We start from the raw sequence: 144,179 nt of genomic DNA on the forward strand, positions 1-144,179 counted from the left end.
CAGGCACCAGCTGAGTCTGCTCTGGCTCCTGAGGTGATGGAGGACCCATTGCCTGCAGGTGCTCCACTCTCAGCCCCGTCAGAGGAAGCTGAGGTTGCCTCCGGGTCCGGTAACCCTCCAGCCTCTCCTGAGCTGCAGAGGCTCAGGGCAGAGAGGCGGAGGGAACTAAGTTCCCGCAGGAGGACTGCTCACCTCCAGGCCAATAGAGGCGAGTCACCAGAGGATCGGGGCCGCCCTATGCCTGGGGCAGATAAAAGCCAGTCAGACCCAGTCCCAAGTTGCAGAAGCAACATTGTTGGTTGCTAGTTCCTGCCTGAGCTCCTGACCTGCCCTGGCTCCCTGCTTGCTTGCCTGCCTGTCCCTGACTTCACCCGACTCTCTGCCCTGCACCCAGCTTCAGCTACTACGGGCTGCCTCCACGTTGCATCTTTGACCACGGACCGGACTTGGACCTCGCCTCTCGGATAACCCACGGGACCAGCACAGTTCTGGAAGATGTGCCATGCAGAGAGCATCTTATGTTGCATGAGGTCTGCTTCCGTTGGGGTTCTGCCATGCCCCCCCACCCCACCCGATGTGGCCAAGGGTTTTCCTTCCAGCAGGGCCTCATCTACAGCGGGTGCGCCCGTCCGTGTGCGCACAGGCTCCCTTCCCTGCATACTTGAAGAGGCTCCCGGCCAGCAGAGGAATGCAAGCGTGATCAGGAAGATGAATGGGGAAGGGAGGCGCTTGGTGATGCAGGGTGCGCACGGCAGGAGGAGGGGTGGGCTGTGGAAAGACCCATCGCCAGAGCTGCCTGGAGGGACTAGGCCCAAGCTTGACCCGTGTGGCTCCGCTGGGAAGCCCTTTGACTCCGGCGGAGCCACGGCTGTCAATCAGGCAGTTTTCAATCCATGTCAGATGATCCCTGGGGGGCCCCTGCGCTGCCTCATAACCATGCACCGGTTTCCAGACACTGCCAGCCGCTGACACATGCCTGACCTCCGTTAACTCTTTCACGGCTAGGATAGAGGGGGGAGGGGGGAGCAGAGAGGAGACCCAAAGAAGACTGGCTCCGAAGTTAACCCTTAAAGCACAGTGGCGAAGCCCGCAGCGTCTCTGTTTCCCCTCCATGGTGAAATACCCATTCCTCACGAGTGGGGGTGAGTGTGCATCGATTCACCGGGGCTTCCTGACAAAGGATCTGGCTGCACATACCAGACGCTGGGCTAGGCAGGCCTTTGCCCTGATCCAGATTCTGATGCTCTTATCTAGTGCATTGGTAAAATTGTCATGAAATTGTAGACTTGGGATGTACCTCCAAGGATCATCCAGTCCAACCCCATGATAATGTTGTTGTTTAGTCGTTTCTTCGTGACCCCCTGGACCAGAGCATGCCACGCACTCCTGTCTTCCACTGCCTCCCTCAGTTTGGTCAAACTCATGCTGGTAGCTTCGAGAACACTGTCCAACCATCTCGTCCTCTGTCGTCTCCTTCTGCTTGTGCCCTCCATCTTTCCCAGCATCAGGGTCTTTTCCAGGGAGTCTCGCAGTGAGGGAACTGCCAGAAGGCCCTCGGAGCTGGACCTCAGTGTCCGGGCAGAACAATGGGGGTGGAGACGCTCCTTCAGGTATACTGGGCTGAGTCCATTTAGGGCTTTAAAGATCAGCACCAACACTTTGAATTGTGCTTGGAAAAGTAAAGAGTGCTTCTGTGCTGAACTTTTTTTTTTTTGTTCAGTTACTGATGAGTAATGCACCTGAAGATAAGAGGTTGGGGTGACAGCGGTGGAGGAAGCCGCTTGGGCGCCTGATGCGGCGCACCCAAGAGTGGGGGCGAGCTACGCATAGGGGTGGGGCGCATTGTGGGGCCTCCAGAGTCTGCCTGCCTCCTTCCACTCAGTCGCCCCACAGCTGGGGGGGGGGGAGGCAGTGGGCGGACCATTTGGGCAGTGCAGAGCCTGCATGCGCCCAAGCCACCGTGTCATTCCCAGGAGAGACGTGTGGCTCAGGCGCCCTGCAGGCCCCCGGTGAGTGCCGCCCGACATTTTGTCACCCCCTCTCAGGGGTGACAGCCGGGGTGGGCAGCACCCTCTTTCCTCTGCCCCTGGGGGGTGGTTGTGGCAAGACATAGAGGGGGGATTCCAGGCAGATCTAAGCTCGCTCCTTCTATTTTTTTTGCAACTGAATTCCACCAGCCCTAAAACTCAGGCATGAATCTGGGATATGCCCCTGAACAAAGGTCTGTATAGTTAAAGCCATGGTTTTCCCAGTAGTGATGTATGGAAGCGAGAGCTGGACCATAAAGAAGGCTGATCGCCGAAGAATTGATGCTTTTGAATTCTGGTGCTGGAGGAGACTCTTGAGAGTCCCATGGACTGCAAGAAGATCAGACCTATCCATTCTGAAGGAAATCAGCCCTGAGTGCTCACTGGAAGGACAGATCCTGAAGCTGAGGCTCCAAGACTTTGGCCACCTCAGGAGAAGAGAAGACTCCCTGGAAAAGACCCTGATGTTGGGAAAGATGGAGGGCAGAAGGAGAAGGGGACGACAGAGGACGAGATGGTTGGACAGTGTTCTCAAAGCTACCAGCATGAGTTTGACCAAACTGCGGGAGGCAGTGGAAGACAGGAGTGCCTGGCGTGCTCTGGTCCAGGGGGTCACGAAGAGGCGGGCACGACTACTAAACAACAACAGAGGGAAGTGAGGGGCAGGTGGGGCTCATCAGCTTGGGAAAGAAAACGCTGATCCTAAACCTCTGCTGCCTTGTGGGATATATTCGGGAGAAGCAGACTCTACACAAACCCAGAGTGGAGTCCCTAAGACGGTTGGATGGCGCCTTGCACGCCTCCTGCCGGCAGCCCAGCTGGTGCCAAATGTCTTGCTCTTTCCTTTGGACCCCAGCAGTGAAGACAAGAGGATTTTTCTTTTCTCATCTGGGCAGCCCAGGGCCTCCCTGCACACTACCCAGGTTTGGAAACGCAGCAAAAACAACACAGGAGGCAGCAGTTACCAGTTTCTGCAGCCCCGGCAGGTGCTGTGATTCTCCCGCGATTTGCCTTCACCCCCGGAGGCACACTCCATTGTCTCTCAAGACAGATGGATGCCAGCCAACCACAAGAAGTCTAGAAATGCAAACTAATCAGTAAATCTGATGTAGATGCGCCTCCTTTTCAATCACTGTCTCCAAAGCAAAATAAAGCAACACTGCCACCTGCTGGCCATGTAGTTACTGCACAATGCGCTTCAGCGAGATGAAAAACCTTTTTTTAGCCTGGGCGCTACATGTTCTTGCCAGGGGTGGGTGGCGCCAGAGGCCAAAGTGGGCGGAGAAAGGAACATATATTTGACCTGTTCGTCATAGGCTGGTTTCTAAACACACACACACCTTTCTTTAGCCTCTACTCAGGTAAGCAAGAGGCATGAGTGGCGTTCGAGGAAAAGCACTTACGACGTGAAGCAGAGGCAGCGAGGGGTGTGGCTCAGGGGGTGTTCCAAGGGCCAGGTAGGCAGGCATGGAGGGCCACACTTGTCCCTTGAGTCCAAGGTGCCCCATCCCTGGGTTAACTCATGTTGTCAATGACTCTAGGACAGGCATCGGCAAACTCTGGCCCTCCAGATGTTTGGGACTGCAATTCCCATCATCCCTAGCCAACAGGATCAGTGGTCAGGGATGATGGGAATTGTAGTCCCAAACATCTGGAGGGCCGGAGATTGCCTATGCCTGCTCTAGGAGAAAAGAAAGCAGGCCCCACAAGGATCTCGTTTGCAGAGATGATTGGTGGCGAGCTATTTCTCCGGGCATCAGCAAGGTTCGATAAATTAATCCACCAATGGAGGCAAACTTGTTTTAAAATATGACGCTGCTGCAAGGTTTCATTGGTGATCAGTTGGTGGTGGCGGTCAGTTAAGGGGGCAACCTAACCCCTTCTTTGTAGCCCCTGTAATCTGCTTATTTTATTATCTCAGGCCTTGCCATTAAGCAGCTGCCTCCGGGTTGGCCTAACGTACTTTGCTGCCAGAGGCAAAAGTCAAGATGGCACCTGGCTCTCCATTGAGTGCCCAAAATTCAACTGGACTGCCAGCTGAATCTTAAGATGGAAGGATAGTGGCTTCAGGCACCAGACCAACTCTTACTTTACAAAGATGTCTGCAAACGTGACATGAAGGCTGGCAACATTAGCTCTGCCAGATGAACACCCCTTGCAGTCGGTTACAGGGCCTGGAGACAGACAGTCGGGTTGTGCTTCCATAACAGTGACCAGAGGAGGAATGCCCGCTGGGAGAGAGCGCAAAGAGTAGGAACACCATGGTGCATCTGCAGCAGCACAACCGGATGTCTTCCTCTGCCCCGGCTACAACGAAACATGTCTCTCCTGCATCGGTCTCTACAGCCACAGCAGGCGCTGTAACTCCAATGGTTTCACTTCACCCCCGAAGAGGCACTCCTCCAATGTCTCACGAGACAGACGAATGTCAACAGCAGCAGCAGCTGGTGGCATGAAAACATGCCCTAATACACCTGAGGCTGCAAACCAGATTGAGGGCCCAGGAGAGACCACAGAGCAATGGAAGGGAATACAGTGGTACCTCGGGTTAAGAACTTAATTCGTTCCGGAGGTCCGTTCTTAACCTGAAACTGCTCTTAACCTGAAGCACCACTTTAGCTAATGGGGCCTCCAGCTGCCGCCGGAGCACAATTTCTGTTCTCATCCTGAAGCAAAGTTCTTAACCCGAGGTACTATTTCTGGGTTAGCCGAGTCTGTAACCTGAAGCGTCTGTAACCTGAAGCGTCTGTAACCCGAGGTACCACTGTAGTTGAGGGCTGATGAACAGAGAGAGGTGCGTGCAGCTGCTGACCCCCGTCACCCGAGGCAGTCGTTTCACTTTGCCTAATGTCAGGAGCAGCTCTGTGGATGCCTCCGGTGCATGGGCTTAGCTGGGGGGTGGGGTGGGAGTAGTCCCCCCCCCCCCAGATCCACGAATATTGAAAAGGATTGAAAGTACAGTGGACACTCAGGTTGTGATTCGCACGCGCGGGTTGCAATTCGGTGCTTCTGCGCATGTGCAACCGCCAAAATCCGGAAGTAACCCCTTCCGGTACTTCCAGGTTTCGGCGGTCTGTAACCCAAAAAAACGCAACCTGAAGCATCTGTAACCAGAGGTATGACTGTACACAATTATCTGCCCCCCCCCCAGCAGCAGTCTGCCCCCTGCAATGTCCTATTCACAAGGTATTTTTACCCGTGATTTCCCAAGAAAACCTCAACAACTTTGGCTGCCTCCACACCCCAAACAAAAATCTTGGCTACGCCCATGCTCTGGTGGCTGATTTTTAGATGACATGGCCAACTCTGCCAAGAGAGCTCAGACCGTGTGCACAAAGATGACCCAGCCCTCCTTCCCAGAAATTGATCTCCTTGGCGGAGGAGGAAATGAGAAAGGGAAGACAGTTGGAAAAATGAAAATGATCAAGACAGGTGGGGAGAATGTGGGGATTGTCTGCCACCTGCTGGACTCTAAAACATCTGCAGCCAAGTATTTACATAGAGCAGGTCATAAAGGTAAAGGGACCCCTGACCATTAGGTCCAGTCGTGACCGACTCTGGGGTTGCGACGCTCATCTCGCTTTACTGGCTGAGGGAGCCGGCGTACAGCTTCCGGGTCATGTGGCCAGCATGACTAAGCCACTTCTGGCGAACCAAAGCAGCGCACGGAAACGCCGTTTACCTTCCCGCCGGAGCACTTTGATGTGCTTTTGAACTGCTAGGTTGGCAGGAGCAGGGACCGAGCAACGGGAGCTCACCCCCTCGGGGGGATTCGAACCGCCGACTTCTAATCGGCAAGCCCTAGGCTCTGTGGTTTCACCCACAGCGCCACCCGTGTCCTCCAACAGGTCAAGTCTCCCCTTAAAAAAGCTCAACATCTCCTGGCAATGACAATGGGTAGATCACAGCCGGTCTTTTTATACTGTGAGTAAATCGCTGTCCCTTGGGAGTTGGACGTGCCTGATACAGGGCAAACTTTGGGAAATGGGGGTTTACTCCTGCAATTCTTCCCTGAGGATCTGAGAAGGTAAAAAGCAGGCACAGGTTGCCAGGTGCCCAGGAGGTTGTGGAAGAGGCAAAAGCCCTAAAAGGAAGAGAAGGAAAATAGGTACAGGGTGTCAAGACCTGCCATTGATGCCCCGAAGTCCAAAGTGCCTTCCCATCTCTTCTCTCTGCCCTCCTGTCACCATCAAACTTTAGATCAGCCTTCCCCAGCCTGGTGCCAGACAGATGTTCTGACAATTCCCACCAGCACTGCCATATGTGAACTGTAGTCCACCTCTGGCGGGGGCAAGCTTAGGGAAGGGTATTTTCGTTTGTAAGCTCCCAGGGGCAATGAATATTGCTTTCATTTTTATTTTTTGCTTATGCTCTAAAAAGCATAATGTGAATTGATGGTGCTGCAGAAGCAAGATCTACACAATTTAGCCAGTTGCAAAAAAAACAACAACACCCTGATTATCTCTCTCCAACCCCTCTCTTTTTCTGGTCTTCACTCGCGGCATCTTAGTCCCTTCTTCCAGGCAGTGTGGTTCAGGGCACAGAATGCTTGGTTAGGCTAGGAAGATCAATGTTAATAATAATAATAATAATAATAAAATTTTATTTATATCCCGCCCTCCCCAGCCGAAGCCGGGCTCAGAGTGGCTAACAACAATAAAAATAACACAGCATTCTAAAATCAATTCATTTTAAAATCAATTCAAAATCAAATTAATGGCAACCATTGGGCTAGAGTGCTATGAGGATTACAGAAGGAGGGGGTCAGACTGTGCCTTGGCCAAAGGCCTGGTGGAACAGCTCCGTCTTGCAGGCCCTGTGGAAAGATGTCAAGTCCCGCAGGGCCATGGTCTCTTGTGACAGAGCGTTCCACCAGATCGGGGCCACAGCCGAAAAAGCCCTGGCTCTGGTTGAGGCCAGCCTAACCTCCCTGTGGCCTGGGATCTCCAAGGTGTTTTTGTTTGAAGACCGTAAGGTCCTCCGTGGGGCATACCAGGAGAGGCGGTCCCGTAGGTACGAGGGTCCTAGGCTGTATAAGGCTTTAAAGGTTAAAACCAGCACCTTAAACCTGATCCTGTATTCCACCGCGAGCCAGTGCAGTTGGTATAGCACCGGGTGAATGTGATCCCGCGGCGAGGACCCCGTAAGGAGTCTCGCCGTGGCTTTCTACACCCGCTGGAGTTTCTGGGTCACTCTCAAGGGAAGCCCCACATAGAGTGAGTTCACCCTCCATCCCCAATCATTTAGCTTTAATGTACTTCACTGGGCTCACATCAGCCTCTAGCTCTTTGAAATTAGGGATAGTGTCTTGCTTTTGTAGAACTGTAGAGTTAGAAGGGGTCGCAAGCGTCATCTTGTCCAACCTCCTGCAACGATGGAAGCTTTTACCCAACGTGAGACTCGAATCCATGACTCCGAGATTAAGGGTCTCATACAGATGCAATAGGGGAGTTTTGGTTTATCAAATGGATAATTTTTATCGTGCTCTTTTAGTATCTTTCTTTAAAATGCACTTTCATGGGCTGCTTGCTAAATGTGCAATCAATTAAGTGATTAGTCACCTGTCCTTAAACAAACCGATCAGCGAAAAAATATTTAATCAGCGATGAAGAACCATAATAACAGGCTTCAGCCGCTAAACGCAAGTTTTCTTGACAGTTGAATCGCCTGACATTTTCCTGTGTGACCGTTATTTGCTTTAACCATTTTTAACGCAGACTCTTTTAAGTTGTTGCAAACTGCCCTGGGACGACATAAGAAACTTAAATCACGATAAATACATAGGGTAGAGTGGGGAAGATGAGATATCGAAGAGGCAGCTGGCCCAAGACAGGGGAATTACTAGTTGCAATACCCTAGTCCATCCTGGATAGGTCAGTTGGTTAAAGGGTGGTGTGAATGATGCCAAGGTTGCAGGTTCAATTCCTGTATGCGACAGATGCTGTATGTTGAACACTAGGGGGCAGCACTTGCGTTACAGAATACTCACCAGGCAAGGAGTGAAGAAGCCATCAGAAGAACTTGTTCAGTGTTCACAGGAAGAGCTCAACCTCCTAAGAGACATCTTCTTGCTAAGCAGAAATTGCTGCACACAGAGAACGCTGCGTAGGAAACTTAAAATAGAACACCTGCAATTCAAGGGAAGCAGGCCACACCCTCAGCTGTTTGGCTCCTCTTCTCCTTGAACCCGTTTCCATCCCAGCGTAAGAGCTCTGTCACTTTAAGAACTGGTGGCTGAGCTTGCTTCTTTTCCTCCTCCCTCCCCATCCCTTTTTCCTTTCGTGTTGTGCCTTTTAGATTGAAGACAGGGTCCGCCTTTGTTTTTGTATTAATCTGTACGCATCTCTTTGGCTTTAGAGAGAAGTAAAAATGCTTCTAGTAAGTAACTTTAAAATTCTTTTTAAAAGGGAGCCAGCCCCAACTTAGCCTCGTAGGAACAATCTACAGCAAACCCCCAGGAGTCCAAAACAGCTTTCCCAGTTATGGTTGTCAAAACACAGGTCCTTTTCAAAAGAACCATACACTTCAGGATATTCTACATACATTTTAAAAATAAGCACTTCAGGGCTAGTAGGAGCAGAATCAGAGCTTTGGGAACAGGTTATTCAGCTAAGTTTTACTCAAGCAGACCTACTGGAATTAATGGGTCTTAGTCGTGCTCATTAATGTCTCTGGGCCTACTCTTGAGTAAAGCTTAGTTGTGTGTTGGGAGAAACAGCTGAGCCTCACAGCAACATGCCTGGGATGCTATCTGCCTTCCTAGTGGAGATAAGCTTAGTGCAAGAGGTGCTCTGTATGCGAAATATCCCTTCCTGGGCAAGATCTTGCTCTGGATGTTTAAGGCTAGAGGGCATTGCTTATATCACTCCTCTTTGACAGTGAACACTGTTGCATATCCAGCCTCCGCTCCTGACATAGTTCTCTGCTAGGGCATCACAGGCTGGTTTAGCCCTCAAATGTAGGCTTTGGTTCAGGCACATTTCGGTGCTTACGCATCCGGGATCATCAAACAGGCTGCAAATTATCTGTCACTTGTTCAACAGACTTTGTATAGCGCTAAATTGTAAGTAAGGGATGCGGGTGGCGCTGTGGGTTAAACCAGAGCCTAGGGCTTGCCGATCAGAAGGTCGGCGGTTTGAATCCCTATAGCGGGCCAAGCTCCCGTTGCTCAGTCCCTGCTCCTGCCAACCTAGCAGTTCAAAAGCACGTCAAGTGCAAGTAGATAAATAGGTACCACTCCAGCGGGAAGGTAAACGGTGTTTCCGTGCACCGCTCTAGTTTGCCAGACGCGGCTTGTTCATGCTGGCCACATGACCCGGAAGCTGTATGCCGGTTCCCTCGGCCAATAAAGCGAGATGAGCGCCGCAATCCCAGAGTCGTCCATGACTAGACCTAATGGTCAGGGGTCCCTTTACCTTTTAAATTGTAAGTAAAACCTCGAAGCAGTTTAACAAAGGCGCTTGGTCTGTAGCATTTACTCTTAGGTCTGACATTTGCTCTTAAAACCCAAAGTCGAGACTCTAGACCAGACTTTCTCAACCCTGAGTCCCCAGGTGTTGCTGGACTACAACTCCCATCATCCCTGCTAGCTAGGGATGATGGGAGCTGTAGTCCAACAACACCTGGGGGGCCAAGATTGAGAAAGGCTGGTCTAGACAGTGAGGACCATCATCTCTCCAGCTCAGCAGACAGCAGCCTCAAACAATCAGAAACTGTGTTTGGAACCTACAGCTTGGCTCAGTAATTTTCTGTGCGGGTATTTGGTGCTAACTTTTGTCAGTCCTGGTTGACTTCCCACAACATACAGGAACTTGTTAATAGATGGCGCTTATATTAGCCAAGAAAAGGGATATGGGTGGCGCTGTGGGTTAAACCACAGAGCCTAGGACTTGCCAATCAGGAGGTCGGTGGTTCGAATCCCCACGACGGGGTGAGCTCCCGTTGCTCGGTCCCTACTCCTGCCAACCTAGCAGTTCGAAAGCACACCAGTGCAAATAGATAAACAGGTGCTGCTCTGGCGGGAAGGTAAACGGTGTTTCCGTGTGCTGCTCTGGTTCACTAGAAGCGGCTTAGTCCTTTTACCTTTATATTAGCCAAGAGATCAGAGTGGGTGGGAGTTCAATTCCTTCCCCCATCTCCACAGTTCCAGAAAAGTAATCGTAGCTAAGCAATTTAAGCTCTGCATGAATCTCCTTTGGGGCAGAATTGCAAACAGCACCTTTCCTTTAGTTTACAACCATGAGGGCTAGAGACCCACGTCTTAATAGTTTAACGAACGGAAGCTGCAGTTCTCTGCAGGAAGAATCAAGAGTGCAAATTCCAGCACTCTTCTGGGAAAGATACGAGAGCAGATGCATACCACTGGCCCTCAAAACAGGACAGTGCCACATGTCAGACATGCATCTAGCAGACCCACTTTTAAACCAGGACCACCCAGTTCAGCAGAAGGGGTTGGTGGGACCAAACAAAGGAAGGTGGCTGAAACCTGTTCCTTCACCAGGAGTTGATATTTCCTCCTTTGGACGCCTTAAACCATTTGCGGTATTCAATGCTGCCAGCCCCTCTCTGCAAATGCGAAGGTTCCCCTACTGTGCCGAAAGACAGCTTGCAGCTAGCAAGATTTTCTCCGCAAGACACAAAGAGGCAGGAGCAAAACAAAGGATGCGTGCATGCGATGTTGTGTGCCTGCATGTGTATATGGGCGCCTGCCGAGAGACACGGTTTGGAGGGAGTATTTTCCTTTTTTTTTTTTTTTACAAGATTGGTTTATTAACTATGATACATATCACATAAGGCCTTTAAGTTTTTACACCATTCCCATTGAGACACATACAATACTCTGTAGCAAATACATGATTTTTTTTCTTTAAACTCAGCAGAAAAAGGGCCTTCTTTTTTTTACTTTTTCTTTTTTTGCCCAGAGCTTTCAACATTATCATGCACTAATTGGATTGGCCTGGGGAAAAAGAACCACAAATTGTTAAGAATGCCTTTTAAAAGAAGCATAAAAAGGAAATATTCTATCACCAATAACTAAAGGATGTTGTTAGGCTCCTAAAAATACAGAGAAATAAGCATTATACTTTTCTTTACATACAGATCTTTCAATATTTCTTGTTTGTTTCTGTGAAGAGTGTTTTGGGCACATACTTAGCTGGAACTACTACACATTTTATTACCATTAATATTTTTTTTCCTTCCTCTTCCGATTCCAAAAAATTGTTAATTCAACATATATAGAGGTAATTTTACATGTGAAAATACAAGTACCGGGGGGAAATTATATAAGCTGAGTGCAGAAACTAAACCCAACTTTTCAGGACAAGTTTAATTCCCATACGATTTGAGAAACAGATCGGGCTTTTTTTTTTAATGTACACAGGGTGAAAAAAAGTTTTTTATTTATTTAAACAATAACTTATGCCCTGCCTTAAACTACATTTAAAAATACAATATTTCTATCGTATTTTGATTTTACAGAACAAGGGGTGGGGAGAGTTAAACCTAACAGTTAAACTAGGACCTATGATAGAGGCAGTGAGGGGGGATGCAGTGCTCCTCTCCTCCCCTGGACCTCTACAAAAGACTATTCAGAGTTTTAGACAGAGACAGATGTTGTGGGTTGCTGGGGGTCACTGTTTTGTCTGCAGACCAAAGCATATCCCTCAGAAACCGAGGAGGAGAAACCAAGACCAGGTGTACAAAAATGCGAAGTCAGGCTTAGAACGTTGGCTGCTGAGTCACAAAAGTTACGGAGGAAAGATCCGGACAAGCGATTAAGAACAAAAAAGAATTCCCCGGTGGGGTTCCTTTAGCGAATGTAAAAATTAAAAATGCACATGTAAGTTAGCCGATAGCAGAGCCTTGGCAGCCTTGAAATGTTTGTCATTTCAACCACAGGAGCAGCTGGATTTAGTGTTTGTGTGTGTTTTGAAATGAAGGGCGAGTGGCGCAAAATGTTTGCCGCTTGTCTCCCGCTTAAAATAATCACAGAACAGCAAAGCCCAGCAATCCTCTCCAACGGGGGGTACGGCGGGCACCAAAACCTTTGGCACCAAAAGTGTGGCCTTCCAAAGCAGATCCCGGCGAGTTTCCACGAAAACCCTCCCATTAGGGCAGGTTAACGTTTCACAGCAACCTTCCCTGGCCAGCGCCCTCTGGGGGGTTTTGAGCAGCAGCTCCCATCAACCCCCTGCCAGCCTAGCCAATTGGCACAGAGGTTGCAATCCAGTGAGCGACAGGCTTGGGAAGAACGAAGAGGGCTTCAGGAGGCATGAGACCATATTTTGCAGCCTTGGGCAGAATGCTGTCATGAGAAAGCTGGATTTACCAAGACTGCAACTGAAAACGCCCCTACGGACTCCCAATCCTTTCGCAACTGCTCCTCTCTGCCTGTACGACAGCCCAAGCACGCATGTAGTCTCAACTGCAGAAAAAGCTGGGAATATTTGCGTACGCGTGGCGTGATGCTGGACACCAAAGTGGGGCACGAGTGCGTGCAAAGGAATGGCACAGCTTAGGCAAAATAGGGGTGTTGGGGGTAGAATCTCAAGTCTTTTAGCAAGTTAAAACCAGTCAAAAAAGCAAACCCCAAACCCGTCACTTGTAACCAAAGAGACTTACACACGTAGTTTGAGTAGGAACTAGATATCACTTATCTCAAAAGGAGAAATGGCAACAGGTGAAGCACTGCAGGGGCCGCCTGGACTTTTTAAAAATTGGCTCTTGGTTCTGCAGTCTACATGCCTTCCAGCGGGCTGCACCACCAACCTTGCTTCTCCAGCAGACTTTTAAGATGACCTTGTGGATTGTGGAATGGTAAATCCTATGGAAGCCACCACCGCCCGAAAAGAACAAAGGGCATTTTCTCCCTTCTACACGACGCATTCTGAGGACGGGGCAGGATCGGGGAAAAGCACAACTCCTCTTACTGCCCACCTTTCCCCTTTTGAGAGCAGCAACTGAGGGTGGAATCACGAGGCCAGATCAACAACAGTAGAGTGCCAACCAGCACACTGAAACCCTTTGTGCCAGCCCCGTCCAGTTCTGTGTGTGCTGCTGTCCTCACAAAACAGCATGTGGGTATCATCTTGCAGCAGCAAGCAATAATGAGGCTGTATCGGAAGTTTCAAGGTGCAGCAAACTGATGGGGTTTGAGGCGGGTTAAGCCACCCTTCATTGATCAAGATAGCAAGGAAGAGCAACCTGAATCTAAACAGTTGTTCATTAGAGGTCCTTCAGACAGAGGTGTTTGGCATTAGACCCTAAGAGAAGGCACAGGAAAACACACTGCCTATGCAGCAGGAATCACCAACCTGTCCCAGGCAGAAAGCCTACATTATTAGTTGCAACGAGTCAACGCTTGCCCAGCCCGAGACCACAGCAAAACACGGCGGAAGCAAGGTGGAAGGTTGGAGGGGATCTTCCCCAGCCCTTTAGGGTTATGCATGCATAAAGGATGGCAAAATAGTCTGCTTTCCTTTTAACAGTCTAAACAAACCAAAAAGTTTGTTATTTACACAAAAGCTTCATTAACGCATGAGAATATTTTTAAAAAAAAAACTTGTAAGGAATGCTCGCAAGGGATGCTTTCAAGCACACAATCCTGACATTGATACAAATTTTAAATGTGGTTCTAAAATAAGGAGTACATAATTCAGCTTATTTATAGGAGGGAGAGAGTTTGCTGAAAATTGGGCTCTGGATGCCGGATAGAGGGGGGATAAAGGTGGAGGGTTGTGGTTTTTAAATTTTTTGGGGGGGAGAACTGGGGTTTCTCTCCCCATCCTACTGAAATTAACACAAACATCCTTGAAATGCTAAAACTAGCAATAAACCACAGGTTCTGCTTTAAAGTGCGAAGAGACAGAAAGGGTGGCGTAGGGGATTGCTCCCTTGTGACCTCCCAGGGGTACCGTGGAAACTCCAGTTAAAACTGCCCTGTTACTAAGTAGATTCCTCCATCTCCCCCACCCCACAAATGCACACACGCACACACACAAACACACTCACTCTACAGGACAGTTTACCAGGCACTGCTGATGTACAGCCACCATTCTTCTCAATGGTGCCTGCACAGGAAATATTGATTGGTTATCCCTAGTGGTTTCACTTCTTGGCTCTTCCCTGCACAACGCACCCCCCCCAAACGATGCAAGGAAAGAAGCCGAGGTCACACAATAGCAAAGCCGGGGGGCACTGCATGCCCAACATGCACCCCGGCTAGGAAAAGACCACAGGTTTGAGGGCATTTGATATGAGCATACCGTGGCTCCAGGTGTGGGAAAAGGACAAGGGGCCGTGCACGGAGACAGGATGCACCAAACAGCAGAGCCAGGGCAGAGAGAGACACACACACACCGCATGGAGAGAGGCAGGGAGGGGACGGGGGCAGAAGCAGCTCGTTGACAGGTCTACAACGAAGGTCCAGGCTCCAGGCATGGCGATAGGGACTCGTGGCCATTTTCAGGGATGCTGGAAAGGCAGCTAATTCTAGTGGTTTAAGGTTGCACCTGAAGGTCTCAAGAACCTGCCGTCAGATTTATCCTACCATCCCATGGCATGGCCACTCCTCAAGCCACCTTTATAATGGCAGCAAACCACAGAAATTAGTGAACCGAACCCGGACCAGCCACTCCAGGAGACCGCAGTGTGGGGCTTTCTTCTGTTAGCCTGCCTCCTCTGACTCTGGGTTTGGAGAGGGGGGGTGAAATTCACTTGCATTTCCCTCCACTTCATTCCTGCATCAGCTTTTATCCTTTAAAATGTTTCCACCAGCAACCTTTGTTTTTTAAAAAAGCCACTGTTCTATAGCCGCACCACTGGCTCCCAACCCCATACGGCCCACATACACTCGCGCACAAAGATTAACAACAGTGTTTCTGTCAACATAGTGTTCTAGAGGAATTAAATCCCAAGTCAGACAGCAAATCATCGTTTGTGTTTGCAAAACACACACACACACGCACGCACACACATGCCCCTGCCTCACACTCTCCCTTCAATTAAGTGCAAACACCAATATTTTGCGTGAGGCGGAAAGTGTGGGTGTGTTTGTAGTGTGAGAGATATGTTAATGATTTGTCAAATAAAGATAGCAGAACCAGCCAGACTAAACCTGGACTGCCCTCACCCCCCCACCCTGCCAGGGAGCCTCTGCCACACACAAATTCTCTGCTCAAGTAAAAAGGAGGCATTGTCCCAGACTACTACTTTGCCAGATTAAAAACAACCCAACCAGCTGATGGTGGCGATGTTTTCATTTCTTCTAATGTTCCTCGCCATTTGTTTGTTTTCAAGGTTAGTTCCTTCCCCCTTTACGATTGGCCGACACTTAAAAGTCAGGAGAAATTTACATCCCACCTTTGCCAAAACATAAAAAGCCTCTCTTTGCAGATGTGTTGGTCCAGACCTTCTGAGCAGCTATGCTGGGACAGTGAGAGTTGGTCTAAGGTGAAATGGTGGTCTCTCCAAAATAGGTGAGGAGGTGCCCAGCGGTGCAGAACAGGCCCTTGGTTGCAGATCGTGGAATGTGTTTGGGGGTAGCGGCTCCACATCTCGCCAGGCTGTAGCGGGTCTTCGCTGTCTGTGTGTGGGAGAAATCCCCAAACACTCGTCCAAAGCCACCCCCACCCCCCCCAGCTGATCGCAGCAGTGTTCGTGTGAGTTCTACAGGTTTGCTCCGGTCGGAACTGATCAGATCCAGCATTCAAAGAGAGGTCCAGACCCCTCCTGCTCAAAGGAATGTCCGACGTCATCCCTGACGCAGCAGGCCCTTCCGTGCCAGGCACTGAGGCAGAACCAAGGCGTCACATGTGTCCAATACTCCAGCTCGCCCCTGAAGTTTGCCCAGCTGAAGTTTGCAACCAAGTGGCAGGGGAGGGGGGCGGGGGGAGGGCGACAGATGACGGGGTTGAGTTTCCAGTCTCTGTTCCGCGTGGAAGAACAGGAGGAGACCTCGATGTCCTCTTGTGCCCAGGGTTCACAGTGTGTGCTGCTCAGCCTGAAGCTGTGGGGCAAGAAGGGGCTGGAGGGGAGACTGCGGCGAGGGGGGAGGAGGAGTCTGTGGAGGGGATGGCTGGGCCATCACAGGTGTGGAGGACAGGAAAGGCGTGCTGGCAGGAATGGCGGAGGGAGAGCTGGGCATGGCCCCGGGAGGCTCAATGATGGGCCGATTGTAGAAAAAGAAAGGGCATTGATGGATGAAGAGTTCTATGATTGTCTGATAAATACGAGTAGCAGTGAGAGCATCCATGGTGCTGAAGTCGGGCCTCATCAGGGTGGGCCAGAAGCAGATGGAGAGGTTTTCGCTCGTCATCAGGTTGGTTTTGTTGTTGTGGCTTACTCTGGAAAGACACGGGAGACACCAATGCACAAGGTTAGCAAGGCCTGCTCAAAACCACAGGGGAGTTGTGGGCTCCTGGGCAAAGCAGAAGGTACACTCTACGCTTCCTGAAGCAGGGACAGAAGGGTCTAGGCGGCAGCTGCGCACATCAGGGACTAAGTTATGGGGCAGGCTAACTCTCGACCCAGCCTGCTGCTGTAGGACAACTGCCTGCCCGGCTGCATGTGTGTCTCCTGGTATCTCAGTTATGCTCTTATATTACCGCACATAGGTAGGAAGGTAAGGAAACATAGCAACAAGGAGTGTGGTGCTGGTAGTGACCAGGAACAGGAGGGACAGTTATTGGAGCAGTGCAGGGGCAGGGGGAGAGATGAGACAGGGTTGGGTTGAAGGTGACAGGTAGATTTGCTGCAGCTGGCAAACTAAACATTAATTACTTTTCACTCATGCCAGTCAGAAAGGTTTTTAAAACTGGCAATGAGATTATTTTGCCTCCTTTCTTTTAAGAGTAGAACAGGGCTGACTACAAAACCACTCCAGAACTGAAACACACTCAGATTAAAACAGGACTCCAAAGATACACTCAAAGCTATACAAGAAGAGCGGAAAACCTCAAAATCCTTTAGTCATCTTGTTTTCCCCGAACTAGCAAGCTGTCAAGAGCGCTGCCAAGAACGCACCTTCAAGTGTTATAGGGCCACGACGATCTGTATCAGTGGCTGTGAGAACCGAACCAAAGGGCTGGTGGTGATTTGGGCTCATTAACTGGGACTCTTAAGAGCGCAGCCTTGTGAATATGACCTCTCAAAAGCAGCAAATGCCCCCTGGCCATGGCTAATGAAACTGGGGAGACAGCAGGCCTAATACAACCTCTGCCTGAGCACGGCTGCCAATTTCTGGAGGAGCAGGATTTACCAAACTTAATGAGACCCCTGATAAATGGCGGCTTGCTTAATTGGGAAAAACGTCAGGGAACAGATTCACTTCAGGCAGGCTCCACTGCCCCATTGTGGCTGTGAAATGACCCAACGTTAGCTTTACACAGCTCCAGTGCTTGTTAAGAAACTAACAGCTAAAACTAAGGTGAGATCCGTACCCCCCCTTCCCCTTGCATCTCAGAGGGACAGAAAAAACATGCGTTGAACATACTTGCTCAAGTGAGAGATAACGTATTTGAAGACCTCATAGTTCTCCTTGGGAAATTTCTTCAGCACCTCTTTAAGTGCATGCAACTTCTGCTCTCTGTCATTGATCTCTGTTTAAGGGGGAAAGAGACCAGAATTCACCATTTTACAAGGTGCAAACAGGCATTCATGATCTCCAACTACCCAAGTGCAAACTCAAAAAGCCTGCAACTGATGTTTAAGGAGTAAATGCAGGAACACAAATCCCACAACCCCAACCACCACCACCACCAACGGCACTCAACAGTCCTTCGTCTCCATCAAACCCAAAGAGCACAGAGGGTTTCATAGTAAAGGATCACAGCTGATTTGCAGGTCATTGATATAATTTCTTTTTATTTTACCATGACAGGTACCAGACCACATTCAATTATGCCAAGTTGCATTTCTTCTGCAACAGTCTCCATTTGCAATTGTTATCTTCATATTAAGTTTGAACCACGTTATTCATATTTGGGGCTTATAACTGCTGGGGAGTTAAAATACAATGAAGCTGAGGTTCCCTTTCCTTGCCTCAGTTTATAACCAGCTCTATTAAACCACGAAGGCTAGAAACTTACATTTTTTAAGAAAGAAATGAAAGATGAGATCATCAGGGTATTAACCAAGGGCCACAGGGCTATTACTCATTCCTATTCTAAAGAGAGACTCTTTTTAACATTAAACAGTTTGACAGGTCAATCTTTTTTGATGTGTTTTCCTTCAAGATCCAAATACTGGTAAGAAAATCTCTGCTTCCTGTTTGGTTTCCAGGTTTCCAATGTGGAATCATAACTATGTCAATTTCCTACACAGGTAGCAAACTTTCCTACAAAGGCCTCGGTTCTCTTATGGTATGCAAGCATCACAGGGGTAAATCTAACAGCTGCGCAATTTACTTGAAAAGAGAAGATTATTACTTTTATACATGTCACAATGCCACAATAAGAAAGGGGCAAACACCATCTCTCAGAAATCCTCTGGGAATTACTTCTACAGCAAAGGGCCCCAAACCTCACACGACTTCGACAGACTAAAACAAGCTCAGTACAAAGTCTTTCCCAAACTCTGAACGCGTCTGAAATGGACAGAAGAAACATTTCAGACCCAAGGCAGTGTCTTAGATTTGCATCAAACTGAGTCCTGCAGAAACACAAAGTTGCTTTTCAAAGTATTTCTGTGACTGAAATGTGACTCTTTGGTCTTGGGGGGTTTTTCTGCCCCATCTTTAAAAAAAAAAAATCAGAAGAGCAGCTTTATGTAAAACCTGATTTCACAAGAGAAATCTCTGGAGTGGGAAGCCATGAGGAATTGCCCAGCCTTTGCTTGTGTTAAATTCAAATGAGGGAAACATCTCTAGAATGCACATACGTATTATTGGTTTACTAATCTGGTGCTTTGATCAATTGCTGAATTTTGCACACTTTTTGCTCATTTTGTATCACGTGGGTTTTAACTGTATTTGTTAAACTGCTTGTTTATTCCTGCATTTTTTAATTACTGTATTTGATGGTTCTACTGTGAAAACCACTCTGGGTTGGACACTTAATAGCTGAGCCAATTTGCTTCAAAGTGTGTTGTTAATTAACTGAGCGTGTTCTGAAACAGAACCAAATAGGGTAGAAATATCTGTTTTTGTCACGTACAATCATCCAGTCAGAAGGCATCCATGTCATGGAAACCTATTCAGATTTTTATAGCGAAATACAGCCATAGGCCACTATTTATACCAATGAACACATCCAGTAGAGACCTGTGACACACCTGCAACCTCAATCCATACAATGGCTCTGGTCAGACCTCACCTGGAGTACTGTGTCCAGTTCTGGGCACCACAGTTCAAGAAGGACACTGACAAACTGGAACGTGTCCAGAGGAGGGCAACCAAAATGGTCAAAGGCCTGGAAACGATGCCTTATGAGGAACGGCTAAGGGAGCTGGGCATGTTTAGCCTGGAGAAGAGGAGGTTAAGGGGTGATATGATAGCCATGTTCAGATATATAAAAGGATGTCACATAGAGGAGGGAGAAAGGTTGTTTTCTGCTGCTCCAGAAAAGCGGACACGGAGCAATGGATCCAAACTACAAGAAAGAAGATTCCACCTAAACATTAGGAGGAACTTCCTGACAGTAAGAGCTGTTCGACAGTGGAATTTGCTGCCAAGGAGTGTGGTGGAGTCTCCTTCTTTGGAGGTCTTTAAGCAGAGGCTTGACAACCATATGTCAGGAGTGCTCTGATGGTGTTCCCTGCTTGGCAGGGGGTTGGACTCGATGGCCCTTGTGGTCTCTTCCAACTCTATGATTCTATGAATGGTGTTATGGGGGAGATGTTTCGCATTTTTCACTAGGTGTAAAAGGCTCTGTTTTAAGTGAACAAGTATCTCAATTTCTCCTCCACAAGTGCTACCACATGGGACTCTGTGCAACCAATTAATAGTTAAAAGTAAAGGGAGCCCTGACGATTAGGTCCAGTCGTGACCCGACTCTGGGGTTGCGGCGCTCATCTCGCTTTATTGGCCGAGGGAGCCGGCGTACAGCTTCCGGGTCATGTGGCTAGCATGACTAAGCCACTTCTGGCGAACCAGAGCAGCGCACGGAAACGCCGTTTACCTTCCCTCCGGAGCGGTACCTATTTATCTACTTGTACTTCGTGCTTTCAAACTGCTAGGTTGGCAGGAGCTGAGACCGAGCAACGGGAGCTCACCCCGTCGAGGGGATTCGAACCGCCGACCTTCTGATCGGCAAGTCCTAGGCTCTGTGGTTTAACCCACAGCACCACTCACGTCCCTAATTAATAGTTACTGCCCTCTAAATTAATTGCATCCAAAGGCCTGAAGTCAAATGTCACCCAGCAGTCATTCAGACCCACTCCTCTCTTTTAACAGCTGCACTCTCTCCTTTGGGGCAGCCGCATGCAGTATCAGAAGCCATCTTGCTTTAACCTTCCCCCCAACCCAACTCACTTTCCAAAAATATTTTGACCATGGCATCTCCTCTGCTGTAGACTGTGTTAACAGGACTGTGCCAGGGCAGTTCAGAATTGCTGACCTTAACAATATTAGCAAAGGCTTATATATGTGCTAAAAGGTTTAAATAATGTACATCCTGCTATTCCCAAGCATGTTCAAAGCAGGCTACCAAATGCCCCAGCAAGCTCATTTTACCATGTTATCAAAATCTGTCAAATGGTCTTGAAAAGGCATTCGTCAGGCAGGCTATTTTTGGGGTGGGGTCAATTTTTGAAATATCCCATTCATCTCAAAGGGGCACACACAGGAGAATTTATTAAGTGGATTAGCTCCTCATTTCAGAATTGTTGCCTTTCTGCTCTGAAGCCCTTCATGCAGCGTCTAAGATACAGCAACCACACTTTAGGTTTTAAATCAGTGCAAACCAGGGATGTGAAACCTGTGTCCCTCCAGATGTTGTTGAACTACAACTCCCATTGTCCCTGACCACTGGCCATGCTGGCTGCAGGGTCTGATGGGAGTCGCGTCCCAACACATCCAGAGGGCCACCCCTTGTGTAAATGGATACGTGACAAAAACCAAGCGACAACCATTTCTTCTTAAGATTGGTAAAAAAAAGGAAAGAAATCAAGAAGGTGCTGCTTCAGGCATTCACACACACAATGGAATTCTTTCCCATGCTATTTTGTTTTCTCACTCTAGATGTCGCCATGGCAAGGCTCACATCCATTCACTAAATCCCCTTAGGGAGAAAGCATTATTTTAAAAGGAAATGTTTTAAATAGCCCTGTCAGAAATAGTGAACTACAGTTCTTCGGGAGAAAAAAAATATTTGGTCAAGTTTAAAGCCGATCCACTATTCCACCACCCCCAGCATAATTTGTGCATGCAGCTCAGAAAGAACCACAGCATTACACCTGATTTTGAAATAGGAACATGAAGGAGAAATTCAGTTTTTAAATAGCACGCTCACTGATGGCATCAGAGCGCAGCAGTCAAGAGCGGTCCTCCAAGGATTTTGTACTCATTGCACTGGGAGGTATAGGACTCAAAGGAAATTCTGCAACTCCATCAGCCTACTTTCTTAAAATGTAGACCCTGAGTCCTTCTCCCCCCCCCATCATCTGTGATTTCCCCCCTCCCTATTAAGGTGGCAGCCTACTAAGTATTGCCAATATTTTATCAACAAGAGCATCCCATAATACATCGCAGTCTAAAGAATGGAAGACTGGTGAGCAAAAAGGATGGATTAATAGGACAGCAAGAGTCTTCAGAACCATTTCCTAACATACTTGCCATAAGCACCCATGATGTTGGCAACATCATAGAAGTGAAATAAGATGGAGAAATATGGAATTAAAACCTGCGCACATGAGTCAGCAGTTATGAACATGGGTTCCCAAACAGAAGGAATGCCAAATCTGATGCTAAGTGAGAAATGTGGGGGAAGATTAAAAGGCTCTCTAATAAGGGAAAAACAATGCTTTTCATCACCAACTGTTGCATACTCACTGTGGGCCTCCACCAGTTCATTCTGCATGTTGTAAGGTACCAAAGGGTCAGGCAGTTCTGAGAAAAAGCTCTTCATGGCTCCAGCTACGGCATTCACAGTGAAGTCCTTCTCTGCAAGGTCCAGATTGTGATCTACAAGGTGCAAATTTAATGGTTACACCTTGCAAAGTGCTGCCAGGGAGGCGCACACATTTCTGAAATTTGTTACAAGTATCAGATCAATTAATTAATTAGTGAAAGAGGATGGTCCTAGGTATTTACCAAGGGAATTATGTCAACTACTGTAGTACAGCAGAGGTACATTTATCTGTGTTCGTAGGGTGCTGGTTAGGACTTGGGACTAGTGAGACACTAGCAACTGCATATTGAGTGCAAACAAACTCAGATACCATTGTGATAGTCAATGAGGGCACGCCACTTAACATTTTAGATTTGTAACCAGCACTTATATGACTAGGAGAATCAACACAGAGACTTGCATTTCTTCCACTGTTGTGCAGAGATCCAGAAATACAAATGTGCATAGTTCTAAGATGCTTTGCTCCATCCCACATAAGAGAAAATGGACGAGACTTACCTTGATCAAACTGCCGCTGTAAACTTTCCATCTCAGACTTGTTTCCACTCACCCGATAGATACCTTCAGTACCCAACCCTGGTGAAAGAGAAAGAAATTGCGCTGGATCAAAAGTGCAGATCTAAAGGCAACATTCAACAGAGAAGAAATGTGTTGAGGAATAGAAATGTTTTGCCTCAATAAAATAAAATTGTGCAAATGCTCCCCAGGCACATGAGGCCTCCCTCTTGCTGAAGAGTCCTGGATATGTCTAGTGCCACATGTACACCACCTTGGGTTCCATAATGGAAAAGGGGGGGGGGATATAAACATAAGGAACAAGTCAGATGAGGCACACAACACAGCTGACTTTTATTTTCTCTTAGTACAATAATTTGTTAAAAGGAAGGTACAGCTAGAATTCCAGAAGTAATAGAACTCTACACACAATGCAAGCTAGAAGAAAAAAGAGCTAGAATTGTGGTCTGCAAGTATCTCCCTTTCTACTCCTCCCTCCACACACCCCAAGCAGCTCTAACATCTTATAAAGTGATGTTATGACAACCACTTTCAAGAAAAACAAGACAAAAACAATGAACAGAACTCTGTGCAAGAAAATCTAAAATTCTCCCATCTATTAGGGCCTCCTGATCTCAAAGGAATTGGGAAAAGGCTCTGTGGCCCTCAGCCCAATTTTAAAAGCCTCTGCAAATGAAAAGTTCAGACCTCTGGCAAGAACCATCTGCTCCTTCTGGGTAGGAAGAGGGGTGAAGGGTGACCTCACCAATTTCCTGCCCCTTGTACCGTTGGCATGCAGTGTCTGACAATTACCCCCACAGGGAAAAAGAAGTTGCCCGCTTGTTCTAAGGTACAGTGAATTCAAGTGATTAAGAATCCAAGCTTGCCTTTGGGGAAACCTCTCTCTCTCTCTCTCTCTCTCTCTCTCTCTCTCTCAAGTCCATATGTGTCCATCTCACAGGGCTGTTGAGGATCACATCAATATAAAAATCATTAAGAATTTTAAACCCTTTAACTATATAAATGCCAAGTCTTGCTATTACAATGCAGGCTGCAGGTTGTCGCGTCATTTTTAAGACATAAGTTATACACCTGAACAGATATTCTTTTAAGTAAGTTGTTTGCTATTTTAAATGCTGCTCGCAGCATCTCTGAACTGCAAAATAAAGCAAACTAGAATTGCATCTACAAAGTAAATATAAAAAGGCCAAGGACACAAGAGAAGAAAGGTGGTCCGTCTCGCTAGAAGGATGGCCTTCTTCAGTGAAAACCGTAAGATGCGAGGGAGGAGCAGAATGTCTCAATTTAGTAATTGTTTTAATTGTCACATTCTGAGAAGCTCGTATTTGGTGAGATAAAAGCAAAAGGCCAGGCTGAGACCCAGTCCAGGGATAGATTGATGGTAGGTGAATCTGGAGTGAAGAGGATTTATTCAGAGCACAGGTCATCAATCGCATGGCTTAAAAGCTCTTAATTGCTACAGAGGCTGTCTGTATAGGGACCTCATTTCATAGAAAGCAATTCACCTCATCAGGGAGGGAAACTGGGTTAATGGGCCAGCCCAGAGGGCTGTATAATTCCAAGCCTGGAACAAAAGAGCCACTGTGCCCATGGATGGGGAGAGGGAAAGGAGCAGCTGCCACTGCTGCCATTTGTCTTCCCACTGCCTGGAATCCAAACAAACTTGTCAATGGACAATGCAGGATAGATTAAACACGCAAAGTACCTGTTCTGCCTGCTCAGAAGCAGCCCTGACAGGCAAGGTGAGGTGGGTGCCTCAGCAGTGCCATCTGAGTAGAACCATAGAATTCTGGAGTTGGAAGGGACCCCGAGGGTCATCCAGACCAACCCACTGAAATGCAGGAATTCTGCACCCACAGCTGTCCTCAGTGGGCTTGAACCACCAACACCCAGATGCACTGACCCACTGCACCACAGGAGGGTGCCATTAAGGACAGCCGAGTGGGAGATTCTGCAAAGGCTTGCGCAAGTGAACTTCTAGTGGGTTGTGCCATTCAGAAATTTCCTGCCTCAGGAATGACTATCTTTTGGGCCAGCTTCACTACACCAAAATGCAACAGTGTTTCTCAAATCATTTCCCCCCTTCCCACTTAAGCTCCTAGACTTGAGCGTGGCCACACTGCACAGCAAAGGCGCCATCAACAGGTTCGGTTGTGCGTCCCAAGATACATCACATATCGCTGCATTGCTTGCAGCTGCTTTGTGGTTCCTTGTCATTAGGACATCTCAGAGCGCACCATTAACGCCTCTCTGCGACAAAAGGGAGCTAGTTAAGCAACAGCCCACGCTGGTTGCTGGTTCCATTTTCCTACGTGGCGCCCGCCCCGCAGAAAATCAAAAGGCAAGTGTGTAAACTAGGAGGAGAAGAAAAGAGCCAGAAAGAGACATGAAGGGCTGCTTGAACACCCTAACACAGTCATTAAGCCTCTGCAAGCTCTGCGCTCTAGTTAGCAAGCTTGACCCCAAATGCTCCCTGATGCGCCACAGCCAACAAAGCTAGCCTCGTTTCTTTGGAGGGGACATGGGTGCTGCGGAATTACGCAGTACATGCCTGACTGATGCGCTACACAAAGCGATCAAAATGAGACACGAGAGCAATTTTTGTCCGTAAGAGTCAGGCTATGCGAAGGTGTACATAGCAAACTAAACACACCTTGGGGCAGAAATGTCTGCAAGATGGCTTTATGAAAAACACCCAATTAATGCTGGTTCCGTCTGCCCCCCCGCCCCCTTCCTGGAATGTTAAGAGAGATTCTCACGGAGACGCAGTCGCTCTATTTCTTCTCTCCACGATCAGTTACACACAGGCAGCAACAGCAAGACATCAATCACCCCTGAGTTGAGAGGAGAGGCATAAGCCAGAGACGGCTTACAAACCATACAGCAAACCGAGATCAACGCAAGACAATTGTAGAAGGCGCTCAACACACAGAAAGAAGCAGTGTTTAATAACAGGCTCAATATTTCCTGCAATCCACTTCCATGTTTACGTTACAAAATCCTGTTTTACACCCACCCTGGTCACACGCAAAAAGTATGCAGGATTCATACACTAACATGTGAGCTAATATAATAGGCTTGTGTATGTGCCAAAACAAAGAAAGGAAGAACGAGCAGTGACTTTGCAGAACACAAGAAACAAAGAATGCTTGGCTGCCAGGTGTATTTGAGAACATCAAACCACACCAAGCCCAACTCAAAAGTAGGTCTAGCACATGCAAGCAGCTGAAATGGCAACTGCAGCCCTTGTTCCACTCTCTAGGGACCAAAATGACACATTTTGCAGGCAATCTGTGACCCAGTTTCTCAATCTTTTCACTTTTACTTAGAAGAAGGGAAATCTGAATGGGACCCAGTGGGGCAACAGCACCTGGGGAAAGGGTGAAATTTTGATAAGGGAAATGGTGTGGGGTTGTTAATCTTCTCCTTCCCCTAACATCACTGCTTATTTCCACTTTGGAGCCCCATCATGCAGCTGCTTTTAAGAATGTGCCCTTTGGCTCTCACGCGTCTTTCTGCTAGTAGCGCTGCATTATTTTGAAAACAGTGCAAGTAAGCTAGGCTGCATGAAATGGAAGGTGCTCAGAATTGCTATTTACCAAACAAGAGAGGTAAGGATATTCAGTTAACTGCTAAATGCAGGAAAAAAATAGATGCTAATATTGCATTGGATCCAGATTTAGTCCCCTTGATGTCAATGGTCCTAACTCTAAGCATGACTAAGACCAGCCTTCATTTTTCATCAACTGCCTACCCCCGTCTGGGTGGAGTCAAATTATATATATTGCACAGATATAAAAGTACAAATTTGTCTGAATAGGATTAACATGTCTGCCTTATCCACTGATTCAGAGGTAAACTTTCTTCACTAATGGCTTCTGACCTCTGATCATTCATTGTCAGTAGCCTACTGAACCAACGTTCCTAGCGATTTGAGATTCAATATTCCAGTTGCAGCCACAAGCACTTACCTTCCCACCAGGATTTTCAGAAACTCAACTGAAAATAAACATCTCCCCCACAGGATAGCAAAACAGTTTTGCAATTTTTGTTCAGCTATGAATAAATCTAAATGTGGGGAAGATCAAATTTGTAATATGCAGAACAGGAAGAGGGTAAGAAGACTTGGAATGGTTGGAAAACTCTTATTCCTATGTTAAAGTGACACTAGGTTCATAGCTGGGAGGAAATACACCAGGCTGGATAAGGAGTAGATGACTAGATCTTCACGTTTGTATTTTCGGTATTTTAGAACTCAACCGGCAGCAGAAACCAAAGTCTCCAGGGCCACAAAAATCCCAGGAACACATTGCTACCTGTCACAGTGGCACTTCTAGATATAACAAATATAAATACCGAAGGCACTTCAGACTAACCAGAAGGTGTAAGGGCGGAGCGCTTGCCCAAAGTCCCTCAAGGGAGACAGAATTTCAGAGGCTGAGAAAAGTATCTGTGCTTTAGGGATTTCTCTACTAGCTTGGGAAAACCTAGACACACACTGTCACCATGGATCTCTTTTTTCAAGGAGATGAGTCTTCTTAAACTATTTAACCACAACAGCAACAGATTTCTCCAAATACGAACTCCATGCTGTGTCTGTGGACTCTACAGTCATTTCCTTGCAACTATAGAAACACCTGGCATAATAAATTATAGCTAATACTCTTGTAGATTCCCCAGTGTTTCCTATGCAAACCCACACAACCTTGGAGATCAGGGATCTCCAAGGTAAAGGTGAAATGGAATAGTCAACAGTCTTCTGTTGTGGAAGGGGCACATAAAGTTTGTTTCTTGGAACTGTGGGCACTTTCTTTCCAATATTCTTGATCGAATGGAGAATGATACCTCAAAATCCATAATAAATACCCAGTCTTGCTCAAGTTCTATTCCAACAAATCCAACTGCCAAGACATATAGCATGTGAGATCATGTTAGAGTAGGGGTGGGGGATGTCCGGCCAGGCCTTTCTATCCGGCCCTCAGGACTCTCCCCAGACCACACCTTCACCAGTTGCGTTCTATGCCCTCCCTGAGTGCTTCTTTCTGTCCGGAGCTTGTCCTTCAACTGAATGACTCTTTGTAGAATGAACAAAGTATAAAAAAAGAAAGAAGCCTTGCCTGTTTACAAACGTCACCAAATAAAATCATATTTTGAAGGGATTCACCACCCATGTGACTGCACTGTCATATATTTAAGAAATAACCCTCAGGCAGAGATGAAATCAGAAGGATCAGTGCATTCTTATACCCCATGTGTAATTTTATAGTTGTAAGCATCACACTTACTCCTGATTTTTTCTTTTTCTTTTGACTTTGTCATCAAAAGCTCCTAATGCTGAATTCATATTACTTTATTTGTCTTTCTATTTGGGCCTATGTTTGTTGTTTAATAAAATTTCATTAAAACAAACAAATAAATGAAGGCTGCTCTACATTAACCTTCCCTAACCTGGTACCCTCTGGATATTTTGGACTATGTCTCTTATCATCCCTGATTTTTGCCCATGCTAGTTGGGGTTGATGGGAACTGTAGTCTCAAACATCTGGAGGTCACTAAGCTGCTCTAGGTCTCCTATCCCTCCTCCAATTCAAGCAGATTATACCCCACTCCCACCATAAAGTGTGCTTTATAAAGCTGGAGGGACCATGCAAAGCACCCCCCCCTACAGCACAAGCTGCTGAAATTAGAATGGAAGCACTCAAGTGCCCCAGGGCAGGTGCATAAGCTCTTGGACCCATCTATGGGGATCTTCAAGACTTCATTACATTTTAAAAAATAAATTTCATAACAGCAAAGAGCAACCAAGATTATGGCGCTTTGGATATGCTGAATGCAGACTCTTGAAGATTAAGGTGGAAGATGGCAGGATCCCCATGGATGTACTCTATGAAGAGCTGGCTTCAAGCACTAGGCCTGTTGGCAGACCAACTCTATGTTACGAAGTCTGCAAACATAACATGAAGGCTGGCAAAACTAACTCTGCCAGATGGGTATCCCAAGCAGTCGATCACAGTGCCTGGAGACAGTCAGGTTGCGTATCCACAACAATGACCGCAGGGAGGAGCACAAAGAGAAGAAATGCCATGGTGTAACTGTATCAGCAAAACCAGACACCTTCATCTGTCCCGCCTGCAATAAAACACGTATCTCCTATATCAGTCTCTACAGCCGCAGCAGGCGCTGTAACTCTCCAACGATTTGACTTATCCGCCAAAGGTGCACTCTTTCATTGCCTCCTGAGTTCGGTGGATGGCAACAACAACAACCTGTTCAAATCGAAGATCCAAGGTTCTGTGGTATAACCAGCGGTTGCAACTTTATCTCAAATGACAACGACAGAATAAGCTCTCCCAACCTTCCGTGTTTCTGATGCTCTGAACTTCAAACCATTTATCTTCTGCCACAGCATAGCCAAGGGTTGTCTATGCTTCACACATTCTCAGATTAGATTCAATACTGAGAAAAGGTGTCAGACGAAGAGACAATTGCCCTACACCTTGCAGCCTTCACTGGGTAACTGGCAATAGAAATCTCTGTAACAAGGAAGTGTGTCTTGCTGGCCGTACGCCACTGGCTTTCACCACCACCAGACACGTTATCTATGTGGTCTGTTGTGACAGTCTTGATAGGCGCAGGCCCAAGGACCAGATGCTGCCGCTCTTCTAATTTATGGAGTCATTATGGACACAGCCAGCTGCACCATAACATTCGTAGGTTTGGGAGGAAAGGAAGGTGGAAATCTCACACCACGCCTGGAGCATCACTTGAAGTAATTATTTCGGAGATTCTTTTGTGCCTCTTTTGACAGCAAAATGGAATGGGAAGCACGTGGAAATTGTGGTTTAAGTTTGGAAATGGCATGTTAATATGCAGGAGAACAAAGAGGACTGGCACAATGGCCATTGACTGGTCATATATGGATCCCATAAAGTCAATCATGCCATTGTTTAGGTGGCAGCTCAACTATTTCATTGCAACATGGTGTCCAAGGGCACAAGTGAAGGAAGCTTGCCCCTCAGCCCTGAAGCAGCTGAGGGAAAGTCAATGAGCACGGAAAGCTTCTTCTATTGGCCACTTGCTGTAACTATAAGCTAAAGGTAAGGGGACCGCTGACCATTAGGTCCAGTCGTGACCGACTCTGGGGTTGCTGTGCTCATCTTGCTTTATTGGCCGAGGGAGCCGGTGTACAGCTTCCGGGTCATGTGGCCAGCATGACTAAGCCGCTTCTGGCGAACCAGAGCAGCGCACGAAAACGCCGTTTACCTTCCCGCCAGGGCGGTACCTATTTATCTACTTGCACTTTGACGTGCTTTCGAACTGCTAGGTTGGCAGGAGCAGGGACCAAGCAATGGGAGCTCACCCAGTTGCGGGGATTCGAACCGCCGACCTTCTGATCAGCAAGTCCTAGGCTCTGTGGTTTAACCCACAGCGCCACCCTGCTGTAACTATAGGCTTCTCCAAAAGGGGAAACAATTTTCTGCTTTATATTTTGTTTATTAGTTTTGTATACCACCCTTGATCAATAAGCTCCAGAGTAGTTTACATCAATAAAAATATAAAACAAATATAATAGAATACAAACCAGTTATAATAAGAATGATTCAATAACTCCAACAAAGAAAAACAGCAGCATTAAACTGTTCACCTGTATGCTGACTTTGGTGTTTCAGGATAAATGACAAAGATAAGGGTTGTTCAGTGAAGCATCCACCTCTTTAGAAACCTTACCTAGCATTGTTCAAAAGTTGAATTTTATTGTTCCATTGTAACGGTTAATTTTTTTTTTAATTAAAAAAAAAAGCATCAATGAGTAAATCACCTGTTGATGATTAAGGTATCTTTTTTGTTGTTCTAATAAAGTTAATTAGTTTCTAAGAATAACAAAGTAGGAAGGGCTCCCAGAATAAGCCTGTGTACCCATCAGCCAATATAAACAATAATCACTCATTCCCACACATCTTCTTAAGCAATCCTGACAAGTGTTTATTGGAGTCACAGCCAATAAATGACAGAGGGCACCTGCTGAGCATTTTATGTAACACACAGGCCATTGTTTGGCCCCCAGGGCCCTCAAAGCAACCTACAATAAAGGAATAGAAACCAAGTCAAAGCCAAGTCAAAACCCAATCACCTCCCAACTCCCCCCTCCATTATATTGAAATAGGGAGCTCTCCTGGTATATGCCATTTGTGATAGCATGGGGGGGGGGGAACACTCTTGGAAAACACTTTCCTTGGCTCTCAGCAACTCACCAAATCTCTTGTCTTCACTCTTCATCTCTTTCCCAATGGACCAACTGCCTGTCTGCAATACCCCACACTTGTTATCCTTCCTTACTCCAAACAGAGCTCCAAACGAAGTGATATATTTTGCACCAAAACCAACCAAAACAGTGATCCTGTTGTCTTATTTGTATAATTTTCAGTCACAGATTTGAGGATTCCCATAACGGTGGTTGTGGGGGTTCGGTTCAAAAACCCAAGATTTTGGTTTTTCATCAAGGCGTTTAAAAATATATATACTGTATGTAAAAGCATACATATCCCTTAATAAAAAGATCCATGTCACGGCATCTGTTTCTGCAAAAATGCATTCCAAGTAAATTACAACAGCATGCAGATATTTTGATGGGGCTTCATGAAGCTGCCAGCTCCTTTTCAACTTTCTGGTGACAAAGACTCCTCCTGATAGTTCTGCTGATGTGTAATGAATCAGCCATCAGAACTATGGTTTCTCTTGTCTCAACGTATCAAAGTACTTGGATAAAGCAAGACAAATGTCACTGGCTGGCAAAAAGCATAATTGCAAACACATAAAAAAGTAACTTCAGGAACGATAAGAGCCACTGGGGGACGTCGTCAACTTAGTAATTCCGTATCCCCAGCCAGCTAACAAGCAGGAAAGGCTTTCCAAGCCAAACCCCATTTTGAATTTACATTTTGATGATGCTCTGATGATTTCACAAATGCTTTCCCCCTGCAATACTCAGCATCTAGATGAGTAACTATTATGTACTGCACAAGCCCCTCACCATCACCATCCAGGATTCAAAGCAATTAACTAGGAGCCAATAAGACTAGCAATTATATTGTCTTATATGTATATTCCGCTTTTTGAGTCAAGATCGACTCCCAAAGGAGCTCATTATGTTTATATCCCACAATTCTTTGATGGGGCACAAGTCAATGTATATGGCTCTTCCCCGTAATCGCTCAAATTTCTTCTCACAGCCACTTCCACATTCGTTAGGCTGAGAGATATTCTGGCTCAAGGGCACCCAGTGAGTTTAGTGGGCAAGCAGGGATATGGAAGTAGGTTTCTGCAGTCCAGCATTCCACAAGCCCTGCCACACTAACTCTCAAGAGCTTTACAATGAAAATCCACACAAAGCTTCTATCTACCATTCATTCACATTCTCTCACACACACTTCATATATATAGGTTTTGACCTATAAAGCCTTAAACGGCTCAGGACCGTAATACCTCAAGGACTGCCTCTTTCCATATGAACCTACCCGAACCCTGAGATCATCTTCTGAGGCCCTCCTTCACGTGCCTCCTCCACGAGAGGTCCAGAGGGTGGCAACACGAGAACGGGGCCTTCTCTGCAGTGGCTCCCTGTCTGTGGAATGCTCTCCCCAGGGAAGTTCGCCTGGCGCCTTCATTATACACCTTTAGGTGCCTGGCAAAAACATTCCTTTTTAGCCAGGTCTTTGGTTGATCTGATTTACATCCTATGCCCTTTTAAAATGTGGGGTTTTTTTTGCGGAGGGTGGTTGTTATTGGGTTGTTGTTTTTATGTTGATTATATATTTTGTGATCAATGATTCTTCAACATCAACTTTGTTGGACTGGTCATGTTGTGCAGATGCCTGATTATCGTATTCCGAATTTAAAAATGGAAAGCGTAATGCTGATGGTCAACAAAAGTGGTTTAAAGACTGTCTCAAGGCAAATCTAAAAAAATGTAGTATAAACCCTGACAACTGGGAAACACAGGCCTGTGAGTGCTCCAGTTGGAGAACAGCCTTTACCCAAGGTGTCATGGACTTTGAAGACACTCAAACTCAGAACGCAAGGGAGAAACGTGCTAAGAGGAAGGTACAGTTTGGCAAATCCACACCGTGATCAACTCCCGCCCGGGAACCAATGTCCCCACTGTGGAAGGATGTGTGGATCCAGAATTGGCCTCCACAGTCACTTACGGACTCATTGTTAAAATCGTGTTTATCCTATGCCCTTTTAAAATGTGGGTTTTTTTGAGGGGGGGCTATTGGGTTGTTGTTTTTATTTTTATTAGGTATTTTGTGGTTTTATATTTTGATTTTATTCTGTGAACCACACTGAGACCCCCGGATATAGGGCAGTATATAAATTCAATGAAGAAGAGGAAGAGGAAGAGGAAGAGGAAGAGGAAAAGGATGTCTGTCTCTTGGGGCTGTGTATGGCAGTCTCTTCTAGCCCCTGGCAGTTCCAGGATCATCTTCCAGAGGAGATGCAGGTGGACTCAGTGGCTGGTGGAAAGCAAAGATGGTAACTCACAGAAATATCCCAACAGTTTATTGCTATCTTGTTTATAAACAGCTACTCCTACTGTTTAAATTCATGCTAGTGTTAGAGCAAATAGGTAGTGAAACTCTCTCTCTACTTCAACCACTGAGCTCTCCTGTAAGAGCTAATTGATCCTTTACCTGGAAATATTCCTGCTAATTTTCTTCTCAAGAAATGGGATACAAACAAACATGAACAGTCCTAAAGGACCCTTTCCCCTCTCTGTCTCAGGCTAACATTAAAACCCAAGGGAAGAGATGCAGAAGGAAAAACACACACAAGATTATGCATTATTTTCTGCTCAATGAACTGCAGGGCAGGTCAACTAACAAATTTATGTTTCAGATGAGACAGCCTAGCCAATAGGTGTAAATTTAAAATATGTTCTAATCAGATCAAGTATTACTTGTACACTAAAGAAAAAGCAGGTTGTAGATATTAGAAATGTCAAAGTTGAAAAATGTATAAATCACATTTGAGTGGACCAGCTGCAAGACTGATATTGCACCAAGTTCGAGACATACTTGCTATTCAGTCTTACTCAGATGTAGACAGTGCAGAAATCTACAAGCGACACATAAATTTGGAATTATTCAATTTCAACACTGTTTTAAATTAAAATCAACTACAAATGAGGCCACCAGTGACATGGAAGAACACCATTTTGGTGCCATTATTCACAACATATTCATCATACTCTTATTAAACATGGTTAAGTAGAACATTTAATTGCTGGATGGTGATCACCCCTCAGCCGTGGTCAGAATCAGGAATGATGAAGCCAAGTTAATTATTACTGTGGCTTGTACACCTCGGAAATTTGGAACATTATGCTCACATTTTACATTGCCAGCTTTTAATGAAATAACTATGGGGTACTGGTGTTTAACTTAACCATGTTTTCATCCAACACTGTTAGGTAACATCCACCATTGTTGAAGTAAATCCTTTGAAATGCAATGTCCAAAAATTAAATAAAGAGCAACCCTGAGGGATCACTCCAAGGATCTCTCTAGTTCAGCATCCTGCTTCACACAGAGGCCAAGCAAATGTCCGCTTAATCGCTAAAGGCAACCAACACAGTATTTGGCTACATAACGTATTTGGCTAAAATAAATTCTGGATTTTTACTGTTTCGTTTTTTGGTAAACTGCTTTCAGCTTTGTTCTTGTTTTTTTAACAACCAAGCAGTGTAAAAATTTTATGAATCAGTGGGAAGGAATAAGGAATGACCTAGAGGTGTGGGGTAGAATGAAACTGTCCTTTTGGGGTAGAATCTCTACGATAAAGATGAACGTGCTTCCAAAGATGTTATTTTTATTTCAGACTATCCCCATTTTCAAGGGGGTAGGGATTTTTAAGGATTGGCAAAGAGTGATTTCAAGGTATATTTGGCAGGGCAAGAAGCCAAGAATAAAATATAAATTATTAACAGATGTGAGAGAAAGAGGAGGCTTCGCCCTGCCAGATATGAAACTATATTGTGAAGCAGCATGCCTTTGCTGGTTAAAGGAATGGATTAAATTAGAAAATATGGAACTACTGGACCTTGAAGGTTTTGATAACAGATTTGGTTGGCACGCTTACCTATGGTGTGACAAAAAGAAAGTTCATAAAGGATTTGGGAACCACATTCTCAGGAATTCGTTAATAGAAGTATGGGACAGGTATAAAAATATTCTGGAACCAAGAGTTCCACATTGGCTATCTCCGTTAGAGGTTATGTGTGTAAAGAAAATTAATGAGAGGGAAATGGGTTACCTACAGAGAATTAGTAACCAAAGAAGGAGGAAAATGGAAACTAAAACCATATGAACAAGTTAAAGAATACGTGTATGATTGATTGCATTATTTTCAGGTAAATGAAATGTTTAAAAAAGATATAAAGGAAAGTGGCTATGTAGAAAAAGACTCTTAAGTTCCAAACATATATAATAAATAATGAATATAAAATTCTGTCAAAAATGTATAAGATATTGTTGGAATGGTGTACGAAAGATGAAGAGGTTAAATCGGTAATGATACAATGGGCCAAAGATTTTGGATATAATATTCAACTAGAAGATTGGGAAAAATTATGGAAGGAAAATTTACTGCATACACGGTTGTCAGGGAACTGCCATCGGAACTAGAGGAGGAGGCGAGGCTCCACAGCGATGCTGGAGAGGGGCCAAGCAGGGAGAGAGGCAGGTCTCCTGTTGGGGAAGAAAATCAGCGCAACACCAGGGATAGAGGGGGGGCCAATGGGGGAAGCAGAGAGCAGGCTCCGGGACTCTTCACTGGACACCAGCGGGGAGAGCACAGGTCCTCCGCTACCCACGCCCTCCCTGCGCAGAAGACTTCCGCGCAGGGAGAGTAGGAGGAGACTGGGCGTCAAACAACTTTTAAGTTGGAAAAGGTTTAAGAAACGCCCACTGACGGATTCTGCCAGCGACTGAACAGCCACGGAGTGGATGGCTGTCCAGCGAGAAATGGTTTAACCAGCCAACCTAGCCCAGAGCGGTGGCAACTTACGCACAAGCAACCCCTAAAGCCATTACAATGGTGTTGAAGGAAAATGTTATCAAAATGTTTTACAGATGGTACATTACACCGGTAAAACTTGCAAAAATGTATATTGGAAATGTAAAGAAAAAGAGGGAACGTTTTACCATATGTGGTGGGAATGTAAGAAAGTGAAGTGTTTCTGGGAAGCGATATATAATGAATTGAAAAAGATGTTAAAATATACTTTTGTTAAGAAACCAGAAGTTTTTCTTTTAGGGATCACAGGAAAAGAAATAAGAAGAAAAGACTGCAAATTATTCCAGTATGCAGTCACTGCAGCAAGAATTTTACTGGCCCAGAAATGGAAACAAGAGGAAATACCGACGATTCAAAAATGGAGAATGAAATTGACGGACTATGCGGAACTGGATAAATTGACTGGGAAAATAAGATATGTTCGAAACCAAAAGTTCATCGAAGATTGGGGAAAGTTTGTAGATTATCTGAAAAATGTATGTGATGTGCAAACAAAGCTAGTGGGGTTTCAAGAAGCACTGTAAAAGTTTAAGAGGTATTGTTAAAAAGAAATAGAAAAGGGAGGGAAGACAAATGGCAATACAATCTAGGGAATGCGTATTGAAGAGTAATTACGGATGATTACCAGAGAAACTGAAGGAAGTCCAAAAAGTGTAATGTGTTAAAATTTGGATAAAATTGTACAATTGTGTTGGAAAATTAATAAAAATTTATATGGAAAAAAAATTATGAATCAAACAAATGAACATGCTGACCTGGCATATTTCGGCTTCCTATATTTCCTAAATCATCAAGCTATCAGTTGTCAAATTGCTTCAGACAGTGATCCAAGTCCACGACACTCCCAAGTACCCATGAAGGTCCAAGGCATCTCTATGGAAATAGCATTCCTGTTGCCCCAAACATTCCAGATAATCAATGGATGCTCAAAGCATACATTTGAAGCTCACACCGTATGTCATTTCTATGTGAAATGGCAGCCAGCCCTTTTGACTGAGGCCTCTCCCCAGAGCTTGCATATGCAGAAGGCAGTTTGTGTAGGCAGTCTTTCCCATCACCTCTTCCCTGTGATGATGATGATAATAATAATAAAATTTTATTTATACCCCATCCTCCCCAGCCAAGACCGGGCTCAGGGCAGCTAACAACCAATAATAAAAACAAGTGGATTAAAATACAATTTAAAAGATTAAGGTACAACATTAAAACATTAGGGTGCAATCTCTTCATAGGAGGAGAAAGGAAAAAGAAAGAGGGGGAGGGAATCAAACTGATTCCAAGCCAAAGGGCCAGGTGGAACAGCTCTGTCTTACAGGCCCTGCGGAAAGAAATCAGATCTTGCAGGGCCCTGGTCTCATGAGGCAGAGCGTTCCACCAGGCCACAAGCCAGTGTTGAAAAGGCCCTGGCTCTGGTTGAGGCTAATCTAACTTCCTTAGGGCCCGGGACCACTAGGGTGTTGCTATATATGGACCTTAAGGTCCTCCGTGGGGCATACCAGGAGAGGCGGTCCCGTAGGTACGAGGGTCCTAGGCCGTGAAGGGCTTTAAAGGTTAAAACCAGCACCTTAAATCTGACCCTTTACTCCACTGGGAGCCAATGCAGCTGGAAAAGCACTGGGTGAATATGCTCCCATGGCAGGGACCCCGTGAGGAGCCTCGCTGCAGCATTCTGCATCCACTCTGGAGTTTCTGGGACAGCTTCAAGGGCAGCCCCGCGTAGAGTGAATTACAGTAGTCAAGCCTGTAATGCCTGCCTGATGCAGTTTTGTGCAGGGCTCTTCTGCCCAATTTCAGGCAATTTCCCCACTGCACTGCCGTTCCATGGAGCATAGCCCATGCTGTTCAGGAACACCTACCCCTTGGGGGGACATTGGGGGGGGGCAAAAATCTGGTTGTGCAAACTTCCTTCTGCCTATACAATGATTGGGTATAAACCATTATCTTGTTTTCTTCAACAGACTCATGTGTGATTAGCTTTGAGTTTATGTGTACTAATTTGTACACATTGAAAAATAGGAGATACACATATTGATGTACACACAGATATGGGGGGGTGGGCTGAGACTGAAAAAACAGGTTCAGACACTAGTTCTTAGTTACAACATTTAGCAGGTGATTGAGGAGAATCTAAATCTTCTTGATCTAAGCCAGGCTTCCTCAATCTCGGCTCTCCAGATGTTTTTGGCCTACAACTCCCATGATCCCTAGCTAGCAGGACCAGTGGTCAGGGATGATGGGAATTGTAGTCTCAAGACATCTGGAGGGCCGAGGTTGAGGAAGCCTGATCTAAGCCTTTGCTGGTCTCAGTGACGGCAGTTAGTGGCTGGAAGGAGGGGGCTTTCTCACATAAAATTACTCACATAATCAGCAAACAACCAGAATCATGGTTGTTTGGACCAGCTTGTCAGTTTCAATATGAGAAGGACCCACTTTCAAGTTCTACAATGTTATAAATTAAAACTTAACAAAAAAAAAGAAGAGCTAGGAGGTTTTATCCAAGAAAGGACTAGACCAAAATAATTTAGGAAAGGAAGAGTCCTGGCCCAGAACAAACAAAATAGGGTCATCTTCAAATCATAGTTCACAAAGGTGTCACCAGGAACTCCCCCCTCCCATGGTTTGCTTTGACCATGGTTTAGCATTACACCAGCTTTGGCATAAACATGGCTACAGATAACAAAGACTGCTCTAAGAACCATAGTTTGCAGGCCCAATTCAAACTATTGTTTTGAGGACAATCCTGGTTAGCTTCAATTGTGTTTCTGCCAAAGCCAACATAACAATAATCAAATGACAGAAGGGAGACTGTAATTTGCCTGTGAGGGGGAGAAGGGAGATGGTGCATGAGCTTACAGTATTGCAAGCCACATTTTTAGTAGTCCCAAGCCATTCATTTTCTTATCCCTAGGCTTGGCACTACAAATAAGACCTATTTTTAGCTGTTTTTAATAGTTTCCCACTCTACAGGTAGAGATTGCCTTGAAATACACCTTACTGTTTTCTTTGTTTAACCCAGCCAAAATTGACCATGTTGGGTAATGGCTATTACATTAAGTAGCACTAAATGGAGCCAACAACAAGCTTAATTCATTTCCAACATACACCAAAGAAACACTAACAGTCTGCAATATTACTTACCATTTCATCCATTTACAAGATGGGATGGATGAAGATTAATCCTGGCTTAAGAACTAAAACAGATTCTGGCTACATTAAACTAGAGTGAGACTAGAGATGCTAAATTGGCACGGGGAAATCATTTGTCAACAGTACTGGTGGAACATCTGGACTGTACATCAGGGAAGAGGCCATAGATCAATAGTGAAGTACACGCTCTGCTTGCAGAAGATCCCCACATCTCCAATTAAAATGTCTCATACAGGGGAAACCAAGGAGGGCCGCTGCCAGATAACATGCACAATAAGTGCCCAAGTTTCCTATTTTCTGCTTCTAAATTGACTTGAAGCAAGCAATCAACTCGACTAAAACAGAACTTCTACCTATTAGAAGGATCAGGTACATCTGTAGGGTTCCATCAAGACTGATTTTGAGGTCTCATGAAACTTATTACTTAACCTTTGAGCAGAGATAGGTGAGCGTCTTCCACCGTCTTTCACCAACAGTTTTCCAAGCCCCTAAGAATGGAGATGCCATTCACTGATTTGTGTACAAGAGTACATCTTGGAAAAACTACCTCCAGTAGGGGACAGCCTTTTAATATAATCTTAATGCTATCATTGGAGAAAGGCAACCAGAAAGACTGGGTGGAATCCAAACAACAACCCACTGCTTTTCAGCCTCCTGCTCCAAGGTCTTCAATTCTAGGTTGCTATTTGCCCCCGTCCCCCCGCTCTGAGCTATTATGGGTCTAACAATGTGGGTGGTCAGAGAAGAATCTGTGAGTTTCTAATACTAACCTCTCCTTTGAAGTGAGCATTACACCAAACCCCTTTTTGGGCCTGAATCTGAAGGACTTCACCAGTTATCTCTAGAAGCAAGAGATTCATCAACTACAGTGGTACCTCGGGTTACAGACGCTTCAGGTTACAGACTCCACTAACCCAGAAATAGTACCTCGGGTTAAGAACTTTGCTTCAGGATGAGAACAGAAATCATGCAGCGGCAGCAGGAGGCCCCATTAGCTAAAGTGGTGCTTCAGGTTAAGAACAGACCTCCAGAACGAATTAAGTTCTTAACCCGAGGTACCACTGTACTGACTTCCTTCCTTTCCTAAAGTTCCTGCAGAAATCTCTTAAAGAATCCAGGCTACACATGAGCTTGCAAAAGTTATCATGATGTTGTAATTCAGCCACTTCCTTGCCCATCCATTTGGCTAGTGTGAATGCTGGCCAAGGCAAGTGTTACACAGCAGACTGGGAACCTCTAGGAATATCCCAGTTTAAAAACAATCTTTCTTGGACAGCTGGAGTTAGTTATTTGAACACGGCCAAAGAAATAGCTCAATTACTCTAACCAGTTACTGCTTGAACAGACTCTTGGAATCAGAGCAATTCGCAATAAATTCTGGTCAAATAGGCCCCAGACAGAAATCTCAAAACACACACTCAAATACAGAACTAATTTTCCAGCTGAAAGCCTTACACAGGTATTTAGCCTAACAAGTGGGACATTCAACAAAATGTTTCAGTGTAGAACACTCCTGTTAAGGATTTAAGCCACTCAGCCATACCATTTTCCAGTAAAGTTGGTGGCATGCCCTTCTCAGCACCCCAGATCTTCCATCTCCCCCAACTGTTAGCATTTCATACCCATTTAGCACCCCCAATCCCTTGGGTGTTTTTATGCAAACCTCAGGTTCTGTCCTGTCGAGACCCCTCCCCATCACGTTGGTTATTGCTACAAGGATCCACTTGAGTTCAGTAAGAATATATAGGATTGCTATGACCATGAAACAATCTAATTCAAAATGGGCCTTGATAACCCTTGGACAGTGAGCCAATTATTTGTCTTCACTTGAAAGTCTTCATCTATAGCCTAAATTATGCTGTCCGGTTACTTATCTGCCTACTCGTGCACATTCTTTCAGCTGGTGGCTGTGGAAATGGAAACCATCTGCTCAGCTCCCTCCTTCCATTTCCTATCAACTGTCCAAAACCATGTTTGCAGAAGTCTGATAGTGCTATTTTTGTGACTGGGCTTTTCTGTTTGTCTTTTGAGACCTGCACTTTCGTTATGGAAGTCACAGGGCCAATACTTTGCTGGTCTACAGCCGGGTTGCCAAACTTTGTGTCAGTGGAAGCATTTGGAATTTCGAGAAAGTCCTGTGAATGCTAGGCACAAAATGGCTTGGGGTGGGGTGGGGGGACATGACCCAATGGTTGCTACAAATAAAAGCAGAAAAAGAGGCAGGACAAAAGAAGGCTGTGGGCATATCCCACCCCCTAAAACAAGCCGTCAATGTGGGAAAAGGCACCGACATCAGCCACTACCACAGCGATAAAGTTATTTACATCTCCCCTCTGTTCAGAATGGATGGAAGGGCAGGGATTCAATCCTGCTATCCAGTGCCATGTTTAATGGGGCATGTTCAATGTAGGAGAGGCTGAGCCAGTTCAAGTAAGAACTGAGCAAGGGGGGGGGACCTGTATCTGGTGCATTGTATATTTTGGAGGGGATATTTATTGAGACCTTTTGCAAGTGTCATGGCAGGTACTGGAAGCCACGGAGCACTGGCGGCTACTGCTCTAAAGGTATCCCAGGTCACGAAGAAGACCTCGCTAAGTGGAATGGAAAGTTGCTTATCCTCAAATGCATGCTACTGTGGTAATAAATTTTAATATTCCCAGGCATTTTAGTTTTCCAAATATAAATTTTTAAAATGGTTCTTTTTTTGGCGGTTTCTCTCCCTTACTATCATTCTTTAATAGGGTTTTATATATTTATATATATTATTTTATATACAGTATTGATAATCACCTTGAGTTTTTTATATTTTTTTAAAGGCAGGGTAGAAATAGTAAAGGTAAAGGGACCCCTGACCATTAGGTCCAGTCGTGGCCGACTCTGGGGTTGCGGCGCTCATCTCGCTTTACTGGCCGAGGGAGCCGGCGTACAGCTTCCGGGTCATGTGGCCAGCATGACTAAGCCGCTTCTGGCGAACCAGAGCAGCGCACGGAAACGCCGTTTACCTTCCCGCCGGAGCGGTACCTATTTATCTACTTGCACTTACCGTGCTTTCGAACTGCTAGGAGCTGAGACCAAGCAACGGGGGCTCACCCCGCCACGGGGATTCGAACCACCAACCTTCTGATCGGCAAGTCCTAGGCTCTGTGGTTTAACCCACAGCGCTAACACTAAAAATAAATGCCAAGTTTTAGACATATCATATAGTGCAACATGATTGTAATACACTGATTAAAGGGGTTTACAGTGTTAAGGAGTGGTGCAGATTTTCTTTTAGGGAAGAGAGTTCAGGGGCAGACTAGCCAAGCTTAGCAAAATACCCACTCCCCAGTGAAAAACAATTCTTGGCTCAGGATTTTTTTGACATGTGATTGTCAATACATTTACATTGATTTGTGACATATCTGAAGACATGCCTGTTCGTCCAAGGAGAGTCTACTATTATTATTAATAATAATAGTTACTGTGTTTGTTTGGTGGTTTTTTTTACTGATTTTACTGCATTTATTGTGCTTTATTATTATTGTGAACTGCTTTGGTATTTCTCTCTGTAAACGAAAAGCAGCAGAGAAATGTTCTAATAAATAAAAGGCAACCGCTCAAAAGAGAGAGAAGCTGTTATGCGCAGAATGCTTTCTGCAGCAGACACAAGAAGTCAAATATGCATTCAACATTAAGTCAAATGTGCTCAGTGAAGCTTCACGGAACAAATCAGCCACACAAATTTCATCAGCGGGGGAAAAAGAAGCCCACCAAATGCTACACTGTGAGGCGCCCGCCACTATAGTGTCAGCAGTTGGCGTGAGTAGCAGGAAAAGGGTTTGCCACTGTCCTTGAAGCTGAAGGCAGTGTCAAAACACTGTTGCCTGAAGGAGGTGTAGCAGCCAGGAGAGGGAGGACTGGGGTGCTGATCAGGTGGGAAAGACCTCTGTGACTGGTCACATGGTCAGAAGAATACCAGGGAGCTCCCACCACCACCATACAAAGGAGACCAAGTATGGGGACATGGGGTGGTGACATTAAGAACAGAAGGAGGACCTTTGTTGTTGAATCAACTCCTGCTAGAAATTGGACAGATTTGTTGCATTTTTTGACATCAACTGAGATTTGACTTTCCAAATATTTGTATGCTTTGTCAAACTGACTTTCATTCTTGTGTTTTGTGTAAATTCGTTTTCTGTTTTGCTGTTAGCGACTCTCCGTTTCCCTCGAGGACGAAATGTGGGATACGGGCAATAAATCTGACCCTCAAAGCGGAACCTGCCTACACATTTTCACCACCGCTACCTCATCACAAAACACTTAAAAGGGGTGCCTGGGGTTTGTAGAATGAAGTTGAGATTCCTATAATTCTTTTTAAAAACTCTTGAGAACAGCATAAAGACATTCTTAAGCTATTAGGTAATAAAGTACCTGTCCCAGCACCTTCCACAGAGCTTTCCACGTACACACAGCTGTTCAAGTATCAAACTCTGCAGCTGTGGATCTACAGGGTCCAACCAGAGCTTCACAAGCATTATATCACACTCATTCATGATGTACTGAGACAAGAACACAGTCCCAAAATCTTAGCTACTTATGTCAAGACCAGACCCCGACTTATTCAGACTCGCCTGATGCAAGCTAAGGAAAAGCAACAGCATATAGTTGGAACCCAAGAGCTTCTTTCTTTCTTTCTTTCTTTCTTTCTTTCTTTCTTTCTTTCTTTCTTCTGAGAAGCAGACAGCTTCTCACAGCCATAGCAAACTGCATTAGAAATTTTGCTTCAAAATCAGTAAGGTGCTTTGCCATGTGGCACAGACGACTGATGTTCAGAGACAGAAGTCGAAAGTCCTCTAGACACATGAAACTGATTGCACAGCTGTTTGGATATGGGCTCATGTGTCTTGCTGGGAAGCAGCCTAAGAGATACTGAAGTTCGTGGTTAGGGGTAATACAGTGGTACCTTTGGTTGTGCAAAGGAACTGTTCCGGAGCTCGTCGGATCCCAAGGAATTCGCAACCGGAGATGCCTGTTCTGCGCATGCGCACTGTGCGGTAAAACGCTTCTGCGCATATGCGGTGAAACCTGAAGGATACGCAACCAGGGGTGTGCGTATCCAGAGGTACCACTGTACTCTCAAATTACTATACTGTTTTTAGAATACAGTACATGTTGATAATGTTAGCACCGTAACTGAGTATTGCAGATAAACAGAGAAAGGGGTGCTGGTTTAGAAAAAGCAGGAATCGCCAAGCAGCATAAAATTATTCTTCAATGCAGTCTTCTGGCATTCAAAACTTAAGGCAGCACCAAGTCTGTGTGTATGAACCAAATGGCCCACACTAACTCAGTCCAAATCTTTTGATGCAACATTCTGAATGTGTGCTAATATATTAAAAGTAAATTTCTAAATTGTTTTCTGTATTTCAAGCAAAGTTATTACCTGCTTAGCATTTGTTACCAAGAGACGTTTTGCAAGGTTCTCTGTCTTAAGATGGGTGGGGTTCCCTTTACAGCAGAGGGCTGCATTCCCTTCCAGCGACCACATTCTCAGAGGGGGGGCACTAAGGCAAACTAGTGGAGAAGTGAGTGTAAGGTTTATCATGGTACAGCAGGCTACTATCTACAACCACACCTCTATTTTCCATCCAGAAAAGCAAGAGGCATTAATCGTTCACATTTGCATATAACATTATAGCTAGGTAAAAACGCTGAAGGAGAGTTTGAAGCAAGGCTGGTGATGGATGTGACCGGGGGCAAGTCCCCGGGGACAGAGGCCTGGAGGTCCACATATGACCCACACACACACACCCCGGCCTGAGGTAGAACTGAAAAGGCATCCAAATGAACCACAGGCTGCCACATCCACAGTTTAGATGCATTCTGAACAGGAGCACATGCACAACCATCAAGTTTATAAACGTCACTTCTGACTACCTAAACCCAAGTAACAAATGAAAGTTAGTATTAAGGGTATAAAGCAAGAGGGAACATTGGACTAAGTGAGGATAGGAGACATACTTCGCTTCTGCAGGAATCCAGGTTTAGATGAATGGGCAGGAAGGAAGAGAGCTTTCAGCATAACTTTCCCCCTCATACAGCAGGCATTCATAAATTCCTTGGAGGCGGGAGGAGAATTACAAAAACCTGTTCCAGGTCAGTTCATTTTGGAGTTGCGGGGGGGGGGTGCTTCCAGACCAGAATCTGCTCAAATATGCCATGCTATTTACAAAAAAAAAAAGATGAGGGTAATTCTGGTTCATATGGAAGCATCTTAAATACACAGGGTTTGTAGAATTGCATTTGCAGGGATGTGCAGCCTGCGGCCCTCTGGATGTTTCTGGACTACAACTCCCATCATCCCTGATTACTGGCTACGCTGGCTGGGCTGATGGGAGTTGTAGTGCAGAAACATCTGGAGGGGTGCAAGTTGTGCACCCCTGGCTTATCCAAACATAAATTCCAGTCTACAGAAAAAGTTGGTTACAAATGTAAAGAAAGGAGGAAAATCTTGTAGTGACTCAGGCTAAATTTGCGACCTGTCTTTCGGTTATTAAATTTCAAGGAAAACCTGTTAGTGAGAAAACAGGAAATTAGGACAGTGATCCAATTTCAAAACCGTTGCTTCCTTGGGACCTTAGATTTTATGCCCAGCAATACTTTACCACTGGGGACCAGTAGCCATTCTTGATTACTCTCTCCATTCAGAACTTTTTCTTAGCACTGCCACAAAGCAGCTAACCACGTCTGAGAATAAATCAAGCTTCCCCGAGAATAAATTGGGTTCAGAGGCTCCGCTGCCAATCTGCTTTCTAAAGGTCTATCGATCTGCAGGGAGAAATGTTTTTCAAAAGAGAAACTTCCACAGGTATAGAAAATTAAAAGTGATAAATTCATGCGCGCACTCAAAAACCTTCAGCTGTTTTACCAAACCATTTTGGCCAAGAAAAAGGCATCTCAACTACCAATATATAAAATTTTAAAAGCCCAACTTTTCAGCCACAACAGAAAATAACAGAGGATAAAATGAGAACTAGAAACGACACACACAATCTGATATAAAGCAGCCATTTATCTGCAACTTCAGGTTTTAACTTCCGCTGTGAAATGCCTGTTTCTGGTGGGAAGAGATGCTCTGTATCTTTTGCCAGTGACATCTTGGTGGACTGAAGCCTGCACATTAAAATAAATGATTCTATGTGCTGTAATGCTGCCCTAACAAGAATGCCTGCTGATACTTCATCCCCACAAAAACTTCTAGGTTATTAGTCATGATCAAGAAAATCAGCAACTTTGCTTGTAGCTTGGTGGGTTAACAAAGCAGAACTCCAACCACCGAGGAATGAACTGTTTCAACAAGAGACCACATGAAGCCACAAGCGAATGCCACTCATACCACAATGTGAAACCACAGCCAAGACCCCTCCTTATAAGGAGGAAGTGGGGGACCCAGGCTGGAAGGCTAAGGGAGCAGTTTAGTCCACACAGTAGCTAACAAGACTCTTCTCATTTTTGCTATGATGGAGAGAGCAGATCTTTCACTTAAAAAGTATACTTTTGCAGTTTTAGCCCCAAGGTTCACAGAGCATTCATCCTAGGGGGACACACATACGCAAGGCTTTCTTTTAAGACTCCAAGATCAACCTGGAAAATAATTAAATATTAAAACAGTCCACAGATGTTATCCAATTTCACCTACCATTGCTTCCAGGTATAAAAATAATCCATATTCTGTTTGAACTTCCACAGTCAGGCACATTATGTCAATTATTGATGCGGCAAAGAGGTGAGCTGATGAGGAGCGACGTTTGGAAGACTATCACTTAGATGAGGTAGGTTTTTTAACTAGTGAATTAGGTTTAAGCCATCACTGAAAACTAGGATTCCACTTTTTATTCACTGGACTCATGATACAGGTTCAATAAGCTTACGTATTATTGATATCATAATTTATGCTCCTCCAAGGAACTTAAGTCAACGGATTCATTTATCTCCACCCACCTACCAATCTCTTCACTATAACCCTTTGAAGTAGGTTAAGCAGAGAGTTCGTGACTAGCCCAAGGTTTCCCAGTGAGTTTCATGGCTGAAAAGGAAACTGAAGCTAGGCTCCCTGATGCAAACCCAACATTTTAACCGCTGTGCCATTTAGCTTAGTGGTTTTCAGTCTGTGTTCTGGATAACTCTAAGGCTTCATACTGTCTTATTAGGGTTTTCTCAGATGGAAAATCAGCAATGGTAGACAGGATTCCCTGAAAAGCAGCTTGTGCATCACTGCTGATCTTCTCTCTACAACATGTAGCTGTAGGAGAATATTAGGTGTGTTCTGGATCACATTCATGCACAATGATGGCAAAACCCCATTGGGACAGAATGCAAGCCCAGATAATGGCCTAGAATCCCCTGCAAAAGCAAACAAATTGATCTGAAGGATTCCCCTAGTACAATGGTTTCCAATCAGTGTGCCATGGCATCCTTGGATGCCTTGAATGATGGCCAGGGGTACCACAGGCAACACTGGCCTCTGTCCCTTCCCTCCCTCCTCCATTGCCCTCTCATATCTCTGTCTCCCGAAGGTTTGCACAGCTGTTTGTTGCAGCAGCCCTGGATATAAGCTCCCCAGGCAAATGCTGCCTCTGGGGCTGGTTGCCAGGAGTAAGCGGCCTCGAAGTAAGCAAGCAAGCGGGCGAGATAGGGAGGGAACCAGTCCGCTTGCCCTTGCTGTTGAGAATAGACAGACAAGTCCCAGGCCCCTGTGGGGCAGAGTGAGGAGGCACCTCTCCTTGGGGCATGACGGGGGTTTAGCTCAGAGACCAGGGGCAGGAGCAGCAGCTGTCCAGAGGACTCCCAATGAGAGGGGAGAGGAGAGGAGGCTGAGCGAACACTCCACAAGGGAGGGTGTTCAAAAAAGGGTGAGAAACTGCCAGCTCTGCAGGCAAGGGGTGACATAACTGGGCTTCTGAGCCCTACAGGGGTGCCACAGAAAGAATGTAGTTGGTCAAGGGAGCCGTGGACTCAAAAAGGTTGAAAACCTCTGCCCTAGTATAAAAAAACACTGTCCTAGCAACAAAAATGAAAGTGTCTGAAGGTGTACAATTAAAAGCATGCAACAGCTAATTATGTGACCAAGCAGCTAGGTTAGAATATAGGTGTGTCATCTTTCCTGCCACAAAACCCCAGGTATGTACACAACACTACCTTGGCAAGCCACATGAAAGCTTTCGTGGTGGAGGCCAATCTGGATGGCTTTAGAGTCAGCCAGAAGACAACGATTATCTTGATTGGACCATTGCATAAACTTACCCACCCACCTGCAAGTGGGTGCCCTGTTGCAGCATCAACCCAAAGCGTTTTAGAACTTCCTTTTCTTCACGGATCCTGTCTTGGCGTACAAGACTGGGTTGTTTGTGGCCAGAGGGTGGGGGCCTTGAAGCCAAAGTTCTATGATGCTTTCCTTAGGCAAGCCACTGTTCTTTTGTCTCTCTCTCTCTCACACACACACATCTGAAAGATTATCCTGGCCTACCTCTCAGGGTTAGAATGAGATAATAAAGTGAAGCACTATGAAATGCAATATTAAATGCTTAGTATTATTACTAGTACTTTTGAATTATGGTGCTGGAGGAGACTCTTGAGAGTCCCATGGACTGCAAGAAGATCAATCCTATCCATTTGGAAGGAAACCAGCCCTGAGTGCTCACTGGAAGGACAGATCCTGAAGCTGAGGCTCCAATACTTTGGCCATCTCATGAGAAGAGAAAACTCCCTGAAAAAGACCCTGATGTTGGGAAAGATGGAGGGCACAAGGAGAAGGGGACGACAGAGGACGAGATGGTTGGACAGTGTTCTCGAAGATACAAACATGAGTTTGACCAAACTGCAGGAGGCAGTGGAAGACAGGAGTGCCTGGCGTGCTCCGGTCCATGGGGTCACGAAGAGGCGGACACAACTAAACGACTAAACAACAACAAATTACTAGTACAGATCCATGGATCTGGACTATGAGCCTTGTTTGCTCCCTGCTCCTGGGCTTGTCAGGAAAATCCCAGGCACACAGAAGCCTGTGCTTCTTCAAATTTTATGTTGACAACAAGGAATCTGAAATATTTGTTCAGCCAAGCACAAGGGTGGTGCTAAGCAATCTGAAACTCACTTCCTCAAATAAGAAGAATTCAGGTCATTTTCTCCATACCCCACTCTAATCCAGTTGTCTTTCAGCCTTGGATGAGGTTCTGATAATGCAAACTTTCAAAGGTGGGTCTCTATTTCTACACAGCCAGGATTAAAGGAGAATATTGCAGCACTTGGAAGTCTGCATTGGGAGAGAGAGAACAGTGGTGCTATCCACAGGGTATTTCACCCCGCTGGGACTATACGGTAGCACTAAAAAAAAAAAAATCGTGTTCTCATAGCTATTTATACAGTACTGTCTGAATACATTACCACTAAATATGTTAAAAGCAGCTGAAGGGAACAGCTTTACATGCAATGCAGAATCATCTTTCTGATCTCACAAGACACCCTCCCTTCCCCAAAATGCAGGAAGCAGTGAAGAGGTGGACTGCTGTAGTGTCTGAGGGCTGGTGTCTGATGTTGGGCCGGTATGGTCTTGGGGTGGCCAGCATTCCTGGCCATTGCAAGACCAAATGAGAATGCCTGTTACCAGCCTTGTGAGATTGGGATTTAGGAGATGCTATAAAAGGCCTTGTCCCACAACATACAGCCTCTGTTTGGAGGCTGGGTAGGAACACTTTAATGCTGTCCAAGCTGCCTGTGAGTGGGCATGCTTTTCACCTTCCCTGGGTGAAAATCATGTTATGTACGGTGTAGTTCATACTTCTTCAAAGGACCAGTGTGACAGCTGGCACATGGGACAAAAAAGAAGGGCCTAGAAATCCCTGCCTTTGTAAATAAAGAACATAAGAGCTCCTCCAGGGAGGGAGAGGTGTCTGTACTTGGCGAATGGGCAAAGCAACAGAGCAGAGCCGGTCCATTGATCTGTGCAACTGGTGGACGGTACCTGCTTGCAGCTTAACTCCACTCTCTCCACTCCTGCATGAGTACTTTACTGGCTTTTAAAGTCTCAAGCACAGCACCCAAGCAGCATATAAGTGATGAGACAGCCAGGCTAGTTGCATATGTGCAGAGAGTATGAGTTCCCCAGCCCCTTCCTCTCCCCTAACTTCTACAAATATTCAAAGCTGAGCTTCTACATATTTAGTAATGATTGATAGGACTGAAGCTGCCTGGTACAGAGTCAGACAACTGGTCCATCCAGTTTAGTACTGTCTACACTGTGTGGCAGTGGCTCTCCAAGGCTTCATACGAGGGACTTTCTCATCCCTACTTGAAGCCGCTGGAGACTGAATGCAAGGCAGATGCTCTGCCACTGAACCATGGCCCTTTAAATCCATTATCAATCTCTTCATTTTCACCACAAAGCAGTCAGTTACACCAGCGGCACAGAAACCCACAAACATGGCAACTGCAAAGCATTTTTAGTCAATGATGAATTTAGTAGCAATATGGATAAATCTTTCTGGGTTTTTAAAGAAATGATATTTTAGCTTAGGACTTGTTTCCTAGTTTTCTTTGTGACTGCTGAAGACCAGTAAGAGCACATCCTCTTAACACCGCCTAAGAACCAAGATCAACAGCATGAAAGCTTGGTAGCCTGTCCAAATTCATAGGGAAACTCCCTTCAGATGCAGATTTGTTTGCTACAGCCTTTCCTCAGCTGATTTATGAAAACGAAATGCTAGGACCTCTCTGGTTGGGTGTTGAGGTTAGGATATGGTATAAGAAAGCTTACTTGTTTCACTCTAATGATGCACTGTTATCTATTCTGAGAATCCAAGACAAAGAATTATAAACCCCCTTATTTTGTTCTGTTATCTTTGGCTATTAAAGGATTCAGTCAGGCACAAGCAAAGTAGAAAAGCCTCTGGCCAATTAGGAACTCCTGACTTAGTTTTCAGTATGCAAACATATTCATTATCACAATTATGCAGAAGGGAACACAGTCTACAATTCCAAACAACCACACAATTACCCCAGTGACTCTGAAAGCCTGAGAAATGGAGGAAGCAAAAAACTAGAGATATACCCTATGTTAACAAGGGTGCTAATTCAGGACAGGAATCCCAAAGTATGTCTGGTATCTCTGATTGTGCAAACAAGCTCCAGGGCCCAAAACAAAACATTTGGAGAACTCATGTTCCATGATTCATGCCCTTTTTCCAGGATACTCCATTCTAGTCCCCACCTTTCCTCCTCACACCACCCCAATTTTATGTTTTTTTCTCCAAGTCAGCCCCAACATTTTTTGTATTTCTGCAAACCTTGGGGCTCCCCCAAAATTTCCTGAGTCCTTCCTCGAGTGCATGGTTGGCCTCGCAATGATCCATACACTCTGAGAACCAAATTCACTAGGAGTATATGAGATTTCCATTAATAGGTATATCAGGTCTTTGGTATAACTCATATTAGTATGAACAGTACCACAAATCAGCACTTTACTAATTTCGTCTGAATTGACTTCTGGGAAGTTGGCATTGTTAAAAAACACTAAAGATGTTTATACACAGGACAGGTTTGCCACTCAGATGAATCATCTGCAGCTCAACCCTAAGGCACGAGAACTTTCAATAAAGCTGCAGTGCTCATTTCAGGTAGAGAAATCACATGGCAGATTCTTTGTGTAGTGAAATCTTGAGTAAGAATAAATGTGTCTTGTAGTCAAGGTTTTCCAGTCATTGCTCTGAAGTTGCACCTAACAGGACAGGTGCATCTTGGACTCTGCCCAAGCGCTGCTCCTATCTGCAGTAACATGAGCTGTTTGCAAAGGCAAAAGGAAAGTCTACTCTCTCATTACGATAGTAAAGAGCAGAATGCACCCATTTCACTCTGCAGTGACTTATTTCCAAGTACCCTAAAACCAAATCAGAATGCTTTTGTACGTACACACTATTTCAAAGCAAAAACCAAGCACTCTCTCAAATTATTGAAAGGGGCTAAAAAATCAAATGATGGGAGTGAAAATAAATATTGGGAGTGAAATACTGCATTCACAGTATTAGTGCGGGAAGCAAAATGGAGCTACCAAAACTGCACCATCAACTTCCATGATATAGGAATTTTACAGACACAGCAAGAAACTGAAGGCCCTTAAAGCTTTCTCCACTTGCTGAACTGCAAAAGGCAGCTGCATTCTGCTTTAGCTAAAATGTTCTGATAGTATAACAGAGTAACAGCAGCCCTTCATTGTGGGAAAGGATTCATCTTGTCAGAGCCATGCAGAAGCATCAAATAGGAATACTTTATACCTGATAAATACCACTACAGGCAATTTCAAGTTACTTCTGACATTTGACATTTTATTATGTTTTTATATTCTGCTGGAAGCCACCCAGATTGTCTGCGGAAACCCAGCCGGATGGGCGGGGTATAAGAAATAAAATAAAATAATTATTACTACTACTGCTAAACTTTCTGGTACCTACTCAGGAGGGAGGAGGATGTTCTGATCTGGCAGCAATGAAGGCATGAGAATTTAAATATAGACGGTATAACAGGAAATAAAATAAAACAGCATGCAATTCATCTATAGACTGCTCAAGCATAAACGACATTAAGTTAAAAGCCTCCAAAGCACAGCAGGCATATCCTTCAAATACTGTTGAAACAATAAACTGTTTCACTTCTCTGCAGATGCTAATCTGTTTGTAGAACATTCCCTTTTAATTCTTTAAAACCAATACAGATAAGAGAAAATGATGTTTAGAAAGTGTTTAGTATAAACAATGTTTGGAGTTTATTTTTGTTCTTAAAAGCAATCATTTGCCGCCGCCACATTTTTCTATGAAATCCATTGCTGGCTCATTTTACCCAGAATTCAATGCACAACCGAAGTGACATTCTACCAAGGATCTTCAATAAAGTTTGACCAAAGGTACACAAACTACACTGCTAAATTAAGGTACATGCAAGAGCTTTCATAGCTACTAAACTATAAGTTTCCCACCTTTGCCCACCCACCCACAAAATGCAAATGGAGCCATACAGTGGTGTCCTGCAAGACGAATGCCTCGCAAGACGGAAAACCCGCTAGACGAAAGGGTTTTCCGTTTTGGAGGTGCTTCGCAAAACGAATTTCCTATGGGCTTGCTTCGCAAGACGAAAATGTCTTGTGAGTTCCTGCGGGGTTTTTTCCCTCCCCCCCCCTTTTTCCCAAGCCGCTAAGCCGCTTATCAGCTGATCCGCTAAGCCGCTAAACAGCTGATCCGCTAAGCCGCTAAACAGCTGATCCGCTAAGCCCGCTAAGCCGCTAATAGCGCAAATCCGCTAATGGGCTTGCTTCGCAAGACGAAAAAACCGCAAGACGAAGAGACTCGCAGAACGGATTCTTTTCGTCTTGCGAGGCACCACTGTATACTCTTTCTGAACCAACCAAGGGGCCTTCGTAGATGAGATGTAGCATTAAAATAAACTAACAACAACATCTCTTGCTACAAAGATCTTACCTGTTGCTTCAATGTATTCAATGCATCTCTCAATAAAAATGGGGATGGGCTTCTCTGGTGTCACTACAGTGGACAAAGGCACCCCGAAATAGTTGCTCTCCCATGTAGCCTTTGTGATAGATGGCCGAGGCTTTGGCTTTGGTTTCTGTAGAGAAGAATTTACCAGAGTTAATATTGTTGGAAACATACAACATTATAAATAATGGAGCAATGGATTTAATGAGGCTTTACCTAAGTAGCCAAAAGGTCAATAATATAAGAAACTGGGGCGATAAAAGACACAATTTAACTTGTTAGTCAAAAACAAGCTGTACTTCTGATTATACATATGTGCTCAATTTGCTATAAAGCTATGGTTGCTATTGCTACGTAAGTAGAATGTGAGTTCATACAACTATATGTAATGCTTTAAAAATAAAAAGTAAACATTTAAAAATAAAGCTTAGAAGGAAACATTTTTAAACTACTTGGAATGATACCACCTGCCACAGCAAATGCTACCCAGTAATAAAAATAATTTGAACACCAGATACCTTTTACACCTGGCTGGCAGGGAGTGAAATCGCAGCAAATACAAAATCCAACAAGGAAACTTTCTGCACCTCCTCTTTCAAAATACTGTGGTGCAAGCCACATTTTGTTCACTTACAAAAAAATGCTGTGAAGCCAACAGGTATTTTCTTCCCACAGTGGATAAAGAACAGCAAACAAATAAGGATTGATTCCATCTAAACCAGTCTTATTCTCAAGCAACAATGTGCCAAGAACAGCTAAGAGCAACAGGCAAGGAAGGCACAAAGCGTCAGGTCAAGTGACAGTGATTCACAAACTCTATCCGGGTGAGCCTTTGAGTAAAAGTGTGTGATGGGGGGGTGGAGAGTGTGGCTCCATGGAAGTTTACTTGGAGCACCAAGGAAAAGCTTCTACTTCAAAAGCAGGAAAAACAAGCAGCAAACAGAAAAACAGAATGGCCTGCTTAGGGAGAGATGGAAGGGCAAATGTATCTTCTCAATATATGGATGAACTTCCCCTAGGGAAGGAGTAGCCAGCGTGGTGCCTTCTAGACTCCCATCAGGTCCAGCTAGCATGGCCAATGATCAGGAACGATGGGAATTGTAATCCAGCAACATTTAATTGGCTATTCCCTGCTAGCTAGAACCTCTGGCACTAGAACAAGAGCCATCCCGCAGGTCTATGGTCCTTTCCAGGCGGCAAAATTATTTTGTTTCATTTTTCATGAGACTATTTAGCCATCCTTCATCAAATTCATTTTATCAAATAAAACTCAATTAACAGCAGAAAGACAAACGTTACTTCAAAAACTCTAGCAGTCAAAGTATTTAATTTTTAGATACTAATACTGCAGGGCTTGCAAAAGTGTTAAATGTCATAATAATAATAATAATAATAATAATAATAATAATAATAATAATAACAACAACAACAAATTATTATTATTATTATTATTATTATTATTATTATTATTATTATTAATACCCCGCCCATCTGGCTGGGTTTCCCCAGCCACTCTGGGCGGCTTCCAACAAGACACAAAAATACAATAACCTATTAAACATTAAAAGCTTCCCTAAACAGGGCTGCCTTCAGAACGTTTTAGAATCCTTGGTTAGTGGAGTACCTGAATTTCTCCCCGCCACAGTTTGCTCTTACACTCTCACTTGTGCATTCCCATTCTACCAAAAGTCTGGAAAAAGTCATAATTCCATTAAGGTATTAGATGTGGGTGGGAGGCAAGTTTCCCTATATTTTCAATTCCCATTTTTCTGCATTACACTTAAGGTACATGGTACCTAAAGTCTCAGCTGGATTCCTCATTTGTTTTCCTAGGTGGATTTCCATGGCTAATTTTCCTTTAAGACCTGTGTTCCAGAAACTGAAGCGGCTCTCTTTTCCTGTAGCTATGACCTATGGTGACACAACAGATATTACTATCACACCATTCTGCAGCAGAGATGGAAAGTAGGAAAGCAGAGTCATTCTACTGGCTTTGCTAGATCAGCAACTTTTGGCTCTTTCTGTGAACCGCGCCCCACTCAGCCAAGATGCCTTGCCAGCTGCAAAGCATCCCTGAATGGCAAGGAGTGTTGAGATGTGCCCTACACTTCAGTGTGTATGTGTGTGTTTTGAATCAAGCACCTCTGTGCCAACACAGGGTGTGGGAAGTTCCCAAAGATCAAAACCAGCACTTTGAACTGAGCCCAAAATCTAATCCGTAGTCAACACAGTTGGGTTAAACTCCCCATGCTGAAGCCTCAATCCAAATCCCCCACTTCTAGTAAAGGAAAAAACATACAACAATGCTGGATGATCCTGCTATGGCTGCCATGTGTAGTTTGGTCGTCAAGGAGGAGTTAGCAGCCAGAGTACTCCCTCATGAATTAGCTCTGGAATGTGCCTAATTATGCTATTGCTATTTGGGGTTCTGGGACATCACATGAAAGCCATGCAATGTCATTTGGGTAGCCCTGATATCAATATTTAAAAATATATTGCATTATCTATCAATGTCAGGTTATCAGATAATGTTTTTTTAAAAAGAGGTTTCTTTAAAATTCACTTTATCTTAAAAATAGTTGTTCATAATATTCTCTCCAGATGAGGAAGCTGGCAGGAAACCCGGGGAAGATGGACGCGCTGCACTAATTGAAAAGTCACAATATGTAGTGTATGACTCAACTGCAAGGAGGTTTCCAGCTTGATAAAAAGGGCTATACAAGGGCAGGTGTTCTATTATTTTGAACTCAAGAGAGGAGATTAACTCACTCCTAGCCAACAGCTTCCCTTGAAGACATCTGTTGAACCATGTGGCCCCAGGAAACTTCCCACCCACCCAACTCCCCTCCTCCATTGTCTATACCCCATTCCTAGCTAAAAAATGATCACTTCCTGTTTAGTCTGTTTCCATATAACTTCCTCCCTCCAGAGCTCTGGTGACAGAAGGATACGTAGAACAATACAACAACAGGGGGAGGGGTGGCAATTTATTTTCAGACACCAATGACAGAAAAGAGCTTTTCTGCCAAAGACATTAGAGAGCATATTAAGAAAATAAACCAGGTAACTGAAACTTAACAGTAAGAGCCTATGCCCTATCCTTTCCTAATGGGTACACCATTCATCACCATTCATGCTGGACAGATCACCAATTAATATGCTCCATGATGGCTGTCAAGATTATACCTCAACACAGGCTTCAAGGAAGGAAACCATGGCACAAAATGAACACTCAACCCTTCAAGATTAAGCGGGATTGCTTCCAAATGACTCTTAAGAACCATCTGCTTTCTGACTTCCCTGATACCACTGAGGAACACTGGACCAAGCTAAAAACATCCATTATTGCAGCCTGTGAACAAACCATTGGATACCAAACCAAGAAACACCAGGAACGGTTTTATAAGAATGATAGTGAGATTGAACACATTATTGACAAGAAAAGGAAGGCCTTTCAGATCTGGCAATGATATAGAAACTGTGCCACTAAGAAAGAAACATATGCCAATGCTAAGGCTCAAAGAAGAACAAAAGAACTAAAGAACACCTGGTAGATTAAAAAAACTCAAGAGATCCAGCACTTAGCAGACACACATGACGCAAAGAGTTTCTTTAAAGCCACAATAAATGGGCCAACTAGCTATCCCAAAAAACTGACGTACTTTCACACTCGCAAGACTGAACGTTTTGTCATCTGCTGTACTTGAGGGCTGATTCCAAAAGATCTCGTATGAGAAACGCCTATGCCCTTGTGGAGCCAGCAGCACCGAAACAGTGGCACATGTCCTCCAACGAGATCATCACCCCACTCATACTGACCATCCCAGGGCGCACAACCACTGTCACAGTGTCTTTTCTCCTGGCAGCCCAAACAGAGCAGATAACAGCCAAGGTTGCTAGGTTCTTAGCAGGGGCAATCAGAATAAGGGCCACTATCTGACTGTTGATTCAGGACCCTAAACTGTGCTTTTATACTAAATTTCCTTCAGCTTCTCCATTATATGACAGCAACAATCACAGATAACAATGGCTCTCAAAGCGAACCATTCACAATGGGATCAGGTGTTAAACAGGGTTGTGTTTTTACCCCAACTCTATTATTTTCATTGCCATGATCCTACACTTTGTTGAAGGGAAACTCCCCACCGGGGTAGAAATCATATACCACTGGGGAACTCATATGCCATACTCCCCACTGGGGTAGAAATCATATATTGGGCAGATGGAAAGCTCTTTGAGTAGGCTGAAAGTAAAGAGTAAGGTTACCATAACTTACGTTATAGAGCTACAATAAGCTGATGACAACGTAGTGTGTGCACTCAGAGAATGACCTCCAAGCCATCTTAAATATCTTTGAAGACCTACAGATAGCTTGGTCTATCACTCAACATCCCAAAAAACCATAGTGCTGCACCAACAAGCACTAAACAACCGCTCAGCAGTGCCACAAGTGTCAATCACGTCTTCTCCCTGGGCTCCTCCAAAAGGGCTGAGATTGATGCCAAAATCCAGCATCGCCTGAGCTTGGGGAGTGCAGCTTTCTCCTGACTGAAAAGCAGAAGATTGGGACATTCACAGGGAAACCAAAATGCTTGTTTAAAACGCTATTGTGCTATCAACCTTACTGTATGCTTGTGAAACATGGACCACTTATAAATGCCATCTGCAACTCCTCGAAAGATTTCATCAACGATGTCTCAAATTTTTTTTTTACATATCACTTGGGAAGACAGGAGAACTAATGTCAGTGTACTGGAAGAAGCAAAGACCACCAGTGTCGAAGCAATGATTCCTCAACATCAATTTCGTTGGACTGGTCATGTTGTTCGGATGTATGATTATAGTCTTCCAAAGCAACTACTCTATTCCGAACTTAAAAATGGAAAGTGTAATGCTGGTGGTCAACAAAAGATGTTTAAAGACTCACTCAAGGCAAATCTTTTTAAAATGTGGTATAAACACCGACAATTAGGAAACACTGGCCAACGAGCGTTCCAATTGGAGAACAGCCTTTACCAGAGGTGTCACAATACTTGAACTCAGGACGAAAGGGAGTTACATGCTAAGAGGAAGGCACGTTTGGCAAATTCTCACCACAATCAACTCCCATCTGAAACCTATGTCCCCACTGTGGAAAGATGTGTGAATCTAGAATTGGCCTCCACAGTCACTTACAGACTCACTATTAAGACTGTGTTCATGGAAGACAATCCTACTCGGTTACAAATGATTGCCAAAGAAGAAGAACAGCAGCTATTAAATCTGTCATTTAATATAAACTGCCTTTTATCTCTTTTTGCATTGGGTGAGAAATAAATCAGTAGCACCTCAAACATTAGGGAATATTTACTAATATTTTTTACTTCACAGGATAAGCCACACATTTAAGTACCTAAAAACGTAAGAGGAGCCATGCTGGATCCGACCACAGACACATCGTCAAGCATCTTCACAAATGGATATGAAGTACAAAGTATGTGATGCATGAATTTATAAGGCCCCAAGATTGGGATATTTATAAATCATACATGCTAGAGTAAAATATCAGTTGAAACATTAAGATCCATACAAACATCAGCCAAAAATGGCAATACAGCAGAAGGTAGTTGTTATTTAGTCTAGTAAAGGTTAAAAGGGCAGAACCCTCTTCAAGGGTAGCCTACAAACAGCACATTACAATAGTCCAATCTGGAGGTTACCATGGCATGGATCACTGTTGCAAACTTCTCTTTGTCCAGGAAATGCTGTAGCTTGAAATAGGCACTCCCAAGCAATGGTGGATCAAGGTGCACCTCCAAGCTATGCACCTGCTCTTTCCAGGGGAGTGCAACCCATTCCAGAACGTTCCTGCTTCCTGGTCTCAGGAACTTTGAAGACACAGCACCTCCATCCTGTTTGGATTCAGTTTCCATTTGTTGGCCCACCTCCAGTTTGCCACACACTTTTTTGCTCATTCTTTCACACTGGACATATAAAAAACTTTGTTGAGCCAGAAGTTAAGTCCCCCATGGCAGATTATGTATCAAGATTAAACGAACTCGGCACATGCTCTTTAGGAAGCTGCCCACATTAATGCAAAGATGTACTGCCTAAAGCTACAGAAGTTCCCCCACCAACACAAACAAATCCAGCAGGCAATGAAAACAGGACTATATATTTGATCATGGCCTGAAGAAACAACAAAAGGAAGAAACAGCAAAAGGAAACATACCTTTTAAAAGCACCGATGATTTGCAATCAACACCTCAGCAGAAGAAAAGAAAAAAGATCTAGCGCTGAGATGAGATAGGAGAGTATAATTGTGATGACTCAAATCAGTGAAAAGCTTTCACACTGTACATCATTTTAATGATGTACAGCACAGCAGGAGGAAAGCCTAATACAAATCTCAGAGCTATGAATTCCCCCCTGCTTCTTAAAGTAGTAAATGGGATGCAATATTAAGTGACAAAAGCATGGGGGTTCAATCAACTGGCAACATTTATCTCTGTTCGCCAACAGAAGCATTAGTAGAAAAGTGATGGAATACCTAGCGCTCTACAGCTATTACTTCAAGGCTGACTATAAAGTGAAACGGGCTTGGGATTCCAGCCTCATTTCCCTGCCCGAGCTGCCCAAGGGAGCAAGACACAACTATCTGACTTGGAATGAAAACCTAGACCAAATCACAGAACTAGTGTAAGGGCTCAATGTAGCTATGACCTTTTCTAGCCACACACGTGACCAAAACGGAGGCATGGGCAAAAATGGCATGCAGCCACCAGAATATATGCCAAGCTCCCCCTGCTCCTGGACATTTAAGACCTGCCCACAGCTTTCTGCTTTGAGGCCCCAGCCACACAGGTCAAAATGTTAATAAAAATGCACATTGGATCCATCACAATAAAGGAATGGCTGAAAGCTCAGTGGCAGAGCACATGCCTGGCAGAGAAAGTGTCCCACATTCAATCCCCAGCAACTTCAGTTAAAAGAACAAATGAGAACTGAGAGGAAGGCATGTAACATCTTTGCTCCCCCAGCAGCTCCTCCATCAGCCCCCAGGGCTGTGAAAGACAGCAGCAGTAGCAGCAGCAAGGACATCCTGGCCTGTGTGGGACTAACATGTAGCTTCTTCAACAGTCAGTTCCAGGCCAGGAGACTCAGTTGCCGAATGCAATTTGTTTGAACATCAGAGAATGGAGGTGGGGGCTTACATACAGTACATACACCTTTGCCCTGCTGCAGTGACTACTGTGTCAATATCTATTTTATTGTGTTTCAAATATCTAGTAAGCCGCCTCAAGAGCTTCAGTTAGTAGGGAGGGCAAAAATACTGGTTTTGGCAGCCAGAAGGATCAGAAAGGAGACCCTGGACAATATAGCAGTGAACTGTAATGCAGAGGTAGATCTAAGTTGTGCTTTTGCCTGTATTTAATTTTTATTCAGATTTGTCATGGCCAATGGCTAGCACAATAAAGTTATTTTGATTGTATTGGCATAAATAAATGGGACAGGCAGCAGGTGATGGGAAAGACCCCTGTTTGAGAACCCTGGAGAACTGTTGCCAGTCAAGAGTAGACAACACTGAGCCTAGATCAGGAATAGCTAATCTGTGCCCCCCCCCCAAAAAAAAAATGTTGAGTACAGCTCCCATGCTGACTGGGGCTGCTGGGAGGTGGAATCCACTAGCATTTGGAGGGCCCAGGTTAGTCACCCCTGACCTACAGAAACCAAGAATTTGACCTTGTATGAGGCAACTTCCTAAACTTTCATAATCGCAACCAGGGACCTAACAAATGCTTCAGTCATCAAAAGGGTTAAAAGCAAGAAGTCCCTGCTGGAAATACCATCGCATCAGTGCTTGCCAGATGTCTGAGCCAGCTACCCTCAGCCAGGCATGTGTCTGTCATTAGGGAGCCATTAAAATGTTACACAGCAGCAGCAAGCAGTCCAGCGAAGAGAAAGCAACACCATTCCAGAGTTTACCTTCATTTAGCCTAGTGAATTCTTAGCTATGAAAAAACATTAAGGAGTCCTCTGCGCTACACATTTACACACATGTATGTTGGCTCGTGGGGGGGGGGGTCACATATGCCAGATCATAGATTTCACCACCAGTACTACTGAAGCACTAAGCAGAACCATTTGAAGATCTGTGACCATCCCACACAATGGAACTATTCTTCATACTCACTGCATTGTCTTTAAATGGCAGGCAGGCCTCCCAGTTCCTCTTGCATGCTTATAGCTTCTATAAAGCAGCAGGTGCCTGAATCTCAACCCAGCATTAAAAGGATTGCCGCAAAAGGACTGCAGAGAATGCTGTTTATTATTTATCAATATGTTAGAGACTCATTTGGAACCTGCCTTGGGACTCCTGCTTCCTGGTTCATAGCCAAGAAAAAAAGGGTGTGGAAAACAGTGCATAAAGAATACACAACATTGTCATCTTACAATCAAGTATCCACCAACTGTTTAATGGGGTAGATCAGTGGTTCCCAATTGGTGGTAACCCACCCAGGGGGTCTGTGGCACCATTCACAAAACGAAAACTACCACAGATATAGCAAACCTTTCAAAAGTAGGGGGTCCACGGCTTTGGTTTTGAAAAAACAAGGGGTCCAAAGTACTTAGCTAATTGGGAGCCACTGAGGTTGACCATTTCACATACCCTTCTTTGTCTTAATTCTTCAAGGAGGAGCTTGGGAAAGAAGTATGGATTTGACTGAGACAGGAGGATGGGGGACAAAAAGAAGTGAGCATTGCCTGAAATTTGACACAACATTTATGTTTCCTAACAAACCACATTTGCTAGCTCACCTTAAACCATGGCTTGTTTTTCATTTGCTGATACTGGCCTGCTAGGGAGCAACAAGCAACTATCTGTGGTTCAGACCTAGTGGAAAGCCAAGGCTTCTTGATCCTGATGCTCACACCAGAGAGCGAACAGAGCAGGAATTGCTGAGGCATGTGAGCCAGCACAGTAGTGGTTCACAGTAAACTATGGTTAAGGCAGAAGGTCTGACTTATTATGTATTGACATGGGCAATGAGAACACTAGATCACTTTGTAACAATTTCAAGAAGTACTCTGAAGAGCAATTCACCGAGTGAAGCTCATAAACAATACATAGATGTGACTTGCATGTCAAAGGCAACTGGGAGCTGTAAACCCAGTTTAACTACCATTCTACACTGTGCAATCAGCATATTACGATGACGTAATTCTAATAAATGCAGAATGATTCCAAGAGACATTCTATTCAAAAGGACTATATTCTTAGTTTTACACATTCTAGTAGGAGGAACTATCTTCAGCAGGGTTAGAGTACAGAAAAGGAAATAAACGCCTGTTCTATGTTATAAATGTTCTTAGCTAAAATATTTTTTGAATGAAACTGAACGTCGAAGTTCTGGGTTTTCACTATCTTGACATAGATTAAGTGAGCTAAGCATCCAAATAACGCTTTCATGGTCAACTTAATGAGACTGCCAACATGACGATCAATTAGTGCCAATGGGAAGGTGTGTGCTACAAACCTGCTTCAATAATGATCTGGGCCATAGCCAATTAGTTAATTTTGGAACAGTGAAATTTGGTAACATTCTTGCTGTGATCAATAGCGGAGTCCGACTGACCTACTAGACTAAGCAGTTTTTAGTTCATTGTAAAAATGCAGTATTATTTTGTTGCCATTAACAGAGAAATCTAGATAAAATTAAATTACTGTCTCTGTACACAAATGGCTTAAGACCATATGCTGAGTCAGCTACTAAACTTGCAGCCTAAGAATGCAGATAGAAAGGGGAAGAGATTTATTACTAAAAAAACTTTTAAAAAAATCAATGTGATTGAAAAAAGAAGAAATCTGTGACTTCCAAGTGCAATATCACCCAACATCACTATAATAACATCAGGTGATTGACAGGTAAGCAGCCCTGCCCATCTGTAAAATTTTCCCCTTCAAGGGTAGGGAGCTAAGGATCTGGCCCATTAGCCAGAAAAGGTTCTGCACTCCTGACAGACATTTTGCCCCATTAGGACAATCTAAGCTTCCAGGAAAGAAAGCTGCTGTTCCAACACATTTGAAGAAGTACAAGCAATATAATCTGCCCTGGAGCAAGCTGTACTATCTGATGAGATGTTAAGGAAGTAATCTGCAGAATTTGGAGCCTAAGCTCTGCAGATTGCTCTTCGAATACAAAAAATGTACTCAGAAGATGTCTGCTAAATTTAAGTCACTTTCTAGACGGACAGTGAAAATACATGCGACACTGAGGCAGAAGATGGAGAGTCAAACTACATATGAGATGGGAGCTCTGTGAATAGATCTTTCAACATCTTTTTCTGTTATAAAAAGCAACTGTTGCTGTGTATGCTTTGGACCAGGGTCCCAGCAAAGCAAGATGGGGGAGAATTTTAAGTTAAGTACCAACCGAGGTAGAGAATTTGGAGGGAGGGAAATGCAGAACACCAGTGCTCAAAACTCCCATTGTTCTAAGTGCATTTTGTGACAGGGAATTTCATTAATGCGAGCAGTTTCTGAGCTCTGGGCGCAGCACTGTGCCTAAGATTTCAGATTAAAACTGCAGAGTGGAAGGAAAGGAGGGCTTTTTTCTCCCTCCCCACTTCCAGCTACTCTCTGAAGACTGGAGAAGAGACCCTCTTAAGAATATTGGGGCGGTGGGCAGGGGAAGGACTAGACCATGCGAAAAATGAACATATTATTTTAGCTGCAGTTCATTCATTTTCAGCACCGCTTGTTATAAAAAAGTGCATCTAGACATTCTGTTGCTGCGCCCAAAACCTAGGTTTAAGGTGCCATTTAGTTCCTAGCTTTCGTATCTCAGTTTCTAACACTGCTTGACATGCTAGCTTTTATTATTATTATTATTATTATTATTATTATTATTATTAAATTAAATTTGTATAACACCATTCATCCACACATCTCAGGGCGATTCACGACACACTGAGAAGGAATAACTACTCATTTTTATAAAAAAAAAATATTTTTTTTAAAGTACTTTATGTTTGTACCAACCTTATTTGGTTATCAAACTTAGCATTAAACTTCTTGTGATTACCACTTGCAGTTCGGCATAGTTGTTAAGTGTCGCTGAAGCTACAAACCACTCCGGGTGATGAGAAAGCATGTCTGTGCTGACTTCCAGGCTTTCCTAGCAGACTGGTGAGTAGGTGCTGCTGCTTAAACAAGGCTGCTTTTCAGAGCATGCAAACGCTGAACAGCCTCATGTTTTAAGACCCATAGAGAAAGTTGCCTGTTGATACCTTCCTTAGGAGCACAAACATTAACACTCCTAACTTGAATGAATATGCTATTTAAAAAGTGAGATGCCACCAAGAGCCCACTCCACTCCATTATTTATTCCCTAAAAGTACAGCTCTCCTCCTATTTGTCTTTTTTTCTATTAAGCAGGTATTTGAGATGCTCTCTCTGTACTGCCAACAAGGCTTCAAATTCACAAAAGCTTTCAATTTACTGTTCTTGCATCAGCTTTTAAGCTTTGGAAGTTATGTCTGGCAGTTAACTTGTGCTCCCTCTGCTGGCTATGCAGTAGGTTAGCACCTCCCAACCCTTTCCCCTCGGCTTTTGAATGCATTCCAGTCAGAGTTTTTGATTGTTTTCTGAGGGGTAAGCTAACACTTCTAGATATTGCTTCTACACCTTCATGAAAATGCTTAGAGGGCTGACCTCCGCTCTCCTTTACACATCCAAGTCTACTCTCTCTTTACTGGGAGTTCAAATAGGTGCTGTGGTATGCACACACAATCTACACCAGAACAGAAGAGTTAACGGCATTCACACGCTTTCTTATTAACATTTGCTTTCCTATTGGGAGATGCAGAAGCCATCGTGGGATTCAGGAAGGGGAAATTAGGCTTTTAACATTTTGTATTTCCAGCTCCCACTGTATTATGCCATTACAGAATTCTGAAGCAAAATATATATAAATATATAAAAAAACCTGCAAGAAAAAGAAAGCTCCAAGCTACTACTGAAGCTTCCTCAAAAGGGGTTTTACCAGTTCAGTCTGCCTTTGTGTTTTTTCTCTCTTCCAGGAACAGGGCTCTAATGCCAATGAAGAGAAGTATACCCTGCTGGCAAGAGGACAGCTGCTGCAAGTATGAAATCACCACTGTTTTGCAAAGCAGTCACGACATTGTTTAAAGAGACAAAAGTCTTTGCATAAAAGAAATGAACCTACTTCTGTTCAGTAGCTGTTTGTGTTGCAATGGAAAAAACCCAAATTAAGAAAATAACTCAGGGAAAGAAAAGTTTGAAACGGAGAGATAAATCTTACATGAAAAATAGCTTTCCACATATCCTATTTACAAGATTAAAAGCTGCTGTTTGACTGGCTTCTCTGCGCATTCTGGATGGGATATTTCAAGTCATTCCATTTTAGAACAACAATGAAGCTCCCAAATAGTAAGCTTAAACACAAGCTTCACACTGCATGCCAGACAAATGTTCTTCAAAATTCTCTACTCCATAAGAAGGAATCAGCTGCTACTTGTTCCCAATTTGCTTTTAGAAGCTGGACTTGAAAATGAAAAATGGAATGTAAAGGGGGAAACAATTTATAACCTTTCATTACAACACATTTTCCACCCTTATAAAGCAGACGCATCTAATCTATCATCTTGATCAGGAAAGGTCATCAGAAAATATTTCCAAAAAAAACAAAAGGAAAAGGAAAATGCACATTTGTTTTCAGTTTCCAAACAAGCCCTGGAAAGAATTTGATGGCATCCTTTACAATTTTCTCTCATATACAGCCTGCTGAATAGGCAAGAGAGCTGTTCGTATTACATACAATTTGAATCTTTGCACTCGTATTGTAACTCTAGATTATCTTAGTAAAAAACCTTGAAAATTAAAATTAAAAACACGTTGAAAGTATTAAGTTACCTTTGTTGTCCTCCTCAAGCTACGTAAGATGTTTCTTTTCCTAGGATCTTCATCAGTCGTCTCATATGGAATGACAGCGTTATCTCCCTTATATCCTTGGGAAGTGTGGTCTTCTTCTTTCTTCCTAATTGGCCCCAATTCATCATCACTCCCTACACTGAAACTGGTCCTGTAACTGGCAAATCTCCCAAGCCTCGTGCATCTTGTCCGATACAACACTGGTTTACTAATGATGGACACCTTCCGGCCTCGTTCTAAGGAGCTTGTGTCCATTTCACTGTCCGACCCATTGCCGCTGCCATTGGACTGGGTTTTGTTAATGTTACGAATGGTGATGATTTTGCCTTGGGTGCTGTCGTGAGGCACAGAGTAGATATTTTCCTCCTCGTTCCTTGGTTTGACTACTGCGTCCATGGGTTCCGCATAATCGGAAGGGTCAAAGCCATCTGTAGGTGGCCACGTGGTCGAAGACATGGACTTCCTCTGTGCATCCCGATGCCCTTGATCCAAATAGGAGAGGTCCCCCTTAATATCAAAGTGGACAGGGGGCTTTGGTTTCACTGGCGGAGGTACTTTGTTGTTCAACTTGCTTTCAAAAGTGCTCATAGCAGAAAAGACAGAAAGACCATCATTCCCCTCCAACTCCATGGAAAGTTTAGAAAGATCTTTGGACAAAGTGGGCATGGATGTGTCATCTCTGAAAGGGCTGTAGGTTGGAGGCTCAATATCTTCTTCTGAATCATGAAGGTTTGAATTACAGAGAGGCGAGCCAGCCCGGGGTGAATTGAACACTTCTTCTGTAGTGCTGCATGCTTCGGCAGCATTATCGTACATGTGGGTAGCTTCAATGATGTTTTTTCTCTCCACCACATCTTTGAAAAACAGATGAAAAATCTCTAGTTTATGTTGAGGTTGACTACAAGGTATGGTTGTAAACTTTCCATCTATATCCTGGGCAATTTCTTCTCCCTCGGTTAACTGTTCTCTGCTTAAATCATTGTCTAGAACATCTATTGAGCCATCAGTGAGTGCCACTATCTGAACAGGGATAATGTCCTGCACTTCACAAAGAAAGGCACGTAACATAGCCAAAGATGCTTTACGTTTAGCTGAATAAAACAAAATGTAGCCATGGACCAACCAGCTTTTCCTAATGCTAAAAGAGGAATGGTATGAAAGCAAGGAGAGTTCTATACGCCTCTTGTGTGGTCCTATGGGATATTCAAGTAAGACAGAATTGCTGCTTCCACACTGGGAAGGCCTACAGGTTTGGGACTGAAGAATAGGTAGAATAATATCATCTGCATTAAAAGGATCTCCGCACAACAAGCACATGACAATCCGAAGGTCGATATCGGCCAGATCTTTAATGCTTGCTGTTGAGCTCATAAGATTTAAGTTTCGCTTTGAGTCCAGCAAGCCTTTCAGAACTTGACTGATCTGCTTTTCATTAATATTACGCCCATATCCAATGCCAGTAGAAGCAGGGTCGAGGAAGACGCATTGTAGCTTACTGGCAATCTGCTGTCCTTGCTGTATTAAACTGTGTAGTGTTTCTCCACTGGTATCTCCTCTCTTGTTGACCAGAATCAGAGTCAGAGGAAGATGAACTAAGTGGTTGTCCCTTCGGCCAAGGGTTGACTCTCTGCTCTTTTCAATACTTTCAACAACGTAAGACAGAGATTCCTTAGAGTTATAAAGGCAGAGGCAACCATGCGGCTGAAATGTTGGTGTCTGGAAAGAATTAACAGGAAGTCTGACATTACCCTCTATAGGTCTCAAGGAGAGCTCATACATCTTCCCATCTATCACATACTTGTCATCATTTGTGCAAAGAGCTCGAATCTCATTTGCTAGCTCACGTGCAAGTCCATCTTTACCAAGAATGACTAGATTGATTCTATCTATATTGGAATCTGAAAGCAAGTTTTTCTGATTGCGATCAGATGGCCTGATAAACCTAGAACTTATCAAGTGCTCGATTTTAGCATCTATGCAAGCTGGACAGCTGGGACAGGTTTCCTTTGTTGGGTGGTAAACAAAATGAATGTGTTTCAAGATCAGGGCATCTCGCTCAGCTTGCAGCTTTTGTAGTGCTTTAAATCTCTGCTCTTCACCCAACACATCCTGGATGACACCCATTTTCTCCTTGCTTGGTTTGGCATCAAGCTCCAGTTCATAGAACAGTTCTGAGTACTCTAAAAGCAGTTCCTGAAATTCTTCCTTGGCCCTCTCTATAATTTGCTTTTGATGTCTACTGTAAATATCCATGTAGACAGACTCCTCAAGCCACATATAAAAATCCTCGTTCATGATGAAACTGCGAGCTTCTTCCCAAGGTTTTCCTGGTGTTATGAAAGGGGAAGTCTCCAAATTCTCTTTGAAAGACCTTCTCATTTCTGCCCTTTTCCTCTCGTTCCTCAACTTCTCTAAGTGGGCCTCATAGAGCTGCTGAGCAGGCAGGGTCTCCATCAGGTCAAATGGAATGCGCTCATTCTCCATGTTATCTATATGGCTGGTGGCATCCCAGGGGGTCTCTTCAAGAACAACAAACCACTTTAAGAAGTCTGGTTTTGTCTCCAGCAGCTTCTCCATTTTTATGCAGCTCAGGTGGTTTATTTCATCCAGGTCTGGAACAAGGGCATCAAAAGCAAGGGGCAAGGAGGCAAGGTACATCTTCCTCCTGCGCTCTATATGTTCTTGTTTGAGGCGATGAATGTGCTGCAGGAAGAGCTTCTTGGCTTTCTGCGTCCCTTCCAGATACACATAATCCTGATACTCAGGGGAGGACTGCATCTTCCGTGAGACATTCAACCAAGTCTCATTGTGGTTTTTGACTATGCGGCTCACCAGCCACTCGTACTTATCTTTAGCAGCAGCAATCTGCTGGCTCTGCTGCTTCAAAGCCTCAAAGTAAGGGATAATTTTAGTTTTGCCCCTGCTTTTGTCGATCAGCTGCACTAAAGTGCTGAAAGCCAAGTCAACGTTCACATTGGATCTGGCAGACGTCTCCACCACCTGGAGGTTCTTTTTGCTTAAGGCAAAAGTGTGCGCATCTCTAATGTACCGCTCCACTCCTTCGTCACACTTTGTCAGAACCACCACAGTGGGCTTTTTAGTTTTCGTGAGTTGATTGTACAGGTTTGAAACAAACTTGAGCTGATCGTCAAAGTTCCTGTTCATACCCCTGCTGACGTCGATGCAGAGGAGAAAGCCGTCCACCAGCAGCTTCCCATCTGGCATCTGCTTCTGTTCAAAGTCTTGCTCCAGCCCAAGCTGATCAGTGCAAAAGTACATGAGCTTTTCAGCTGATGCGAGTTTTGTCGCAGCCGCCCTTTTGATGTAGGGCTGCAGGGCTGTGCTGCGGTGGGGCTGAAAAGTCTGGTCATCGATAAACTCAGTCTGCTCCACAATATGCATTTTACATTCCACACAGTCCTCCAAAGAACGCACAACTTCCCCCCAGTACAGGAAGTGGTCATTGTTAACCACCCTTCCTCCAAAGTCACTGGTGCTGAGAACCGAAGTGTGGTCCAAATGGAAGTCATCTGCCCTGGGCCGTACAAACCGATTGCACAGGCAAGACTTCCCAATGCCACACTGCCCTTTCTCTTTCTCTGTCCCAGACAACCCCACCACACTGATGTTGTAGGTGGGAATGCGAACATCTTGCTTCCTTGCCATCATCATCATCCAAACATCCTGCCACACTCGGCTTCTTCCTAGAGTATTAGAGTCTGCCGCACTCCCATGCAATATCAAAAATGACTGGATGGCTGTTGGCGATCCAGGTGAATCATCTCCAGGACAGCGAAGGTGGCTATTTCCCTGCTGCATGCGCCATCAGCAGCTCAGTTGTCACTGATCCTCAGCACTGGATAGACAGCATTCCCCCCTAGAGAAAAGAAAACAAACACAGTCTTAGGATGATTAAAGGGACAGCACTAGCATGGTTTTAAGAAAGATCTTTAGCACAAACATGAGATAAAATGATAAAAAGACAAGTTACGCTTTAAATGTATTACGAAGACAAATATTAAAGTAGAAACCGACTTTGAGGCTAGGTTCTGAAAATTGCTCCTGGAATTCTCTCTCACACACACTACCAGGAAACAAGTAAAGAAACCCCTTCTACAACCGTCTTTACAGCCCTAATATCCTTTCTCATTTTAAAAGCAGCATGGGGGGGGGGGGCAGTCGATTCCACGGGCATTTTTTCCTCTTCCCCTTTCTTTCCTGAAAAGGAAATGGGGCCACTGTTATGGGGTGCAAATCTGAATGCTCGTACAGTAATGCTATTAAGTATTCTATATTACAAACAGCTTCCAAGGCACTGTCTCTATAGGCAGGAATGCTGCCCTTCTTGCTTTGCACCAGGAAGAAAGAGGAAGCACTTGGAAGACCCAACAATGCAATACCCCAAAAGCTGCTTGTGCAGTTCTCTTGATTTTAGGAAGGATGGAAGAGAAAAAGACTTGCATACAGCTTTTAGGAAGTAGCTCTACTGACCCTTCCAATAATTTTTTTTCTTGGTACGAAGCAAAAAGAAAACCCCACCCACAGCCTCTACAATGCAGCCCTGTTTTAACGCTGGGGAAGCATCATGGAGGGCTGCATTTGAGATAAGCCTTGTACTATGAGTCCATTGCTTGTCTCTCATTGCTTCCGCCAGTTCTGTAGGGGGAGGGGAATGCATTGGGGGCCACAAAGAAGTGATAGCAGAATGAGGGACAGAAGGGGGGACCATGGAGACACAAGATAGGAGCTGTGTGGACAATTATCCCATATAATATTGAAGTCACCTTCTCTTGGCAAAAGTCCTGTGTTTTTAAATGTTTTTTTTTTTTTGACAGGCAGAAATTGACAATTGAAGCTTTCTTTGGAATCAAAAGGGCAAATGTGGACCTGTTGAACATTCACCTGCTGGAAGGCTGTTGGAGGCACAGAATCCTTGGCAGGGAAAGAACATACCCTTAAGTATTCTGATTTCCATTTGCACAATGTCTGTCTACTCATATTGCTCAAGGTCAGTAAGCCCTTGCAAGAGGACTATCACTTTGTTGTTTGAATTTGTTCATGTTATTAGGAGAAGCTTAAAAATTTGAACTATGTACCAAAGCTCGACTGGTGCACAGTCAGAACACTTGTTCTAGGCAGTATCCAAAGCACCATAGCAATTGACAAAACAGAAATCGATGTAGCTGTGAACAAAGTGAGCATTCTAATGAACAATATATTCTGTCACTGTCACATTTCAGGGGCTCCACCGCCCCAGCAAATATACATATATAGGCTTTGTATACTGCCTTGAGACACGTGGAATTAAAAAAATAGTATTTTAAGTGTGTAAGTTGCCTTAATAGTTTTTCTTGCTCATCTTCAAAATAACTAAAGTAAATGGCCACTGCATCCATGAGGAACTTATTGGCCAAGACCACTAAAACACAAAAGGACTTTTAACTGAAGCCTCCCAAACCCAACATTCTTTGCAATAGACCACAATTGCTCATTACCTGTATTAGAATATTGGGGTTTGGTTACTTTTTAAAATGTTGGAAGTCCCCAGTCATGAACAGTAATGTGATTAGTTTTACAGTTTAATATTTTCCACTGTGACAATATGGGGGTTTTAGCAACACTTGAATTTTGGCAATTGCTACCTACTGCAAAATCCAGCTGGCAATATTCCCAAAATGCTCTAAATGTTTCCTTGAGGGAGAAAAATTCTTGCATTACTCAGCCCAGATTTATCAGTGCATCTAGGTATCTCTTGTTTGGGGTGATTTCAAATGCTCTAGACCAGGCATCTCCAAACTCGGCCCTCCAGCTGTTCTGTGACTACAATTCCCATCATCCCTGACCACTGGCCCTGTTAGCTAGGGATAATGGGAGTTGTAGTCCCAAAACCGCTGGGGGGCCAAGTTTAGGGGTGCCTGCTCTAGACATAGGACACATATGGGAACATGAGGCAAGACCACTTCCAGATTTCCTGAAACAACAAATTCGCAAGGAAAGCTGAGCAGATAAGCTAGTTTAGAAAAGGAGAGCAACTCTTACCCATCAGGCAAAAGGTTTTGCCAATAAAGGTTCAGATGGACAACTGTGTTTCTACTTTCTGCAGTTTATCTGGCAGTGGTTACTAACCAAGGACTAATCACAATGAATGAGAAATCATCCTAACTACCTATTAACTGCCACACCATGTGGTCTGTGGGTACTAGCCGCATGTCCGCAAACTATAAATTCTCTTTGCCACCTCGATACAAAACTCCATTGAAATAGTCCATCACCAACAACGAGAGTGAGAAAGTTCTGTCCTGGAGAACAGCAAGAAAAGCTGTTTACTTAAAACACAGCCTTAGAGAGACAGAAATAATGAAACTACTACTACAAGCATACACTCCTTACTCTCCCTCTACTCAAACATATTTAATGTTTTATTTACACAATGTTGTCAACACCAAATGCACCAAGCCAAAGACCTCTTTGGTGTTTTTTTTAATGTAAAGAATGGTACCAGATTAATAGCTGATGATTCCATTCATCAGGAGGATGAACTGAACTCCCTGAACTGACAGGCTCAGTCTAATAGGATAACAACCAGTTAAAAGTGTGAAAAGACCCAAGTAAATTCTGAAGTAATATTACTGTGGTATCATAACTACTTGCTTTTAAGTGGCTCTTTCCTTCCCAGAACTGTTTTAATATTTGCTTAGTGATTTAAAAATATTTAAAATACTGTTACATAATCCACCTTGGGAGGCTTAATCCCTACAAGGCACCCTAAAAATACTCTTATAAAAATGAAACAAAAATTAAATTAAATTACGAAACAATCAGCAGTCTCAATCATACTGCTTTAGTGACATGTTAAAACTGACACTATCATTTAAAATTTGGGGGGAGGCATTCAAATGGCATTGCTTGCTTTCATAGTTACAACATGCCTGTTTTTAGAGAATGTGGACTTTGAATCCACAACCAGTATAAATTATCCTTTGCTTTGATGGGTGAATAATGTAGTTTAACTAGTTCTTCAGTTGGAATGAATTACACAAGACAAAAGGCTGCTGTATGTTTGAAAATACTATTGTACGCTTGAGTTAGAAAAGGAAACCTAGAACATTTGATCTTAAGTGCATTCAACTTTTCTAAGAGGTAGTTAAAAAAAAAAGCTGAGTCACCAGATTAAGTATTTGGACTACTACAAAAAAAAGTGGGATAGAGGAAGTTGACACGTACTATAAACTGAGGGCTGCTCTGAATCTACAGCCAACTGGATATTTTATCTTCATTTTACAGTTATAAATCAAAGATTTTCTACTAAGTCCAAGTCTATTCAGTGCAGCTGGTGCAGTTGGAACGTTTTGGGCTGGGCTTTTCTCACATATAAAGTAATGGGCAACAAGATTCTCAACCCTGAAAGAACATAATTCTACTAGAATTTTCATAGTAAATTAGTGTTAGCAGTTAAAGGCATCTTTACAGCCAATGTTGCTCAGACCAAGAATAGTTTTTTGCATGCAACTTTCAGGGCTTGGCACCTCAAATTTGAACTTAAAAGATTCACAGTCAACATTCTTGATTATACACATTGCCTCACACAGGACAACATCTATCACAGTGTCAGCGTAAGGGGTTTGGGGCCTTAGAATCAGATCCTACTGGTGTACAATGTAGTACCCTGACTATAAGACTGATTATCTATTTCCCTTTCATGCTGCAGTCCAAGAAAGATAATGGCACAGGATTGATCAGCAGCTTTCTCCTCCATGTAAATATACACATATAAATATTCCTTAACCAACAAGCCTTTTACGTGGACATTTTTATTCCAGTCTGTATTGTACTTCAAATTCTATTTATAAATGTTTTATTGTTGATACTTATTGTCAAGTTGCTCTAGGATATTTTATGGGAAGAGATTCTTGAATGAAACGAACAGATAAATCCTGGCACTTCTGTGTAAAATGGCACCTCCTTGCTGCTGCTCAGTTCGGTGTGCCACACATTAAGAAGAACATTGACACATTAAGAAGAACATTGAACTGAAATGTGTCCAAAAGTTGATGATCAAAATGGTAAGGGATCTAGAAACTGGGCGTTTTTAGACTGGAGAAGAGAATGATGCACAATTATGGGTGCTGTAGTTGCATTCTGTATGCAGATCCTGCACCGATTAGGGGTTGGACTGGATGACCTCTAAGGTGCCTTCGAACTCTATGAAACCAAGCCCAGAATCTTGCAATCCTACTCTTATTCACAAATCCTGTTTCTGATGCTTCTCTTTCTCATAATTACTACCACCTGTTTGCTTGCTACGCAGAAAGCCAATGAGCAAGCAGACAATGGCGTTTAGGGCTAATCATTCTCACCACCACTGGTGCCTGGGTCTGAGTGAAAAGCAGGCAAGCAAGCTAAAGAGCAAGTTCAGTGGGCTGCCTGCAGAGATGCACAACTATGCCACTTATGGAAGCTGGTCCTCATAGCCAACACAGATGGATTGGAATGTAGTAGAAATAATGTGTCCTGCAACACACTACATGTAGGGGAAAATGCTCACATAAAAGCAGAAACCGATCTGTCACCAGGCAAACTATGGAGAAGACACATGGCAGCAAATCCAGCTAATATTGCATGGCAAAGTCCAAAGATAAACTAAGAACAGTCTTCTCCATACTAGGCATCAAATACTAGCAAGTTCCAACTCCTTGATGCGTTGAAAGCAAGAAAACCATAATGGAAAGCATTAAGAGCCAGAGTAGGAAAAGATTGAGACTGCTGGTGTTGGAAAGAGAGCAGGAGGATACCAAAACAAACCAGCAAAGTGGCATGCCCAAGTGCTTGAGGAGAAAGGCAGCAGGGGGCTGTCTCAGCACTAGAAAACCTGTGGGAGGCTTTTCATTCAACAGAACAGCAAAATGACACGTGCAACAAATTGATGATACAAATGAACAAGCAGTATCTCCGATTTGGAAACTGGCCAGGTAAACAATCCTTGTTAAGTACAACTTTTAAAACAAAAAACATTGTTACACACTGAACTTCACCACCACTGAAACTTTAGTCACCCACAGAGCCTAGGACTTGCCGATCAGAAGGTCGGCGGTTTGAATCCCCATGACAGGGTGAGCTCCCGTTGCTCGGTCCCTGCTCCTGCCAACCTAGCAGTTCGAAAGCACGTCAAAGGGCAAGTAGATAAATAGGTACCGCTCCAGCGGGAAGGTATACGGCGTTTCCGTGCGCTGCTCTGGTTCGCCAGAAGAGGCTTAGTCATGCTGGCCATATGACCCGGAAGCTGTACGCCGGCTCCCTTGGCCAATAAAGCGAGATGAGCGCCGCAACCCCAGAGTCGGCCACGACTGGACCTAATGGTCAGGGGTCCCTTTACCTTTAACTATGGGTGATGAGCATTTGCTAAAATATGTTGTACAGTGGTACCTCGGGTTACAGACGCTTCAGGTTACAGACTTCGCTAACCCAGAAATAGTACCTCGGGTTAAGAACTTTGCTTCAGGATGAGAACAGAAATTGTGCTTCGGCGGCACAGCAACAGCAGGAGGCCCCATTAGCTAAAGTGGTGCTTCAGGTTAAGAACAGTTTTAGGTTAAGAACGGACCTCCAGAACGAATTAAGTACTTAATGTGAGGCACCACTGTACTTAATGAAACCCTGTGGCCTGGAGTATCGCAATACTGCCTCTTCTTTTAACTGGACTTGAACTGCCATGTTTCGAAGAGTGAAACTATAAACATCTAAGACTGTGCCTGCAAATTTCCTACCAAGTAAAGTTTTAAAACTAGGAACAAAAGACATTACAAGTGATAAAGATAGGAGTCGCAACATATAACAGCCATACAACCAGCTCCATACTCACTCCTCCTGCTCCACAATCTCAATGCTTCTCTGTGTTGCCATTCTTGCTTTTCTCTCGATCAGCAAAACAGACACAATTTTCAATTTTCTATTAATTATCTAGTAAATAATTTCCCTACCAGACAAGCAAGCAGCTCCAGATAAAGGAGAATATGTCTTTTCTGGGATGGTACCCTGCAGTTTTTAGAAGCATCAATATAAAATTGGTTGCCAGATCAGTAAGGGCACATTTTAGACCATGGGTAGGCAAACTAAGGCCCGGGGGCCAGATCCAGCCCAATTGCCTTCTAAATCTGGCCCGCGGACGGTCCGGGAATCAGCATGTTTTTACATGTCCATTTATTTAAAATGCATCTCTGGGTTATTTGTGGGGCCTTCCTGGTGTTTTTACATGAGTAGAATGTGTCCTTTTATTTAAAATGCATCTCTGGATTATTTGTGGGGCATAGGAATTCCTTCTCCTCCCCCCCAAAAAAAATATAGTCCGCCTCCCCCCCCCCCCAAGGTCTGAGGGACAGTGGACCGGCTCCCTGCTGAAAAAGTTTGCTGACCCCTGTTTTAGACAAACAAATGTATTTTCATGATCTACATCTCTACTATTTAACCTTCAACACTTCCAAGAACTGGCCCACAGACCTCACAGAATGTTGCCCTCATCCACCCAAATCTTGATGATTTTGTCTGCCCATCACAGTTGTAGAAAATGCAATGTACTAAACAACAAAAAGGGGGAAGAAAAGCAAAAGGGGAAAAGCAGGACTCCTCAGCACTGAAAGCTAGTTAACAAAGAAGCCACACAATACTAGAGTGAACCCTGGTTAACCCTGCATTACGTACAAGAAATACAGCCCCACATTAGGATGTTTTATTGGTATAGTAATGCTTCTCTGCCGCAAGTAGCTCAACTAAATTATCTTCCCTGTTTGCTGGATACCGTTTCTTATGCAAAATTAAGCACAGCCCAACTCAGCACTCTCTTTAAAACATACCCTCAAATTAACCTAATTTAAGGGGTGTTTGTTGCTGCAAACACGTGCATTATTTATATTTAATGCTAACTTCCAGCTTAGTGTGGTTTTAGTGTTCAGAATTACACACTGTTGAAAATCACTTTTAATAAAGCAAACGCTGAATGACCCTGACGCACAGCAGCGCAAGGGGTGCCGCTTCAGTCCACTGCCCGTACTGTATGTGTAACAATGGGGAAAGGATTTCCTCACAGAGTCGTAAATTTTCTCACTGCACCACAGTGGCTCAAGTGTAGAAAATCTCTGAAATGGGTCATTTGTATCTTTGGAAAGGCTGGTTTAAGCTTTTAACCATCTGGATCTGAAACATTTAATCTCAGGCAACAGATGGGCTATTCTTAGATGAAGGGTGTACATGAGCTTACAGGCCATGCACACCAACCCCAGCATCACCCTCTGGGTCCCTTCGGAAATTTACTGATACAAGGAGAGGAACCAAGTATGTGCGCAAATCACACAGGCACTGCTACTAGCTGGGATGAATACACTCGAGTCCTGCTTAGCAGCATGCATTCTCCTCAGCACATAAAACCCACTATCGGTTGCATGGGTAAAGGCCCACTATGAGAGGTGGTTTTCCAAAACACCATTCCTTCAACACGACGCATCTAAGATTAGCACAATCCCCTGGAAGCAAAGCAGATAAGTAGGCATATTGTAAAACTTCAGTTATGACACATTAGTAGCATACTTCACCACCATCCCTAAGGGAGGACATTAACATGGACAATCCTCCTTCTACTTCTGTAAAAGAATGTGCATAATTCTCTTGCAGTTCTTTCAATAAAATGAGACTGAGATGGAAAGATTTTTGTGCATGCTACCGACAGTTGTCTCTTGTTGTTGTTGTTTAGTCGTGTCCGACTCTTCGTGACCCCATGGACCAGAGCACGCCAGGCACTTCTGTCTTCCACTGCCTCCCGCAGTTTGGTCAGACTCATGTTTGTAGCTTCGAAGACACTATCCAACCATCTTGTCCTCTGTCGTCCCCTTCTCCTTGTGCCCTTCATCTTTCCCAGCATCAGGGTCTTTTCCAGGGAGTCTTCTCTTCTCATGAGGTGGCCAAAGTATTGGAGCCTCAGCTTCACGATCTGTCCTTCCAGTGAGCACTCAGGGCTGATTTCCTTCAGAATGGATAGGTTTGATCTTCTTGCAGTCCATGGGACTCTCAAGCGTCTCCTCCGGCACCATAATTCAAAAGCATCAATTCTTCGGCGATCAGCCTTCTTTATGGTCCAGCTCTCACTTCCATACATCACTACTGGGAAAACCATAGCTTTTACTATACGGACCTTTGTTGGCAAGGTGATGTCTCTACTTTTTAAGATGCTGTCTATCAAGTACTGAAATCCTAGAGCTGCTCCAGAGGTTCCCTTAATTTTGGGGGTGACTTTTCAAGTTAAAGATGGGGAACTGCCGAAGTAAAGGGATGACCTTCAGAAATCCTGGTGTATGCAGTAAAACCTGTCACTCAACAATTTAGATCTCACCTAAGTCTGCTACTTATGTGAAAGAAATTAAAAGAAAGGCTTCATTTGCTTTTTGTTTTGTTTTTACTATTATTGTTAAAAGAACTCATTTTTCTTCCTAGCTGGACAGGCAAAGCTTCTCTCTTTTCTGTTTACTTCAATAGACTTGCATACCAAAACCTTCTGCTAACAGAGAATGTACTCAAAGAATCCAGTGTTCAAGCAGCAACTTTTATTAGCTATCACAAAATCTATGTTAGGCGAAAGATTAATATGCACACGCAGATTATAAATACATCATGTACAGCCTGCTGTACAAATGCACCCTCATTTTAGCTTGCCTAGTGCTTCTATCTATCTATCTATCTATCTATCTATCTATCTATCTATCTATCTATCTATAATTAAACATATATAAGATGCTGTATTCTTATCTCCACTTGAAACATTGCAGAAAGCACCACCTGTATAAGAGCAAGAAAAGCTTAATTTTGCTTCTTGGCCAGGAAAAACATTCTGGGCCCTACATGGCAGGAGGCATCTCTGTTGATATGCCTAACTAGGGGTATGAAAATCGAGAAAGACAGCAGTCAGTGGTGCCTAAAAAAACCCCTTAAGCCTGAACTGGTACAGGGGTACTGCACAGGTAAAGAAAAAGGGTTTCTTTGCCTCTTGAGATTTACAAAAAATGTTGCACAGCATCTAAGCAAATCTGTAACCAGAAAGTCACACATATATTTTTAATGAAGCATGGGGAGAGTTTCTCTCGACAAACAGTACTAAGTTATATGTCTTACCATCTCTCTTACTTTCAGCTTTTAAGAACAACGGGCTTCTCTATTTAGCTATAAAGAGGAAGTCTGTTGTTAAAATCATTTAGAAAGCAGACATGAAATTAAAGGGGGAAACGCAAAACACAACTCAGAATTTCCAAAAATATCCAGTATTTGATACATAGGAATCCTATCTCCCCACAAGTTTAATCTTAAAATGGGATTTGTCTAATAAGTCCATCTGCTGGACACCTTCACCACCTTGTTCTGAGACTGGAAAGCCATACACACCTCAGCATAAAAACTGAGGTTTAAAAGGGAAAATAGCTTGTTCAGCATCCCAGCAATTAGTTAGCAATAGCCCCATAGATTATTAAATCAGAATAAGTGAGTAAAATAACTAGATTTTAAATCAAGTGTCAGAGACTGGTAGGACACTAATGAGTGTGCACCAGGAGAAGGGGGCCTGGAGTTTGACTCGGGGGGGGGGGGGGCAGTGACTTGTGGGGAACTGTACTTGTCAGGAGGCAAGAGTCAGGGCAAGGTGAAGCTTCACAGTTGGAGGGTGGAGCACAGAACGGGTCAGAAAAAGAGGAAGGTCAGGCAAGCAAAGGGCCAGGTGTTCCCCCCTGCCTCCTCCTGCACCACTGTCTCCCAGCACCAGTAGGGAATTGAAGAGGGATGAGCAAAGGAAGCTGACATGCAGGCACAGTCTCTGGCTGCATGCGCACAGCCTGTAGGGGGGAGGTACATAACTGGTGGAAGTGGAGTGGCCCCCTGTTGCTACAACTGCTCCATAAAAATAATCATTTTATTATTTATAGCCCGCCCATCTAACTGGATTTCACCAGCCACTCTGGGTGGCTTACAACGTATCTTAAAACATAATAAAAACATCAAGTGTTAAAAGCCTCCTGATACAGGGCACAAAGTGCAGACCTGGGAATAGCTGCCTAGACATTAGACTGGTGTGCATGGGTATTCAGAGCCATACAAACTACTCTTCAGCTTTGACAATAAAGAGTTTACTATCTGCTATGTGCATTTTTTGCTTGGGGAGCACCCTTTCTAGACCTCTCTACTGGCCTTCAGATCTCTCTCCAAGCCACAAACTTCACCCCAGGCCACATCCTCGCTGGCCCTGCTTCATAGCCCAAGTAGTTTTGCCTGGCTAGAATGTGGCCTTGAACTCTGACCGTGCCTCTTGCTTGCTTGGATGGCAGGAACAAGCCTACTGTACAAATGTAAAATTAAGATTTGTTCCTCCATGCACTTATGCCTCTGGTCTCAGAAGGTTGCCCAGGAGAGAGTGAGGGCTTTGGGCTGAAGGTTGCACACCCCTGTCTTAAACCAATAGCAAAACTGGCTATTAGCATTTGTAATTTATAGGGCCAAAGATCCAAAAACTAGCTAGGCTACTAACTGCAAGAGCTAGTAAAGTCCTTGAAATTTTGCATTGAAACAAAAGGACTTCATATTCCTGTATCGCAGGCTGTGCTGGAAACTCCCTTCAGGTTCAAAGGTGATTTCCCATGCAGCATAGAGAGCAAACAATATCTGCTCACCACAAAAAGGGAGGGGGGGAGTATGGGTAAATAAACTTTGCCACATTTAAAGTAGTCCAGTTCTCGCAATAACCTCTCTCTAGGCCTGCTCAGAATCTTTCATAAAAGACAGCATCACTACTCCACCACTTTTTGTGCTACCACATAAAAAGAGCTGTGCTTCCCTTTCCCATCCAGCCAGAGAACTGTGCTCTCTTGGATTGGTTCTTAAAAGGGAATGAGGGGCAATTTCTCTCACCTTTCTGCTTTAGTTTCCTAGAGCAGCAGATGGGATGCAGTCTGACTGCTTTGTTCCTCAAGCAACAAAGCTCCCCGTCTTTGCCAGCTGTTAATTAAAAGTGATAAATGAGACAAAAAAGGGAAATATCTATGCTAGCAGCATTTCTACTTCCCCCCACCGTTAGTGGGGGTTTCCACACATGGAAGGGTCAACCTCTGTGAACTCCATGTACCCTCTTTTAAGAAGAACCAGACAGCCTTCACAGTTCTTAGCTCTGTTGAAAGAGGTGCAACTGAAACTGCCTAGATCAGGGGTCAGCAACCTTTTTCAGCCAGGGGCTGGTCCACCGTCCCTCAGACCTTGTGGGGGGCCGGCTATAGTTTGAAAAAAAATAAATGAACAAATCTATGCCCCACAAATAAGCCAGAGATGCATTTTAAATAAAAGCACGCATTCTACTCATGTAAAAACACCAGGCAGACCCCACAAATAACCCAGAGATGCATTTTAAATAAAAGGACACATTCTATTCATGGAAAAACACGCTGATTCCTGGACCGCCTGCAGGCCGGATTTAGAAGGCGATTGGGCCGCATCTGGCCCCCGGACCTTGGGTTGCCTACCCCTGGCTTATATCATCAACCCTTGATGGATTAAGAGGTGTCAAGAAGTCCAAGCTTTCCTATAACAAAGTTAAAATGCATCACACTGTCTGCTGTTTCAGTAGGTTCTCTTATTTTCCACACCCCAATGCACACACCCCTTTTTTAGTTTAGCAGCCAATTGTATGAAATTTAAGAGCTACTAACTGGTACGATGTCACTGCCCATGTTTAGATTACTATTGCTTATCCCTTTCTGCCCTGAGATAAAGTGTTGAATATTTTATGGGATGTTACAAGTATGAAACCTGGGAACAGTATGAAGTTCAGGGAAAGAGACAGAGTATAAAGTTTAATATTTTCTACCTGTTTTCTTATTCATTGTAACAGTGGGATGAATTGGTTTGCAATCTATAAAAAACTATTTTTACTAAGATGGTTTTCCCACATCTGTTTGTAACACCGAATAAGCACGTTAAGAATTTGTACCGTACAGGTTGGGTATATCAAGATGCCAATTAAGATGCAACTGCACACACCCCAAGCTCTAAGGCTCGTTCGTTATCACTCTGTACTCCTCAACTCTTTTCACTGTGCTTAACAACTTAAGAGTGCAAGACTGTATAACATCTATTCATTTTAACCAGGCTTATTTCAAATAATGCCCTATATAGAACTCTAAAGCTATGCTCTTTCTCTCTGTGATTTATAAGCAATGCACACAGATTTTTTTTCCTCATCTACAGATTTACCTTGCCCCATTGCAGTTCAATGGACTATAAGAACAAGGTCTTTCTTCTGCTTTCTGTATTAAGAAAAATTAAGCAAGCAGAGGTTATCAACTCAAACACATCCATCACTAGCAAAGGGAAATCCTAGTTTCCCCATCAATATTCAAGCTGCAAGAGAAAATGTAAAGACCTTATTCTGGCATCATTATTCAAATAGATTATTATTAACATCAAATAATTTTTAAGGGAGCAGACTTCAAACATATAAGAATTAGACAAATAATGTGAGACACTCTATAGCTTGTTTGAGCACTGCCAAAGCCCTATCACCGTGGTATCAGAACACTCTGAAGCATCTAACAGCTCACATAGTTGAAGACTTGGACAGTAGCCAAACCACCTCCCTAGCTGGGTCATTAAATCCAACTAAAGGGGGGAGGAATTCAGGCTCTATCTCAGGTCATCGCAGCCTGCCTTCCCTACTCCCAGGGATGTGTTCAGTGGACAAAGATATTCTCAAAAGAGAAAGGTAAAGCTATTGTTAAAAATAATGGTTTAAGGCTTCTGCAATTATAACTAGGCAGCTAAAAGCCAGAATTTAGCCTCCAAAGCTACAGCTAAAGAAAAAGGGGCCATCAACTGAGGAACATTACCGTCACAAACCCCAGTGAAATTAATAGGTGCTTCATGAGTATAGCTCTCACTTCTGTTCCATTTCAGAGGAATTCAAAATCAAACCATTTACAGGAGACAGTGAACCGAAGTTTAAAACTACTAACAGAGATAGTAGTAAAAGTCTGATGTTTTCCAGCAGTCAAGATTTCTGTGGTGCAAGTGGGCAAGCACCACTGAATGTCACTCCCTGTATTTAATTTAACATTTATCAGTTGATGTGAAAAAATATAGCAAAATTATTATTTTTAAAAAATGTTATTCAGTGATGCCAATTTCAAAGTTCATATAGGTTACTCTTATCAAGTTACTTGAAGTAGTCAAAATACTGGCTGGACATATTTTCCTATACTGGTGTGTTTAATTAATTAAGTAATTAGCATATCTCCGTTCAGCTGAAGATCAGAGCAGTTCACAACATAAAAATGCAAAATGAGAACACAAAATACATAATAAAACAAAAACAAACCAATAACCTCCTTTCACAAATACGTTTAAAATATAATAGATATTTATTTGTATCTGAAACCTGACTATTCCAGTAGCCTATTGGTTAACCTCTCTACATGCACATTGTAATGCACTCCCTACCATGCAACCACGCTGAATTTGAATAAGCTGACAATGTCATGGGCTAAGGAGTATATTAAATGCTTCTGAAATGTAAAAAGGAGGGGGGAATATAGAGCTGTGTTATCAGCACATGTAAAAGTATTAGAAGCTTTGTAGGGTTCAATGCTATAGATGAATATACCCTATAGTGGACCTGATATCTGTGATCCTCTCTGAATTTCATATAAACCTCCTTTTATGCAAATACTCAAGCAAAACCATAGTGGGTGATCGGTTTCACACCAGCTCACCCCAAATTCCCTTGCTGCCCACTGATGCTTATGAAGGACCAAACCACAAGATATGTACACCACTAAACCAGAGTGTAACATACAGTGACTGGGACCTAAATCCTATGGGGCTAGTAAGGCCCTATTTCGAACCTTACACCCGATATGAGATCAAATAAGACGACTTATGAGGGGGCAAGCTAGCCTGATTCTGATCCTCCAACATATGTTCACTCTAGCATCTGTATATGTAACCTCTGCCTGTGTGGGTCCTAATGGGCTTAAGCAGAGTAAAACTTAAGAGGCAATAGACCCTCTAAGTCCAAAGAAATATCAAGGTGCTGGACACTTCAGAGCTGCTTCTTTGCAAAAAGCTTTAATCCCAAAGGGATGGGACAACCACAGCAAATGGCAAATGTATAATTTGCAGCTTACACAACATAAGAGTCCAAAAATATTATTCAGAACAAACTTCCATTCCCTCCTTCTAGCTCTCCACTGTGAAACTCCTCACTACTGGGCTGAACCAACCTATTTGTAAGGATTACACATGCAGCTAGTGTGAACTAGCAACTGATCAGCTAAGAACAGCACGAGTAAATGCCATTCTAAACCAAAACCTCTTGGGATAATAAAGGCAAAATCTTCAAAAACTTATTAGTCCCTTTTAGGAGATGGAAGAGTATGAGTACAGTGGTACCTCGGGTTACATACGCTTCAGGTTACACACTCCACTAAGCCAGAAATAGTGCTTCAGGTTAAGAACTTTGCTTCAGGATAAGAACAGAAATCGGGTTCCGGCAGCGCAGCGGCAGCAGGAGGCCCCATTAGCTAAAGTGGTGCTTCAGGTTAAGAACAGTTTCAGGTTAAGTACGGACCTCCGGAACGAATTAAGTACTTAACCCGAGGTACCACTGTAATGAGCACTTTTCTTTTGCGAGAATTTAACCAATTTAAAGGGCTGCCCACTGAACAACTATGATTTTAAAAATAAATAACAAGAGGGGGAAATCCGAACTTAAATGAGATACTGCACTCAAATAAGTCAACAGAAAATACAAAGTGGCAGAATTGTTTGTTACAGTATACAAAAAAAAAAAAGACTCAGAAAGACAGATTGAAACGTAACAATATTAAGATCATCCGCGGATACTTTATTTTCCTCAAGATTTGTCAAGTCCCACATATCCTTTCCCCCTTATTTACCTAAAAGCACATTACAACTACCAGAGGTAGGAAATAGGAAGACTGCAACTTGGCAAGCTGCCTTATACAGAATCAGATCCATCTAGCATTGTCTACACTGACTGGCAGTGCCCTCTCCAAGGATGTGTGCTCTATCGATGAGAAACAGCCCTCTCCCAAAAAGGAAACATGCAAATAAGTAGCTGTACAAGTTCATTCCAAACCACTGGCCTTAATGAGACCAGGATACAAGAGCACCTACATGAGATTACCTGGCATTTCTCTCTATCTACCCACAGTGCAAGACAGCCAAATCATTGGGCGGCCATAAATTAGGTTGGCTCTGGTACAGCAAGAAAGATACCCATTACTGCACAGGAGACAAGCATGACGGCCAGTTCCTGTCTCCTGCTGACAACCTCTGAGCCCACACACACTACATTACTGAGTGTATTTCAAACAGTCGAACACAGACCCTGGGATAGAGGGGGGAAAGCAAGAATATACCAAAGCACTAACCAGTATCCCATGCTATCAAATGCATAATGTTCATAGCCCTGCTCGGGGAAGCTCTGCCCAGTCTGCACCCAAAACAGGTAGTACCCTTCACACAGCATGGATATGACCACGTCAAATACTGGAGAAAATTGGGAAAGAATCCACTTTCTTTCAGTATTGTACAAAGCGCAAAAAAACTGTTTCTAACAGAGGCATAATATCTAAGAATGAAGTTACAGTGGTACCTCAGGTTACATACGCTTCAGGTTACATACGCTTAAGGTTACAGACTCTGCTAACCCAGAAATAGTGCTTCAGGTTAAGAACTTTGCTTCAGGATGAGAACAGAAATCGTGCTCTGGCGGCAGCAGGAGGCCCCATTAGCTAAAGTGGTGCTTCAGATTAAGAACAGTTTCAGGTTAAGAACAGACCTCCAGAACGAATTAAGTACTTAACCTGAGGTACCACTGTATTGAACTGCTTACTGCTTACCCCAACTTTAGCAAAAAGTCTTTTATGGGAATCTGTGTCCCTAAACTTGGAAACGATGAAACAATTCCTAAAGCAGACACGCTGATTCTCAGTGAGTTGGAATGTGCCCGAGGTTCATGGCAGCCTTGTATCATAAGAACATGATAAAATCCAATTCAGGGAACAGGATTCCATCCATGTCCTATACTAGGGGAGGAGAATCCTTTTCAGCCCCAGGGCTACAATGCCTCATGGGCAAACTTCCAGGGGCTGCATGCCAGGGTGGGCTGAGCCAGAGGCAACAGAGGCTGGAGCAATGAACATGACTCTTACCTTTGTACAGTAGGCTACATGTGCAAGCCAGAAGTTTCTACACACCCCTATCTCTTCATCTAGACAAGCAAGAGACATTATCATAGTTCAAGGGCACATTCCAGTGAGGCGAAAGTACTCAAGGAGGGTGCACAGCAGAGCTAGCAAGGACTGCAGCCAAGGTAGAGAGAGCATGTAAAGAGTCTTGGAGAGCAATATTTGGACCCTGGGCCTTACGTTCACTGCTCTGTCCTAAACAAACGCCCAAAAAATCCCCTTTGCTTTCATTTAAGAATCTGGCAAGGAATGAAAGCTCAGTTCTCTAAGTGTGCCTGCTACATTCTGCATTGCATAGGGAAAAAATAAAACATCACAGCTATGATGGACAAAAGTAAGTTTTCTTTGTCAGATATTATATACAAAACTAGAATATTATAGGCAGGGAATGTAAATGTTACTTCACCTGTTAAAGTTTACCTTTTTTTAGAATGTCACATCATCAAAACCTCTATTCACTACCACGCCCATTTCAAATATGAATAAAAGAAAATGTGTAATGATTTGGTGGGAAGCAGAGGATTAATAGGGGGAGAAATCCAAGCTGTTCTACAATAACATTAGTAGTATTGTTTACATAGTGTCCCCAATATAATAAAGAAAGAAATTTGTATGCCACCCTATACCCGTAGATCTCAAGGTCGTTCACAACATAAAAACACAATATAAAAAACACAAAATACATAATAAAAATAAAAACAATCCACTAATCCCCCTTCACACAACACATTTTAAAAGAGCATTAGATTAAGGTTACCAGATGTCCCCGTTTCCCGGGGACAGTCCCCGGATTTACAAATCAGTCCCCATAGAAAATCCTATCATTCCTACTGAAGTTGAAAAGTGTCCCCGGATTCATTGAAAAAAATCTGGTAACCTTACATTAGATATCAACCAGCCAAAGGCCTTGTTAAAGGTGTATAACGAAGGCACCAGCCAAACCTCCCTGGAGACAGCATTCCACAAAGAGAGAGCCACTGCAGAAAAGGTCCATTCTTGTGTTGCCCTCCTCCTGTGCAAGATCTCAAACTACAGAAGGGATGAAACAATCGCCAGGAGCTTTCAGGTGCATTCCTTGCACACCGGCATCTGTCATCCTAAACCTTTTTGCTCACATAGACATAGGCATAAGACTGCTGCCATGTCAGGGTAATGTTTTCTGTGCCTGGCACAGGTGTTGCTACATACCGCTCTAATCTCATGGTGCTGGCACAGTGTAATCTTTAAGATCTTACCTGGACATGAGCTGGAGTAGAGGAGAGATCTATCCACAGCTAATAACTATGGGATCAACACAGAACCTTTATGTTCAGAAAGAGTATCACATGATGGGGACAAGCAACAAAACAACTCAGCTGTTGAGTTTCTAGAGGAATCTAGCTAGCTACTCTTGGAAACAAATTGCTGGACTAGATGAACCTTTTGATCTGATCCAGCAAAGAAGCTATTCTTACTAAACAGGTGGTCTTTGAAAAACACATGCAGACAGAACCATGGGGCATACTCATTTTTCCATGTTTTTGGTGATAACACAAATGCCTTCTATATTAAATTTATCAAATTGTTTATTTATGTTGTTTTGTTTGCATTGGCTGTTGGTCAGAGGATTCAAAAAAATAATCAATAGGTTTCAACCCATTAAAACTATTACAACAGCAGCATCACATTGCCAATAAATAACTGTTGATGAGAAGCATATGCTTGCATCATGCCTTATCAGTTTATAGTGACAATTATCACCAAGACATTTAGAGAACTCGTACCTGGCTGCTATAACCGTCATTATCTAGAAATATCTACACTTCGGCAGTATGTTCAGCATTGTGGGGGCGGTGGGAGGTATTTTAGCTGCTTCCAACTGAAAAATATACACTTTCCTTCAGTCTGAAACTATACTGTTGCCCAGGCTCAGGCCATGAAGAAATCATGCTATACAGCTAATATCTTAATGGCTCCCTTCTAACTGCTTCAATTCACATCCTTCAGCATTTTCACCACCACATTTCCAGATTGCTCGCTACACACCAATGAGGGCTAGAAACCACAGTAATGAAAATGCCCCTTAACCTGGTTGAAAATTATATGTGGATGTAATAAAAATTTATTAAATTATATATTCATAGGCTCTAATCCTGCTGAAGTTAGTCATGGCTAATGTGAGTCTAATAACCTTCAATAGAACTTTACTTCAGTGCGACTGTGGACAACAGTCAACTATTACCCTTTATCAAACCAATAAGTGCATTCAAGTGCTATGCTATGGCTTAGGATGACAAAACATGAACAAATCAGAGCAAGCTTCAGGTCCACGTGCTCCCTTACATGCCTCCACTCCCAAAGCTAGTAAGAGAACAGAAGCTTCTTTCTCACTATGTTTTGTCATGTTGTGCAGACCAACAAACTGTGGTTAATACCAACTATGGTTTCAAACCAACCAACTTCAAATCCTAATTGACTCGTTTAAATTAACCATAGCTAAGATTAACAGTTTGACCAAACTGCGGGAGGCAGTGGAAGACAGGAGTGCCTGGCGTGGTCTGGTCCATGGGGTCACGAAGAGTCGGACACGACTAAACGACTGAACAACAACAACAAATATTAACAGGATCACAACAAGAGCTGTGGTTAATTAAAAGCAGAACCAAAAAGCTTCTGAATTAATCTTTCTAAGTGAAGAGGACAAAAGGGGAATGCACAAGCAAAAATCTCATATGGACTTCTTCCTGTACTGTTGGCATCTGTCCGTCTCAAGAGACAATGGAGCGCACCTCTGGGGGTGAAGTCAAACTGCTGTGTTAGCATCACCGAAGCAACCTCCCCAGGCCTCAAGCCTAGGCAATGTGTATGGAGCTCCTGGGATGCCCAGATGACCCACCCCCCTTGGCCTCACTGACATAGTCCAAAAGAAAGCAGAGCAATACTTCTGGCACCAGCTTGGCTGTAGGAGTTGCTAGAAGGAGGCGTACAAGGCACCATCTGATCATGTTAGGGACTCCACTCTGGATTTGTGTAGGGTTTATTCCTTAGCCTATTCTCTTGAAGATGTCCTGCAAAGCAGTGGGTGTTTAGGATCAGAGTTTTCCTTCTGCTAGATGAGCTACCTGTCCAGGTTGATTTCTCCCATCTACCCTTCAGTTCCCTCTATGCATGTGCAGAAGCTAAAGAATTGATGGTCCCTGGTTTAAATATACAGCAACCATTTGGTATGCACATTTGCTCAGGAAACAAATGACTTGGAAAGCTAGAAGCTTGATTTAAATCAACTATTTAAATCACCTTGATTGACCCTCCTACCTATTTCTAGATGTCAATGACTGTACTCATAGAAGCATGAAATGCCCTACATGACATGTCTTACTCTATTCTACAATAACTGAAGTTAGTCCAAAATTGCTATCACTTCCATAATTATTTTCTCTCTCATATGTGTCCCTCTAAAATGAAACAAATGACACACCTCTCCAAAAAGAATAAAAAACTTTCTTAAGGTGTGAGGAAATTCTGGCCCTCACTTGTTGCTGGGTTCCAGCTAGCGTCAGCCCCAGTTTGTCTTATTTTTATGTTGCTTAAAACCAATGTTCTGTTTCATCTGATAAGATACAGAGTAGATGTTCAAAAGTCAAAATACATAAATTATAAAAAATTTAATCCTCACCTTGGCAAGTGGTCTTTCTAAGCAATCAATAAAGCTTTGCTTTCAGACCCTATCAAAAATTTCAAAATGACTCATCAGCACATCACACTAAACTGGGACAGGAACCTCTGGCCCATGGGCCCAATTTGGTCCGTGAGGTCATTTCCCCCAAACCTCGCATGGGTGGACTTTAAAAAGGGGGGAGGTGTCTGCTTGTTTTCTGTAAGCATGCAATGAAAACAAGTGGGCCCAGTTTTTTTACTCATGGAGCAGTCCTTGCCAGAGCCAAGGTCTGCTTTTGACACCAGCACTAACAAGACTACTCCATTGCACAGCAATGACGACATGGGTACTTGTTTCCCCACACAGTCCCTCCTCCCCATAGCTAAGACACAGAGCTGGGACTCACTTAAAAGTAGGCGCCCTTTGCAGCATTTTCTCCCACACTTTTAAAGATTGTACCAGCCCAGTGTGGGAGAAACTGCTGCAAAGAACTCTCAGATTCGTCGTCCCCCCCCATACTTGGTCAGGAATATAGGGAATGCAAGGGATTTTGACAGATGGGTGGGGCAACCTGCCTGCCAATCATGTGTTGTCACAATAACGGTTTGTGATTGCCAGGTGGATTGCCCTGCACATCTGTCAAAATTGGCTCAAAGAAGGTCTGAAAAGTTCAGCACCCCTGCACCAAACCACAGCATGCACAAGCCAGAATGAGCTGCAACATATCTCATGCACTCACTATTCCCTGGCTGTGTGGCTAGGAAGAACTTGTAAGCTTTTGTTTAACCATGATTTGCTGTGTCATCACAGCAACAAATTGTGGTTAACATTATCTATGGTTAATTTTAAAGCAAGAAGCGAACTAAGCCACAGTTACTGAAGCAGGATTATTTAAACTAGCCACACGCAAGATTAACCTCAGTTCCAGGTCTGGACAACATGGCAAATTGTGATTAATAACAAGCAGAAACAAGACCTTCCAAACTTCCTTTCAGGGTGAAAGGGAAGCTGAGTGCATGACCCTGAGATTTCTTGCAGCTCAGTCTGGCTTTTCTGGCTTGTGCTAAGCTATGGTTTTGTGTGATGTGTTAAAGAAGTGTTTACATATAAGGTTTAGTCAGCAAACCTCTTAAGAAGACTGCAACAGTTCAGATCTAACACCAAACCAGGTTCTGGTACTATGTGAACTAGGCCTGCGGCGTGCTCTGGTCCATGGGGTCACGAAGAGTCGGACACGACTAAACGACTAAACAACAACAAAACTAGGCCTGCACTCTGGTGCAATCTGATTTTCTTTCTCATTGACATTTTAGCACAAGTCATAGTTTGCCTGGCTTAGAGGTAACAGTAAACTATGGCTTCCACTAAATCGGAAGGGAGAAAAATCAGAATGCATGAGAGAAGAATGTGTGTGAGCACAGAGCTTGCTCACACAGTGCCAAACAAAAAACCCTACAAGGGTAGAGGCAGCACTATTCACCATGATTCAAAATATTTAGAAAAAGCAATGCTAAACCTTTTGGTCAGACTACTGACCAGCCAATTAGTGACCATGGCAAGGTGCCTTTTTTGAAATAAATAATCAACCACTTGATTGTAAAAAGCCTCAGAAAGATACAAGAAGTAAATCAAGAAAAATTTACAACCTTACTTTAAAACATACAAATGTTAAAATACAAAAACAGATTAAAATTACCTCAACTTCCTAAGCATCTGGGTAGGCTTGTCTAAATAAGAATGTCTTTAGCAGGCAACAAAAAGAGTACAGTGCTTTATCTCAATAGGCAGGGAGATCCAAACTGTAGGTGCTGCCACACTAAACCATTGAGTGCTTACAAATGCGGAATGGGTATTATGTGGCACCTGTATTAGTGCCAATTCCATTTATGTTATGTGTACTTAAAATACACGCCCCAATTCCTAATACTTCCTAAATGTGTCCCCACATACTGAGCAAGTTGTATATCTCTAATCTAATTCCACAGTATAAAAATATACACATGGCTTTAAGTGGCAGCAATTTTTAACCACTCGAAGGAACTATACTAATGCAAGCAGTTCAATTTGTTTTTTAACCACAAAGACAAGAGGAAAAGTTTGAGAGTTATCTGTCTGCACACAGTGACTATGCTATGTCAGAATTTGAAAGGGAGCTGCAATCAAGAGGGTTTTTTGATAAGCGTATAGGAAAGGAATTCAATCAGAACAAAAGGAAAGGTGGGAAGACTGGGAAAAGCAGGATATTTCAGGCAATCACATTAAAATGACTCAAGAGGATACTTAATACTGAAAATACCTTGTCATCCTTCAAAATAAGAACCTAATAGTGGAATTACAGAGATTTCAAAAATATATCTGCTGTTATAAACTGGCAAGTAGCTGCTTCTTTAGCTAAAAATACTAAATCAACAGGGCTAGAAACAGACTAATGTGCTACTTTGTTCCTGAGACACAGAAATTCAACTATTCATTCAGCTGTTATTTGAGGACAAGGTCAAAAATTACTATAAGAAACACTGAGCACTGAATGCATTTTTAAAACATTCTTAAGCTATATAGTCCTAAAACATGCTTACTGGTAACATAAGCAAAACTGCACTTGCTTCCAAGTAAACATTTAAAGGTTTAGGTGCCAGGATGGATCAATTCTCTCCTTTAAACATACATTCTTCTATCTGAACTAGATTCAAGGAGATGCAGTTGCATTGCTTGAGAATATCAGATCTTTTACAAGACAAATGTCAACTTACCAATACTCCTGGGCTTTCAAGCACAGAATCCTAAGCTATTCTTATACAAAGAATAGTTGAAATATTACTATTTATTCCCTTGGCTCAACACATCCTAGCACCCCAGTTTTACCTACTCAAGTGGTAAGAGTAAGAAAAAATGCTTAACCTTTGCAGAACACGTACCTTCTTTGAGACAAAAGAACCTCAGCAACAGGCATACACTCAGAACTATCACAGAAAATGTTACCTCCAAGGATTCTTGAAGCCATAAATATAAGAACAAAAGCAGATGCAAATATATCACTGGCTTTGAATTTCCTCCTTCATTGTCAGCTCTCAGCACGGAACAAGAGCATCTCCAACAGCTCCTAGCAAAGCAGTTACATCGCTCGGGAGCATAGGGAAAATCAGCTCTCAGTGAAGCTGTCTACTCATTCTATTATATAAAATGCTCTCACAGAGGAACACACACTAACATTTCTCTCTAAGAATGTGAATAGTGGTAAGAAGCCAGGAACAAGGCTTCAGTCCACACTGGGGGGGGGGGGGGACGACTAGCTATTTACTGCCACATCCTGAAAATCTGCTACTGGCAATATTTTCAGGCCTCACTAAAAGAACAAACTTGAATTCTTTAGACCAGAACTCTCTGCAACTGAACACTCAGATGCAGATGAATCTAAAAGCCCTTTCAGGATCAAATTAATTTCCTACTGAATATAATTAATCAGCCTTACAAAAAAACAAAAAACCCTCCTCAGCTAATGGTATGCATAATCTGAGTCCTTGCTAAGATTTCTCCAGCACCATGTACAATTAAAACCTCATGGCTATTCCACTGATCAAAAATATTTTGACTTGCATCACAAGGGACCATTTCTGCTTGTATCACCGACTGATTCACATGATTACTTATATGTGGATACTCATTTAAACAAGGACTGAGTAGTAATTTTGAACTGAATGATCATTTGGAGAACTGCCTTTGCAAAATAATTCTAATGGTCAGAATATATTGGTGTCAATACTGAGGGTGTAGACCCAGATTCTCTTTCTGTGCACAACACCAAACAGAAAGCTATAATTTGACAGGGCCGGAATCAGAACTACAGCTACAAAAATATACTTCAAACTTCTCAAAACATCCAAGAGAACTTTTATTCAATTAGCTTTAGACCAACAACACTGTAAGCCCCAGTTTCCTGTCCTGTTATTAGAATTAATGGTTTAAGATATCTGATATGGCAGGCAGTCTTTACTAACTTCTAATTATCTGAACATGATCCAGTTCTCAAAAACAGAGTATCCATAAGGACAAAATGTTGACCTAGCTTTGAGTCTAGGGCTGAGTCCCTGCAATTTAATCAGTCACTAAAAGTAAAGAGATAAAGTCTAGTAAACTGGGCACCCATCACTTGCCTTTCAGCTGTGCACATTCTAACTTATTTCAGAACTGCCTGCATAAGAATATTACTTGGTGATGCCTCCAAACAGGGACAAGACGTAAGATGGAAAATATTGTACTGAAATAATCTGAGATATTCATGGTTTGGAAGTCTTCTGCTGTCTGATTATTAGCGAAGGTCAAAACCAGGGTAAGGTAAAGGAGTTCCACCATGACCATTCCCTATCCTGAAACGGGAGAAAGATGGTGTACTAACATGTTATGTAGCTCATCACAAAGCCACAGAATAAATTTCTCCCAATAAAATAATTTTAGAAGAATTCTCAAGAAAAAAAATCATTGCTCTCAACTAGCCAACCTCATCCTTCCTTCAAGAAAGCACAAAGGTAAGGGGGTATCTGTGACTTTACCAAGAGGTTCAAGACTTCCAGACTATTAACGGTATTCTTACCAAGAATTTTGATGTTTTGTTTTATATTTTTGTAAACCCCTTAGAGGTTGTCTTGCAGTCAAGTGGTACCTACTTTTGCTTTAAAATTTTTTTTTTAAAAAAATAAGGCCTTGAGGTGTCTCAATGGCATGGAAGGAAAAGAGTCTGAAAAAATAAAGGAACGTTACGGAAGCGTTTCCCAGGAGTTTGCAATCTCTATAAGAAAATGTTCTCTCCTTTTTCTTTCCATCTTGAATGACTTTTAAGAAAAAAGTATTTTGATGGAGCTATATGCCCTCAACCAATGTTAGGCATAGTGAAAGGAAAAGGGTCCTTGTTTCTCAAGATACACCTTGTTCTACCTTCTTCTCCAGTATCACCAACCATCTTCAAGAGCTGAATTTAATTATCATCATCTTGATAAAGTCTTGCTAAAAAAAAAACACAGTTTGAACACACATTAACAAATTGGAAATTCCATTACCCTTCATAGGATTAAGTAATTAGGATGACTACACATGTCAGAAATATGCCATTCCTCAGAAACCTGGGAGATGTCCCAGGAGAGCAACATGGACAAGAAAGAGAAACACTAAGACATATCCCACAATCCTACCTATCAAAAATAAGTAGAGAAGCTGGAGGCTGCTTTGAATGTTGCACTTTTTGTACACAAAAAGCACAGAGAAAGGGAAAAGAGAAGGGTGTGTGTGGAAACCAAGAATAGATGCCTATTTTCCCCCTACAAGACAAAAGACGGAGTTTTGAAGTCCGGGGAGGAGATAATGCACACAATGAGAAGTCAAAAGTATGCCCCATTTTTACCTACAGAGTTTGGGGGCATGCACAGCAGGCACCACTTCTCAGCCTCAGTAGTGCATTAAGGGAAAAGTCACTTTCCCCTTATGCCATCTTCTCAACTTATCCAAATGCCTTTAAAACCAGGAGAATCTCCACATCCCAAAGAACTGAGCTGAGGAAAGCTGGTGACACTTATTTATTCAGAAGTTTTCTTATCTGCCTAGGACAGGTTACAACAATATTACGATAAGACAATATTAAAACAAAACAGGTCAATAACAAAAAGCAAAATCAAATATACAGGTATGGTCCTGCAAACATCACGAAAATCAAAACTGTCAGAGGCCAACATAAAGAGGAATGTCTTCAGCATACAGAAGAAGCTGTATGTTGAGGATGCTAGAAGCTTGGAATGGGGTTTTTCAGACCATAGGGGGTGACACAGAGTGTTCCCTACCATCCCCAATACTTCAGAGGGAAGCAGAACTGCCAAAAGAGCACCCTCTGCCAATCTTAATATCTGAGGATCATTAGGAAAGGCAGCAGTCTTTCAGTTATTTGGGGCCTAAGACATTTTAAGGCTTTCAAACACCAACGTGAGCATCTTGAACTGGACCCAGAAAATATCTGGCAACCAGTGCAGTGGTTTCAATTTAGGGGTGATTTGAGTTCTAAATGGAACACCGGCGGATATCCTGGCTGCTGTGCTTTGGACCAACTGAAGTTTCCAAGCTGTCTTCAAGGGCGGCCCCACAGTGTGCATTGCAATAATTCAATCTGGAGTTTATCAGAGCAAACAGTGCAGAAACAGCCATTTGCCACCCCCTCAGACCATGCTTCGAGGAGGCAGAACCACCCAACCGAAATCAGCAGGAAGACTACCACTGGTCCCTGTCCAACATTAACTCAGGGATGAAGATGCTGGCAAGAATTTCTCTTTGCGTCTCTCTTCCCTGAGCCTCGTAGTTTTCCCCACCCCACCCCACAAGGCAACTCTAGGGCTTCCCTTCAGGCAAAACAGCAGAAATGTCTATCAGCCACTGGGGGTGGTCAAAGACAGAATAATACTTGTTTGCTGGTGTGCTTGACTCCACCTCGGGTTTTATTCTAGGGGCACCCCATGTGCCCTTCCCCAAACTCAAGCTCCTTCCCCCTCCCCTTGCCACAATACCCCCCTTTTCAGCTCAGCCTGCGCCTCCATCGCCAGGGCCCTCCGCATGCGTGCTTCTAACCCCCATCCCCGCCCCTCTGAACACTGGAGCAGTTTGTGGAAGGGACCCCCATCATCATCATCATCCCCCCCCCCCCCGGCCAGGGATGCAGGGGAGCATCTTTCCCCTTGCAAATACGCAGGTAGGGGCAGAGTCTCTTTATCCATGTCAAGTTTGCCAACCCCAAACTAAATGGCTGAGAAAGAGGGAGGGGAATGGGGGGGAGAGAGATAGATGATGACTCTTGTATTATTCCTCCGCCACATACCTAAGGAAAAAAAGATCTTTTTTTGCCTTTTGGCTTCCCACTCACACACCCCACCGACCCTCCCCGAAATTCCGCTACCTCAACGGGGGTGGGAGACATGTATTGGTGGGGGACGGAGCAGGAGGAGGAAGGGGCGTCTCTCATTCTCTCTCCCCCCCCCACCTCCTCGCAGGCAAGGGTCTTTTTTTCGCACCGCACCCCTCCCCGCGCAATGTGTGCTTGTGCAGTGGGGAGGGAGGGGATTCCTCCATTTCCGAAAGAAAAGGGGGGGAGAGAGAGAGAGAGAAAGGAGGGGAGGCTCTTTCTCCCCTCCCCCTTTCCCCCCCATTCCACGCCTGAGGTAAACTGCGGCCGTGGGGGCGTGTGGGGGGGGGTTTCGCCCCTGCCCCCTCGGGATGAGGCGGGATCGGGGGAGGGGCGCCTCCGCCGCCGCCGCCTCATTGTTCGTTCCCCTCAGTGGGGACCGGGGCGGGGTGCGGAGGGCGGCGGGGAAGGCGAGGCAGGCGAGCGGGGTCTGGGCGGGGAGGCTCCCGGCGGAGGCACCTACCAGCTCGGCGGCGGCGGCAGCAGCAGCAGCGGGTCCTGGCCGGGCTCTCGGGGCGGGGCGGAGAAGGACCCGAGGCGGCAGCGGGAGGAGAAGGAGGCGGCGCCATGTTCCCCTCCTTCCTTCCTCTCTCCCTCTCCTTTCCTTCCTTCCTCCCTTCCTTTCCTTCCCCCGGCGCGGTGAGAGGAGGAGGAGGAGGAGGAGGAGGAGGAGGGTATCGGTGGGTGGGGTGAAGCGAGGGAAGAAAAGCGGCCTTGTAATGGCGGCGGCTGAGGCGGCTTCTTTTCCCCCTCACAAGGAGCAGTAGCGGCGGCGGCGGCAGTGGCACCATCGACCGAAAGAGAGAGAGAGAGACAGGGCGCGAGACCGCCTGTGTGTGTTGCGCGTGCGCGCGACGAGCCCAGCGAGCAAGCGGGGCGGGAGGGGGGGGGAGAAGCTGCTGTTGCGGCTGGCGGCGTGCGCGCGCCGGCGGAGGGGAGAGCAGTGGGCGGGGCGGGCTGCGGCGCGAGGGTGGAGTAGTGGGCGGGGCTCCGGAACCTCTATTCAGAGAGAGGGAGAGTGCGCGCGCGCACGCAGGCATGCGAGGCAGGTTTGCATGCACAGAAGCGATACAGGACTTTGCAGAGAGGCGCGCGCGCGGGTCACCTCCTCCTCCTCCTCCCCGCTGGGGGGGCTTTTGCGCGCGCAGGGGCGTTCCACCGGCTAAGGCTTTTTCCTTTTTTTTGCATGCATGCAAGGGAAGAGGAGGAGGAGAGGCGGGGCGGCTAACGGGGAGAAGCGCTTGCTGCAAGAGGCTGGCACGCGAGCCCGAGCTTGTAGCCAAGATCGTGGGGGGAGGGGGAAGGCGGGGTTGCAAAGGAACCCACCCCGCCCGCGCACGCCCCTGGCGGAAAATGCAGCGCAGCCCTCTGGCACGGGGCGAAGGGAAGGAGCGCGACGCTTGCAGCGTGTGCCCGGCACTGCCAGGCGCGGCGATGCCTCTTGGGCAGGCGTCCCTAGGATCGCGGTGTCTCTGCCTTTGCGCGCCTTTGAACCCCGCCGGCGCGCGCGCGCACCCGCGCCCTCCCTGCCAAACGTTGTCGCCCAGGCAAGATGCGGGCGATCCCTCGCAGCAGCGCGCATCCCGGCGCAGGGTGCGCCTCGGATAGCCAAGGGCCGCCGAAAGTGCTGCAGCTGCTGCGGACGGTTTGCAAAGAAAATGCAAGGATCCGGAAGTCAGGGGCTCGTGCCGCTCCCCCCCCCCTTCCTTAAGGATGTGATAAATGAGCAACAACAACCACCAGCAATGAAACAGAAGCATCCACTGTATTCTAGATTAGGGGGTCAGCAGCTGGAGGACAAGCTTTGGCGGGGGGGGGGCAGATGACGTAGCGAGGGGAGGCAGTTAGCCGGTCCTGCTCTAGGCCAAAGCAACTTCCCCTGGTCAGTTCTGGCTTGGGTTGATGGGAATTGGAGTCCAAAAGAGCTGCAGGGCACCAGGTCTGGAAAGAATGATCGTGGCAAAAGTTATCTGTGACACAGAAGCATCCCAGAAAACTTATTTTGGAGGGGTGGGGAGCAAACTTCTTGTTGCATTTCTTACATTTACATTGAAGGGACGTCCAACTCCCAATAGACTGCGATCTACTCACAGTATTAAAAAAACAAACAAAAAACTAAATAAAAAAATTCCTTCCAGTAGCACCTTAGAGACCAACTAAGTTAGTTATTGGAATGAGCTTTTGTGTGCATGCACACTTCTTACCTGTAACTAGAACTACGGACGGCTACTACCTGTGTATAAAAAAATTGGCAGTGATCTACCCATTATCGTAAAAAGACTGGGAGTGATCTACCCAAAGTTGTGGAGCTTTTTTTATAGGAAGCCAAAATTGTGGAGCTTTTTTAGGAAAGGCAAAGTTTTGGAGGTTTTTTGTAAGAAGCCAAAGTTGCCTTCTTGGGTTTTTTTGTAAGGAGATCGCTGAGGGGCCAAAAATCTACCAGAAGCACCCTGATCTACCTTTTGGAAATGCCTGGATTATTACATTGATTACATGCTCATACGTGATTTATGCAGGGTTAGAATAGAATCCCAGGTATCTTTTGGCCTAACTTCCTAAAATATATGCAAGAAGAGCCTGACTGCTGGATCTAACCAGCAGCCCGTCTGGTCCAGCATCCTGTTCTTGCAGAGGCCAACTGGATGCCTGTAGGGGAAGCCTGTGAGCTTCCTATTAAGCCATCATACCCAATATTGTCTACTACTGTTATGAGCAAAAGCTCTCCAGGGTCCCAGGCAACATTCCCACCCTCCCATTGATGGCACCTTCAGCATGCAAGGCATATGTTCTGCATCTCAGGAGGAAAAAGTGGGATATAAATGTAATAATCTGTAATAATCAGTTGGGGTGGGGAATTGACATTATTATTTCCTTTTCCATTTTTGAAGAACAGCCCCCCCAACTGGAGTCTTATGATGCAATCCCATGCCTGTTTAAAAGGTAAAGGGACCCCTGACCATTAGGTCCAGTCGTGGCCGACTCTGGGGTTGCGGCGCTCATCTCGCTTTATTGGCCGAGGGAGCCGGCGTATAACTTCTGGGTCATGTGGCCAGCATGACTAAGCCGCTTCTGGCGAACCAGAGTAGCGCACGGAAACGCCGTTTACCTTCCCGCCGGAGCGGTACCTATTTATCTACTTGCACTTTGACGTGCTTTCGAACTGCTAGGTTGGCAGGAGCAGGGACCGACTCCGTTGCGGGGATTCGAACCACCGATCTTCTGATCGGCAAGCCCTAGGCTCTGTAGTTTAGACCACAGTACCACTCGCGTCTTCTGTTTACTCAGAAGCAAATCCCACTGTGTTCAATGGGGCTTCACCCACCCACCCCAGTAAGTGCATTTAGACTTGGGCTGCAATCCCTATGCCCGCCTACTAAGAAGTAAGCCCAACAGAATTCGTTTGGATTTACGTCTAAGAAGACACACATAAGCACTGTTAGCACAGTCCTATGCACATTTACTTGAGAGTAACCTTCACTGAACTGTGCTACTGACAAACCAACGTGCATATGATCAGGGTGTTAAATACAGTGGTACCTCGGGTTAAGTATTTAATTCGTTCCGGAGGTCTGTACTTAACCTGAAACTGTTCTTAACCTGAGGTACCACTTTAGCTAATGGGGCCTCCTGCTGCCACCGCGCCGCCGGAGCACTATTTCTGTTCTCCTCCTGAAGCAAAGTTCTTAACCTGAAGCACTATTTCTGGGTTAACAGAGTCTGGAACCTGAAGTGTCTGTAACCTGAGGTACCACTGTATTTATTTTCACAGAATTGTAGACTTGGAAGGGACCACAAGGGTCATCTCGTCCAGCCCCCTTGGCATGCAGGAATCGGCGGGAATCTTTTGCCCAGCGTGGAGCAAAAAGTCACGATCCTGAGATTAAAAGCTCCAAAAACTGAATTACCTGGAGATTTAAATCCTGTGCTTCTAGAAACTGATCCGCCCCCTTAATCATTCACAATTTTTGTGACTTGATGAAAAGATCAAGGTATCAAAATTTCCGAAAGAACTCTTGTTTAAAAACAAACTCTCAGCTGTGCAGTGTACCAAGATCCCTTTGTCTGCACTTAAAAACTGGCATTGGTTAGAAATCTGGCAGAACCTCACCCATCCATGACACAGCTTCCACAGCTTTTAGCGTTCTGGCGAGACAGCTGGGGCTAAAATCCTTTCTGCCACAACGAGCGCAGTAAATGTATCATAACTATTGATGTGGCTTCTTAATATAGATAACCCGCATGCTAATTGCATAATGCAGAGTCGCTTTGCCCTGCACAGAGCCTGCCCCGGGAAAATGATCACATCACACAGACCAGAAGCTAATGTCAGCTCACTTAAAGACCTTCTGGGGCTTAATGGGTAGCAAAGGTTTTCCAATGGCCTTCTTAAAAATAACGAATTCCAAATCAGAGTATAACGTGACCTGGTGACCACCGGCGTAAATGGCTTTATAACAAATTAATGTGGAGTTCTATTAATGGCTGTTTGTCATGATGGCCTCAGCCCAGTATACCTGAAGGAGTGTCTCCACCCCCATCGTTCTGCCCGGACACTGACGTCCAGCGCCGAAGGCCTTGTGACGGTTCCCTCATTGCGAGAAGCAAAGCTACAGGGAACCAGGCAGAGGGCCTTCTCGGTAGTGGCACCCGCCCTGTGGAATGCCCTCCCATCAGATGTCAAAGAGATAAATAACTACCTGACATTCAGAAGACATCTGAAGGCAGCCCTGTTCAGGGAAGTTTTTAATGTGTGACATTTTAGTGTATTTTTGCTCTCTGTGGAAGCCGCCCGGAGTGGCTGGGGAAACCCAGCCAGATGGGCGGGGTACAAATAATAAATTATTATTATTATTATCATTATCATTAAGCCTCCAAGTTCAGAGGCAGTCTACCCGACTTACAGACTTCCTGGTGGCTTCTGTCCGGCTACTGTGAGAAGACGGCTGCTGAATTGGATGGACCCCTGATCTGATCCATCAAGGCAGATTATATGATAAATTAATTAAGTGGAGAAATTAACAGAGGAAGAGAGGCTATGTGGAGCCCTCCCACGGTAGCAGAGTGCATATTCTACATGATCCCGGGTTCAAACCCTGGAGAGACAGTGTGGTGCAATGGTTAGAGTGCTAGACCAGGACCTGGGAGACCAGGGTTCGAATCCCCGCTCCGCCATGAAGCTCACTGGGTGACCTTAGGCCAGTCACCATCTCTTAGCCTAGCCTACCTCACCGGGTTGTCGCAGTGATGAAACGGGGAGGAGGAGAACCCTGTACACCACACCTTGAGCTCCTTGGTAGATAAAGGTGGTATGGAAATTTATTTATTATTCTTTATTTATTGAATTTATATACCACCCTATACCTGGAGGTCTCAGGGCAGTTCACAGAACAAAATCAAAATGTTGTTGTTTAGTCGTTTAGTTGTGCCTGACTCTTCGTGACCCCCTGGACCAGAGCACGCCAGGCACTCCTGTCTTCTACTGCCTCCCGCAGTTTGGTCAGACTCATGTTTGTAGCTTCGAGAACACTGTCCAACCATCTCGTCCTCTGCCGTCCCCTTCTCCTTGTGCCCTCCATCTTTCCCAACATCAGGGTCTTTTCCAGGGAGTCTTCTCCTCTCATGAGGTGGCCAAAGTATTGGAGCCTCAGCTTCACGATCTGTTCTTCCAGTGATCACTCAGGGCTGATTTCCTTCAGAATGGAGAGGTTTGATCTTCTTGCAGTCCTTGGAACTCTCAAGAGTCTCCTCCAGCACCAGAATTCAAAAGCATCCATTCTTTGGCGATCAACCTTCTTTATGGTCCAGCTCACACTTCCATACATCACTACTGGGAAAACCATGGCTTTAACTATACGGACCTTTGTTGGCAAAGTGATGTCTCTGCTTTTTAAGATGCTGTCTAGGTTTGCCATCGCCTTTCTCCCAAGGAGCAGTCGTCTTTTAATTTCGTGACTGCTGTCACCAGCTGCAGTGATCAAGGCAGATTATACGATAAATTAATTAAGTGGAGAAATTAACGGAGCAGCAGAAGCTATGTGGAACCCTCCCACGGTAGCAGAGTGCATATTCTACGTGGTCCCGGGTTCAAACCCTGGAGAGACAGTGTGGTGCAATGGTTAGAGTGCTAGACCAGGACCTGGGAGACCAGGGTTCGAATCCCCGCTCCGCCATGAAGCTCACTGGGTGACCTTAGGCCAGTCACCATCTCTTAGCCTAGCCTACCTCATCAGGTTGTTACGATGATGAAACGGTGAGGAGGAGAACCATGTACACCGCACCTTGAGCTTCTTGGTAGATAAAGGTGGTATGGAAATTTATTTATTATTATTTATTTATTGAATATATATACCGCCCTATACCCAGAGGTCTCAGGGCAGTTCACAGAACAAAATCAAAATATAAAACCACAAAATATATCTTCTTCTTTGGCGATTCCTCGTAGCCGAGTAAGATTGTCTTCCATAAACACGGTTTTAACAATGAGTCCATAAGTGACTGTGGAGGCCAGTTCTGGATCCACACGTCCTTTCACAGTGGGGACATTGATTTCCAGGTGGGAGCTGATCATGGTGTGGATTTGCCAAGCGTGCCTTCCTCTTAGCACGTTTCTCCCTTTCGTCCTGAGTTCGAGTGTCTTCAAAGCCCATGACACCTTTGGTAAAGGCTGTTTTCCAACTGGAGCGCTCGCAGGCCAATGTTTCCCAGTTGTCGGTGTTTATACTACATTTTTTTAGATTTGCCTTGAGATGGTCTTTAAACCTCTTTTGTTGACCACCAGCATTACGCTTTCCATTTTTAAGTTCAGAATAGTGTAGTTGCTTTGGAAGACGATAATCAGGCATCCGCACAACATGACCAGTCCAACAAAGTTGATGTTGAAGAATCATTGATCACAAAATATATAATCAACATAAAAACAACCCAATAACAACCCCCCTCCACAAAAAAATCCCACATTTTAAAAGGGCATAAGATGTCAATCAAATCAACCAAAGGCCTTGGTTAAAAAGGAACGTTTTTGCCTGGTGCCTAAAGGTGTATAACGAAGGCACCAGGTGAACTTCCCTGGGGAGAATATTCAACAAACGGGGAGCCACTGCAGAGAAGGCCCTGTTCTCGTGTTGCCACCAAGAAGGGCCTCAGAAGATGATCTCAGGGTCTGGGTAGGTTCATATGGAAAGAGACAGTCCTTGAGGTATTGCGGTCCTGAGCAATGTAACAAATAAATAAAATCAGTATAAAATAAAATCAGTATGTCCAAGTAGGAGCGGTCAAGACTCCTGGAGAGCTGCTGCCAATAGACCAATGCTTTGACCTGAAAGAATGTGGATTCCTATATTCAGATCCTTGGGACAGGTAACCAAGCCGGGGGGAGGCAGTGTTTCTAGTGTCACACCTTGATCTCCATCCTTCCTGCAGACGCCCATCGCTGGCCGCTGTGGTGAGAGCAATGTAATAAACTAGATGGGACCTTTGGCAGGCCTCCTTATTCTGTCATACAAAGATCAACTGCCTCGTTTTGTACAGTGCCAAGCACCAGTGCTCTATAAACAGGTGGCAACAGCATGGAATGTAACCGTAATAATAATTAACAAGAAGGGCAAACAAGCCTTGTGCTTAGAATTCCTCAGCTGTTGTTTATGCTGCCCCAAGTCCCTCCCATACACTGAAGCCCCTCCTGCATGACGAAAGGCCTTGGAAGGGGGCACCAGATGGCAGCAGCATCTCACAGGAGTTTTTGGCCCTGGGTGGCTAAATATTTGCCCATGTTCTTACATGGTGGGAGGCAGGAAGGAGGCAAAGTTTCTTCCTTCATCCCTTGGAGAAAAGGAGCTGGGTGCCTAAATTCAGATCCACACTGCATTTAAAACACATTAGGTAAAGGTACCCCTGCCCGTATGGGCCAGTCGTGTCCGACTCTAGGGTTGTGCGCCCATCTCACTTAAGAGGCCGGGGGCCAGCGCTGTCCGAAGACACTTCCGGGTCATGTGGCATCTGGCGAGCCAGCGCAGCACACGGAAACGCCGTTTACCTTCCCGCCAGTAAGCGGTCCCTATTTATCTACTTGCACCCGGGGGTGCTTTTGAACTGCTAGGTTGGCAGGCGCTGGGATCGAGCAACGGGAGCACACCCCGCTGCGGGGATTCGAACCGCCGACCTTTCATAGAATCATAGAGTTGGAAGAGACCACAAGGGCCATCAAGTCCAACCCCCTGCCAAGCAGGAAACACCATCAGAGCACTCCTGACATATGGTTGTCAAGCCTCTGCTTAAAGACCTCCAAAGACCTCCGCGTCCCTCTTAAAACACATTACTTCACCCAAAAGGGATGCGGGTGGCACTGTAGGTTAAACCACAGAGCCTGGGACTTGCCGATCAGAAGGTCGGCGGTTCGAATCCCCGCGACAGGGAGAGCTCCCGTTGCTCAGTCCCACCTCCTGCCAACCTAGCAGTTTGAAAGCACCTTAAAGTGCAAGTAGATAAATGGGTACCACTCCAGCGGGGAGGTAAACGGCGTTTCCGTGCGCTGCTCTGGTTCGCCAGAAGCGGCTTAGTCCTGCTGGTCACATGACCCAGAAGCTGTACGCCGGCTCCCTCAGCCAGTAAAGTGAGATGAGCGCCGCAACCCCAGAGTCGGCCACGTCTGGACCTAATGGTCAGGGGTCCCTTTACCTTTACTTACTTCACCCAAAGAGTCCTGAGAACTGCAGTTTCCCTTGCACAGAGCTACAAGTCCCAGCACCCTTAAACTGTAGTTCGCAGGAATTTCGGGCAGGGAGCCAGGTGCTTCAAATGTGTGTCAAATGACCTTTAAATGCCCTATAACTCCACATCTGGCATTAGATTAGGAAGAAAGGTAGGTCCAGCTTTCTGAGCATCTCAGATCAGATCTTTGCAAAGGTGAAGGGAAGGAGCCGGTGAGAGTCACAGGGGAAGCAAACGGCCTTTATAATATTTGTTACTTTTCAACTAAAGCCGTTTATTTTGCCGTGACCTTTACTGCTGCAAAGGCTTGTGTCAATATTTCTTAGCCAAGCTCATCGTGGGCACTGAGATTTGAACTCTGCTCCTTCCTAGACCAGAACTTTGCCCAGACATGTTTCAGATGGAAATAAGCAAGCAGGCAATGAGGAAACAAGAGGGGAGGTTCCTTTTTTTCCTGTAGTCCAGAAACATCTGGAGGGTTGAAGGTTTCCATCCAGACAAGCACCCATCCCAACAGCTTCTTATATGGGGGCAGGGGGTCCAGGCAATGGCTGCAGACTCTCCCCAAGGATTTTGCCTGATGGAGCCCTGCCGTCTTACCAAAGTGAGGAGAGGCTGCCACTGGGAAAGGGGAGGGGGCACAAATCCTGCTTTCCTATTGATCTAGGGAAGTCTGCACAGGCTCAGAACAGCAAGAGAGAGGCATAGCACAAGGGGTGGAGGTCTGGGTTAGTTCTAAGGGGTGCCCCAAAACTCTGCATACAAACTCCACACAACATCAAGTTAAGGCGCATCTAGGACTCCTTCCCAACTTTTTCTTCTGTCCTTGCAGGTTTTGCTCCCACAGAGGTGAGGAGTCCTTCGCTTCTCCAGGATCACCAAAGTAATGGGTCACTTTTCCAACATGTGATGGGATTGTAAAGTGTTATGTACTGAGTTGAATAGGATCCAAATTGCAGCAGTCTGATTGGTCCTAGAACAATAGGATCCAGAATGCAGCAGTCTGATTGGTCCGCAGGAGCCACCTAATCCAACTCCAGGTGGAAGTCAATCCACGACCTGATTGGCCTACAGGAGAATCCCGGAATTAGCCAATCATGTGGGGCCCATTGTGTAAATAATGTATATAAAGCAGACATTTCGGGGCAACTTCCATTCCTCCTCACCACTATGAGCTGAATAAAGAGCATGAAATCCACTTTTGACTCCGAGTATATTTCATAAAGCATTTTGCATACTGAGCAATGAAAGCACAGGTCTTATGCCAAAGAATCCTGGGAACTGTAGTTTACTCTTCACATAAGCCACAGTCCCCAGCACCCCAACAAACTACAATTCCCAGCATGCTCTGGGGAAAGCCCGGTGTTTTAAAATTGTGTTAGATCTGCTTTAAACATAGGTCAGAGGCTCCTCCTCCCATCTAGCCCAGGAAGGCAGCAGGTTTTCTGGGGTCCTATACTCAGATCTTTTACATAATCTGCTGCCTGAGATTCTTTCAACTGGAGATGCCAGAGGCTGTGGTTGGGACATTGTGCATGCAAAGGATGTGTTTGCCCAGAGAGTGACAGCCTCTCCGAAACACGTAGCTGACGAGAACTAGTGATGGGAAAGTCCCAGGACCGATTGGTACCCGAGTTTTGAAATGGTGCTATATTTTGATGCTGCTCCCCACCACCAGAAAAGAAAAGGAAAAAATCATATCTGTATCATAAGCCATACATTTTTTTCTTGCTAAGCGAGGCAGACCTACGAATCGCTTCTGGCTTTCTGCTCCTCTGGAAATGCTCCGCCAGAGCAAGGGTGGGAGGCAGCTGTCAGCCCACGCTGGGGAGCAGACGTTTATCCTAGACACCTCTGCTCTGAATGCCAGCCCCATGCCAGGACACGATACATAAATAGAGCTAGCAATTAGCAGCGTTTGACTCATTCCAGGAGCCAACACCCAGACTTCCTAGCTTCAGGGTGACAGGCTGGGAATCAAAGTCACTGCCTTTACATCACACAGTCCCTGGGGACTTCCTTCTCCTCTCTTGCTCGTTTCAAACTTTGCGGTAGGGGAGCACAGGCATCAGGCTTAAGAGATCTACCTTGGGGTGTCCCCCGCTTTTAATATAACTTCTGAAATGCACCAACCAAAGCCCAAACATACTTAAAAGTATGTGGGCAATAGGGTGCCTCTGTCTGTGCACCTGTTAAGGTCAGGAATTTGTCTTCCAGGATAAGAATTACACTCACGGTCCTGCGACACAAAAAATCCACTCCTGGTTTTCCACCTAAGCATTCCATCAGGCTGCAAAGACAGATGGATCTGCAGGGACCCTCCATCTTTCCTGCTCAAAGGCCAGCTTTAGCAGTCTTCTCTCTCATTTATCAGGGACGCGGGTGGTGCTGTGGGTTAAACCACGGAGCCTAGGACTTGCCGATCAGAAGGTCGGTGGTTCGAATCCCTGCGACGGGGTGAGCTCCCCTCCCGTTGCTCGGTCCCTGCTCCTGCCCACCTAGCAGTTCAAAAGCACATCAAAGTGCAAGTAAATAGGTACCGCTCTGGCGGGAAGGTAAACAGCATTTCCGTGCGCTGCTCTGGTTCACCAGAAGCGGCTTAGTCATGCAACCCCAGAATCGGGGTCCCTTTACCTTTACCTTAAACAAGAAAAACCGAATATTTACACATCTTGATTTACCTTCCTCTCGACTTCCCTCCCCTCCTTTCTGCGGTTATTTATTTCATATCTTTTTATTGCTGCTTATCCAATTCAAATATATTCACAAATTTCTCCTTATCTTCCCCTTAATTGTCTCCTACTGCACGTGTTTATATCAGTCCCTCTGATGTTTTTAGTTTTGTTTACAATGTGTCTTCAAATAGTCTCTAAATTTTCCCCAATCTGTTTTTAAAAAGAGAAATCTTTCCATTCCAACTGGTTGTTTTGAAAACTATGTAACTGAGGAATAATAGTTCCTGGACGATCTTTTCCCTCCGTCCTCCCAATTCCTTTGCAAGCCTGACATCTGGGATCCTTTGTAGCTGAAGACCTGGATAAAAATGCTTGAAATAAATAAAATAAATGAATAAAATTCCTTTGTTTCTGCGGCCTAACTCAGAAGGAATGGAGAGAAGACCCGGTTGTTGTCTCCATTGTTCAACATTTAGGAATCGGAAACCCCTACAAACGACCAAGAGCTTTACCCTGGATCCTGGTCCACCTTCCGCCTGCCCCTGCTTCACAGTGGGGTGGAGGAGAGAAGGTACATTTCACACGCAAATTGGGGCCTTTTATTTATTTTATCTGCTTATTTAACTTATATGCAGAATTCATCGTGCGAAAGGCTGGGCTGGATGAATCCCAAGCCGGAATTAAGATTGCCGGAAGAAATATCTACAACCTCAGATATGCAGATGACACAACCTTGATGGCAGAAAGTGAGGAGGAATTAAAGAACCTTTTAATGAGGGTGAAAGAGGAGAGCGCAAAATATGGTCTGAAGCTCAACTTCAAAAAAACGAAGATCATGGCCACTGGTCCCATCACCTCCTGGCAAATAGAAGGGGAAGAAATGGAGGCAGTGAGAGGTTTTACCTTCTTGGGCTCCATGATCACTGCAGATGGTGACAGCAGTGACGAAATTAAAAGACGACTGCTTCTTGGGAGAAAAGCAATGACAAACCTAGACAGCATCTTAAAAAGCAGAGACATCACCTTGCCAACAAAGGTCCATATACTTAAAGCTATGGTTTTCCCAGTAGTGATGTATGGAAGTGAGAGCTGGACCATAAAGAAGGCTGATCACCGAAGAATGGATGCTTTTGAATTCTGGTGCTGGAGGAGACTCTTGAGAGTCCCATGGACTGCAAGAAGATCAAACCTCTCCATTCTGAAGGAAATCAGCCCTGAGTGCTCACTGGAAGGACAGATCCTGAAGCTGAGACTCCAAGACTTTGGCCACCTCATGAGAAGAGAAGACTCCCTGGAAAAGACCCTGATGTTGGGAAAGATGGAGGGCACAAGGACACGGGGATGACAGAGGACGAGATGGTGGGACAGTGTTCTCGAAGCTACCAGCATGAGTTTGACCAAACTGCAGGAGGCAGTGGAAGACAGGAGTGCCTGGCGTGCTCTGGTCCATGGGGTCACGAAGAGTCGGACACGACTAAACGACTAAACAACAATTTATTTTATGCGCCTCTTGAAGGGCACCCATTTCCAACAACCTCCATTTCCAATAACCTGCCCTGAGGCGAGGGCGCCCCCTTCTGCGGCACCCCCTTTGCCTCAGCCCCGCTCAGGGCCTACCAGGCCTTGCCAAAGCCGGGGGCTCAAGTAACGGCCTGGCGGGGCCTGCCCTACGAAGCGCTGGGCTTCGCGCCTCCCGACAAGTCCCCGGCTTGGCGCGAGCGCCGCGTAGCTCGGGCTCCCCCTGCTGGAGGCAGCCTTGCCCTGATTGATTCAGGGGACCATTCCGTACTCCCATTAACCGCTCAGGTCGGAGGAACTACAACTCCCGGCATGCAACGCCGAGTCGGCGTATAGCCCTGGCGGGGGCGGGTTTTAGCCCTCTCGACGGCGTTCCTCCTCCGGCAGCCATTCTGAAGACTACAACTCCCGACTGCCCGCTGTGCCGGGGCGCGCGCCTCACCGGATATCCGGTGGGAAGGGAGGGTCCGGGGAGGGGTGTCGGAGCAGCTGCCCCGAGCTCTGCGTGGAAAGAGGATTTAGGGCAGGGGTTCGCCATGGTAAGAATGGGGTGGGGAGGGATTTGAAATATGGGGCTCAGCCGGAGGGGGAGGGGAGGCAGGGTCAGCAATGGGGGCCCCCAAATCCAGGGGTCCAGGGTGTTGGGTGTGGGGAGGGAAAGGGGTTGCTGGTGGGAGAAATAATGATAATTCCAATTATGCCAGTTTTCAATGTTAGCATTTGCTGCAATGCTTCAAGTCAGCGCTGTTAAATCCCTAACGACTTCCCTGCAAGGTAGGCCTCTGGTGTTGTGCCCATGCTTCTCTCAGAAGTCCACGGCCCACAGCAAGCAGAATGAGCAGCAGGGCTCCGTGGCCGCATCCTGAAGCCGACCTTGCTAAGGCCATTGGCATAAAGGTAAAGGGACCCCTGACCATTAGGTCCAGTCGTGGCCGACTCTGGGGTTGCGGCGCTCATCTCGCTTTATTGGCCGAGGGAGCCGGCGTACAGCTTCCGGGTCATGTGGCCAGCATGACTAAGCCGCTTCTGGCAAACCAGAGCAGCACACAGAAACGCCATTTACCTTCCCGCCGGAGCGGTACCTATTTATCTACTTGAACTTTGATGTGCTTTCGAACTGCTAAGTTGGCAGGAGCAGGGACCGAGCAACGGGAGCTCACCCCGTTGCGGGGATTCGAACCCCCGACCTTCTGATCAGCAAGTCCTAGGCTCTGTGGTTTAACCCACAGCGCCACCCGCGTCCAGAGCTTTAAATCACCTGGCGTGCTGCGCCAACCTTGCCATAGCTCAGTGGTTAGAGCACCTGCCTTGCAAGCAGAAAGGGTCACCGGTTCAATACCAGGTAGGGCTGGGAGAGGCTCCTTGCCTGAAATCCCAGAGGACTACTGCCATTACAGGTAGGTAGCCGTGTTGGTGGTCTGCCGTAGTCGAAACAAAATTTAAAATAAATTCCTTCCAGTAGCACCTTAGAGACCAACTAAGTTTGTTATTGGTATGAGCTTTCGTGTGCATGCACACTGCTTCAGATGCACACGAAAGCTCACACCAATAACAAACATAGTTGGTCTCTAAGGTGCTACTGGAAGGATTTTTATTTTTATTTTGCCAGGCCGTTGTTCTCGTCGTTGGACTACAACTCCCATCGTCCATAGGTAGCAGGGTGCCATGGTTAGGGATGATGGGAGTTGTGGTCCAACAACCAAAGGTTGATCAAAGGCTGGAGTGGGCAGTACATGAACAAGATGGGGCACAGGTTCTTCTGACTTGGTATAAGGCAGCTTTCTATGATCTTTTGCCCAAAATGTGCAAGGGGTATGTGGGTTGGGGAGAGAGAGTATGTGTGGAGGAGAAGGCTTTGAATGGTTGCTAGCCATGACGGCTATGCGCTGCCTCCACTGTCAGAAGCAAGGATTTGGTGGGATAACAGTAAAGTTTTAAGCAGGCTTTCCCTGTGCTTGATCCAGGCATTTCTGAAATATTAACTGTAAATCTATGGGTTTATTCTTCTGCATCATTTATATTGTTTTCATTGTTTCTAGAATATGTGCTTTACTTTTGCCTTGGGGGCTGCAAAGCAGTTTATAAATTTGCAAAATAAATAACAATGAACCAGAATCCTCCTCTTGATGCGCAACTTGGAGAGCGTGCATGGACTTAGTGGGATTTTCTGTTGGGAAGAAGGATGTGCAAGTGTTGCCCATAGTTGGAAGGTAGCTAGAAGATGCCTACAGGAGATGGTGGTAGTGCCCCATTTGACTGGCACGTGTAGAGGAGGAGGTTGTTGTTCAGGGCAGAGAGCAGTCCATGCTCATGGGAGTTGCATCTTTTCTCCTTCCTATTCCCTTTCCCCTGATCACCAAGTGCTCTCTAGGAAACCCAGCAAGTGGAATTATCCAGAAATCCCATATTTCCACTGCAACATATTATGGTTTGTAATCCAGTGACTTGAGTGTAGTGCATGGGTAGGCAACCTAAGGCCTGGGGGCCGGGGCCGGCCCAATCGCCTTCTAAATCTGGCCTGCGGACGGTCTGCGAATCAGCCTGTTTTTACATGAGAAGAATGTGTCCTTTTATTTAAAAATGCATCTCTGGGTTATTTGTGGGGCCTGCCTGGTGTTTTTACATGAGCAGAACATGTGCTTTTATTTAAAATGCATCTCTGGATTTTTGTGGGGCATAGGAATTCATTCATTTATTTATTTTTCAAAATATAGGCCGGCCCACCACAAGGTTTGAGGGACAGTGGACCGGCCCCCTGCTGAAAAAGTTTGCTGACCCCTGTTGTAGTGCATTGCAGACACAGTGGGCTCAATATTATGGCGTGCCTTTAATAGAATCATAGAATTTGAGTTTGAGTCCAACCCCCTGCATTTTGAGGAACCTCAACTAAAGCATCCATGACAGATGGCCATCTAACCTCTGCTTAAAAACCTCCACAGAAGGAGACTTCACAATCTCCAGAGGGAGTCTGTTCTTTTGCGGTTGGTCTGTCACATAAATCAAGGAATCTTAGTCAGTTGTAAGAGGATTAAACTGTTCTACATTTGCCTATGAATGTGATAATATTTCTGCAGGTAAAAATATACTTGTTTTATCTTGGCGAAAACCATTTTAGAAAAGGCGTTCTGTTATTTTGCTTCCCATCTGCACTTAAATTAAAAACAAACTTTTTAGAAAAGTAAGATGTGCTGCCACATATAAGCCATGGAAACCTTTGATTTGTGAAAAGGGTGGTTGTGATTTATTAACTAAATATTGCAAACACACACACCGATTCTTGAGTTCATTAGAGTTTGCTACAACTTGTATTCCCATAAAGAGTTCCTTGTCAAGTTCTTTGAGCTGGATATTGTGCAAATCCTTTTTGGAAGTGGTCCACTTCATTAGAGTGGGGCGGAGACTGGCGTCTTTCTGTGGCTTGGCTTGCTTGCTTGAGTTACCTGGAATCTTTACATTTCTTAATGTGAGGTCTTTGCTTCACTTCAGCTGTGGTATGGATGGAGCTGTGCTCCTAGCTTGTGGTGTAGCTTCAAAGTAGATTTCTTTTTGGTCTCTTGATACTAGAATAATATGCAAATCATAACATGTTTTTTCTGGTTCAGATCTTGAATATCAGTAATAAATATGTACATTAAAATCTGATTTTATAGTTATTTATTTTTTAAAAACCTATGCTCGGGCCTGAACACAGTATTCTTTGGAAGCATCTGTCCTTGAGAATTCTGGAGAGAGATAACATGTTCATATGCTTGCGGATCTGTGGCATTTCCTCTCTAGTCAATTCTTGCGGGAGGAGAAATTCTAAAGGGAAGGATCTGTCTGTTAGTTGTGCAACTCTCATTTCCCTTGTGGCTTTTCCGTGGAAACGCGTATCCGCTAAACAAGCTCGTTGGATAACAAGGGGCACTATCTGTTAATTTAGGTGTTTGCATTTTTTTTTTTAATGCAAAGAAACGCAAGCAGCCAAGCAGAGTCTTTTCCATGGGTGTTTCTGCTTACAGAATATTCGCTGACGTCTGCATGTCGTAGGAGCAGAAGCTTCAATTCAGGCATGGTGTTTCACAGTGCAAGGGGATGTTACAGCCAGGACGCGGGTGGCACTGTGATCTAAACCACTGAGCCTCTTGGGCTTGCCGGTCAGAAGGTCAGCGGTTCGAATCCCTGCGACGGAGTGAGCTCCTGTTGCTCTGTCCCAGCTCCTGCCAACCTAGCAGTTCGAAAGCACACCAGTAAAAGTAGATAAGTAGGTACTGCTGTGGCGGAAACGTTAACGGCATCTCCGTGCGCTCTGGTTTCCATCACTGTGTTCCTTTGCGCCAGAAGCAGTTTAGTCCTGCTGGCCACATGACCTGGAAAGCTGTCTGTGGACAAACGCCGGCTCCCTCAGCCTGAAAGCAAGATGAGCGCTGCAACCCCATAGTCGCCTTTGACTGGACTTAATCGTCCAGGGGTCCTTTACCTTTTGCAGCCAGGAAAAAATCCTTGAAGGACCACATTTGGCCCCTGGTGGAGAACGCAGGATCCCACCTGGTGTCAGAAGTGACCCATGCAGTGGGAGACAGAACCTCAGGAGAGAGTGACCCATGCGTGCCTGCACTTTGGGCTGGAGTGCAAAGATTCTTGTAGTGCCAGACCTGCAGTGCCCTGTGTTTCCCTGTGGCTTGCTCATTCCCTGAAAGCTTTTTATGCCCAGGCAGTATCATTTGGGAGGTGAAGGGGCTGCGTATCTCCTGTAGGCTGCATTAGGACAGTGCTGTCATACTTGGGACCATTTCTCTCGGGAGATGTGCCACCGCTGTCGTGCCGCCTCTGTGATGAGGAAAGTGGATGGTGTGGATCAGGGGTCAGCAGCCTTTTTCAGTCGTGGGCCGGTCCACCGTCCCTCCAACCATGTGGGGGGCCGGACTATGTTTTGAAAAATAATAATGAAGGAATTCTCATGCCCCACAAATAACCCAGAGATGCATTTTAAAGAAAAAGACACATTCTACTCTTGTAAAAACATGCTGATTCCCGGACCGTCTGCGGGCCGGATTGAGAAGGCGATTGGCCCAGATCCGGTCCCCGGGCCTTAGTTTGCCTACCCATGTGCAAGAGCCTGTTTGAACCGGGAAGGGCGGGGTATAAATAAAATTATTATTATTATTATTATTATTATTATTACCACCATGCATTCCAGCGGGTCTACTCTGAGTAGAACTTGCACTGGCTACAAACCACAGCCTTCTTGGGCTTCTTTAGATGTAGGAAACACTTCTGCAGGGGTCAGCAAACTTTCCCAGCAGGGGACCAGTCCACTGTCCCTCTGACCTTGTGGGGGGCCAGACTATATTTTATTGGGGGGGGGGGAATGAATGAATTCCCAAGCCCCAGGTTGCCTACCCCTGGCGTGGATGCTTGTTCAGCCTCTTTTTATTTTTATTTTTTTGAAAAAGCAACATCATGCGATGCTGGAACAGATAGCCAGCCATCCCTTGTTTGTCTTTGCTGATTCTGCTGGGCTGGCTTTCTCGATACAGGGTGGGTCCCTTTCCTATCTCTTGAGCACACTAGGCATGAAGAGGCATGGATGGAGGCTGACCCGAAATAGCTGCTCTGTTCTTTAGGGACGCCCTCGAGCTTTCCCCTGAAGCACAGTCCATGCACAACACAGCAAAAGGAAGTCAGGGGGAGGAAAGGGGAAGGAAGCAGCTGGGAGATCTGGCAAGAGAGGCAGGAACTGTTCTGGTCAGGAGAGCCCTCAACAGCCCAGTTTCCCTCCCACCAGCCCTAGCCAAAATATGAGGGGTGTTTTAGTGCATCTGTAGGGCACCAAGTTGGCAAAGGCTGAGTTTCGGCATTAAACCGTCCCCATGTTGGGAGGAAGACTCGGAACCCCTGTGAATGTTTGCATTTTAGTAAAGGTAAAGGTAAAGGTACCCCTGCCCGTACGGGCCAGTCGTGTCCGACTCTAGGGTTGTGCGCCCATCTCACTTAAGAGGCCGGGGGCCAGCGCTGTCCGGAGACACTTCCGGGTCACGTGGCCAGTGTGACGAAGCTGCTCTGGCGAGCCAGCACCAGCGCAGCACACGGAAACACCGTTTACCTTCCCGCTATAAAGTGGTACCTATTTATCTACTTGCACTTAGGGGTGCTTTCGAACTGCTAGGTGGGCAGGAGCTGGGACCGAAAGACGGGAGCTCACCCCGCCGCGGGGATTCGAACCACCAACCATGCGATCGGCAAGTCCTAGGCACTGAGGTTTTACCCACAGCGCCACCCGCGTCCGCGTTTGCATTTTACAAAACGTTAAAATCTGCATGGCTGTGTGGTGGTTCTCTCTTAGACTGGCCCTCAAGCGAATTTGGAAAATGTGTGGTCTCAGGAGACAGCCTCTGACTTGCATCTTTGCAGGCCTCCGAGTAATAGGACAACAGAATGCCTATCCAGAAAACTTCAGTGTAACTTGCCCACCCCCCAATAAGGAAGGGGATCATTCAATGGGAATGTGAAGGTGTTTTGGGGGCCTAATATGGCCCGTGGGTCGGTTTAATCCGGCCCCCCTGTGGCAGTTTATTTCCTGCGAGGAAATCCTAAAAAAACCTCAACAACTTCAACCTTAAAAAAGTTCAACAACTTTGGGGTAAAATCATAAAGCTCAACAACCTCAATGCTAAAAAAAACTTTGGTCGGCCCTCACAGCCCTTCATTTCATCAAATCTGGCCCTCTTTGAAAAAGGTTTGGACACCACTGCTGCACAGGCTTGCTTGGGCGTAAAGCCCGCTGAGCTTAAAGTGAGCGTTAAACAGTAAGCTGTAATTCTCTGTAATACATTGTGGGAAATGAATAACAACGGTCCCAGTGAGCCCAAGGCATCCATGCCTTGAGGAGGAGGCCTGTTGCTTCTCTGTGCAAGTGCCTGCTCTGTCCTTGCTGCTTTCCACTCAGCCTTTTTTTTTGGGGGGGGGGTGAAGCCACGATGTGTATGTGCATTAGTTGCACTTGGCCCAGCCATTCATGGTGCAGAGGCTTTTCCCCAAGGTAGGCAGGCCTGTATCTCTGAGTGAGCGGCAGCTCTTGGCTTATGTCCAGTGTTAGAAACTCAGATTAATAAGCTAATTGCCAAATAGCACCTTAAAGCTAGGTTATGGTCACCACGAAATGTCTAGGCGCCTTTCTTTTGCAATGTGATTTTTGTGGTGTTGTTCCTCATTTCATTTCTATACTGCTTTATAATTTAAAGAAAAAAATCTCAAAGCGGTTTGCAACACATTAAAAAAATTAAGAATAAAACAAATTCAAGCTTCCAGGAAAATATTTCAGAGCCTTCTATATGTGACATCTTGCTTTTCCCATATTAATTTACCTATTTAATTTATATAGCTGCCCCGTAGCAGAAGTACTCTAGGAAGACAGTCTGGTGCAGTGGTTAGAATGTCAGAGTAGGGCCTGAGAGATCAGAGATTATTTTCCAACCCAGCATTCAGAGCTCTCCACGTGGTCACGATTGGACCCATGCCAGTTGCAAAACGTACCTGGCGCCTGGGGAATTTTGAACATTGCTTGTGTCCTGATAAGAAAGGATAGTCTGACAGTGACCATAGGCAATTCTCTACCCTGCACACTTTACAAACAAATACCCAAGAGCAAAGGGTATTCTCAGCTGTAATCTGTTTTTTAATAAGCATGTCCCGGGTATCAGTAGTCTGGAGGTAAAGGTAAAGGGACCCCTGACCATTAGGTCCAGTCGTGGCCAACTCTGGGGTTGCGGCGCTCATCTTGCTTTACTGGCTGAGGGAGCCGACATACAGCTTCTGGGTCATGTGGCCAGCATGTGACTAAGCCGCTTCTGGCAAACCAGAGCAGCGCACGGAAACACCGTTTATCTTCCTGCCGGAGTGGTACCTATTTATCTACTTGCATTTTGACGTGCTTTCGAACTGCTTGGTTGGCAGGAGCAGGGACCGAGCAATGGGAGCTCACCCCGTCGCAGGGATTCGAACCGCTGACCTTCTGATCGGCAAGCCCTAGGCTCTGTGGTTTAACCCACAGCGCCACCCGCGTCCCAGTAGTCTGGAGAGTGCTTATTAAATCCCAGGTATCTTTGACGCTGCTTTCTTCCCCCTTCTACAGATTCGCTTTATTCTGATCCAGAACCGTGCTGGCAAAACGCGCCTGGCCAAGTGGTACATGCAGTTTGACGATGACGAGAAGCAGAAGCTCATCGAGGAGGTCCATGCCGTTGTGACTGTGCGGGACGCAAAGCACACCAACTTTGTCGAGGTAACGTCTCTGTCCGCTCGCAGCTTTCCTTCGCGTATGAAGCTGTCGTGCTTTTGCCTTCCGCAGGCCGAACTGGATTCGGCAGAGGGGACTGAAGGGCAGAGTCTCTTAGGACGTTTAGCTGTAACATGGCTTGGCTGGATGGCTTGGGTTACCTGCCATCGTTTGCTGTGTGAGCACCCTCTTGCCTGATCTCTGTGTTTCTGAGTACAGTGGTACCTCACATTAAGTACTTAATTGGATCCAGAGGTCCGTTCTTAACCTGAAACGGTTCTTAACCAGAAGCACCACTTTAGCTAATGGGGCCTCCTGCTGCTGCCGCGCCGCCAGAGTACGATTTCTGTTCTCATCCTGAAGCAAAGTACTTAACCTGAGGTACTGTTTCTGGGTGAGCGGAGTCTGTAACCTGAAGCGTATGTAACCTGAAGTGTATGTAACCCGAGGTACCACTGTACAGTCATACCTCATGTTACATTTGGTCCAGGTTGCGCGTTTTCAGGTTGCGACCCGGAAGTAACGGAACGGGTTACTTCTGGGTTTTGCCACTCGGCATGCGCAGACGCACAAAATGACATCACGCGCATGCGCAGAAGCAGTGAATTGCGATCTGCGCGTGCGCAGGCGCGGGTTGCGTTCTTTTCAGGCTGCAAACAGGCCTCCAGAAGGGATCCCGTTCGCAACCAGAGGTACCACTGTACCGTGTGTTTCTCCAGGTGTCACAAAGTCCTGGAGGCAGCTTCCACTACAGCATAAAACACCAGCAAAAGCCTCTACAGTGGTACCTCGGGTTACATACGCTTCAGGTTACAGACTCCCCTAACCCAGAAATAGTACCTCGGGTTAAGAACTTTGCTTCAGGATGAGAACAGAAATCGTGCAGCGGTGGCAGAGCGGCAGCAGGAGGCCCCATTAGCTAACGTGATGCTTCAGGTTAAGAACAGACCTCCAGAACGAATTAAGTTCTTAACCAGAGGTACCACTGTATCTTTCTGTATTTATGCCAGTTAGGAATTTGAAGGACAAGGGGAAGAACACACTGCTATTTACTTATTGGAAGTATTTTTTATCCTGCTCTTTGGCTAAAAAGGCTCTCGGAGCAGTTAAAAAACCACCAGGATTACAATCTAAAGTAATCTTAGAAGTGCATATTCTCTGAATGCCAAACTCTGTTACAATGGAACCTCAGTTTCTGAACGTAATCCATTCCGGAAAACCGTTTGACTTCCGAAACGTTCGAAAAGCCGAGGATCAATGGGCGGTTGGCAAAATCCATTGAAAAAAATTGAGAAACACGCCTCGGAAGCTGTTTGACTTCCGAGGCACGTTTGAAAACGGAAGCAATTACTTCTGGGTTTTTGGCGTTCGGGTTCCGAATTGTTCGGCTTCCAAGATGCTCGAAAACCAAGGTTCCACTGTACTTGTACTGGCACCTGCAGTTGCACTGCAAGCGAGAATAAAGACCTTTTTAATGGGTCATAGAACCATAGAATCATAGAACTGTAGATTTGAAAGGAACCCCCAAGGCTCTAGTCCAACTCTCTGCAATGCGGGAATCCCAGCTAAAGCATCCATGACAGATGGCTCTCCAACCTTTGTATATTGAGGCCATTTTTGTATAGCCCTTCAATGCTAGGTGGATAGTAATAGGAGCCTTTCCCCTTTCCAGCCTCCACAGTCCTACCCTAACCTGCAATAGACACCATCTTGTGCTTCTATCCAGTGATTGCTATTTTCACCACCTTTTCTCTCTCTCCCCCTGCCCCCCCCAGTTCCGCAACTTCAAAATTATCTACAGGCGCTACGCAGGGCTTTATTTCTGCATTTGTGTGGACGTGAACGACAACAACCTCGCCTACCTAGAAGCCATTCACAACTTTGTGGAGGTGAGTAGTGCCTGCAGGCTTAAGTCTGCGCCCTAAGAATGCCCACGCATGTGTGCTTTCACACCCAGGCATGGTAAGCGACACCCCAGCGCAGATGAGGTGGTAAATTATTTCTGAACGGTACCACTTTAGACTCTGGGTGGAAGATTGTGTGATCAAGTGCTCCCGTGCCTGGTTCCCTATAACCTCATTTCTCCCAGTGAGGGAACCTCCAGAAGGCCCTCGGAGATGGACCTCAGTGTCCGGCTGAAAAATGGGGGTGGAGGCACTCCTTCAGGTATACTGGGCCGAGGCTGTATAGGTGTTGGTGTTGACCTTTAAAGCCCTAAACGGCCTCGGTCCTGTATACCTGAAGGAGCGTCTCCACCCCCATCGTTCTGCCTGGATGCTGAGGGCCAGCGCCGAGGGCCTTCTGGGGGTTCCCTCATTGTGAGAAGCAAAGCTACAGGGAACCAGGCAGAGGGCCTTTTCGGTGGTGGCACCCGCCCTGTGGAACGCCCTCCCACCAGATCTCAAAGCGATAAACAACTACCTGACATTTAGAAGATATCTGAAGGCAGCCCTGTTCAGGGAAGTTTTTGATGTGTGACATTTTAATGTATTTTTAATCTTTGTTGGAAGCCGCCCAGAGTGGCTGAGGAAACCCAGCCAGATGGGCGGGGTACAAATAATAAATTACTGTTGTTGTTGTTGTTGTTGTTGTTGTTGTTATATTAGGGCTTGAAAGGTCAGCACCAACACTTTGAATTGTGCTTGGAAACGAACTGGGAGCCAATGTAGGTTTTTCAAGACCGGTGTTATATGATCTCGGCGGCCACTCCCAGTCACCAGTCTGGCTGCCACATTCTGGATTAGTTGTGGTTTCCGGGTCACCTTCAAAGGTAGCCCCATGTAGAGCGCATTGCAGTAGTCCAAGCAGGAGATAACTCTTTTCAGTTCTATGTCCTTTTATTAAGGGACACGCCAGCATAGGAGTGGAGTGGCAAAGGGGGTACAAGTGAAAGGGGACTGAGCGGAGAGATGTCCTCTTGTTCTGTTTGTCTTGTGGCGAGGAGGAGGATTGAGTGACCTGGGGCAGGAGGCGGGAAGCAACCAGGAGGGGTTGTGTCCATGGCACGCCTTCAGAAATTGAAGATGCCCCCCTATCCCAATACAGTGGTACCTTGGGTTACAGACGCTTCAGGTTACAGACTCCGCCAACCCAGAAATAGTACCTCGGGTTAAGAACTTTGCTTCAGGATGAGAACCGAAATCGCAGGGGCGGCGCGGCAGCAGCGGGAGGCCCCATAAGCTAAAGTGGTGCTTCAGGTTAAGAACAGTTTCAGGTTAAGAACGGACCTCCGGAACAAATTAAGTCCATTCTGGGAGGCAGTTCCAGAACAGCCAGGGAGAAAGAGAGGAATCGCTTTTTAGAGAGGAGGTATTAGGGACGTGGGTGGCGCTGTGGTCTAAACCACTGAGCCTAGGGCTTACTGATCAGAAGGTCAGTGGTTCGAATCCCTGTGACGGGGTGAGCTCCCGTTGTTCAGTCCCTGCCCCTGCCAACCTAGCAGTTCGAAAGCCCCTCAAAGTGCAAGTACAGTGGTACCTCGGGTTAAATACGCTTCAGGTTACAGGCTCCGCTAACCCAGAAATAGTACCTCGGGTTAAGAACTTTGCTTTAGGATGAGAGCAAATTGCGCAGCGGCAGTGGGAGGCCCTATTAGCTAAAGTGATGCTTCAGGTTAAGAACAGTTTCAGGTTAAGAGCGGACCTCCAGAACGAATTAAGTTCTTAACCCGAGGTACCACTGTATTAGGGACGCGGGTGGCGCTGTGGGTAAAACCTCAGTGCCTAGGACTTGCTGATCGTAAGGTCGGTGGTTCGAATCCCCGCGGCGGGGTGAACTCCCGTCATTCGGTCCCACCTCCTGCCCACCTAGCAGTTCGAAGCACCCCTAAGTGCAAGTAGATAAATAGGGACCGCTTTATAGCGGGAAGGTAAACGGCGTTTCCGTGTGCTGCGCTGGTGCTGGCTCGCCAGATGCCGCTTCGTCACGCTGGCCACGTGACCCGGAAGTGTCTTCGGACGGCGCCGGCTCCTGGCCTCTTGAGCGAGATGAGCGCGCAACCCTAGAGTCGGTCACGACTGGCCCGGACGGGCAGGGGTACCTTTACCTTTTTACTACTGTATTATCTATTCAAAGTGGCAGAGATAAGGATCTTTTCCTGATCCTTTTCACTGGACATGCCGGAGCTGTTCAAAATTAGCACTCTACCACTGAGCTACGACTGGCCTTGCAAATTTTAGGCATCTTCCTTGCACATGGCTGTGGCCCCCAAAATCATGACTCCCTTCCTCCTCCTCTCTTCCCAGGTGCTGAATGAATATTTCCACAACGTCTGTGAGCTCGACCTCGTCTTCAACTTCTACAAGGTGGGTTTTTGTTCCCTGACCCTTTTCCAATAAGGCAGAACGAGGAAGGAAAACAAACCACGCTTGTGGATAAAAAAAAACCTTGGGGCTCTTGTTTATTTTATTTAGCCTGACAATCCATATGCCGCATGATTACAGGCACTGCACAGTGAGCTTAAGAGGTACTGTTTTTTTCGCCCCATAGGGCGCACCGGCCCATAGGGGGCACCTAGTTTTTTGGGGGGAAATAAAGGGGGAAAAATTATTTTCCCCCCAGCCCCCAGAACAGGCTGCTCTCCGCACGGCTTGCGCAGAGCTACCCGAAGCCCGGGGCGCGACTGCTCAGCGCGCCCCAGGCTTCGGGATGCAGGCAGCTCTCTGCAAGCCGTGGGAGCCCGGCTGGAACTCCCGCGGGCTCCCAAGGCTTGCGGATAGCTTCCTGAAGCCTGGAGAGTGAGAGGGGTCGGTGGGCACCGACCCCTCTCGCTCTCCAGGCTTCAGCGAAAGCCTGCATTTGCCCCATAGGACGCACACACATTTCCCCTTCATTTTTGGAGGGGAAAAAGTGCGTCCTATAGGGCAAAAAATACGGTAAATTCAATGAAAAACTAACCATAAGATTGGAATTGACTGAAAAGGGCCACTGAAATAAAAAGGGAAGACTGCCGGTTTGCTACACACTCTTGCCATCCTTAAAGAAAAAGGGTGTTGTGCTTTGCTAAGTCTGTGCACCTACATGGGTCATGTGTTCGTATTCTATTAAATTAAATTAAATTAAATTAAAGCTGATATACCAGCTGCACTGGCTCCCGGTGGAGTACAGGATCAGGTTTAAGGTGCTGGTTTTAACCTTTAAAGCCCTCTACAGCCTAGGACCCTCGTACCTACGGGACCGCCTCTCCTGGTATGTCCCATGGAGGACCTTACAGTCTTCAAACAAAAACATCTTGGAGGTCCCAGGCCACAGAGAGTTAGGTTGGCCTCAACCAGAGCCAGGGCTTTTTCGGCCGTGGCCCCAATCTGGTGGAACGCTCTGTCACAAGAGACTAGGGCCCTGCAGGACTTGACAACTTTCCGCAGGGCCTGCAAGACAGAGCTGTTCCACCAGGCCTTTGGCCAAGGCACAGTCTGACTCCCTCCTTCTGTAATCCTCACAGAACTCGAGCCCAATGGTCGCCATGAATTTGATTTTGAATTGATTTTAGAATGTTGTGTTACTTTGATTGTTGTTAGCCGCTGTGAGCCCGGCTTCGGCTGGGGAGGGCGGGATATAAATAAATTTATATTATTATAATAAAAGTAAAATAAATAATTGAGGCAAATGCTGTTTCTGAGACACGGTCAGGGCACAGCGCCAGCAAAGAACGGGGCAGGGCGACCTGCTGGTGCCAGCCCTGCCCACAAGGTGGTGTTAGACACCTGCCTAAGGCTGCACTTTATGAAGTTGCATCTGATTCAGTGGCTGCTGAAAGAAGCTTCTGTGTTCCTGGCCTCGCTTCTGGCACCTTGAGAGGAGGTGCAGAGAGGGGGTCAAGGAAGGGTGAGGCCTAGGAGTGAGACATCAAACAGTGGTGGGACTTGAGAGGCACCCAGTGTGCAAAAGGCCAAATTTCCCTGCCAGCTGGAGGCCCAGAATTCATGCACCGCAAGGAGTGTGGAGCAAGGAAGAGCTTCCAAGTGGAGGAAAGGCCTTGCTGTGGAGTAGGAGGCATGAAGTAGGGCCCAGTCCGGACGTTCAGGAAGCTACAACCAGCTGGGCAAAACCTGGACCTTGCTGGTACCTCACCGGTGGGTGGGGTCGGAGCAGTGTTGGGTCCCTCACTTGGGCCATCTGCTACCAGAGGGTGGGCTCTGCTCTGCACCCCTTAATAAAAATAATGTTATTGTTTATACCCCACACATCTGGCTGGGTTTCCCCAGTCACCCTGGGCAGCTTACAACATACAGTGGTACCTTGGTTCTCAAATTTAATCCGTTCCAGGAGTCTGTTCGACTCCTGAAAGGGTTTGAAAACCCAGGTGCGGCTTCCGATTGGCTGCAGGAGCTTCCTGCACTCAATTGGAAGCCGCGGCGGACATTCGTCTTCTGAAAAACGTTCGCAAACCGGAACACTCACTTCCGGGTTTGCGGTGTTCGGGAGCCGATTTGTTCAGGAGCCAAGCAGTTTGACTACCAAGGTACCGCTGTATGTAAAAAAGAGAAAAATACAGTGGTACCTCGGGTTACAGACGCTTCAGGTTACAGACTCCGCTAACCCAGAAATAGTACCTTGGGTTACCAGAAGTAGTACTACCAGAAGTAGTACCTTGGGTTAAGAACTTTGCTTCAGGATGAGAACAGAAATTGTGCTTCGGCAGTGTAGCAGCAGCAGCGGGAGGCCCCATTAGCTAAAGTGGTGCTTCAGGTTAAGAAGAGTTTCAGGTTAAGAACGGACCTCCGGAATGAATTAAGTTCTTAACCCGAGGTACCACTGTATCAAACATTAAAAACTTCCTTTGCCTTCTTTTGGAAAGGTGGCCCAGAAGTCCAGACACACACTGCTTTGGATTCTTTCTAGGGGATTCCCCCACAGCGCCCCCTTTCTTAGAGAAGGAACGTCTGTATTTTCTCTGCAGGTTTACACCGTGGTAGACGAGATGTTCCTAGCCGGCGAGATCCGAGAGACCAGCCAGACGAAGGTCCTGAAGCAGCTCCTCATGTTGCAATCCTTGGAATGAAGAGCAGAGAAGTAGATCGCCTCGGATCTCCCCCTGGCAAGATCCTGCCGCTACCCACCCCCCTCCAGGGCTCATCTCTCTTCACCCCGGTCCCCTGAATCAGTGACTTGCTCGGAGCAAATTTTTGCCACTTAACCTGTAGCTGGGGGTTTGCGGGAAGCGAGGGGGGCATCTTGAATTGGCATTCCTAGTTCGGATTCCTAGCCGCGCTTCCTTCTGCACGGGCCGAACATGCGAAGGGGGCGGAGAGGACGCTGGTTGGGGCTGGGTTGCTTTTCTGGAAAAGGGGGGAAGTGGAGATAGCTGCCGTCGCCCCACTCTCCCTGTGCTACCATCCCAACACAACCTTCTGTCTCTGCCCTTCAAGTCACCAGCCTGCTGCCCACCCCTCCCCGTCCATTCCCATAAGAAAAAAACGTGTTGTGCCGCGTCTGCCGTAGAAGAGGGACCATAAGTGTGTGTAAGTGCGCGTGATGACTGTGTGTGTACTGCCAGTAAAGTGATGTACTGATTAAATAAAGCATCTATGGGACACTTAAACCCCCACCAAGAGAGTCTTGTGTATGTTTGATAGGAGGGCGTTCCTAGAGCCTTAGAATGGTTTCACCTGGCGCTTAGAAGCCTTGGCACCAAATACACGTCGTAGGTTAATAAGAAGCCGCGTACAGTAATGGCAGGTTTCCAGTTGCTGGGAACCACAGGAGGACAGAGCGCTTTTGTGCTCAAATCCTGCTTGGGGGGTTTTCCATGGGCATCCAGCCAGCCACTGAGAACAGGCATTGCGAGGTGGGGGGGTACCTCAGCCTTACAAACTACTTGGGCATCCAGAATACTTATTTATTTGTTGTGTTCACCTCCCACCTTTGACTTCCAGGTGATCAAGGGTGTGTGTGTGGCTCCTCTAATTTAATTTCTACAACAGCCCTGTGAGGTAGGCTAGGCTGAGAGGTAGTGCCTCTGGGGGATCACCCAGTGAGCTTCCGGGCCAAGTGGGGATATGAACTATGCTATTCCGAACTTTAAAATGGAAAGCGTAATGCTGGTGGTCAACAAAAGGAGGTTCAAAGACTCTCTCAAGGCAAATCTAAAGAAATGTGGTACAGTGGTACCTCGGGTTACAGGCACTTCAGGTTACAGACCTTTCAGGTTACAGACTCCGCTAACCCAGAAATAGTACCTCGGGTTAAGAACTTTGCTTCAGGATGAGAACAGAAATCGTACTCCGGCGGCGTAGCAGCAGCAGGAGGCTCCATTAGCTAAAGTGCTTCAAGTTAAGAATAGTTTCAGGTTAAGAACGGACCTCCAGAATAAATTAAGTACTTAACCCAAGGTACCACTATATAAACACCGACAACTGGGAAACACTGGCCTGCGAGCATTCCAGTTGGAGAACAGGCTTTACCAAAGGTGTCGTGGGCTTTGAAGACACTCGAACCCAGGACACAAGGGAGAAATGTGCTAAGAGGAAGGCACGCTTGGCAAATCCACACCGTGATCAACTCCCACCCGGAAACCAATGTCCCCACTGTGGAAGAATGTGTGGATCCAGAATTGGCCTCCACAGTCATATATGGACTCACTTTTAAAACAGTGTTTATGGAAGACAATCTTACTTGGCTACGAGCGATCGCCAAAGAGAGAGGGAGAGGGGTGAACTCCGGTCTCGCAGGTCCCTCTGACCCTCTAACCACTAAACCACACTGACGATTGTAAGCAAAGTCTTAACTTCCCCCCTTTTCCCTGCCTCCCCTTCCCAGCACGGACAGCAGCAGAGGTTCTGCTGGTGTCTACGCCTTGGGCACCTTGGCAGAAGCAGAGGGGAACTGCAGACTTTTTCAGACGTGTGCACATGTGATGATGTTGGTGTTGGTGCTGACCTTTAAAGCCCTAAACGGCCTCTGTCCAGTATACCTGAAGGAGCGTCTCCACCCCCATCGTTCAGCCCGGACGCTGAGGTCCAGCTCCGAGGGCCTTCTGGCGGTTCCCTCATTGCGAGAAGCAAAGCTACAGGGAACCAGGCAGAGGGCCTTCTCGGTAGTGGCGCCCGCCTGTGGAACGTCCTCCCATCAGATGTCAAAGAGATAAACAACTACCTGACATTCAGAAGACATCTTAAGGCAGCCCTGTTCAGGGAAATTTTTAATGTGTGACATTTTAGTGTATTTTTGGTCTCTGTGGAAGCTGCCCAGAGTGGTTGGGGAAACCCAGCCAGATGGGCAGGGTACAAATAAATTATTATTATTATTATTATTATTATTATTATTATTATTATTATTATTATGAGTTATAAGGGTTTAGCATTTATCCCAGTAGCTGAACACTCCCGCATGCTTGAGAGAGGACCTCCCCACCATGCGCCCTTCATGTGAAGGGTTTGGTTACACCTTTGGTGGTTTTGCATGCAACCCTAGAGCCTTCTAAAGGTCAGGGCAACCCGGCTGCAGCACATCTTTATTTGAAAGCAGTATTTAAACAGGAGGGTCATGAGGCTGCAGATAGACCTTGATTGCCTCTCCGAAGGGCAGGTGATTTTGTATATTGCATCCTTATTTGCCTTTATATGACTGTCACAGGAGCATGAGGAATTGAGCCCGGAGCCAAGCCTACAGAAGTCTGCCCTCGGCCCCACATGGATCGGAGCCAAGTGTCCCAGTGTGGCTTCTGGTGACCTATTGCAAAGTTCAGCAGAGTTTATGGAGCTGTGTGGTGTTTTTTTCCAAAGGCCACCAGGGGGCAGGCTTTTGCACCTGGTTCATGGGGAGCCTCCCACCAAGTCAGGCCATCGGCCAGTATTGCCAGCGGTGGAATCCTTGCCTTACAATCTTGGTGCCAGTGGGAAAGCAGAGGTGGTGAGGGTCTGTGGTTGAATGGGGGGTAATGGTGTTCTGAATGCGGCCGAGGCAAGCGTGGCTTCCAAGCTGATTCTAAAGTAAAAAGGGGAGAGAGAAAAGGAGGGAAGGAGAAGAAAGAAAGAAAGAAAGAAAGAAAGAAAGAAAGAAAGAAAGAGGGAGAGAGAGACAAAGAAAGATGAAAATACCGTATTTTTTGCTCTATAAGACTCACTTTTTCCCTCCTAAAAAGTAAGGGGAAATGTGTGTGCGTCTTATGGAGCAAATGCAGGCTGCACAGCTATCCCAGAAGCCAGAACAGCAAGAGGGATTGCTGCTTTCACTGCGCAGCGATCCCTCTTGCTGTTTTGGCTTCTGAGATTCAGAATATATTTTTTCTTGTTTTCCTCCTCCAAATACTTGGTGCGTCTTGTGGTCTGGTGCGTCTTAAAGAGCAAAAAATACGGTACTAGGTTGCAGTGGTGGTTCTAATTATAAAAAAGGTAAAGGGACCCCCGACCGTTAGGTCCAGTCGTGGCCGACTCTGGGGTTGTGGCGCTCATCTCGCTTTACTGGCCGAGGGAACCGGCGTACAGCTTCCGGGTCATGTGGCCAGCATGACTAAGCCGCTTCTGGCGAACCAGAGCAGCGCATGGAAACGCCGTTTACCTACCCGCCGGAGCAGTACCTATTTATCTGCTTGCACTTTGACGTGCTTTCGAACTGCTAGGTTGGCAGAAGCAGGGACCTAGCAACGGGAGCTCACCCCGTCGCGGGGATTTGAACCACCGACCTTCCGATCTACAAGTCCTAGGCTCTGTGGTTTAACCCACAGTGCCATCGCATCCCGGTTCTAGTTATAGTATGAGGTAAAAGACCACTGGGGAGGGAGGATTACTAATGAAAGTGTGTGGGGAGGTATGTGTATGTAGATTTTTAGGGTTAGGAGGGTAAGAGGGACTAGAAAAGCAGGCTAAATCATAGAAGGAAAGGAGTGGGGACGGAGATGAGGGATCTGAAGATGTCGAGGTGGTGATGCCTGGCAGTCGTATTTGTATATCAAATGCCAACAGTAAAAAATAATGTAGAAATGAAAATACGTATAGAGCCCTTTTGAGAGGAGCAAATATAGTATAATAATGTGTGTGTATGTGTGTGTGTTTGTGTGAGTATATGTATGTGATCTTTTAAAGAGAAGGAGGGGGGAGAGAAAGAGGGGGGTGAGGGGAAGGAGGAAAGGAAAAGAAAAAGGGAGAGGGAAGGGTTACCAGTAGCAATAGCACTGATATGGAGGGGAAAATATTTTTATTTTATTTTATTTTAATCTTTAGAGATGGTAAATAGTAGAAGGACGATGGAGGGAGGTAAGGCTCCCCCCTCAAAAACTGACAAACTAAGAAACTAAGAGGGGACTAAAAGGAAAAGTGAAATAATGATTATGATTATAATAATAATAAAAAGGATTAAATATAAAATAATAGTAATAATAATGATAAAAATAGTAATAAATATAATAATAATAATAATAATAATAATAATAATAATAATAATAATAATAATAAAAAATAATAGAGTTCCAAGCTGATTCTAAATATCATCGCCACACTTGAGGGACAGCAACCAGCTCCCTAGTGGCCTCTCGGGGCTGCTACCCCTCTGCAAACATATTTGCAAGCAATGGGTGCAAGACCCTGTCTTGGCATGATCTTGGAGGGCTGCTCTCCCCTTGCAGCGGGGGAGAGACAGAAAGGGAGCTCCTTCCACCACCTTCCCAGAGCCACATTTTGTGTCTTTTTGAAGGTTATACCTTTTGTCCTGCGCTTGGAGTGCTCGGTCAACAAAGCCAGCGTCACGCTCTCAGCAGAACCGGCTCTTCAGGTGACTTCCCCGCAAACAACTACAGATGCAACTCTGTTTAAAAGGTGACGTCTTGGGAAGAGGGCGGGCGGTTGCGATTGGAAACATTCTGGCTCTTAACGCAAAAGAAGAAAGATCACAATATGTGGGTCAGGTTTTTCAGCAGCGTCGAAATAAGGGGCTGACCGACACTCGGTGAGCCTGCTCTGTATCTAGCCGGTCATCTTCAGGTAATGCCAAAGGTCTCTTGTAAAAAGTCGTCAGTGAACTGAATGGGCTCATCTTGCTCACTTAGGGCCACAGTGCCAAGCAATCCACAAATTCCTTCTGCATGTGTGTTAGTGTTGCAGAAAGAACAGCAGAGGGTCTTGTAGAAAGGTCAAAGGTAAAGGACCTCTGGACGGTTAAGTCCAGTCAAAGGCGACTATGGGGTTGCGACACTCATCTCGCTTTCAGGCCGAGGGAGCCAGCGTTTGTCCGCAGACAGCTTTCTGGGTCATGTGGCCAGCAGGACTAAACCGCTTCTGGCGCAACAGGACACTGTGACGGAAACCAGAGCGCACGGAGACGCCGTTTACCTTCTTGCTGCAGTGGTACCGACTTACCCATTTGCACTGACGTGCTTTCGAACTGCTAGGTTGGCAGGAGCTGGGACAGAGCAGTGGAAGCTCAAGCTGTCGTGGGGATTCGAACTGCTGACCTTCTGATCGGCAAGTCCAAGAGACTCTGATTTAGACCACAGACAAACACATCTATTGGAGCTTGAGCTTTTGTGCACAAAAGCCCCACTGACAAAGAAAGCCTTAGTCCATGAGATGTGGCTAGAGGGCTACATTTATTTACTTAACCGTACTTGGAGCACTAGTGCCCAGCTCTTCAGCCAAGAAGGCTGCCAGAACAGCTATCTATCTATCTATCTATCTATCTATCTATCTATCTATCTATCTATCTACAGGTGAAACTCAAAAAATTAGAATATCGTGGAAAAGTTCATTTATTTCAATAATTCAACTTAAAAGGTGAAACTATTATGAGATAGACTCATGACATGCAAAGCGAGATATGTCAAGCCTTTATTTGTTATAATTGTGATGATTATCAGCCCTGAGTGCTCACTGGAAGGACAGATCCTGAAGCTGAGGCTCCAGTACTTTGGCCACCTCATGAGAAGAGAAGACTCCCTGGAAAAGACCCTGATGTTGGGAAAGATGGAGGGCACAAGGAGAAGGGGACGACAGAGGACGAGATGGTTGGACAGTGTTCTCGAGGCTACCAGCATGAGTTTGACCAAGCTGCGCGAGACGATGGAGGACAGGGTTGCCTGGCGTGCTCTGGTCCAGGGGGTCACGAAGAGTCAGACACGACTAAACGACTAAACAGCAACAACAACATGGCGTACAGCTGATGAAAACCCCAAATTAACAATCTCAGAAAATTAGAATATTGTGAAAAGGTGCAGTAGCTATTCAATCCATAACACCTGCAATGGATTCCTGAGCCTTTAAATGGTCTCTCAGTCTAGTTCAGTAGGAGGCACAATCATGGGGAAGGCTGCTGACCTGACAGTTGTGCAGAAAGCCATCAATGAGACCCTCCATAAGGAGGAAAAGCCTCAAAAGGATCTATCTATCTATCCATCCATCCATCCATCTGTCCATCTATTTCCATCTATCCTCATCTATCCATCTATATAATAATAATAATAACTTTTATTTATACCCCACCCTCCCCGACCACAGCCAAGCTCAGGGCGGCTAACACCAATAAAATCACAGTAAAAACGTAATAGGGGAAAAAGAGAGGCGGGGGAAACCAATTTAAAATACAGGTTAAAATGCAATTTAAAATGCAGCCTCATTTTAAAGTAGCCAATAAATCAAGATCACAAGGGGAGGGAAACATAAGGGTCAGACTGAGTCCAAACCAAAGGCCAGGCGGAACAGCTGTCTTGCAGGCCCTGCGGAAAGATGTCAAGTCCCGCAGGGCCCTGGTCTCTTGTGACAGAGTGTTCCACCAAGCCGGGGCCAGTACTGAAAAGGCCCTGGCCCTAATTGAGACCAATCTAACCACCTTGCGGCTCAAGACCGCCAAAGTGTTGTCATTTGTGGACCCTAAGGTCCTCCGCGGGGCATACCAGGAGAGGCGGTCCCGTAGGTATGTGATATACAAGGGGAAAGGAAGGAGGAGGGAAGAGGAAAATCAAAACCTAGACATGGATTTCTAAACAGCTGTTCCTATAAAAGCCAGCTGGCACAGTTCAGGGGCGAGGAGGTGCCTCGTGGGCCTCCAGCAAAGCTGATGAAATGAGCCCTCCTGCTCGGAGCCTGATGCAAGGGCTACCCCCAGGTGACAGCTGAGGGACAAGGAGGCCTGATGGAGCTGGCTTGCCCCAGCAGAGACATTTGGCCCCTGGGTGTCAGGTTCCTGCCCCTGCTTCAGGGGAACTCAGTCCTAGGAGGAAGTAAAGGGAACAGTTCAAGCAAGTAATGAAATGAGAGCGGCCACCTTTTCCTTCTGTTTATTTTCCACTGGCCCTGCTTTCGTGCCTTGAACAGCAGCCCGGCATACAGAAAGGAAGTTGGCGACGTTTCTCCGCTCCAGAGCAGAAATAGTTTCGCCGGCTTGATTTCTGTAGCAGATGAAAAGGCATAGGAGCGAGTCCAGAGAAAACAAACAGATGGCAATCCTGACACCATGTAAACACCTACAAGCCATTCAAACATGGCCATTCAAGGGCATCAGATGAGATCTGAGCTCATACGTAGGATTGCCACCTTTTTGGCAATCACATTTTTGAATTGAAAGCTTTTTCCCCAACATATTAAACACTAGCGTTTAGGCTTGCAACTTTTAAAAATAGCCCTGTTCCTGCAACATTAATAGCCTCGAAGCTTCCTTGGTTTTCTGGCGTGGGGATGGTGCATGGGAGGGTTATTCGTTTAATTTCTGCTCAAATGTACAAGAGCAGCATGCCAGCCTTCTGTAGTAAGCGAGGGGCAGGGCAGTAAAAAGCAATCATTAACAGAAGGTGCTATTCGCCCCAGGGCTCCTCCAGACCTCTCTTACGTTGCGGGTGTATTTTGCGCATTCGTGGAATATCCATTCTGCTTTAGCTTGTACCACAATGTTTTCCCCAACGCTAGCACATTGTCACTGTCCAGAGGGGCTTCAGTCCTGTTAAGTTGTGGGTGAACATATCAGACGACACAGCGATTCTTCAAACAGCTCTTGTTTATTCCGAGGCCAGAACAGAACTGAACTGAAGGGCTCAGTCAGCCTGCTTATATAGAGCTCCGGTACAACGTTACTGTAGCAACTTTCTAAAACTATCCAATCACTGAACATCACTTTTGATCCTTCATTTGCATAACTATCTACAGTATCCCCCTGCTGGCCCAGGGTGAGAACTTCAGTACATAACAGTCCAGCAAAAGCCAGACAACCACACCCACCTACCGCTCTGGACATCTGCGGCATGCCAAGTTACAATATTTCACCAGGAAGTTGCAGGATGTACACTAACTGGAAGAGAAGCAGTGTGGCCGCCCTGAAACTCTCATAGGCACGAATAGTATTGAAAGCGAGACCACATACAATCGCGGTTGTGGGTGTGAAGAAGGCAGGCTGGTTATTATTTATTTTATGTTATTGTTAAATTTATATACCAGCCTTCATCCGAAGATCGCAGGGTGGTTTGCAGTACAAAACACATAATATATGATGTAATAACAAACTCGTACCTATAGTACCGCCTCCTCTGGTATGTCCCACGGAGGACCTTACGGTCTTCAAACAAAAACATCTCGGAGGTCCCGGGCCACAGGGAGGTTAGGCTGGCCTCAACCAGAGCCAGGGCTTTCTCGGCCGTGGCCCCGATCTGGTGGAACGCGCTGTCACAAGAGACTAGGGCCCTGTGGGACTTGACATTTTTCTGCAGGGCCTGAAAGACAGAGCCTTTAGCCAAGGCACAGTCTGACCCCCCTCCTTTGGTAATCCTCATAGAACTCTAGCCCAATGGTTGCCATTAATTTGATCATGAATTGATTTTAGAATGCATTTCAATTAATTGATTGTGATTTTATGTAAATTGTGCTACTTTTATTGTTGTTAGCCGCTCTGAGCCCGGCTTCCGCTGGGGATATCGGGATATAAATAAAATATTATTATTATTATTAAACAAAAATACCCCCCAGCCCATTTGAAAGGCCGTAGATTCTTTAATCAGTAAAGGCCTGGGTGAATAGGAATGTTTCTGCCTGGCTCCACTATGTTGACATTGGTTTTTCTGATCTGTGGTATAGATTTTAGTGTGGGGTCAGGCAAGAAGGAAGGATTGGGGTACAGTGCTGGCATCGCAAGAGGCAGGAGTAGCACATGGGGGAGGAGGCAGAACTAACTACCACATTCATAGACACTGCAAATACCAGTCCAGACTCTCCAAATGCCCCTGTTTCCCAGCGACAGTCCCAGATTTACAAAAGCCATCCCAGTTTCCGCTTTGATCCCAAAATGTCCTAACTTCCCTTAGGACATCCCTATTTTCATCAGAGAAAGCTTCTGTCTTCTTCAGACTAAAGAAGAGTTAACGTACTACAAAGCTTTTGCATAGAATTCGCTTTCCAGACAGGAAAATGTGTGTCTGCAGAGATCTGCACACATGTAGCCTACATGCTGAATTTGCACCATTTCCTACAGAAACGGACTTCCATGTAAGTCTCCTAGTCTCAGTGAGTGCTGCTCTTCAACATCAAGGCCATTGCAGATGACTGCGTTTTGAATGAAATTCTGTTCCACAAATGGCAACACATCGTGCCACCATAAGATGCGCCACCCTGTACATGCAGCTATAATAGGAATGCATTTAATAGGCATGCATTTTAGTATCTAAAATACAGTACTAAAATCTGACGCAACTGGACCAGCTATTTCATCTTCCCTCTGCCACTGGTGGATTTCCACTCCTCATTCGTTCTGCTTTCAAGTAGCCCAACCCCACCATCGCTACCGGATCTCTCACTTCCTCAATTGGCTGATGCAACATGTGTGGGAAGTAACAGCAGCAGAAGCAGTAAGAGAGGCAGTAAAGGGCAAATATTTGCATGGACAGAATACAGGATCTTGAAATATTAACTCATGGCCCTGCTGCATGACGATCTACACTACTGCATAATAGTAAAAAAAGCTAAAGGACCCCTGGATGGTTGTTGTTGTTTAGTCGTTTAGTCGTGTCCGACTCTTCGTGACCCCATGGACCAGAGCACGCCAGGCACTCCTGTCTTCCACTGCCTCCCGCAGTTTGGTCAGACTCATGTTTGTAGCTTCGAGAACACTGTCCAACCATCTCGTCTTCTGTCGTCCCCTTCTCCTTGTGCCCTCCATCTTTCCCAGCATCAGGGTCTTTTCCAGGGAGTCTTCTCATGAGGTGGCCAAAGTATTGGAGCCTCAGCTTCAGGATCTGTCCTTCCAGTGAGCACTCAGGGCTGATTTCCTTAAGAATGGATACATTTGATCTTCCTGCAGTCCATGGGACTCTCAAGAGTCTCCTCCAGCACCAGAATTCAAAAGCATCCATTCTTCGGCGATCAGCCTTCTTTATGGTCCAGCTCTCACTTCCATACATCATACATACTTAACTGGATGGTTAAGTCCAGTCAAAGGCGACTCTGCGGTTGCGGCGCTCATCTCACTTTCAGGCCGAGGGAGCCGGCGTTTGTCCACAGACAGCTTTCCGGGTTATCTGGCCGGCATGACTAAACCACTCTGAGTTCCTTGCAGGAAGGAGGGAACTGTAGCTCAGAGCACCTGCTGTGCAGAAGGTCCCAGCTTCAACCCCTGGCAACTCCGGATAGGGCTGGGAATGCTTCCTGCTGCTCCCAGTCAATGCAGATAATACTGAGTTTAATGGACTCTATATAAGGCAGTTTCCTATGCTCCTATAGCAGGGGTAGGCAACCTAAGGGGGCCGGATGCGGCCCAATCACCTTCTCAATCCTGCCTGCAGACGGTGCCGCAATCGGTGTGTTTCTACATGAGCAGAATGTGTGCTTTTATTGAAAATGCATCTCTGGGTTATTTGTGGGGAATAGGAATTCGTTCATTTTTTTTATTTCCAAAATATAGTCCGGCCCTCCACATGGTCTGAGGGACGGTGGACCGGTCCACGGCTGAAAAAGGTTGCTGACCCCTGTCCTGTGGTGGTAAAATGGCTACTAGCCATGATGGCTTTGCTCTGCCGTCATAGCCGGAGGCAGAAATGCTTCTGAATCCCAGTTGCTTCCTCCCCTTTTGTCTTAGTTTTGCCCTTGTATTGCTCAGCAGGGAGGGAGAATTACCAAATTTTTGCTCTATAAGACGCACCAGACCACAAGACGCACCTAGTTTTTGGAGGAGGAAAACAAGAAAAAAAATATTCTGAATCTCAGAAGCCAGAACAGCAAGAAGGAAAGCAGCAATCCCTCTTGCTCTTCTGGCTTCTGGGAAAGCCGCACAGCCTGCATTCGCTCCATAAGACGCACACACATTTCCCCTTACTTTTTAGGAGGGAAAAAGTGAGTCTTATAGAGCAAAAAATACAGTAGGTGGCTCCACCCTGCCATTGACTCTGGCCCTGCCGGTCTTTGCCTCCAGCTTTGCCTGCTTTTGGCCTCTCTCTGCTTTCCACCTTACCTGTTCCAATGGGCACTAAGCCGCCACTTGCACAGCCAGCAGCCTCTGCAGTAGCAGCAGACAGAGGCAGGTACTTCGCTGCGCACCCTGCAAACGGAGCCCAGCTCCTGGCCCCTTTATCAGGCAGATAAATGCGTGTGCAATGGAAAACCGAGACCCTGCGGAGGAAAGCGCCAAGGTGACGAACATCTTTTCTGCAGCTCGGAGCCAAAGTCAAACAAAGTCAAAGACAAAAGAACCTGAGTCATTATGAAAACAAAGGCAACTGAGCAAACAGTGCGCTGACAACAGTGCGCAGGAGGCTGACATTTTTACACCAGAGCAGTAGATAGATAGATAGATAGATAGATTCTTTATTGTCATTACACACGTGCAACATTGCACAAGTGCAACGAAATTGGATGCCATCCCTTAAAAACAACAAAAGCAAAACAACAACAACAACCCACAAACCACATTCCAGCCACACCCACACCCACACCCATCAATCTCCCAAGTCACACTATCGAGTTACAGCATTCAAAAGGGCCACAGCTCTCGGGTAGAAACTGTTTTTCAGTCTATTTGTCCTTGACTTGATGTTTCTATATCTCCTGCCAGACGGCAGTAGTGCAAACAGACTGTATCCCGGGTGAGATGAATCCTGCAGGATGTTGTTTGCTTTCCTAAGACAACGGGAACCGTACAATTCTTCCAAGGATGGGAGAGGTTGACCAATAATCCTTTGTGCTGTGGTTATGACCTTCTGGAGCACCTTCCTCTCCCTAGCTGTACAACTGGAGAACCAAGCACAAATACAGTATGTAAGAATGCTCTCTATGGAGCCTCGGTAGAAGGACACCAGCAGTCTCTCACTCAGATTGTTCTTCTTTAAAAGTCTGAGGAAATAAATTCTCTGCTGGGCCTTCTTCACCAGAGCAGTGGTATTTGCGCTCCAAGTCATGCCCTGATCGATAGTTACTCCCAAAAACCTGAATTCCGCCACCCTCTCCACCCGTTCCCCATTGATATGCAAGGGCTGAATGTCCGCCTTTTTTTTCCTGTAATCCACCACTAATTCCTTGGTCTTAGCCGTATTAAGAGCCAGATTGTTCTCTCCACACCAAACACAGAGCCGCTCCACCTCGTCCCGATAGGCGGACTCATCCCCTCCTGAAATGAGCCCTACCACCGTAGTGTCATCAGCAAACTTGATGATTTTGTTGCTGGAATAGATGGCTGTACAGTCATACGTATAGAGAGCATAGAGCAGGGGACTCAACACACAACCCTGTGGTGAGCCGGTGTTAAGGCTAAGGGCTGTGGACATATGTGACCCTACTCTAACCCTCTGAGAACGTTCTGACAAAAAATCCAAAACCCAGAGACAGGTGGAGTTGGAGAGTCCAATCGCCTCTAGCTTGGACACCAGTCTATGGGGGAGAATAGTGTTAAAAGCTGAGCTAAAATCCACAAACAGCAGCCTCACATAACTCCCCGGCTGCTCCAGATGGGACAGAGCAGCATGGAGAGTGGTGGTGATAGCGTCCTCTGTGGATCTATTTGCCCTGTATGCAAACTGGTAGTTGTCAAAAGTTGATGGAAGACAGGAAATAATATGACGGCGCACCAGTTTCTCAAAACACTTCATGATGATTGGAGTCAGTGCAACTGGTCTGTAGTCGTTCAAACTACTGATTGTGGATTTTTTGGGCAGAGGGACAATAGTTGACGACTTCAGGCAGGGTGGGACAATAGACTGGTGTAAGGACTTGTTGAAGATCTTAGTAAAGACCCTCGCCAGCTGATCCGCACAGCCCTTCAACACCTTTCCAGTGATGCCATCAGGTCCAGCCGCCTTCCTCGGATTCACCATCCTCAATACCTTTCTCACCTCATGCTCCTCTACCGTGAATGAGGGGCCCCTAAGGGCTGGTGGCTGTAATACCGGCGTCTCAGGTGGCTCCCTCTCGAAGCGAGCAAAGAAGAGGTTAAGCTCCTCCGCCAGCAAAGGGTCACCGTCGACAGCACCAAGGTTAGGTTTGTAGTTGGTAATGTGCTGAATCCCCTGCCACATCTGTCTTGTGTTGTTGCTCCTTAAATTATCCTCAATCCTCAGCCTATAATCCCGTTTTGCCTGTCGAATACCCGAGAGGCCAAGGCAGCTCAACTGCAACATATTGTGCACTGGTGTTTGTAGGAAGCCACCAGAGGAAGGAAGCTGGGCAAAGTTCCCCCTCTTCCCAGCTGGTTCGGTAGCTTTATCAGTGGTGGTGAAAAGCTCTTGGGGCACATTCGTACCATACGATTAAAGCACGTTGACGCCACTTTAGACAGTCATGGCGTCCCCCAAAGAATCCTGGGAGCTGTCATTTGCTAAAGGGTTGTTAGGGAGACCCTCACAGAGCTGCAATTCCCAGAGTTCACTGGTAAGAGGAACTCCCTGTCCAAACACTCTGCCCAAAGAGAACCATATAATAGGGTCTGCCAAATATAAATAATTAGAAGTCACTTGAAAGCACCAAATAGGCCTAGGACTAAATTAGGATTTAATTGTAAGTAAATTGGATTTGGGACGCGGGTGGCGCTGTGGGTTAAACCACAGGGCTTGCCGATCAGAAGGTCGGCAGTTCGAATCCCCGCGGCGGGGTGAGCTCCCGTTGCTCGGTCCCTGCTCCTGCCAACCTAGGAGTTCGAAAGCACGTCAAAGTGCAAGTAGATAAATAGGTACCAATCCAGCAGGAAGGTAAACAGCATTATTACTCTTGCTATAAATATCCTCACCTCACACCAAAATGATCTTATCATTGGGCAGTTAATCATCATATGTACTAAGTTCGCATTTTTACTCCCACATCTCCAGCAGTTGTCTGCACTTGTTATTCTCTTCAACAAGGATTTGTTATTTGCTTCAGTTCTACTGGGGGTTCGGCCAACAGGAGTCATCATGCCGGCCGTTGTGGAAACTCTGATATATAGCATGTGGGGCACACAAGTTTGCTGTTATTGCCCCAAGTGGGACAGGGACACTGCACGCGCTCAGATGCATGCCTTCAACGTGATCCAAAGCTGGCGCTTCCTCCAAAATTAAGCCCTGAATGGAGCTCTTATATTCTTAATTGTATCAGCGCTCGTTCCAAGGCCTCCCAGACATTTAGGTCCTGTGGATCATTATCCACCTCCTTCACCCCACCGCTCAGAAGCGCTGCAAGTCACGGCTTGGCAAGCGGGGCATGATGAGACTGATGTTCTCAAGTGATAAAGGATCCTCAGCGCCCATGTTTTTCAAGAAGAGTCTTGCAAGAGCAAGCACCCTAGCATAATAGCTTTATAAGAGAGGGGCAAAACATACAATTGAGCTGATGATGAAAGGCTATGTCTGAGGTTTAATTTCCTCTATCTCTCCATCCCTGTGGGTGCCATAGCACTGGGAAGGCAGAAGGCCAGGAACAACAAGAATCAGTTGCAGAAGGAGAGGCGTCCTATCAGGGAAGGAGCTTTGCCACTGTTGTGTGACTACTAGTGGGCAAAAAAATGCCTGTCCTGTTTAAACAAGGCATAATTGAGATGAATTTTCTTCTTGCGGAGAAAATTTCCTTGTCCCCGGAGCTAGGGCAGAGCCGGTAATTATGAAGTTATGGTGTAATTATCGTGAGAATGTGTGCAATTAGGCAAGCGCAGGCCTTTCTGGAGTTCCTGACATTCACGCCTCGATGGAATGATCTGGCAAGGCTGACCATGGGCTGGGGAGAAGATGTCCCAAAGACACCTTTCCTCCTCCTCCTCCTCTTCCTCTCTCTGCTTGAATGAATGCTTCAGATTTCAGGGCTCTTCCAACAAAGCCCTTTAGGTGCTCGGCAGGTGAATCAGGAGAGAAGGAGATCCAGCCAGTACCAAAGCCTGGCGTCTCCTTGAGCTAAATGTGGAAAAAAAATCCCATCCAGGCATCCTTTCTCTTGGGCCTTCATGATGACGTGTTCATGATGGTGTTCCGTATGTCATATGCAGTCTCACTTTCCATCCTCTTTGCACCTGCAAAAGTTTCTGAGTGTGTGCTCTGCGACTTCCTCCTGAAACTTTCTATACTATAAATCAGGCTTCCTCAACCTCGGCCCTCCAGATGTTTTGAGACTACAATTCCCATCATCCCTGACCACTGGTCCTGCTAGCTAGGGATCATGGGAGTTGTAGGCCAAAAACATCTGGAGGGTCAAGGTTGAGGAAGCCTGCTATAAATGTTCCTGGGGTTTTATTGGTCTTGCCAGTGTGGTGTAGTGGTTAAGAGTGGTAATCTCGTAATCTGGTGAACCGGGTTCGCTTCCCCGCTCCTCCACATGCAGCTGCTGGGTGACCTTGGGCCAGTCACACTTCTCTGAAGTCTCTCAGCCTCACTCACCTCACAGAGTGTTTGTTGTGGGGGAGGAAGGGAAAGGAGAATGATAGTGATAAAGCGGGATATCAAATCCAAACTCCTCCTCCTCCTCCTCCTCCTCCTCCTCCTCCTCCTCCTCCTCCTCCTCTTCTTCTTCTTCTTCTTCTTCTTCTTCTTCTTCTTCTTCTTGCTTTTGTTGTGCTGTAGCGCAAGAGTGCTCCTCTGGATGGCAATAATGCAGTAACACTGGTGAAGCATTGAAGAACAGCTAATGATGTGTGGACGGTCCAGCACAAGCACCCGCAAACTCAGCCCTCCAGGTGTTTGGGGACTACAACTCCCATGATCCCTAGCTAACAGGACCAGTGGTCAGGGATGATGGGGATTGTAGTCCCAAAATCATATGGAGGGCTGAGTTTGGGGGTGCCTGGTCCAGCATAATGACATGTTGCATAATGCACCCACCAAAAAATTCACCAATCTGGAGGGAACCAAACCTTATTTTCTTAACAGAAGACCATTCCTGCTCAGTCAGGCCACTGGCCCAAGTAGTCCAGGATCCTGTTCTCAGTGTGGCCAACCAGATGCCTGGATTTAGCACAAGAGACCTCTTTGCAAGATCAGAAGCTGCCATGCTGGGGAACTCCTTCTGGAGAGAATAACGAAGGCACTTGTAAGTCTCTTAACGTGTCGCTTAATGAGGTATGAGGCTGCCAGTTCACCCTTCCAATTTCTCATTTACAGGCTGGGGTTCACAAGGTCCAGTGTCTTCTGTGAGTGACCCTGGATTTGGCCAAGCCTGGAGGACAGAAAAGGTCGCTGTGCAAAAGCTACGTGCATGGAATACATCCACATGGCAAGGGCTCTGCAGCTTTTAATTAACAAGCAACGGATGTTTCTCGTTAATAACAAATCAGAAGGCTGACCTGTCGGTGTTCTGCGAGGCCGTTTTCAGAAAGTGCACCCAGCACACCCTACTGTTCTGTGATAATTTTTTGCAGGATTAAGGGGAGGAGATTTGCTGACTGAAGACATAGTTCATCTATACTGCTGAGAGAGCAGGAATCCCAGAATCAAACGACATTTTCTTCTGCAGGAAAATGGGGCAGAGTGGAAAAGGGAGATGGAATAACGCTACCAGAAAAGCTTCTCACTCCTCTTCACTTGGGAGGTGCCCACAGGAAGAAGAGTTTGGATTTGATATCCCGCTTTCTCACTACCCTAAGGAGTCTCAAAGTGGGATTGCCGTGGCGCTGTGGGTTAAACCACAGAGCCTAGGACTTGCCGGTCAGAAGGTCGGCAATTCGAATCCCCCCAAGGGGGGAGCTCCCGTCACTTGGTCCCAGCTCCTGCCAACCTAGCAGTTCAAAAGCACGTCAAAGTGCAAGTAGATAAATAGGTACCGCTCCGGCAGGAAGGTAAACGGCATTTCTGTGCGCTGCCATGCGGCTTAGTCATGCTGGCCACATGACCCGGAAGCTGTCTACGGACAAACGCCAGCTCCCTCGGCTAATAAAGACGAGCACCACAACCCCAGAGTCGGTCACGACTGGACCTAATGGTCAGGGGTCCCTTTACCTTTACCTTTAAGGAGTCTCAAAGCGGCTAACAATCTCCTTTCCCTTCCTTCCCCACAACAAACACTCTGTGAGGTGAGTGAGGCTGAGAGACTTCAGAGAAGCGTGACTGGCCCAAGGTCACCCAGCAGCTGCATGTGGAGGAGTGGGGAAGCGAACCTGGTTCACCAGATTACGAGTCCACTGCTCTTAACCACTACACCACACTGGCTCTCAAGGAGGCTGCCTCTTGGGCTTCCACTGCCTTGGATGGCTGCCTTAGGTAGCCCGGCCACGACTGTAGTCCCAGCACATCTGGAGGGTACCACATTGGCTAACCCTGACTTGAGGCATATCCAGATCAAATTATTTCATTTGAATGCTAGTTTAAGGTAATGTGGTGAAGGCGCTAAAAAGAGACATTAATGCTTCTTCCTTGAAATATGGTTCCCAGGATTTCCTAGGGAGCAAAATGCTTATTAATTCAGATGTATACTTTAGAAATGGCCATATGTGTTGGAACCCAGGATCTGTAATATTCACGATGCTGCTGCTGTCCCTTTCTTCTGCCAGTTCTTCATCCATCCTCTAAACAGTTGCTTCTCAATCTCCCAAATTGCTCATGTTTTTCTCCAGAACTCACAGGTGTGTTCCTTTCTGATGGCCTCAATAATTAAAAATGGGAATTTTTTTGAGAAGAATGCAGAACTGAAAGCTGTCATTGGAGAGTTCAGCCTGGGTTGACAGAAGGGTGGTTTTTGCAGCCTTGTGCTCGTGGGGAGTATTTTCCAGTACCTCTTGCTGAGTTCACAAGTAAACTCCTCTTCGGAAGGATATAGATAACCAAGAAGTCAGGGTCTAAGATTACCAGCTATATAAAGGAGGTGGTTGCGTAATATGTGGAAGGGAAATGAGTCCTAGCTGAAGCACATGGTTTCAATATGATTTAACCTGTGCAAGATGTATATAGGGAATTAGAATTATTATTTTTTAGCTTTTTTTAGCTTTACTGTATATATGCAAAGCATATATGCAAATAATAACTTTTCAGAAAGGTAGCAGGTAGAAAATAGATTATACAATGTTTAGCACGGTACTTATTGACAAACTTATCCACATGATTCAACCTTGTTCCGCTACAACAATGAGTCTCTAAAAGTCCATAAGTGTGTGTGGTTTCCGCCCCCAATGAGAATTTATAATGAGAAATTTCAGTAGCATCACCATGATGCTAGATGGCAGCCTATCAAAAAGTTTCAGCCCATTTTGGTTCCTGATTGGCTAGAACTCCACTGGCAGTTAGGTTCCACCTCCTACACTATACATCTCCTCACAGAACTACAATTCCCAGAGTGAAACCCAGGATTATTTTTTTTGGGGGGGGGGAGCCACAACTGTTTAAAGTGGCATGATGGGGCCTTCATGTGCTTTTGTGCATCTCCTATAAATTTAATATCAGTGGGCTTTGCCAGTGGCGTAGCGTGGGGGGTGCAGGGGGGGCGGGCCGCACCGGGCGCAACATCTGGGGTTAGGGCAAATCCATGGGTTAGGGGGTGCAAATCCATGGGTTAGGGGGTGCAAATCCACGGGTTAGGGGGCGCAAATTACTTGCCTTGCCCCGGGTGCTGACAACCC

The 144,179-nt window shown here is 45.5% G+C and overlaps 2 protein-coding genes across 2 annotated transcripts; one reads left to right on the forward strand and one right to left on the reverse strand.

Annotated features, from left to right (window-relative positions):
- Positions 1-10,767: 10,767 nt before the first annotated feature.
- ARHGAP35 (Rho GTPase activating protein 35) lies at positions 10,768-98,040 on the reverse strand. Its single transcript, XM_083626728.1, has 7 exons — positions 97,594-98,040; positions 66,263-70,157; positions 53,332-53,476; positions 22,592-22,669; positions 22,015-22,146; positions 17,521-17,626; positions 10,768-16,372 (listed from the first exon to the last, which is right to left on the reverse strand). Exons 2-7 carry the CDS (start codon positions 70,097-70,099, stop codon positions 16,009-16,011), a joined length of 4,662 nt encoding a protein of 1,553 aa, XP_083482854.1. The 5' UTR covers positions 70,100-70,157; positions 97,594-98,040; the 3' UTR covers positions 10,768-16,008.
- A 12,372-nt stretch (positions 98,041-110,412) lies between these two features.
- AP2S1 (adaptor related protein complex 2 subunit sigma 1) lies at positions 110,413-125,832 on the forward strand. Its single transcript, XM_083628194.1, has 5 exons — positions 110,413-110,568; positions 118,143-118,292; positions 120,062-120,175; positions 122,531-122,590; positions 125,185-125,832. Exons 1-5 carry the CDS (start codon positions 110,566-110,568, stop codon positions 125,284-125,286), a joined length of 429 nt encoding a protein of 142 aa, XP_083484320.1. The 5' UTR covers positions 110,413-110,565; the 3' UTR covers positions 125,287-125,832.
- The last annotated feature ends 18,347 nt before the right edge of the window (positions 125,833-144,179 follow it).

The sequence above is a fragment of the Podarcis filfolensis genome (genome assembly GCF_964270895.1).
Source record: "Podarcis filfolensis genome assembly, chromosome: 8".
Taxonomy (NCBI): domain Eukaryota; kingdom Metazoa; phylum Chordata; class Lepidosauria; order Squamata; family Lacertidae; genus Podarcis; species Podarcis filfolensis.

Coding starts and splice junctions, on each gene's coding strand:
- ARHGAP35 (XM_083626728.1), bottom strand. CDS start 70,099: ATGCAGCAGGGAAATAGCCACCTTCGCTGTCCTGGAGATGATTCACCT. Junction 22,670..53,331: donor TGAATACATTGAAGCAACAG/GTAAGATCTTTG, acceptor CTCTTTCACCAG/GGTTGGGTACTGAAGGTATC. Junction 17,627..22,014: donor TGAACTGGTGGAGGCCCACA/GTGAGTATGCAA, acceptor CCCCTTAAACAG/AGATCAATGACAGAGAGCAG.
- AP2S1 (XM_083628194.1), top strand. Junction 118,293..120,061: donor AGCACACCAACTTTGTCGAG/GTAACGTCTCTG, acceptor TGCCCCCCCCAG/TTCCGCAACTTCAAAATTAT. Junction 122,591..125,184: donor TCGTCTTCAACTTCTACAAG/GTGGGTTTTTGT, acceptor TTTTCTCTGCAG/GTTTACACCGTGGTAGACGA.